At 39.8% G+C, this 122,144-nt stretch overlaps 13 protein-coding genes, 2 long non-coding RNA genes, 1 other non-coding gene and 3 pseudogenes across 25 annotated transcripts; 4 read left to right on the top strand and 15 right to left on the bottom strand.

The window, feature by feature from the left end:
* Positions 1-456: 456 nt before the first annotated feature.
* LOC131332567 (protein LIM1-like) lies at positions 457-1,447 on the bottom strand. Its single transcript, XM_058366872.1, has 2 exons — positions 1,141-1,447; positions 457-473 (listed from the first exon to the last, which is right to left on the bottom strand). The coding sequence occupies exons 1-2, from the start codon at positions 1,445-1,447 to the stop codon at positions 457-459; spliced, it is 324 nt and encodes a 107-aa protein (XP_058222855.1).
* A 6,969-nt stretch (positions 1,448-8,416) lies between these two features.
* LOC131334219 (uncharacterized) lies at positions 8,417-18,320 on the top strand. Its single transcript, XM_058369143.1, has 2 exons — positions 8,417-8,557; positions 16,913-18,320. Exon 2 carries the CDS (start codon positions 17,142-17,144, stop codon positions 18,138-18,140), a length of 999 nt encoding a protein of 332 aa, XP_058225126.1. The 5' UTR covers positions 8,417-8,557; positions 16,913-17,141; the 3' UTR covers positions 18,141-18,320.
* On the bottom strand, positions 11,632-14,738 carry LOC131334220 (uncharacterized). Its single transcript, XM_058369144.1, has 2 exons — positions 13,481-14,738; positions 11,632-13,431 (listed from the first exon to the last, which is right to left on the bottom strand). The coding sequence occupies exon 2, from the start codon at positions 12,948-12,950 to the stop codon at positions 12,234-12,236; it is 717 nt and encodes a 238-aa protein (XP_058225127.1). The 5' UTR covers positions 12,951-13,431; positions 13,481-14,738; the 3' UTR covers positions 11,632-12,233.
* Positions 18,321-18,596: 276 nt separating the features above from the next.
* On the bottom strand, positions 18,597-19,070 carry LOC131332566 (G-type lectin S-receptor-like serine/threonine-protein kinase LECRK4). The gene has a single exon (XM_058366871.1). It carries the CDS (start codon positions 19,068-19,070, stop codon positions 18,597-18,599), a length of 474 nt encoding a protein of 157 aa, XP_058222854.1.
* A 1,453-nt stretch (positions 19,071-20,523) lies between these two features.
* On the bottom strand, positions 20,524-22,688 carry LOC131332565 (G-type lectin S-receptor-like serine/threonine-protein kinase RLK1; annotated as a pseudogene).
* A 4,992-nt stretch (positions 22,689-27,680) lies between these two features.
* LOC131334218 (F-box protein At4g00893-like) lies at positions 27,681-31,712 on the top strand. Its single transcript, XM_058369142.1, has 2 exons — positions 27,681-27,964; positions 30,316-31,712. The coding sequence occupies exon 2, from the start codon at positions 30,409-30,411 to the stop codon at positions 31,525-31,527; it is 1,119 nt and encodes a 372-aa protein (XP_058225125.1). The 5' UTR covers positions 27,681-27,964; positions 30,316-30,408; the 3' UTR covers positions 31,528-31,712.
* Positions 31,713-41,195: 9,483 nt separating this feature from the next.
* On the bottom strand, positions 41,196-43,088 carry LOC131332564 (G-type lectin S-receptor-like serine/threonine-protein kinase LECRK1; annotated as a pseudogene).
* On the bottom strand, positions 42,852-45,387 carry LOC131332563 (G-type lectin S-receptor-like serine/threonine-protein kinase LECRK4; annotated as a pseudogene).
* Positions 45,388-54,545: 9,158 nt separating this feature from the next.
* Positions 54,546-77,547, bottom strand: LOC131334217 (uncharacterized). 4 transcript variants are annotated; one of them, XM_058369137.1, is made up of 26 exons: positions 77,260-77,547; positions 76,391-76,471; positions 75,481-75,618; positions 74,052-74,162; positions 73,907-73,957; positions 73,714-73,814; positions 72,852-72,945; positions 70,897-71,028; positions 70,529-70,789; positions 70,349-70,427; positions 70,042-70,130; positions 69,869-69,952; positions 68,946-69,020; positions 68,780-68,827; positions 65,869-65,958; positions 64,912-65,141; positions 60,835-64,364; positions 60,327-60,424; positions 59,907-59,987; positions 58,922-58,993; positions 58,730-58,835; positions 58,592-58,646; positions 57,611-57,739; positions 57,384-57,501; positions 56,192-56,274; positions 54,546-55,216 (listed from the first exon to the last, which is right to left on the bottom strand). In XM_058369137.1, the coding sequence occupies exons 1-26, from the start codon at positions 77,422-77,424 to the stop codon at positions 54,790-54,792; spliced, it is 6,528 nt and encodes a 2,175-aa protein (XP_058225120.1). In that variant the 5' UTR covers positions 77,425-77,547; the 3' UTR covers positions 54,546-54,789. The 4 variants fall into 4 exon arrangements, with proteins under 4 accessions (XP_058225120.1, XP_058225121.1, XP_058225123.1 ...); XM_058369138.1 differs by having other exon boundaries at positions 60,345-60,424; positions 77,260-77,537; XM_058369139.1 differs by lacking the exons at positions 54,546-55,216; positions 56,192-56,274 and adding an exon at positions 56,287-56,884 and having other exon boundaries at positions 77,260-77,537.
* On the bottom strand, positions 55,789-55,895 carry LOC131334938 (small nucleolar RNA snoR100). Its single transcript, XR_009202340.1, has one exon. It is a non-coding gene; the product is annotated as a small nucleolar RNA snoR100 (small nucleolar RNA).
* LOC131334221 (uncharacterized) lies at positions 59,311-59,900 on the bottom strand. The gene is made up of 2 exons (XR_009202084.1): positions 59,492-59,900; positions 59,311-59,457 (listed from the first exon to the last, which is right to left on the bottom strand). It is a non-coding gene; the product is annotated as an uncharacterized LOC131334221 (long non-coding RNA).
* Positions 77,548-79,720: 2,173 nt separating the features above from the next.
* LOC131334215 (B3 domain-containing protein Os04g0386900-like) lies at positions 79,721-83,014 on the bottom strand. Of its 3 annotated transcripts, none has more exons than XM_058369136.1 (3): positions 82,897-83,014; positions 80,615-80,800; positions 79,721-80,146 (listed from the first exon to the last, which is right to left on the bottom strand). In XM_058369136.1, exons 2-3 carry the CDS (start codon positions 80,798-80,800, stop codon positions 79,841-79,843), a joined length of 492 nt encoding a protein of 163 aa, XP_058225119.1. In that variant the 5' UTR covers positions 82,897-83,014; the 3' UTR covers positions 79,721-79,840. The 3 variants fall into 3 exon arrangements, with proteins under 3 accessions (XP_058225119.1, XP_058225117.1, XP_058225118.1); XM_058369134.1 differs by having other exon boundaries at positions 80,615-80,854; positions 82,897-83,013; XM_058369135.1 differs by having other exon boundaries at positions 80,615-80,835; positions 82,897-82,995.
* A 2,514-nt stretch (positions 83,015-85,528) lies between these two features.
* On the bottom strand, positions 85,529-91,352 carry LOC131334213 (B3 domain-containing protein Os04g0386900-like). Of its 4 annotated transcripts, none has more exons than XM_058369131.1 (3): positions 91,180-91,352; positions 86,520-86,753; positions 85,529-86,061 (listed from the first exon to the last, which is right to left on the bottom strand). In XM_058369131.1, the coding sequence occupies exons 2-3, from the start codon at positions 86,649-86,651 to the stop codon at positions 85,756-85,758; spliced, it is 438 nt and encodes a 145-aa protein (XP_058225114.1). In that variant the 5' UTR covers positions 86,652-86,753; positions 91,180-91,352; the 3' UTR covers positions 85,529-85,755. The 4 variants fall into 4 exon arrangements, with proteins under 4 accessions (XP_058225114.1, XP_058225115.1, XP_058225113.1 ...); XM_058369132.1 differs by lacking the exon at positions 91,180-91,352 and adding an exon at positions 88,684-88,864; XM_058369130.1 differs by lacking the exon at positions 91,180-91,352 and adding an exon at positions 88,684-88,864 and having other exon boundaries at positions 86,520-86,699.
* On the top strand, positions 88,887-90,017 carry LOC131334214 (uncharacterized). Its single transcript, XR_009202082.1, has 2 exons — positions 88,887-89,090; positions 89,313-90,017. It is a non-coding gene; the product is annotated as an uncharacterized LOC131334214 (long non-coding RNA).
* A 1,511-nt stretch (positions 91,353-92,863) lies between the features above and the next one.
* Positions 92,864-99,981, top strand: LOC131334212 (AUGMIN subunit 7-like). Its single transcript, XM_058369129.1, has 9 exons — positions 92,864-93,223; positions 93,312-93,397; positions 94,009-94,070; positions 95,933-96,024; positions 96,295-96,420; positions 97,552-97,642; positions 98,470-98,577; positions 99,064-99,162; positions 99,571-99,981. The coding sequence occupies exons 1-9, from the start codon at positions 93,090-93,092 to the stop codon at positions 99,766-99,768; spliced, it is 996 nt and encodes a 331-aa protein (XP_058225112.1). The 5' UTR covers positions 92,864-93,089; the 3' UTR covers positions 99,769-99,981.
* A 6,413-nt stretch (positions 99,982-106,394) lies between these two features.
* On the bottom strand, positions 106,395-108,815 carry LOC131334207 (fasciclin-like arabinogalactan protein 21). Its single transcript, XM_058369124.1, has one exon. It carries the CDS (start codon positions 108,057-108,059, stop codon positions 106,695-106,697), a length of 1,365 nt encoding a protein of 454 aa, XP_058225107.1. The 5' UTR covers positions 108,060-108,815; the 3' UTR covers positions 106,395-106,694.
* A 2,211-nt stretch (positions 108,816-111,026) lies between these two features.
* Positions 111,027-113,902, bottom strand: LOC131334210 (probable glutathione S-transferase). Its single transcript, XM_058369126.1, has 2 exons — positions 111,954-113,902; positions 111,027-111,483 (listed from the first exon to the last, which is right to left on the bottom strand). Exons 1-2 carry the CDS (start codon positions 112,263-112,265, stop codon positions 111,142-111,144), a joined length of 654 nt encoding a protein of 217 aa, XP_058225109.1. The 5' UTR covers positions 112,266-113,902; the 3' UTR covers positions 111,027-111,141.
* A 153-nt stretch (positions 113,903-114,055) lies between these two features.
* LOC131334211 (probable glutathione S-transferase) lies at positions 114,056-115,671 on the bottom strand. Of its 2 annotated transcripts, XR_009202081.1 has the most exons (3): positions 115,212-115,671; positions 114,323-114,741; positions 114,056-114,210 (listed from the first exon to the last, which is right to left on the bottom strand). XR_009202081.1 is itself a non-coding variant. In XM_058369127.1 (2 exons), the coding sequence occupies exons 1-2, from the start codon at positions 115,521-115,523 to the stop codon at positions 114,400-114,402; spliced, it is 654 nt and encodes a 217-aa protein (XP_058225110.1). In that variant the 5' UTR covers positions 115,524-115,671; the 3' UTR covers positions 114,056-114,399. The 2 variants fall into 2 exon arrangements, 1 of the variants encoding a protein (XP_058225110.1); XM_058369127.1 differs by having other exon boundaries at positions 114,056-114,741.
* Positions 115,672-118,852: 3,181 nt separating this feature from the next.
* Positions 118,853-120,307, bottom strand: LOC131334208 (probable glutathione S-transferase). Its single transcript, XM_058369125.1, has 2 exons — positions 119,780-120,307; positions 118,853-119,309 (listed from the first exon to the last, which is right to left on the bottom strand). The coding sequence occupies exons 1-2, from the start codon at positions 120,089-120,091 to the stop codon at positions 118,968-118,970; spliced, it is 654 nt and encodes a 217-aa protein (XP_058225108.1). The 5' UTR covers positions 120,092-120,307; the 3' UTR covers positions 118,853-118,967.
* Positions 120,308-122,144: the final 1,837 nt, after the last annotated feature.

Genomic DNA, 122,144 nt, shown 5'->3' with positions numbered 1-122,144 from the left:
AGAATGCAGAAATGCCAGAAATCGCATGGTCAAAATTTAGATCGCTCACAGTGGTTCTTGAATTCTCTCTAAACGTAATGAGAGTACTACACAACAAAGAGTCAATCAATCACAACTATCAAGTGGGCAGTGTTGCAATCTCTGGAAGAAGTGCTCAATGCTCAGTGTATTTCTGTCCTGTCACTCCACAAACTTAGCCAGGAAAACGGATACTAATTGACATTGAAAAGCCACTGATTATATATGATCGTACTGACAATCGATAATACATAGAAAGCAAAAACAACTCCAATAACATAAGCCCAAATTAACAAGATTTGGTACGTAAATTTCAATATTTCCACTTATTATTAGCACCATAGGAAATCGCATCATACAAGGGAAAGGCTCTCTCTATAGCTCTTATATAGCACACTCTTTATTGATAAGCTTTTCCACAGGCACTGACTAGTAATTTTACTTCCCAACATCACCTGCACCATAGAAAAGATTAAACAGCTTAAGTGTGAAGAATGACTAATCAGTAACTACTCTTTAAAACTACCAATGATGGAACACCCCGTATGAAAAAATGAAAAGCGTAGTCCCTTAGTCTCCATCTATTCTCACTATTTTGGGCATCTAACGATACAATCAGTTTTACGAGATGCCCAAAATAGCAAAAATGGGCAAACAACTGTGGGAAAGGGGGAGTAATTTGCTACCTTTGGCATCCCAAAAAGAGGTTAGAATAACCATGGAGCCAGTAACTACTGAATGGGTTGATATGCATTGTTCAGCCCATTTGCTAATAGCTTAAACTTTTGGGACAATTGGTAACTTTACATGGTATCAGAACTCGAGTTGCTAGAGATCTTGGGTTCAAGTCTCTCTGCATTGTGTTTCTCCTCTTTGCATTCTTTCTCAATATATATGAATGTTTTCATCTCCACATGCAAGACAGGTAGCGAGGAAGAATGTTGAATAGCTTGATACACGTTGAGCCCATTTCTTAACAGTTTAAGCTTTTGGAACAATTGGGAAAATAACAGTAACAACCATGGGAACTCACATAAAAGCGCTAGCCAATGAGAGATCTGTTTAGTTTACATCCCTCCAAAGATCAGGTCCTCAAAGAGAGAGAGAGAGAGAGAGAGATACATGATTCAAGCTTAGCAGAGCACTTGTCACGGAGCAGCATTGCCATATTCCAATCAACACCAGTGACAGGAGGGCCGTTGACAAGGACACACAAGCAAGGCTGGCCTAGAGTTTTGATGGCGTTGCAGCAACCCGGACTCGGAGGAATGGGGCTAAACGGCACAACTGCTGCCCTGTAGGGTATTAGCTGAATCAGTGATGAGAAGAAAGTGCTAGCACAAGTCTGGCTCTTGCCTTGCTCCACCAAACCTTCCAACACCACCATAATCACCAACACTGTCAGTGCCTTTGAGCGAAAAAGCGTCATGTTTGAGTGAAATCCTCAGTGTCCTACTCTGGTGAAGGCTTTTTTGCTTCAAGACATTGAACTTATCACAGTATGCATATATAGGAGGTACAAGAAATTGAACTTATCAAATTTGGGCTTTTTTGGCCCTTAGGTGTTTTTGTGCTTCATTGTTTAATCTGGGCTTATTTGGCTCTTTGGTGTTGGGACTTGGTCCCTTGTGGCTGTTTTCGAACTCTTGGTTGGACCCTTTCCCCTTTCCCCAATCATAATATTTCGCCGTTAAAAAAAAAAAAAGGAGGTGAATGCCATGCCCATCACCATGTGTGCTTCTGTCGTAACCCTACATTACGGTTAAGTCATGTTTTTTTCATGGTAGCTCTGCCATTGAGGTGATTAGGGTTGCAGTGTCAAATTTTGTGAATGTATCTCCTGTATCAAAAATAATGGCGATGCAATGCGGAACATTTAGGCTCACAAGAGTTAGTTTTTAGTGGACAAAAATCTGCCTAAGAAATTCTAGAGCTACACACAAGCACTTTAGTTCACTGGCCCATTCTACTCAGAACTGACAACTGGAATTCTTTTCATTTAAATGACTGGAAGATGCCGACCATTTTAACCATAACAGACTAGTAAAATGGTTAAAAGCTAACGCCATAAATCATGATACTTTGAACTGCGAAACCCATTCAGGTTTCTTAATGTCTTGACAGTCTAAATTACGTGACTTGGGAACAAAGAATGTGCCATTGCTACTGCGTGAAAGCTGCAGCATGTGCCTGGGTAACAACTAGGCCTAGGTTGAATTGTTCCATATTTGATTTGTCCCTCTTTCTACTCAGCTTCTAACAGAAACCAGGACATCAACATAAACCAGTGCTCAATGTGATATAACCTGCTTTCATGTCTGAATGTGAAGCCATTCTATTCCGTTTGACCAAAAAGAAAAATTCCATTTTTTGCACATTTCTTAGCCAAATATTTGGACCACGGAATCTACTTCTGCCATGAATTGTTGGAGAATTGAGGTCCTCGTTATAATCCTGCAACAACAGCGCCCTTGGCCTGGCCATTACATCACAGACCACTTCCATTGGAGCGAGTAGATCGGGTCACCGATGGTTAAAGGACAGAACTGCAATATGGGAAGTACAGAGAAATTCATCTTAAAACACATACCGGAGTAGATAAATGCCTAAAGCTTGGACATTCGGCTTTCATTCTCCCAGTAGGGTTCATACAGTAAGAACACACTACTTCATAATCACAGGGACAACCATGACCCAACTTATGCTTCAAATCTAATACCACTCAATATACACAAGGAGAAACAAATCCCAAATTGGCCGGCATGACAAAACAGCACATGAGTTGGTTATCTTCAACCATATGATAATACACTTGTCATCACTGAAGGATTCAGAAAATCGACATTTGAGGGGCACACATTCACGATAAGCTTAAAATTATTTTTCCACACAATATCACTTTCAATCCGAGGTTTATAAGTCTTGGAGCGAGTTTTCTTACTAAACTGAAAGCACTATTTTTCACATACAAATAACACATTAATTAGAAGAATCAAAAGCATACAATCAAATTAATAATCTGAAGTCCAAGATTTCAAGAACGCAATATTATCAATAGATCATGCATAAAATTAACAGTAAAAAAGACTAACCATAATTTAATCAAGTGCGTCAGATAGCTAGTACAATATTTCTCAGAGAGAAAGTTAAGCAAGTTGATTAAGAGGTTACTTAATTTTGCATTCTTTTTTAAACTTAAAAGAGTGAGTGATTTGATCATTTTGAATATCAAGGGGGCCCTAGTGCAATTCCCGAGGGGGATAAATGATATCTAATGCGTAGTTGTAGGGAAATCAAGGGGGGCACGCAACCCCCGGGACTTAAGGTGACGCCGTCCCTTCTTGTCATCACTGATGATACATATTAGAGCACGGCATGCGAGTAACCTCCTTCCCCACTGAAATAGTCTTTCCCATGCTCTAGCTCCAATCCCTTAAAGTAGGTACTTTACTATTGGATGTTAGAGTGGTGACGGCTCCTTTCAAACTTAAACACTACAATCTCCTAACGTCTGCCAATAACAATGAAGAAAATAATGTGCAGTTCTATAGATCTTGATAAAAATTCCAAGCAGAATTTTTGTGACTTAAAGCGCCCTTTTTCATGGCTATTCTGTCCAGCAAGCAAATCACACACAAAAAATCAAAAAAAGAAAAAAGAAAAGAAAAGAAACAAAAACAAAAGAAAGAAGAAAGGCACAGGACTCAAAGAATTAATTGCTTCTCACTTCTCCAATAGGCTCACCCATAGCTCAAGGGTGGAGTATTTTTCACCCTTGAAATTTGCAAATCTGAATACCTTATTTTTCACGGTCTCCTCGCTTTTAGCTATAAATTTCTATCTATTAATAAGATTATGAACATCCTCTCAATAGAAGTTAAGATACGGAAGAAGCTATGGTACAGCTAAAAATTCGACGAGACCCATAATAAACAAACGTTGATTTGGGTGCAACTCTCAAACATTAAACTTAAGGTAGAAAACTAGGCATCTATTATCATAATCGGGTATGACGCTAGGGAAGACAAATTCTATCATTCTGCTAGCAATGCCATGTTTGCCATCAAGTATGCACATAAGCATTCCTAGCGTATGATCTAGTACATACATTAATCCAAGACTGTCAACCGAACAAAAAACAAAAAAAACGTTTAGATTGAAAGATATAAATAGTTTTTTTCTATTCCGTTTCATAAAAAAATAAATTTTTGAAGTGCTTGGAATGGTAACATCACTCCGCTTGGTTTACCATTTTGAGAGTAATTTTTACCTTCGACACAATTTTCAATAAATTTCTCTCTCTATCTCTCTCCGTTCATTACCACTCAACTCTCAAAAATAACTTTCTAAAACTTCAACCAAACAAAGTGATAAACTCTTATTTAGAACTCTTATTTAGAAATGGAGGGAATAATTGTTAGAATACTGTTGACGATATTTTATTGAGAAAATTAAGGAGACCAAATCCAACTGGGCCTCGGGATTAGAATATGCCTCCGCCTCGTGATATTTTTTGAGAAAATTAAGGAAACCGAGTCCTATCTCAACTCAACAATCCCCGCGTTTGGGGTACACATAAACTACTATGTGGGTCAGCCAGACAGCCACAAATCACTATAGCATCTTCAATTCATTCAAAATAGAGGATGGATGTAACACATTGAGAAAAGATTTTGTAGTTTATTCCATTTTTTCTTCACTTTTTGTACTTTTTGAGAGAATCTTTGAGGGACCCATCATCTTTTTTAGAGTTTTAGAAGAATTTTGTACTCCAAATTTACTTTTGATCCTCCATTTTTAGAAGACCTAATTTACTTTTAGAGGACCAAACTCTAAAAAGGATGGTGGGTCCTTCAAAAATTCTTTTAAAAATTACAAAAAATGAAAAAAAAAGAATAAATTATAAAATCTCCCTTCAATATGTCACATCCATCCTCTATTTTGAAGAAATAGAGGTGGATTGGAGATGCTCTAATCGATCTGAACGAGAAACAACCCACATTCTCGATCAAAAATTCACGGAAACTCAGCAGCTCTGGTGACGGTCGGCGGCTCAGGCGACGATAAGAGCAGGTACCTCTCTCTTCTCTCTTCTCTCTTCTCTCTCTTCTCTCTCTCTCTCTCTGCTTTCTACGCTCTGCCCAGGGTGGCCTTGGCAGGAGCCCTGGAATTTGACTTTCCCAACTAGATCCTTAACTAGGGATGACTCCATGCTCTTCAATATGAATATATTGTAACCTAATCCGAATGTGTTGGTATTTATTTCACGCCATGGATGTTGGCAATGTTGATGTTTAATTTGATTTAATAATTGTGTTACCGGTGATGAGCAAAGGCCGGTCGAACGGTTGGGCCCGGGACCAACTTTTTTTTGCCGATGATAGGATAGGCCCTTTACATGTAGATAAATTGGGTGTACAGAATCTTGGATTTAAAACCATGAAGTTAATATTTGAATTGGCCAGTGGTTTTGTGGGTAGTAATTCGAACCAGTGTGGCTCATCGGGTATCGATGTTACATGGACTGGAGTACGGGTATTTTGTGCGGGTATGTATCTAATTATTTGCTTCAATATCCCACTTCCATCTCAAGGACTTGAAGATATATAGACCAAAATATTCAAATTTCTTAGAAGTATATTCCTTTTATTTTCTTGGATAAATCGTTTTACATAGTGTAGGACTGTAGGTATTTCGTGCATAATATAGAAGCTCCACGCATAGTATATATGGTAAGTTTTGAATAACAAATTACGCTTGCTAGGTGTATGTCCAACTATAAATGTGTCGGACTCGGATCTCACACCCTTGTTCGGGTGTCGAGTGCTGACTATGGGTATTTTTTGTTACCTTAACAGAATGCCATGTTTTCATCTTAATGTTGCATTCAGAATGAACAGTGATGGGATTGTAACTTAAAGTGTAACTAGTCCCATCATAAAGTCCATTGAATTCATGTGACATGTTTCTCTCTCTCCTCTTGCCTCTCGATAAAAGTTGGAACCCCTCGACAATGTTAGGAGAGCATATTTATAGTTTTTGGCCCTAAAAATTACACAAAACACTGAAAAAAGGATAAAGTCGGCCTCGATCGTCCGGACCAAGGATGGTTTGGTCCGGGCCAGAGTTGCTGGGAGCCATCTGGACCTTTTGGACTCGCTCGTCTGGACCAAGGATGGTCTGGTCCGGACTAGGATGCTGCAAGCTCATGGAGTAGTCCATTGTCGCTCGTTCGGACCAAGGATGGTCTGGTCCGGACTACGGATGCTGCAAGCTCATGGAGTAGTCGATCGTCCGGACCAAGGATGTTCGGGTCCGGACGAAAAGTACTGCAAGCTAGGAGATCACTCAGAAGATGCTGGTCCAGACCAGAGGTATGGTAGTCCGGACCAGAGAAGCTGCAACTTGGCTTTTCACTCTCTTTGCTCCTCGGCTTTTCCTCTTCACTCCCGAACACCTCTAGCAACCTCCACTTTGCTTCCAATGGCCTCCATGTCCTGCTAACACGAGCTTAACATACAAAACAACATCAAATAACCAAATATTTGGACCAAAAAAGCGTAAACTAGAGAGAATAAATGGGTGCTTTTCAGCACCTATCAGCAACCCAAAGCTTTTCACCATTTTTTCCAAGTGAAGTCACATACTTTTATGTTTCACTATGTCATACCTTTGATTTTTTGGTATTTTATTGAATTGTTCCTTGAGATGTGTGGAAAAAACGGTTGGCCTTTTTGCGTTCTATAGGTCAACAGGTACAATTGAATTTTTGTTTATGGTCCTTTTTTGATTTAGATGGATTTAGAAAGCAAAACTTTACCACAAAACGGGTTGCGGTTTTCTAAAGCTTACAGATGTGGACTTAATTCTTCTAAGTTAGTAGACATCATGTTTAGGAGAATTTGATGAAACTTTTGAAGCTTTTTCGGGAATGTTTAGCGTGATCGAATCCTAGATGCCATGTCTATGGAAATGTAGATGTATTGCCCAGACTCTTTATGTTCTTGGTATCAGACATTTTCGACACTTGCTTTGAAACGTAGAAACCAGATCTCGCCCATCTTCTTACCTATTCTTAACCCTGCTTCACAAGCTTAGTCTATCTACCCAGTAATGACACAAATGGCTAATGTCACCAGCCTATCTTCCTGTTCGTGGTACAGCACATAGCACTTAGAACAGTCCTTAAATATTTGTCTGTTTCCGTCTCAAAACCCTGTTTTTCCCATATATGAAACCTGGAAAAGAGTGGTAGTGTAATCGAACCAACCATTCAACTATAAAACCTAATAAGAGAGCCTTAAAGATCTCTCACCAAAGCTGCTCTTCCATCATGTTGGGCTCATGAGTCTTCCTCCACATTGTCATGCATTTTGCTTATCCATGAATACCAATGCAATGGTGTTGAGCTTCGAATTAAGTTAAATGATGCTGCATCGATCTCTTGCTTATTTTCGCCTTCTCTTTTGTTTTTTTCTTCCCAGGGGCAACACATGCACGCTGTCTTGAAGTGGAATCGGGGAGAATCTTAAGAAGCCAGAAGGATTTGGTTTTTAAAGTAGATATTTCTTATCGTTATGATAATGCCAGAAGACGGTGAGGGAAAAGGCAGTTGGTGTTCACTTCCAGTTCTCCTTTTATGGATGATAAAAGATAAACTAGATATTTTTGATAATGGGCAATTTGCTGCTGTTTGTCGCGATTGGTGGTCTGTATCAGTAAGCGATCCCAAAAGGCTTCAATCTGTTGGAGACGGTTTGCCATGGATCTGCCAACCAAGCTCTGACTTTGGTGGTAGTTCACTGGAGTTCATCAGCGTTACGAGGGAATGTAAATTTACCATCGACCTGCCAGAATTTCGTGAAGCTTCAGTTGTTTCCTCAAAATGTGGATGGATTCTTCTGAGTAGGATCAACTTCAACACCCCGCCAAACAGAAGGCAAAGGCAGTTGCCTGATTCTTTGTTTCTAGTAAACCTCTTTACGGGGGAAAAAGTAAAATTGCCTGATTTATTAGATATTCCAGCAGGAGGGTATCAAAGTTCATTTTCCATCCACGAGGGCTATCCGCACTGTGTTGTCCTCCTTAAGTTTGGTCGCTTTGGTGGTAATTATGAGTCCTCAACTTACTATTCAAACTGCCTATCCAGGCAATGAAGTGTGGACTGAGCATCCCTATTTGGGTCAGAGGACAGTATTCAACGGATGCACTAATTTGGTTACTATTGGGCGGCATGTTTACTGCTATAATGGAGGCGGACCATGCGGTCAATTCGGAAGGATGATTATCGACAACATGGATAGTGATTTGTGGAAAGATTTACCCGGATCAGAAGTGGGGCTAAGTTATATTGCAGAGCATGATGGGGAGATAGTTAAAATGGTCCGAGAGGTCCAAGAGGGCAATTACTTTTCCTATAAGTTATTCAAGTATAACGATGCCGATACTGCATGGGAGAGGTTGAACAACGATGCCGTGAGGGACACAAGTTGGTACTTGTGTGACCCACATAATTGCTTCTTCTCTGCCAAGGAACAAGGTATGAAAGTTTATGATCTTTGTCCTTGCCGAAACACGCCTGGTTATAAATGTTGTGATGCTGTTGATGTCCATGATTTATTAGCTGGAACTAGGCAAACGCTCCATCTTCCCTATCAGGTTCAAATGTTCGGAACTTGGGTAGATATTGGTTTGCCATATATACCCCTTGTTGGACACGCAATAACCCTATTTAGACAGCAATTAAAAGGGTAAGAGAATTGGTTTAGATGAGGGACATGATTAATAAATTGTGGTTTGTATTAGTTTGGATACCCATGTTGCTCCTTCTTATCTTGTTTGGCCTTAATTTATTATCCTTTTTTTTTTTTTTAAATTCTTGAAAAAAATGCATTTGTTGTTTTTGCGTTACTTTTTTTGAGGACTATTGGTTTGTTTGTGCTATTAATCTAAACTATCAAGTGACAAATTACAATCAGTTGTGTTGTCCTCCTTAAGTATATTGATTCAGCCCGTGGAACTGGGACAATTGGTGTTGTCCTCCTCAAGTATATTGATTCAGCCCGTAGAATTGGGACAGTTGGTCCAACGGTTGTTTCCATGTACTTAGATGCAGTTATGTTGTTAGTTCCGACTTCGATAGAGAGGATGTTGATACTCTTGTTGTTCAGTTGGGTAGGAATGGTTCAAGTCGCAGAGGGGGCAATCTATGAGCTGGATTCTCCTTTTTGTCATACTTTAAAAGCTACATTATTTTAACACCAAATGATACAAAATCCATGGGTAGAACTCACCCTTGAGAACTTACTTGCAAAGGACAGCTTGCTCATTAGCATATATACACAAGGCCAAATCCATATTGCCCATACTTGGCTGATGTGATACATTAGGATCTCTACAAATTTTCATTTTTTTTGGTCAAGCGGAAATTCTCAACAAGTTTTCATATACCAAATTCCTAAAACCAGGCAGTAAATCTGTTTCTGTAGCTGTACTATTCTGATCATTTGAAAGATGAATTCTTTTGATTTCAAGAAAATGGCGATATAATTCCCCATGGTCAACAATGGACACGAGCAAAACTATTAGTCGATTACCACCTTCCTTCTAGGACTCATTCAACATCATGAAGTTCCAAACTCAAAGTAAAATCAAATTATAAAGACTGGTTAAACTGTTGCAAGAGTCTACATGGGTTTATATAATAGCTACAACCTGCTCTACAAACATGTATTCCACGACCTTCCCTTTTTATCAACATGTTGTTTTAGTCATTCCCACCTCCAACAACCTTCCCTTATTTATAAATCACTCACCCCTTTAATCTGAAAGAGTGTAAGACACAGATGGGAAGCCAAGGGCCATCACCACTGGTTCCTCTTCTGATGGCGGGAGGCCTCGATCTTGTCATCTTTGGCGACACGGTGATGGCCATAGCTGAATTTGTAATTCCTCTGCTTCTAACAGGAGGGGAAGGAGAGGAGGAGGAAGAAGAAGAAGAAGAAGATGAAGGTGGTAACCCAATAACAATCTTTCACACGATCATTTTGCTGTTGCTAATACACCTTCTCGCTGTTTTCTCACAAAAACTGAACATTTTCTCTCTGATTACAACCGGCGAAGTGAGGGCTCTAGTTATGATGCTAAAGGGTTTGGATTGGGAGCTGTACTTCTTCTTGTGCTCTTCTTCATTCTGTATAATTATTTTGCCGTCTCTTCTGAGTAGCTAGCAGTTGCTACATGTGGTGCAACTTATTTTCATGGTGGTCATATGACTCGTATCGTATGGGTAAACATTGAGCTACTAAGCTTTATTTTCGATAAGAATTTGTATACGCAAGTTGTAGATTTGTACAAATGACTCGGGAATTCTCGGGGTCCGAGAGGCAGCGGTGGAGAGTGGGGGCGGAATCAGGGGACGCCCAAGTGAACGGAGACGGGATTGGGAGGAGTAATCCATCGAGGGTTTTGTCGGAGGAAAGGTACTGAGATTGTGTGTTGAGTCCGTAACAGAAGGAGGGGTGGAGGGAGATTTTCTTGGAGTTGGGTTCTTCTTGGAGAGAGGGCATTGAGGAGGAGGAGGAGGGGGAGCGTCTCTTCATGGAGCCACCGCACGCGGTGCAGTTGTCGGGACGGGTAGCGGTGGCGGCGGAGGAGTCGTCGAAGGTAGCGGTGGATTCGGGTTCTTGGAAGTGGATGTTTTCCGTTTCTCTGTTCGTGAATGCGAAGACGAAGTGTGAGCAAGGAGTTGCTGGGGATGTTGATGAGATGGGGGCTATGGCGGAATCGAAAGGTTCTTGGAAGTGTGTGTTTTCCATATCTGATTATGAATTTGAAAGTTTCTCTTTTCTTGAATGTGAAAGGGAAAGTATAAGCAAGAAGAAGTTGAGGGAAGGCGAGGTGAGGTGAGGGCTATGGCATTGGCGGGGTTTTTATTGCTGCAAGAATTCAACTGCCATAACGGTATCAATGTCACGTGGAAATGCTACTGTTCTTTGAGAATACTGGATAATAGTGGATAATGGATAGGGAAATGATTTTGTCACTTCCTTTTTTTGTTAACGCCACTCCCTTGTAAGAGAGTGGCGTTAACAAAAAAAAGAGTGGTAAAATCAGCAGCCTAATGGATTTGATCACTTTCGACTTGTTTATTTTATGAATTTTGATTACCGAATTTTAACAAGAGTTTAAACTAGGCATGGGTTATGGAGAAAAGTTAGATGTTTTGTAAAAAAAATTATTGCTATTGGATTGAGTTTTATTTTTTATTGAAATTCTAAACAAATCATTTTGAATAAAATGAGCGGTTCAGATCTTTTTTTAGGACCCAATATGGGTTCAAAATGCATATGTACGCGATGTATGTGCCTATGTGTATGTACTCATAGACTTTTCGCTTGTTTAATACTGTATATTTTTGTGGGGCGAACTTACTTGTAAGAATAGCGAGCATATCATTTCCGTAGCTAACATTGACTGTATTAGTAACGGGAACATTAATTGCATAAAATCCAGTGCAGTAATTTAGTCCGATGAAATCACAGGAGGATGATCGTGCACTATATTCATTGTCTCGTTGGTCTAGTACTATCCCTCGGAACAAATATCAATTTGTACAATTCAGAGTTCTTCCTACAACAAATGATCTCGAGTAACATGACCCTGTAGCTGTGAACGTCCACTTTTGCAGTAATATGCTTACTTCTGAACCATTCCGGGGCAACATATCCTTTGGTCCCTCTAATGGCCGTTTGAGTCTGAGTTTCATCTCCCATCAGAAGCTTTGCTAGTCTGAAGTTGGAAATCCTTGGCGTGAATGAGTCATCAAGCAGAATGTTTTGAGGCTTAATGTCACAGTGGATGATTTGTGTGCTGCACTCCTCGTGTAAGTACATGAGTCCAACAACTTCCCCTTCATCCACGCAAATAGCATTCAGCTTTTTGCGCTTTGGACAATCCTTTGCCCGATGAGGCCCATCGCAAATGAAACAACCCTTGCTGAAATTCCCTTTGCCTTGCCGTTTGTCCTCCGCAACCGATTCAGATTTCTGACCCTTGTCTTTCTGACTCTTATCCCATTTCTTTGAATCAGATTTTGACGTGCTGGATTCAAAAGAATTGGATTCGCCCGTCAGTTTGAAATCTGCCAACCCGTCAGCAGCAGCAACAGCTGATGGCAAGTCCCTGATTCCCAGCCTTTGTAGTTCCAACTGTGCCTAATTTTGTAAACCCGACATAAAATTGAAAACCTTGTCCTCCTCCGACATGTTCTTGATATCCAGCATCAAAGAACTGAATTCCTTCACATAATCTCGCACTGAACCCGTGTGCTTCAATTGTTTCAGTGACTCCCTTGCAAGCCACGAAGAATTGCAAGGCAGGAATTGATCCTTCAATTCCTTCTTCAGCGTATCCCACTGCTCGATCTTTAGATGCCCGCTGTCCTCACATCGAGTTCTCCACCAGAGTTTCGCATCGCCCATGAGAAACATCGTGGTGATTGTCACACGATCTGCCTCTAGAACACGAGCAGCAGAGAAGTACTGCTCCATATCCCACAGAAAGTTTTCCAACTCCTTGGCATTTCGGGCACCACCGAAAGCCTTCAGTTCAGGGACTTTTACACGAGTCTCGAATCCGTCTGAGCGACCAATGAAGGCCCTCTTCACAACCAACAATTCTGACTCCAAGTTAGAAACCCGCTCCTTAATGACATCTGAGAGTTTGTTCAAGTCCGCCAGCATCTCTGTAAACTTGGTTTCCGTCTGACCGACGTGTGTTTCGTGAGCCTTTTTCTGTGACTCGACCGAAGCCAACACGACGTCCAGGCATTCAACCAAGGTAACGCCCTCATCAGAATCATCATCACCAACGAGCTTTTCCAACTGTGTAACTCTGACCCGTACCGCCTCAAGTGCAGCATTTGCAGCCATAACTCCAACCCGAAGTTCTGCAACTTTTGCTCGCAACCTAAGATGCTCTGATACCAACTATCACGGGGCTATTTTTCACCTAGAAATCTGCCTGTGATGGCACCAAGTTTGCCAACAACTTGGTCTTAGCCAACTAGTGTTTACTCACACACCCGATATGTTTGAACGTCTAGAAACACACTCAAGAGTTACGGGAACCGTCCCAACCTTTATTAAGCACCAACTTACAAAGGAATACACTCAAGAACCTAGACAGAACAACCCTCTGCCTTAGGCTACGAAAATGCTTGCCTAAATAGGCTTACAATCATAAAAACGTGGCCACTAAGTACATGAGATCATGGGGCCAACCCATGATCTTGCAGTTGACACCCCCAACTGCCCTAGGGCTGCGCTGGCACTGCCAGAAACTGCCAACACACTGAAACATGAAACTGCCTGGAGATAACTGCCGATAACTGCCCGTTTCTGCCTTGGACACCTGTCCCATGCTGCCAGCAACACATGCATCCCGTTTCTGCCTTGGACACCTGTCCCATGCTTCCAGCAACATGTGCAGAATGCTGTTAACCGTCAATAACCGTTTTGCCCGAGCCAACTCAAGTCTGCCTCCGTTTTACCCGAGCCAACTCAAGGCTGCCTGGCCAATTTCGTGATCCAACCCCAGCTCCCAATACTTAGCCGTTTTTCTCGATTGCATTGTCCCACAAGCCTGCTTCCCGTTTAGCATCCCTGCCTCGATATCATCGGGCCATCATGTGCATCACGACTGCCACTTGCCTTAGGGACCAGTGCCGACACCAACCGACACCGTCGGGTCACCTTGTAAAGACATGCCTACCTCATGCCTTCGTTTCCACCGGTTGGCTAGGGTGCAAGGTGTCACCGCTAGCCAAGCTTAGCAAGCCTTGGAAATCAATGTGCTAACAGTAATCCAATAACAATCTTTCACACGATCATTTTGCTGTTGCTAATACACCTTCTCACTGTTTTCTCACAAAAACTGAACATTTTCTCTCTGATTGCAACCGGCGAAGTGAGGGCTTTGGTTATGATGCTGAAGGGTTTGGATTGGGAGCTGTACTTCTTCTTGTACTCTTTTTCATTCTGTATAATTATTTTGCCGACTCTTCTGAGTAGCTAGCAGTTGCTGCATGTGGTGCACTTATTTTCATGGTGATCGTATGACTCGTATCGTATGGGTAAACATTGAGCTACTAAGCTTTATTTTCGATAAGAATTTGTATATGTAAGTTGTAGATTTGTACAAATGACTCGGGAAATCTCGAATAAAGCTGAAGCTGCAACAAGTCGTCACCAAATCTACAGAGTAAATAAGTTTCTCTCTTTCTCTTTATCAGTTTGTTGGAAACTCAAAGTGTTACCTGGATTTAAGACTCTAGGGCTTGCAAACTAAAAACTTAGGGTGGGTTTCCTCTAAAAATTAAGTTGTCATAACAACTTTAGACAAGTAATTGCTTCCTTTAAATGGACTTTTAGTTGAGGTATATGAGAAGAATAACATGTCTCGAAATCTTTTTTGAGTTTTAGCCCGTTGAGACGATACAGAAGACCCAGCCTTAGTGCATTCGAAATTTCAAGAAACGTTGTTGCCAAAACAAAAAAGAAAGAGGACATGCAATTATATGAAAGCAAAGAGATTTTCACATTCTTGGTTGTTTTGACTCGAAAGAATATAGAAGCTGAGAGAACGAGAAAAGTACCCCCAAAAAATGATAATAAGCAAAAAATTGAAATAAGTGAGCATTAATTGTATATGAACATTTATGTGGGTGTTTTTTGGGTAGGTTTATTTGCCCACTAACCTACGGTGAATACCCAAAAACTATGTGTTCAATCGTCAGTAAAAGGTTACCAGAATCCACTCCTAACTGCACAAAGAAAAGAACAAGGCAGAAAGCTTATCAGTCAAGCTAGGTCCAATATTGATGTGTTCCGAGTGATAGTACTAGACCAACGAGACAATGAATACAGTACACGATCATCCTCCTGTGATTTCATCGGACTAAATTACTCCTGTGATTTCATCGGACTAAATTACTACACTGGATTTTATGCAATTAATGTTCCCGTCACTAATACAGTCAATGTTAGCTACGGAAATGATATGCTTGCTATTCTTACAAGTAAGTTTGCCCCACAAAAATATATAGTATTAAACAAGCGAAAAGTCTATGAGTATACACATAGGTACATACATCGTGTACATATGCATTTTGAACCCAAATTGGGTCCTAAAAAAAGATCTGAGCTGCTTATTTTATTCAAAATGGTTTGTTCAGGATTTCAGTAAAAAATAAAACTCAATCCAATAGCAATAATTTTTTTTACAAAACATCTAACTTTTCTCCATAACCCATGCCTAGTTTAAACTCTTGTTAAAATTCGGTAATCAAAATTCATAAAATAAACAAGTCGAAAGTGATCAAATCCATTAGGCTGCTGATTTTACCACTCCTCTTTTTGTTAACGCCACTCTCTTGCAAGGGAGTGGCGTTAACAAAAAAATGAAGTGACAAAATCATTTCCCTATCCATTATCCAGTATTCTCAAGGTAGAGTAGCATATTCCCACGTGACACCGATACCGTTATGGCAGTTGAATTCTTGCAGCAATAAAAACCCCGCCAACGCCAATAGCCCTCACCTCACCTCGCCTTCCCTCAACTTCTTCTTGCTTATACTTTCCCTTTCACATTCAAGAAAAGAGAAACTTTCAAATTCATAATCAGATATGGAAAACACACACTCCCAAGAACCCTTTGACTCTGCCATAGCCCCCATCTCATCAACATCCCCAGCAACTCCTTGCTCACACTTCGTCTTCGCATTCACGAACAGAGAAACGGAAAACATCCACTTCCAAGAACCCGAATCCACCGCTACCTTCGACGACTCCTTTGCCGCCACCGCTACCCGCCCCGACAACTGCACCGCGTGCGGCGGCTCCATGAAGAGACGCTCCCCCACCTCCTCCTCCTCAACGCCCTCTCTCCAAGAAGAACCCAACTCCAAGAAAATCTCCCTCCGCCCCTCCTCCTGTTACGGACTCAACACACAATCTCAGTACCTTTCCTCCAACAAAACCCTCGATGGATTACTTCTCCCAATCACGTCTCCGTTCACTTGGGCGTCCCCTGATTCCGCCCTCACTCTTCGCCGCTGCCTCTTGGACCCCGAGAATTCCCTTGGAATCAACATCAAGGCTCTCTTGCTAAACCACCCTCTGTCGCCTGAAGATGCCAAGATTGTTGCTCCTTCTGCATTGACGCCCTCACCGGCCAAGGCCGGATCCTCTGCCGCGGTGACTCTGCTGGTTGGCCCTGCTATTCTAAGCCTGTTGTTCTCGCAGGCCTATCAGGCGACAATGATGCAGCCCGAATTAAAGGTCGGTTCTTTGGACTTTGAGTTTGATGTGAGATCAATTATTCCCCGCAACCCTCCCCCGCTCTCTAACAATTTTATAAATTTGTTGTTGTTTCAAGAATGGCTCTCCTAAGGTCTTATTTTCTTGGCAGTATTTGCTTTCCCTTCTATCGAATAGTGCTAAGACTAGTAGTAGTACTCAATTTGTTTTCATACATTTCTTGAGTTAAACGCCAAAAGGGGGAGAAAAAAAAAAACCAATTCAGAAACTCAGGTGTATACACCAATTGAGTTTGAGTAGGACCCAAGTTGTATCAAGATTGCAACTAGCCTCTACATGTGTTGGGCATATAGACTTGGTTGTTAAAGATCAATGCATTTATCAATATATGGCCATATCATCGATACCGTTATTATGTTTCCCGATGCCGTGATTTAATACCCTAAAGAGACATACATATTTGCAACTTGTGGAATGGGGATGTTGTAGGCCTATTTGTTGAGATTATTTGGTCCAAGTATTGGGTATTCTGTTCTTCATCGTCTCCTTTAATTTGAGTAATTTTCTTGGCACAGGATCACGAGCCCGATACTGAAAGTGAAGTAGCTGCGAGTGTGGAGACTACTGGGAACGTGTTGATCATACCCATCAAGTGTCCCTGTACCAAAACCCTCGATGGATTCACCAAAATATCCCTCCCAATCATGTCTCCCTTCACTTGGGCATACCCTGATTCCCAAGAGTGCGCCCCCACTCCCCGCCGCGGGTCTCTGACCCCATGAGTTCCCCTGGAATCAACAAGGAATGTGGAGTCGTACCGGGTATTCTTCTCCCTTCTTTCTCCGGCCCAAGTCTCGTAACATACCTTCAGAATTGAACAAGTCCTCTTCATTTACGACACCACACTGGACTGCCATTGATTTGAAAAAATTTGTTCAGGGGAGCTCGAGTGAGGTGTATCTTGTGGTGAAGGATAGCAGGAGCAGCATCCTAGAAATGTATAACATCAGGACTCGTTCAACAGTCATTATTCATGAGTATGACGGCACACCTTTCAGTGGTTATATTCTGCTTGCGAGTAATTTAGAAGGATGGATCCTACTCTCGAGAAATACTCATGCATACTTTCTCAATTTGGTATCGAGAGATCACAGTGATCTCCCGATGTTGAATAGAAATATTGGGCCATCTGCCCAAGGTGGTTTTCGTGGTTCACCGAATGGAGAATCAATGCTGACGGTTGTGTTAGAGCTCGAGTTTCACCGGGCGCTGATTGTGGCTCACAGACCCGCCACCGGCTGGCTTTATTTTAACGTGCCAGCCGAGGTTCAGATGCTTTGCATTGAGAGCTTCAAGGTTACTGTGAATCGTATTTTCTGGGTTGCAAGCGGTCTCCTCTTCTGCTGCTCGCACGAGCAGTTTCTGTGGAGGAAACCCATTGCCATGGGAGGGTACCACAAGTCAGTCCTTGATTACAGAGGCGATGTTTACCTCTTGGTTGTAAACCAAGAGCTGACGGAGGGGCAAATTTTTTATGTTAATGCTGATAATGGAGACTTAATCACAGAGGAGGATTTTACCGGATTAATATTCACGACCCGGGGAGCCGGAGGGGTAGTTTCCCCCTCCGGCAGCTTCCGCGTCCTTGGGGCTGGGGGGTTGTGGGCCATGGTCGAGGGTTTTGAGGTGTCTGTGGGCGGGGAGGGCAGAGTGATTAAGTCTTGCAACAGCCCTGCTGCAGAGGATGACGGCAGATGTGGATGCCACTTCGGGTGGGTGGCGTTCGGACCCCGAAGTGAATGATGAATGATATCACATGTACTACTTCTTTACATCTTGTTTTTCCTTCTTACGGTTGCTTGCATAATTCGTTCTTTCTAGGCAAATGTAATTTTGTTCCTGACATGCCTAGCATTTGAAAGTACTGGTTGATGATGTTTTACAGCTTACAAGAATGACATTCAAATTTTCTACTCTACAAAAGCCTTATCATGCTTAATTCAGGACATGAGGCACGTTCCTGTTCCGTTCTTCTTTGATCCTCATAACCCGCTTTCTGGGTAACATAGCTATGGACCAAAAAAAACATAGCTATGGACCATTGTATTCTCACATAAATGGTAGATTCAAAAATTGAGCTCAAGGGATAAGGAGATGGGGGCACCAAAACTTTGACGACTCCTTCGAGCATTTGTAGAACTGTCTTCATGGTGGGCCGTAAAGCCGGATACTCTTGGATGCACCAAATTGCCATCAACACTAGCCTCTCCACCCTTTTCGTGTTGTTTCTCGCCTCTTCATCGTTCTCCACCAGAACCTTTTACATTTGTAGTAATGGTATACCACGTCAGTCAGTATTACGTCCTCTTCATTCTCCCTTTCCAATTCAGTGTTCTTCCTACAACAAATGATCTCGAGTAACATGACCCCGTAGCTGTAAACGTCCACTTTTGCAGTAATATGCTTACTTCTGAACCATTCCGGGGCAACATATCCTTTGGTCCCTCTAATGGCCGTTTGAGTCTGAGTTTCATCTCCCATCAGAAGCTTTGCTAGTCTGACGTTGGAAATCCTTGGCGTGAATGAGTCATCAAGCAGAATGTTTTGAGGCTTAATGTCACAGTGGATGATCTGTGTGCTGCACTCCTCGTGTAAGTACATGAGTCCCCATTTAGATCCGTTTGTTCCAGTCAGGCTTCGAACTTCCAAAAACAAAGCTTGCCAACATGCCATTACTCATGTACTCGTAAACCAATAGCCTGTGTGGCCCTTCATCACAGAATCCAAGCAGTCGGACTAGGTTTTTGTGATGGGTCTTGGCTATTGCGACTGCCTCTGTTTTGAATTCCTTTTCTCCTTGCACCAACTTGTCTAGTTTCTTGACTGCTACTTCTTTTCTTGAATTTGATGAAGAAAGGACCCCTTTGTATACAGTGCCGAAAGCACCTCTTCCCAGTTCTTCACGAAAATCATTGTGGAATCTCTGAGGTCTTTATACGTGAAGGACCGGATATTAGTTTCCAATATACTTGATCCTCGAGTTGGTTTCTCTCTTTTTTGGTATGGCCAGAACATTACTACAGAAATTGCTGCCGCAAATATCAAGTTTATTAACACCGAACCACCTAAGAGAATCGATACTACCAGTATCGGAGTTGGTTGATTTTTCTTCCCTTCATCTGAATTCGGAAAAAGAGGGAATTTGGAAGAATCATCAGACTTTGGTACTTTAACAAGTGCCTTTCCATAGGTGTTCCGCTCCAGCCTTCCATTTGACAGTGGCAATTTCTTCTTCCAACAAGTTCCATCTTTGATTGCAGCCACCACACGATTGCAGTCACTGAGGCAAGATCTACTGTAGTCATTTTCACTTGATAATGGGAACCTCTCATAGTTCAAAGAAGATGGCCAAAACGTATTAGATACCGCATGAATTTCAAACAATTCCTCCGCATTTGAACCACCTGGCTTGCATTGTCTGACCTTATCTTGTTTGCAGCCACTGAACTTGTTGTTAGGGTCCTCAAGGGAGAATCCAGGGAGGTATTCACAAGTAGGCCTTCCAAACAAGTCAAGTATAAAAAAAGCTGGACCCAAGTTCCATTCCTCAGAGCCTTGGGGTGGGCGTAGTAGGTCATGATCCCATCAAAATCCAGTGTTGCCCGGTGGTAGAAATCTCTGGTTGAAGCTACATTTCCCTATGTGAGGTTCACTACATTCCCATTCCTTCTCATGACATAAAGATAGCCAGACTCGTTAAAAACTACTTTGTACCCGGAATTCATGCCATTTAGACCATCCGAAGTGTTGCTGAGATAGAAATTACCGTATGCAAAATCTGTTGGGAGGGCAATGGTGTTAAGCACAAGATCACCCTCTGGTAGGAACCTAAGCTGGAACCTTCCTTTTGAGTAGTTGTTTTCTGTTTGTCGGGAGTATAGCTTTGCACCTATTGGAGGACTTATCACAGAATAATTACTATCATAAAAGAAAGTGAAAACATGAATCAAGAGTCATATATGACAGGGAAATCAGTTAGACTTACAAAAGTAGTATGTGCAGGGAATCAAGGATGAAACCGGATCTTTATTGAAAGGGTGACAAACTAACAGAAATAAATTTTCACTCACCAGTATAAAACGTTGTGTGAAAAGGGTACTTTATCCGATCTTTTAGACCCATGCACTTATATTTGGTTTGCTGTTTGAGTCAGTGTTTCATCGCCTATCAGAAGCTTTGCTAGTCCGAAGTCTGACATCCTTCCCGTGAACAAATCGTCCAACAAAATGTTTTGAGGCTTAATATCGCAATGGCCGGATTATATGTGCGCTGCATTCCTCATGCATGTACACAAGTCCCCTTGCAATCCCAACAGCCATTCGCATCCTTTTGTTCCAATCTGGCCTTGAAATTCTGAAAACAAAGCCCAATGTGCCATTACTCATGAACTCATAGACCAAAAGCCTGTGCGGCCCTTCATCACAGAAGCCAATCAATCTGACTAGGTTTTTGTGATGGGTCTTGGCTATTGCGATGGCCTCCGTTTTGAATTCTTTTTTGCCTTCTTGTACCAACTTGTCCAACTTCTTCACCACTACTTCTTTTCTTGAGCTTGATGAAGATATGATCCCTTTGTATACAGTGCCAAAAGCTCCTCTTCCCAGTTGTTCCCGAAAACCATCTGTGGCATCTCTGAGGTCTTTATATGTGAATGACCGAATATTTGTTTCCAAAATACTCGATCATTCTGATTTTTCTGGTATGAACAGAACATTACTACAGAAATTGCAGCCACAAAGATCAAGTTTATTCAGACCAAACCACCTAAGAGAATCGATACTACAAGTATCACAGTTATTTGATCTTTCTTCCCTTCTTCTAAACATGGAGAACGAGGGAATTCCAAAGAATCATCAGACTTTGGTACTTTAACTGGAGTCCTCCCATAAGTGTCCCACTCCAGCCTTCTATCGGAGAGTGGCAATTTCTTCTTCCAACAATTCCTGAGTTTGATTACAACCACCACACAGTTGCAATTACTGAAGCATGATCTGCTGCACTCATCTTCACTTGATAATGGGAACTTCTCATAACTTGAAGAAGAAGGCCAGAAAATGTTAGATACCACGTGAATTTCATATAATTCTTCTGGTTTCAGATCCCCCGGTTTTGGTAATCCAATTTAGGAGATTAACCCTTCGGATTTCTGTGGTGGTTCTTCAGAAAACCATTTGCAGGTTTGCCTGAATGGTTTATCTTGTTGGTCAGTTTAAGTGTTTAAATCCATGTCTCAAATGAGATTGTAAGCAAAACAGGGTAAAAATATGTTACTAGAGCATCATTTTGGGCATTTTATGTTGGACTGCAAATGAACCAAGCTGTTCGCGAGCAGCCCGAGTTAGCCATAGTCAGACTCTTGTAGATAACTTCGGCTCATTTACAGAGGCTCGAACCGAGATCAATTTCTCAAATACTAATCGAGCTCAAGCTTGAACATCCTAAAGTTGTTCGTGCTCGGCTTAGCTAGTTTACACCCTTATTTTATCGTGCTTCGGCATGATACATTCTATATGCATGCGTACGTGCTTCCTTTGCTTTGGTATGGATTTCAGCTCCCAGAAGACAAACTTCTGCTCTCATTATGTAATGCACTTTGATCAAAGGTTCATATATCAAAACGTGTTTAATAAGTTTTCCTTTTTCCCATCTTTGGTGGGATAATTTTATTTTTTGAGGTCATTCTCAACGGTACTATACTTCTCCATATAACACCTTGAGAATGTTTCGGCCTTCGTCGTAAACAACTCAAGCAAGTAGTTTGTTTTCCTATATTTATACTATTACAACCTACATATGTAGAATTTTAATTTGTAATAATTTTTGAGATCAGACCTCGATTAATCTATCACCATGGCCTAAGAGGTCCAAATTACGAAAATCATCTTTGTAGAAGTTAAGGCTTCTTTATTCATCGTTTTGTTCAACGATCAAGAGTGTACAAGCCAGTTTTTTTTTTTTTTTTTTTGAGCTGTCAAAGGTAGGCCATCCACGCCGGAACTAATGGATTCATAAGAAATTTCTTTCTATCTTGCGGTCGGACCCCAACCAGTGAGCTCTGGTCATTTGTGTGGGACGCAAACCAACCGGACTAACCTTTGGGCTAAAAGTTAAGGCCTATATCAAAGATTAAGGTTCTGCTTCAATTTTTAAACGAGGGGTAAATAGCACAATTCTAATTTCTCTAGTGATGGAATCTCATGCACGGGAGCGTCCTTTTTTTAATTTCAGCAGCCCTTTGAATTCCTCTCTATGGATCAACCAGTACCAGATTTCTCCAAATTTGGCTCTCATGTTGTTTTAGTCATTCCCACCTCCAACAAACATCCCTTTTATAAATCACTCGTCACCCCTCTAATCTCAAAGAGAGTGTAAAACACAGATGAGTAGCCAAGGGCCATCACCATTGGTTCCTCTTTTGATGGTGGGAGGCCTCGGTCTCGTCATCTTGGCGACACAGTGATGGCCATAGCTGAAGTTGTAATTCCTCTGCTTCTAACAGGAGGGGAAGAAGAAGAGGATGAGGAAGAAGAACATAAAGGTGGTAACCCAATAAAAATAACCTAGGAACAGACCGTATCTACGCCTTACCATTAAAAAATAAACCCAGTCAGAAATCTCGACTGTGAAGGCAATCAAAATGGAGCCAGATACAATGAAGTGTGCATTAACCATTGCAAATTTCACTGTTAGCTCATCACTGATCTACTAAGCATTTAATCACTCATATAAAAACACATCAACGGACAAACACATACACATATGTAAAGAAGATAGAAATGAAAAGAAAAAAAAGAGGACTTTGGAATCCCTTTTGAATGGTGGTTCCAGAAACATCAACGCAGTCCCCTTCTCATGACTCCTTGGAGGAGCGATGGACGCTTACAACACAGAAATAGTCAAAGGAAGAGGAGCCGACCTTCGTAACCTTGCCTATGTTCCATGGACTCATCTAAATGCATGTGCAGAAGGATATTCCCACATTCCCATGTATTTAGTTATGACATATGGGAATTAGAAAACCGTACAAGTAGACACGCAAATGCACCTGACACCTACACCCTAGTCCATGTAATGTAGCCCCCTTGAGATATGCTCAGGTTTTCTTTTTACCGTAATGGACAACACTCCAGAAAACTTAACTTGCTTGTATAGTATATGAAGTCTCTAACAACTCATATTGGATAGATAAACCAAACCAAGCCTTATGTCCCAATCACTTGGGGTCAGTCATATAGGATAGATATGTGCTATAATTAGCAATGACATCTGCATTTGGGGGAATCTACACAAGATTTATCCAAAAACAGTCAAGAGTTCATCTATATGTGCATTTATGTTCCAGAAAACTTAGGGTAGAATTTACTTGAAGGGTTTGTGTCGTCACACTCGAACATGATCATTTGTTGAATTAAAGGGAGTAGTTTGGTGGAAGAGGAAGCTGTATCCTTAGTGAAATGGACTTTTGGGTACACCGGAAGAGTAAAATTAGGTATTGGCAGCTCCTTAAAAATGTGGTAATGTCTTGGGTTATATACTCGTAGATATTATCATGTTAGAAGAATGAATAATCTTTGTGTGGAATGTGGATGAATAAAATAGTCTACTTTGGTCTTCCTTCTTGTGATGATTGAACTGTTAGTTATGAGGAAGTGAATGAATGCTATCATATCGAGTACTTCTTTACGTCTTGTTTTCCCTTCTCACGGTGACATTCACAATTCGTTCTTTCTAGGCAAAAAGATGAATCTTTGATTATTTGACAGGGAATGATTTTTTAGTGTTAGTCTATTATTGCAGATCGCCTGAGTGGTACTTGGGTCACCTCTGATGCTACTTGGTCATGATTAGACTCAACCAACCTTGTTAACTCAATTATTGGGGAGAAAATCTGGTACTAATGAGTAATAGCACTGTACTGTATCATAACAAGTAGTATTTAAAAAAATTGTAATAACACGGTAGTGTATCATGAGGATGTTCCTTTTCGAGAACTTATTTTCCTTTCTTTGATGAGGACATACTAGGTTAACATATAGAAATATTCACCTGGCTGGCATTTCTGAGCCTAACTGCCCAACATTTTCCATCCTTTGTTTGGTTGTTCTTGTTCTAGTTCGCATCCTTAAACACATCTCTAGTTCTCCACCACTTACCACCACCCTCCGCAACCACCCAAACCGGAAAGTCAAAAGCATTATGGGGTTTTCGTGAGCCTCCACACTCATCCTCATATAATTTTGGGGTGTATAGCATTTTTCACCTTTTTTTAAAATGGCAATGCCATGCTGAAAATTCAAAATGAATTACCATCATGGTGCCACTTGTTATATGATTTGCTGATGGTCCTAGTAACAAAAGTATTTTTGTTTCTGACATGCCTCGCATTTGAAAGTACTGGTTGATGATGTGCATTGTCTTGGTGCCTCTAATCTGAAAAACTATATTCTGGTATTAAAGGATGTTTTACAGCTCACAAGAATGACATTCAAATTTTCTGCTCTACAAAAGCCTTATCATGCTTAATTCAGGACATGAGGCACGTTCCTGTTCCGTTCTTCAATCCTCATAACCTGCTATCTGGGTAACATAGCTACAGACCATTGTATTCTCACATAAATTGCAGATTCAACAAATTGAGCCGAAGGGATAAGGAGATGGGAGCACCAAAACTTCAACGACTCCTTCGAGCATTTGTAGAATCGTCTTCATGGTGGGCCGTAAAGACGGATCCTCTTGTATTCAAGGCATCTCACTTGCACCCAATTACATGTCAACCAATACTTGTGGTTACTTCGAAGGCCCTTCGCCGCTGAGTGACTTGTGGATTAAATCAGGAATGCTAAACGGCTCCAAAAAGTTGCCCAAATTCAGATACCGTGGTTGTGTTCACTTAGATGGTGGCATCCGCAAACCCAAGTGAATCTCCACCACCCATTTTGAATTCGGGAATTATTTTCGAGATTCAAAATGTGGGAGGACCATGGACTTTGTGAAACTTAATAGTTCCATTTTTCCTTTTAATTTTTCTTCTTTGTTTATGGAGATGAGAGAGTATGGTTCCAATCTGACAAGAAAGAACCATTTGCAATAAAAATAAGTTTCTAATGAAACTCTCCGCTCTCTCCAAACCAGGGGTTTCATGACTCCTCAGTCCTCGTGCCTGCTTGAGAATGCAGAAATGCCAGAAATCGCATGGTCAAAATTTAGATCGCTCACAGTGGTTCTTGAATTCTCTCTAAACGTAATGAGAGTACTACACAACAAAGAGTCAATCAATCACAACTATCAAGTGGGCAGCGTTGCAATCTCTGGAAGAAGTGCTCAATGCTCAGTGTATTTCTGTCCTGTCACTCCACAAACTTAGCCAGGAAAACGGATACTAATTGACATTGAAAAGCCACTGATTATATATGATCGTACTGACAATCGATAATACATAGAAAGCAAAAACAACTCCAATAACATAAGCCCAAATTAACAAGATCTGGTACGTAAATTTCAATATTTCCACTTATTATTAGCACCATAGGAAATCGCATCATACAAGGGAAAGGCTCTCTCTATAGCTGTTATATAGCACACTCTTTATTGATAAGCTTTTTCACAGGCCTTGACTAGTAGTTTTACTTCCCAACATCACCTGCACCACAGAAAAGATTAAACAGCTTAAGTGTGAAGAATGACTAATCAGTAACTACTCTTTAAAACTACCAATGATGGAACACCCCGAATGAAAAAATGAAAAGCGTAGTCCCTTAGTCTCCATCTATTCTCACTATTTTGGGCATCTAACGATACAATCAGTTTTACGAGATGCCCAAAATAGCAAAAATGGGCAAACAACTGTGGGAAAGGGGGAGTAATTTGCTACCTTTGGCATCCCAAAAAGAGGTTAGAATAACCATGGAGCCAGTAACTACTGAATGGGTTGATATGCATTGTTCGGCCCATTTGCTAATAGCTTAAACTTTTGGGACAATTGGTAACTTTACATGGTATCAGAACTCGAGTTGCTAGAGATCTTGGGTTCAAGTCTCTCTGCATTATGTTTCTCCTCTTTGCATTCTTTCTCAATATATATGAATGTTTTCATCTCCACATGCAAGACAGGTAGTGAGGAAGAATGTTGAATAGCTTGATACACGTTGTTGAGCCCATTTCTTAACAGTTTAAGCTTTTGGAACAATTGGGAAAATAACAGTAACAACCATGGGAACTCACATAAAAGCGCTAGCCAATGAGAGATCTGTTTAGTTTACGTCCCTCCAAAGATCAGGTCCTCAGAGAGAGAGAGAGAGAGAGAGATACATGATTCAAGCTTAGCAGAGCACTTGTCACGGAACAGCATTGCCATATTCCAATCAACACCAGTGACAGGAGGGCCGTTGACAAGGACACACAAGCAAGGCTGGTCTAGAGTTTTGATGGCGTTGCAGCAACCCGGACTCGGAGGAATGGGGCTAAACGGCACAACTGCTGCCCTGTAGGGTATTAGCTGAATCAGTGATGAGAAGAAAGTGCTAGCACAAGTCTGGCTCTTGCCTTGCTCCACCAAACCTACCATCACCACCATAATCACCAACAGTGTCAGTGCCTTTGAGCGAAAAAGCGTCATGTTTGAGTGAAATCCTCAGTGTCCTACTCTGGTGAAGGCTTTTTTGCTTCAAGAAATTGAACTTATCACGGTATGCATATATAGGAGGTACAAGAAATTGAACTTATCAAATTTGGGCTTTTTTGGCGCTTAGGTGTTTTTGTGCTTCATTGTTTAATCTGGGCTTATTTGGCTCTTTGGTGTTGGGACTTGGTCCCTTGTGGCTGTTTTCGAACTCTTGGTTGGACCCTTTCCCCTTTCCCCAATCATAATATTTCGCCGTTCAAAAAAAAAAAAAAGGAGGTGAATGCCATGCCCATCATCATGTGTGCTTCTGTCGTAACCCTACATTACGGTTAAGTCATGTTTTTTTCATGGAGCTCTGCCATTGAGGTGATTTGGGTTGCAGTGTCAAATTTTGTGAATGTATCTCCTGTATCAAAAATAATGGCGATGCAATGCGGAACATTTAGGCTCACAAGAGTTAGTTTTTAGTGGACAAAAATCTGCCTAAGAAAAAAAATTCAAGACTGTCAACCAAACCAAAAAAAAAAAAAACGTTTAGATTGAAAGATATAAATAGTTTTTTTTCTATTCCGTTTCGTAAAAAAAAATTTTTTTGAAGTGCTTGGAAAGGTCAAAGGTAACATAAACTCTTATTTAGAAATGGAGGGAATACTTGTTAAAATATTCGTGACGATATTTTATTGAGAAAATTAAGGAGACCAAATCCAACTGGGTCTCGGGATTAGAACATGCCTCTGCCTCGTGATATTTTTTGAGAAAATTAAGGAAACCAAGTCCTATCTCAACTCAACAATCCCCACGTTTGGGGTACATAGAAACTACTATGTGGGTCAGCCACAAATCACTAATCGATCTGAACGAGAAACAACCCACATTCTCGATCAAAAATTCACGGAAACTCAGCAGCTCTGGTGACGGTCGGCGGCTCAGGCGACGATAAGAGCAGGTACCTCTCTCTCTCTCTCTCTCTCTCTCTCTACGCTTCTGCCCAGGGTGGCCCTGGCAGGAGCCCTGGAATTTGACTTTCCCAACTAGATCCTTAACTAGGGATGACTCCATGCTCTTCAATATGAATATATTGTAATCTAATCCGAATGTGTTGGTATTTATTTCACGCCATGGATGTTGGCATTGTTGATGTTTAATTTGATTTAATAATTGTGTTACCGGTGATGAGTAAAGGCCGGTCGAACGGTTGGGCCCTGGACCAACTTTTTTTTGCCGATGATAGGATAGGCCCTTTACATGTAGATAAATTGGGTGTACAGAATCTTGGATTTAAAACCATGAAGTAGCCAGTGGTTTTGTGGGTAGTAATTCGAACCAGTGTGGCTCATCGGGTATCGATGTTACATGGACTGGAGTACGGGTATTATGTGCGGGTATGTATCTAATTATTTGCTTCAATATCCCACTTCCATCTCAAGGACTTGAAGATATATAGGCCAAAATATTCAAATTTCTTAGAAGTATATTCCTTTTATTTTCTTGGATAAATCGTTTTACATAGTGTAGGACTGTAGGTATTTCGTGCATAATATAGAAGCTCCACGCATAGTATATATGGTAAGTTTGAATAACAAATTACGCTTGCTAGGTGTATGTCCAACTATAAATGTGTCGGACTTGGATCTCACACCCTTGTTCGAGTGTCGAGTGCTGACTATGGGTATTTTTTGTTGCCTTAACAGAATGCCATGTTTTCATCTTAATGTTGCATTCAGAATGAACAGTGATGGGATTGTAACTTAAAGTGTAACTAGTCCCATCATAAAGTCCATTGAATTCATGTGACATGTTTCTCTCTCTCCTCTTGCCTCTCGATAACAGTTGGAACCCCTCGACAATGTTAGGAAAGCATATTTATAGTTTTTGGCCCTAAAAATTACACAAAACACTGAAAAAAGGATAAAGTCGGCCTCAATCGTCCGGACCAAGGATGGTTTGGTCCGGGCCAGAGTTGCTGGGAGCCATCTGGACCTTTTGGACTCGCTCGTCTGGACCAAGGATGGCCTGGTCCGGACTACGGATGCTGCAAGCTCATGGAGTAGTCCATTGTCGCTCGTTCGGACTAAGGATGGTCTGGTCCGGACTACGGATGCTGCAAGCTCATGGAGTAGTCGATCGTCTGGACCAAGGATGTTCTGGTCCGGACGAAAAGTACTGCAAGCTAGGAGATCACTCAGAAGATGCTGGTCCGGACCAGAGAAGCTGCAACTTGGCTTTTCACTCTCTTTGCTCCTCGGCTTTTCCTCTTCACTCCCGAACACCTCTAGCAACCTCCACTTTGCTTCCAATGGCCTCCATGTCCTGCTAACACGAGCTTAACATACAAAACAACATCAAATAACCAAATATTTGGACCAAAAAAGCGTAAACTAGAGAGAATAAATGGGTGCTTTTCAGCACCTATCAGCAACCCAAAGCTTTTCACCATTTTTTCCATGTGAAGTCACATACTTTTATGTTTCACTATGTCATACCTTTGATTTTTTGGTATTATATTGAATTGTTCCTTGAGATGTGTGGAAAAAACAGTTGGCCTTTTTGCGTTCTATAGGTCAACAGGTACAATTGAATTTTTGTTTATGGTCCTTTTTTGATTTAGATGGATTTAGAAAGCAAAACTTTACCACAAAATGGGTTGCGGCTTTCTAAAGCTTACAGATGTGGACTTAATTCTTCTAAGTTAGTAGACATCATGTTTTGGAGAATTTGATGAAACTTTTGAAGCTTTTTCGGGAATGTTTAGCGTGATCGAATCCTAGATGCCATGTCTATGGAAATGTAGATGTATTGCCCAGACTCTTTATGTTCTTGGTATCAGACATTTTCGACACTTGCATTGAAACGTAGAAACCAGATCTCGCCCATCTTCTTACCTATTCTTAACCCTGCTTCACAAGCTTAGTCTATCTACCCAGTAATGACACAAATGGCTAATGTCACCAGCCTATCTTCCTGTTCGTGGTACAGCACATAGCACTTAGAACAGTCCTTAAATATTTGTCTGTTTCAGTCTCAAAACCCTATTTTTCCCATATATGAAAGCTGGAAAAGTGTGGTAGTGTAATTGAACCAACCATTCAACTGTAAAACCTAATAAGAGAGCCTTAAAGATCTCTTACCAAAGCTGCTCTTCCATCATGTTAGGCTCATGAGTCTTCCTCCACATTGTCATGCATTTTGCTTATCCATGAATACCAATTCAATGGTGTTGAGCTTCGAATTAAGTTAAATGATGCTGCATCGATCTCTTGCTTATTTTCGCCTTCCCTTTTGTTTTTTTCTTCCCAGGGGCAACACATGCACGCTGTCTTGAAGTGGAATCGGGGAGAATCTTAAGAAGCCAGAAGGATTTGGTTTTTAAAGTAGATATTTCTTATCGTTATGATAATGCCAGAAGACGGTGAGGGAAAAGGCAGTTGGTGTTCACTTCCAGTTCTCCTTTTATGGATGATAAAAGATAAGCTAGATATTTTTGATAATGGGCAATTTGCTGCTGTTTGTCGCAATTGGTGGTCTGTATCAGTAAGCGATCCCAAAAGGCTTCAATCTGTTGGAGACGGTTTGCCATGGATCTGCCAACCGAGCTCTGACTTTGGTGGCAGTTCACTGGAGTTCATCAGTGTTACTAGGGAACGTAAATTTACCATCGACCTGCCAGAATTTCGTAAAGCTTCAGTTGTTTCCTCAAAATGTGGATGGATTCTTCTGAGTAGGAGCAACTTCAACACCCCGCCAAACAGAAGGCAAAGGCGGTTGCCTGATTCTTTGTTTCTAGTAAACCTCTTTACGGGGGAAAAAGTAAAATTGCCTGATTTATTCGATATTCCAGCAGGACGGTATCAAAGTTCATTTTCCATCCATGAGGGCTATCCGCACTGTGTTGTCCTCCTTAAGTTTGGTCGCTTTGGTGGTAATTATATGAGTCCTCAACTTACTATTCAAACTGCCTATCCAGGTGATGAAGTGTGGACTGAGCATCCCTATTTGGGTCAGAGGACAGTATTGAACGGATGCACTAATTTAGTTACTATGGGGCGGCATGTTTACTGCTATAATGGATGCGGACCATGCGGTCAATTCGGAAGGATGATTATCTACAACATGGATAGTGATTTGTGGAAAGAATTACCCGGATCAGAAGTGGGGCTAAGTTATATTGCAGAGCATGATGGGGAGATAGTTAAAATGGTCCGAGAGGTCCGAGAGGGCAATTACTTTTCCTATAAGTTATTCAAGTATAACGATGCCGATACTGCATGGGAGAGGTTGAACAACGATGCCATGAGGGACACAAGTTGGTACTTGTGTGACCCACATAATTGCTTCTTCTCTGCCAAGGAACAAGGTATGAAAGTTTATGATCTTTGTCCTTGCCGAAACACGCGTGGTTTTAAATGTTGTGATGCTGTTGATGTCCATGATTTATTAGCTGGAACTAGGCAAACGCTCCATCTTCCCTATCAGGTTCAAATGTTCGGAACTTGGGTAGGTATTGGTTAGCCATATATACCCCTTGTTGGACACGCAATAACCCTATTTAGACAGCAATTAAAAGGGTAAGAGAATTGGTTTAGATGAGGGACGTGATTAATAAATTGTGGTTTGTTTTAGTTTGGATTGGTCAGACTTGAACCCATGTTGCTCCTTCTTATCTTGTTTTGCCTTAATTTATTATCCTTAATGCATTTGTTGTTTTTGCGTTACTTTTTTTTGTGGACTATTGGTTTGTTTGTGCTATTAATCAAAACTATCAACTGACAAATTACAATCAGTTGTGTTGTCCTCCTTAAGTAAAGTATATTGATTCAGCCCGTGGAACTGGGACAATTGGTGTTGTCCTCCTCAAGTATATTGATGCAGCCCGTAGTACTGGGACGGTTGATCCGACGGTTGTTTCCATGTACTTAGATGCAGTTATGTTGTTAGTTCCAACTTCGATAGAGAGGATGTTGATACTCTTGTTGTTCAGTTGGGTAGGAATGGTTCAAGTCGCAGAGGGAGCAATCTATAAGCTGGATTCTCCTTTCTATAAGCTGGATTCTCTTTTTTGTCATCTATATTATAAAACAGAGCGGTTTTCTTTAAAATGTCTATGCATACAAACATAAATGCATCTACAACCGTTCGATCGTACTTAGTGATAAGATTATAGCTGTTGGATCAAAGGAATGAAGCTCTCTCTCTCTCTCTCTCTCTCTCTCTCTCTCTCTCTCTCTCTCCTCATAATTTACTCCCATTAAGGTATTGTATTCAAAACCACCCATTAAGGCATTATTCAAATGAAAACCAAAATCAGATATAACCTTTGTACAAAACCGAAATTAACGCCATTGAGATCACCGAAATCAAAGCACATTCCTTTTCCTATTCGAAAACTCTATGGATACCGACCCGAGCACACCGACCATGGCCACTAACAGTACGCAGGGCCCACTCTGGGCCCTGCATGGATGATCCTGCCCGTTCAATAATTTTAAAAACAACGAGTGGGCCCGTGATAAATCAGCTCCATCCGATATGTGTAAGTGTTTGATCAAATCTTTCCATTTTTGAAAAATCGTAAAAAAAGAGAGGAAAGATTGGATGAAAAATGAGAAGATTGGATCGAGCACTTATACATATCAGATGGAGCTAATTTATACAAACCCACTCGGTTTTTATTTACAAATTATTGAACGGCTCGGATCATCCATGCGGGTCCGGAGTGGGCCCCACGAATGGTCGGTAAGTACTATTTGTGTGCTTGGGTCAGTATCCGTAGCATCCTCCCTTCCTATTTCTGGGCTATCAAACGTACATTACGGAAATCACCGAAAATATAATTTTCTATACATCATTCATATGATTTTCATATTCTTCTTCTTTACTTTCTCTACCTCTCCCCTCCTCTATCTCTCTTGAGAAGTTCAATACCACCAAAATCTATTTCATCAAAACCACCGAGGTGAGTTCTTCCATTATTTTTTGTATATTTACTACCCATTTCTGTTTCATTAAGATTATGATGTTTATCAATGGATATATTGCGTTATTGTTTGTAGCATAGTAGAATTTGTTTTGGACATGGGTTGGTATATTGCACGCAAGTTCAGTATTAATTTGCGTGTTGTGATTGTTTGAGCCGTATATTGCACGCGAGTTCTGTAACGCCCCGAATTTCGGAACATTAAAAAAAACATTTAAAAGACAATTTTTTTCAATTAAAATTTATAGATTTAATACATCACTGTTTCAAAAGCAAATGTCATCATGTTACAACCATGTCGAATTAAGTTTAAGTAGCCGAATTTGACCAAATATTACAATTCCCCAAATAAACTTTGAAGCTTTCAAAATAAAGTTGACTTAAATTAAATCAGAGTGACTACGCATACGGAAACCATGGTTCTTTTACTCCCTCCTCAGTAGCATTGACTCCAGTCGGATTGTACGACACTTCTGTTCTGTCTTTGGTACCTGGCGTTCAAGTTACCGGGGTAACATAGTACCATGAGCGATGACGCTCAATAGCCAAAACCCACCCGAAACCCATAACTTACAAACAAAGGCATGTACAATATTGTTAAAGTAAGAACAATCAAAGTAGCAAGCGATTAATTTTAATTACTAGCCTTTAACTTAGTGAAATCTAGAATCTCAACCTTTGAGAAACATCCTCCCATGTTAACCGCTAGGACTATGGCCACTCGTGATACCGCTCCCCCTTGCTTGCCCTAACCGGGAGCCCCGATGAAACGGCCTAAGTTATTTACTTAGTCGGAGTCATTGGCCGCCTCGCAAGGATGAATTCCCCAGGGAACTAACCGTAACCACTGGGCCCACAAAGAACTAACCGTAACCTTGGGAGTATATAGACCATAACCTGGTACTATAATACATATCACTCTTTTATCTCCTATTCAAAAAGAGCGATCGCGTAATGCCATATCCTAAGGTTTCGAATCGACAATCAACTCATACCTTGGTTTCATTTCTCTTCTTCCAAATTGGACTCTGTGGATAACCTCCAATAGATCCGGATTCACTAGATAACCTCCAGGAATCCCTTCACAGTATTTCCTATCTTTTCCGATTTTCCTTTAACTTAAAATCATCTAAGTGATTCTCAAACTACCGTACACCAAACCCTAGTGAACCTACTGTCTGTTCTAAGTTCTCGTGAAACATGGTAATCAACAATCAATCATTATAATTCACAGAACTGAAATCATGTCTTTACAAAATAAAATTTATAGAACACACGAAGCATAACAATAAGAAGCATAATGATCTTTGTACATTTTGAGTTATGCCTTAACTAGGCTTGTATGAGATCTCGATGCACTTAGATATTTCAATGGGTCGATTTGTACGTAACAGAAATATAATTAGTCTAGTCTCGACAATTTAGAGACTTTGTTATAATTAACAACAATTTTTAGATTCCTAAAATTAACCTCAAAACTTTTGAAGTGATCATTTTACTTTAGGGATTAACCTTATACTACTAACACTTAACAAATTCTCCGGTTGAATTACTTAGTGCACAGGTAACACAAATTAGGGGCTAACATTATTGTTTTATATACTAATAATTAAAAAAACGACTATCTAACTAATCGGTGCACGGCATAATGGAATTCAAGGGATGACATGTACATATTACTTCTAGTCTAGTTGGGGTAACATTTGTTAGTTTAAGGGACTAACCATTATTTACTATATACCAGTGATTAATCTAATTAGTGAATGGACAATACAAAATCACTCTACCTTCTGTCTTCGTGGGGTACACGGCCTACATGTTTTTTTTCTTTTTCATTTTGAACTTCCTCTTCGAATGTTTAAGTATCTTTATGCTCCGGTTTACACCATTCATTCCGATAAAAATAAATGTAACATATTCACCACATTTCAAGTTCAACGTTTACAAGCTATATACAAATATACTTAGGGAGGTAGGATTTTAACTACCTCTTTTCCGGTGAATGGGGTTTCGGAGAGATTTTGGCTGTGGTTCAGAGCGGCAGAAGAGCTCGGTCAGATGGTGACCTGGCTGTGGCAAGAGGTGGTGGTGTTCTCGGCAATGAGGGCTTCTCCGGTTGGTGGCTGCTCCGGTTGATGGATGGCCGGCTGCCACTTCTCTCTCTCGCTGCACTCTCTCTCTCTCTCTGAATTTTCCGAAAGAAAATAAAATGGGAAGGGGGAAATATTGGATTTGATTTTTGGAGAGTATGAGGGAGGGCAAGAACCAATGGATAAGAAATGGGTGCTGCTAAATACAACTGCGAATTTACTACATGTAACTAATTTATAAAAGGAAATTTTGGAATTCTTTTTTATGAATTGGCTACATGTAGTAAATTCGCAGTTATATTTAGCTGGGCCCTGAGAAATTTGTAGTAGGCTTAGCCTTAGGGTGAGTTGTTGAATTTTTGTGGGAGGTGAAAGGTGGTGGCAGCCGAAAATATGGAGGAAAGTGGGGATGTGATGGGTTTGGTTTCCCTTGGCCAAGAAAGAATAGATAGAGATAGCAAAATAAGGAATAAGAAAAATGTAGAGGATGTTTGGTTTCTGCCGTGAAAATGAGGGAGGGAATTGGGGTTTGGATAAAATGATCCAATGTACACACATGCACACAATTAGGAATTTACTAGTCGGAAACGTGCGCACACAACCGATTGCAGAATAAGATTTGTTGTGACGACATAAATAATTTTTCCAACAAAAATATTAGTTATTATTATTTACTTAAAAAAAATACTGGTTCTTTACAAGTTCAGTATTTGTTTCCGTGTGCTAACTGTTCGAGCTGTGCCTTTAGGCACGGGCATACGCTAGTACTTTAAAAGCTACATTATTTTAACACCAAATGATACAAAATCCATGGTAGAACTCACCCTTGAAAACTTACTTGCAAAGGACAGCTTGCTCATTAGCATATATACACAAGGCCAAATCCATATTGCCCATACTTGGCTGATGTGATACATTAGGATCTCTACAAATTTTCATTTTTTTCGGTCAAGCGGAAATTCTCAACAAATTTTCATATACCAAATTCCTAAACCTGGCAGTAAATCTGTTTCTGTAGCTGTACTATTCCGATCACTTGAAAGAAAAGTTCTTTTGATTTCAAGAAAATGGCGATATAATTCCCCATGGTCAACAATGGACACGAGCAAAACTATTAGTCTATTACCACCTTCCTTCTAGTACTCATTCAACATCATGAAGTACCAAACTCGAAGTAAAATCAAATTATAAAGACTGATTAAACTGTTGCAAGAGTCTACATGGGTTTATATATAACAGCTAGAACCTGCTCTACAAACATGTATTCCACAATTCCCTTTTTATCAACATGTTGTTTTAGTCATTCCCACCTCCAACAACCTTCCCTTTTTTATAAATCACTCACCCCTTTAATCTGAAAGAGAGTGTAAGACACAGATGGGAAGCCAAGGGCCATCACCACTGGTTCCTCTTCTGATGGTGGGAGGCCTCGGTCTTGTCATCTTTGGCGACACGGTGATGGCCAAAGCTGAAGTTGTAATTCCTCTGCTTCTAACGGAGGGGAAGAGGAGGAGGAGGAGGAGGAAGAAGAAGAAGATGAAGGTGGTAACCCAATAACAATCTTTCACACGATCATTTTGCTGTTGCTAATACACCTTCTCACTGTTTTCTCACAAAAACTGAACATTTTCTCTCTGATTGCAACCGGCGAAGTGAGGGCTCTGGTTATGATGCTGAAGGGTTTGGATTGGAAGCTGTACTTCTTCTTGTGCTCTTCTTCATTCTGTATAATTATTTTGCCGACTCTTCTGAGTAGCTAGCAGTTGCTGCATGTGGTGCACTTATGTATGGGTAAACATTGAGCTACTAAGCTTTATTTTCGATAAGAATTTGTATACGTAAGTTGTAGATTTGTACAAATGACTCGGGAAATCTCGAATAAAGCTGAAACTGCAACAAGTCGTCACCAAATCTACAGAGTAAATAAGTTTCTCTCTTTCTCTTTATCAGTTTGTTGGAAACTCGAAGTGTTACCTGGACTTAAGACTCTAGGGCTTGCAAACTAAAAACTTAGGGTGGGTTTCCTCTAAAAATTAAGTTGTCATAACTTAACAACTTTAGACAAGTAATTGTTTCGTTTAAATAGACTTTTAGTTGAGGTATATGAGAAGAATAACATGTCTCGAAATATTTTTTGAGTTTTAGCCCGTTGAGACAATACAGAAGACCCAGCCTTAGTGCATTCGAAATTTTAAGAAACGTTGTTGCCAAAACAAAAAAGAAAGAGGACATGCAATTATATGAAAGCAAAGAGATTTTCACATTCTTGGTTGTTTTGACTCGAAAGAATATAGAAGCTGAGAGAACGAGAAAAGTACCCCCAAAAAATGATAATAAGCAAAAAATTGAAATAAGTGAGCATTAATTGTATATGAACATTTATGTGGGCGTTTTTTTGGGCAGGTTTATTTGCCCACTAACCTATGGTGAATACCCAGAAACTATGCGTTCAATCGTCAGTAAAAGGTTACCAGAATCCACTCCTAACTGCATAAAGAAAAGAACAAGGCAGAAAGCTTATCAGTCAAGCTAGGTCCAATATTGATGTGTTCCGAGTGATAGTACTAGACCAACGAGACAATGAATACAGTACACGATCATCCTCCTGCGATTTCATTGGACTAAATTACTACACTGGATTTTATGCAATTAATGTTCCCGTCACTATTACAGTCAATGTTAGCTACGGAAATGATATGCTCGCTATTCTTACAAGTAAGTTTGCCCCACAAAAATATACAGTATTAAACAAGCGAAAAGTCTATGAGTATACACATAGGTGCATACATTGTGTACATATGCATTTTGAACCCAAATTGGGTCCTAAAAAAAGATCTGAGCCGCTCATTTTATTCAAAATGGTTTGTTCAGGATTTCAGTAAAAAATAAAACTCAATCCAATAGCAATAATTTTTTTTACAAAACATCTAACTTTTCTCCATAACCCATGCCTAGTTTAAACTCTTGTTAAAATTCGGTAATCAAAATTCGTAAAATAAACAAGTCGAAAGTGATCAAATCCATTAGGCTGCTGATTTTACCACTCTTTTTTTTGTTAACGCCACTCTCTTGTAAGGGAGTGGCGTTAATAAAAAAATGGAGTGACAAAATCATTTCCCTATCCATTATCCACTATTGTCCAGTTTTCTCAAAGTAGAGTAGCATATTCCCACGTGACACCGATACCGTTATGGCAGTTGAATTCTTGCAGCAATAAAAACCCCGCCGACGCCAATAGCCCTCACCTCACCTCACCTCGCCTTCCCTCAACTCTTCTTGCTTATACTTTCCCTACATTCAAGAAAAGAGAAACTTTCAAATTCATAATCAGATATGGAAAACACACACTTCCAAGAACCCTTCGACTCCGCCATAGCCCCCATCTCATCAACATCCCCAGCAACTCCTTGCTCACACTTCGTCTTCACATTCACGAACAGAGAAACGGAAAACATCCACTTCCAAGAACCCGAATCCACCGCTACCTTCGACGACTCCTCCGCCGCCACTGCTACCCGCCCCGACAATTGCACCGAGTGCGGCGGCTCCATGAAGAGACGCTCCCCCACCTCCTCCTCCTCAACGCCCTCTCTCCAAGAAGAACCCAACTCCAAGAAAATCTCCCTCCGCCCCTCCTCCTGTTACGGACTCAACACACAATCTCAGTACCTTTCCTCCGACAAAACCTCGATGGATTACTTCTCCCAATCACGTCTCCGTTCACTTGGGCGTCCCTTGATTCCGCCCTCACTCTCCGCCGCTGCCTCTTGGACCCCGAGAATTCCCTTGGAATCAACATCAAGGCTCTCTTGCTAAACCACCCTGTCGCCTGAAGATGACAAGATTGTCGCTCCTTCTGCATTGACGCCCTCGCCTGCCAAGGCCGGATCCTCTGCCGCGGTGACTCTGCCGGTTGGCCCTGCTATTCTAAGCCTGTTGTTCTCGCAGGCATATCAGGCGACAATGATGAAGCCCGAATTAAAGGTCGGTTCTTTGGAATTTGAGTTTGATGTGAGATCAATTATTCCCCGCAACACCCCCCCCCCCCCCCCCCCCCCCCCCCCCCCCCGCTCTAACAATTTTATAAATTTGTTGTTGTTTCAAGAATGGCTCTCCTAAGGTCTTATTTTCTTGGCAGTATTTGCTTTCCCTTCTATCGAATAGTGCTAAGACTAGTAGTAGTACTCAGTTTGTTTTAATACATTTCTTGAGTTAAACGCCAAAAGGGAGAAAAAAAAAAAACCAATTCAGAAACTCAGGTGTATACACCAATTGAGTTTGAGTAGGACCCAAGTTGTATCAAGATTGCAACTAGCCTCTACATGTGTTGGGCATATAGACTTGGTTGTTAAAGATCGATGCATTTATCGATATATGGCCATATCATCGATACCGTTATTATGTTTCCCGATGCCGTGATTTAATACCCTAAGAGACATACATATTTGCAACTTGTGGAATGGGGATGTTGTAGGCCTATTTGTTGAGATTATTTTGTCCAAGTATTGGGTATTCTGTTCTTCATCGTCTCCTTTAATTTGAGTAATTTTCTTGGCACAGGATCACGAGCCCGATACTGAAAGTGAAGTAGCTGTGAGTGTGGAGACTACTGGGAACGTGTTGATCATACCCATCAAGTGTCCCTGTACCAAAACCCTCGATGGATTCACCAAAATATCCCTCCCAATCACGTCTCCCTTCACTTGGGCATCCCCTGATTCCCAACAGTGCGCCCCCACTCCCCGCGGCTGGGTCTCTGACCCCATGAGTTCCCCTGGAATCAACAAGGAATGTGGAGTCGTACCGGGTATTCTTCTCCCTTCTTTCTCCGGCCCAAGTCTCGTAACATACCCTTCAGAATTGAACAAGTCCTCTTCATTTACGACACCACACTGGACTGCCATTGATTTGAAAAATCTTGTTCGGGGGAGCTCGAGTGAGGTTTATCTTGTTGTGAAGGATAGCAGGAGCAGCATCCTAGAAATGTACAACATCAGGACTCGTTCAACGGTCATTATTCGTGAGTATGACGGCACACCTTTCAGTGGTTATATTCTGCTTGCGAGTAATTTAGAAGGATGGATCCTACTCTCGAGAAATACTCATGCATACTTTCTCAATTTGGTATCGAGAGAGCACAGTGATCTCCCGATGTTGAACAGAAATATTGGGCCATCTGCCCAAGGTGCTTTTCGTGGTTCACCGAACGGAGAATCAATGCTGACGGTTGTGTTAGAGCTTGAGTTTCACCAGGCGCTGCTTGTGGCTCACAGACCCGCCACCGGCTGGCTTTATTTTAACGTGCCAGCCGAGGTTCAGATGCTTCGCATTGAGAGCTTCAAGGTTACTGTGAATCGTATTTTCTGGGTTGCAAGCGGTCTCCTCTTCTGCTGCTCGCACGAGCAGTTTCTGTGGAGCTTACCCATTGCCATGGGAGGGTACCACAAGTCAGTCCTTGATTACAGAGGCGATGTTTACCTCTTGGTTGTAAACCAAGAACTGACGGAGGGGCAAATTTTTTATGTTAATGCTGATAATGGAGACTTAATCCCAAAGGAGGACTTTACTGGATTAATATTCACGACCCGGGGAGCCGGAGGGGTAGTTTCCCCCTCCGGCAGCTTTCGCGTCCTTGGGGCTGGGGGGTTGTGGGCCATGGTCGAGGGTTTTGAGGTGTCCGTGGGCGGGGAGGGCAGAGTGATTAAGTCTTGCAACAGCCCTGCTGCAGAGGATGACGGCAGATGTGGATGCCACTTCGGGTGGGTGGCTTTCGGACCCCGAAGTGAATGATGAATGATATCACATGTACTACTTCTTTACATCTTGTTTTTCCTTCTTACGGTTGCTTGCATAATTCGTTCTTTCTAGGCAAATGTAATTTTGTTCCTGACATGCCTAGCATTTGAAAGTACTGGTTGATGATGTTTTGCAGCTTACAAGAATGACATTCAAATTTTCTACTCTACAAAAGCCTTATCATGCTTAATTCAGGACATGAGGCACGTTCCTGATCCGTTCTTCTTTGATCCTCATGACCCGCTTTCTGGGTAACATAACTATGGACCAAAAAAAACATAGCTATGGACCATTGTATTCTCACATAAATGGTAGATTCAAAAAATTGAGCTCAAGGGATAAGGAGATGGGGGCACCAAAACTTCGACGACTCCTTCGAGCATTTGTAGAACTGTCTTCATGGTGGGCCGTAAAGCCGGATACTCTTGGATGCACCAAATCGCCATCAACACTAGCCTCTCGACCCTTTTCATGTTGTTTCTCGCCTCTTCATCGTTCTCCACCAGAACCTTTTACATTTGTAGTAATGGTATACCACGTCAGTCAGTATTACGTCCTCTTCATTCTCCCTTTCCAATTCAGTGTTCTTCCTACAACAAATGATCTCGAGTAACATGACCCCGTAGCTGTAAACGTCCACTTTTGCAGTAATATGCTTACTTCTGAACCATTCCGGGGCAACATATCCTTTGGTCCCTCTAATGGCCGTTTGAGTCTGAGTTTCATCTCCCATCAGAAGCTTTGCTAGTCTGAAGTTGGAAATCCTTGGCGTGAATGAGTCATCAAGCTGAATGTTTTGAGGCTTAATGTCACAGTGGATGATTTGTGTGCTGCACTCCTCGTGTAAGTACATGAGTCCCCATTTAGATCCGTTTGTTCCAGTCAGGCTTCGAACTTCCAAAAACAAAGCTTGCCAACATGCCATTACTCATGTACTCGTAAACCAATAGCCTGTGTGGCCCTTCATCACAGAATCCAAGCAGTCGGACTAGGTTTTTGTGATGGGTCTTGGCTATTGCGACTGCCTGCGTTTTGAATTCCTTTTCCCCTTGCACCAACTTGTCTAGTTTCTTGACTGCTACTTCTTTTCTTGAATTTGATGAAGAGAGGACCCCTTTGTATACAGTGCCGAAAGCACCTCTTCCCAGTTCTTCACGAAAATCATTGTGGAATCTCTGAGGTCTTTATACGTGAAGGACCGGATATTAGTTTCCAATATACTTGATCCTCGAGTTGGTTTCTCTTTTTTTTGGTATGGCCAGAACATTACTACAGAAATTGCCGCCGCAAATATCAAGTTTATTAACACCGAACCACCTAAGAGAATCGATACTACCAGTATCGGAGTTGGTTGATTTTTTGTCCCTTCATCTGAATTCGGAAAAAGAGGGAATTTTGAAGAATCATCAGACTTTGGTACTTTAACAAGTGCCTTTCCATAGGTGTTCCGCTCCAGCCTTCCATTTGACAATGGCAATTTCTTCTTCCAACAAGTTCCATCTTTGATTGCAGCCACCACACGATTGCAATCACTGAGGCAAGATCTACTGTAGTCATTTTCACTTGATAATGGGAACCTCTCATAGTTCAAAGAAGAAGGCCAAAACGTATTAGATACCGCATGAATTTCAAACAATTCCTCCGCATTTGAACCACCTGGCTTGCATTGTCTGACCTTATCTTGTTTGCAGCCACTGAACTTGTTGTTAGGGTCCTCAAGGGAGAATCCAGGGAGGCATTCACAAGTAGGCCTTCCAAACAAGTCAAGTATAAAAAAAGCTGGACCCAAGTTCCATTCCTCAGAGCCTTGGGGTGGGCATATTAGGTCATGATCCCATCAAAATCCAGTGTTGCCCGGTGGTAGAAATCTCTGGTTGAAGCTACATTTCCCTATGTGAGGTTCACTACATTCCCATTCCTTCTCATGACATAAAGATAGGCAGACCGTTAAAAACTACTTTGTACACGGAATTCATGCCATTTAGACCATCCGAAGTGTTGCTGAGATAGAAATTACCGTATGCAAAATCTGTTGGGAGGGCAATGGTGTTAAGCACAAGATCACCCTCTGGTAGGAACCTAAGCTGGAACCTTCCTTTTGAGTAGTTGTTATCTGTTTGTCGTGAGTATAGCTTTGCACCTATTGGAGGACTTATCATAGAATAATTACTATCATAAAAGAAAGTGAAAACATGAATCAATACAGTCATCTATGACAGGGAAATCAGTTAGACTTACAAAAGTAGTATGTGCAGGGAATCAAGGATGAAACCGGATCTTTATTGAAAGGGTGACAAACTAACAGAAATAAATTTTCAATCACCAGTATAAAACGTTGTGTGAAAAGGGTACTTTATTCGATCTTTTAGACCCATGCACTTATATTTGGTTTGCTGTTTGAGTCCGTGTCTCATCGCCCATCAGAAGCTTTGCTAGTCCGAAGTCTGACATCCTTGCCGTGAACGAATCGTCCAACAAAATGTTTTGAGGCTTAATATCGCAATGGCCGGATTATATGTGCGCTGCATTCCTCATGCATGTACACAAGTCCCCTTGCAATCCCAACAGCCATTCGCATCCTTTTGTTCCAATCTGGCCTTGAAATTCCGAAAACAAAGCCCAATGTGCCGTTACTCATGAACTCATAGACCAAAAGCCTGTGCGGCCCTTCATCACAGAAGCCAATCAATCTGACTAGGTTTTTGTGATGGGTCTTGGCTATTGCGATGGCCTCCGTTTTGAATTCTTTTTTGCCTTCTTGTACCAACTTGTCCAACTTCTTCACCACTACTTCTTTTCTTGAGCTTGATGAAGATATGATCCCTTTGTATACAGTGCCAAAAGCTCCTCTTCCCAGTTGTTCCCGAAAACCATCTGTGGCATCTCTGAGGTCTTTATATGTGAATGACCGAATATTTGTTTCCAAAATACTCGATCATTCTGATTTTTCTGGTATGAACAGAACATCACTGCAGAAATTGCAGCCACAAAGATCAAGTTTATTCAGACCAAACCACCTAAGAGAATCGATACTACAAGTATCACAGTTATTTGATCTTTCTTCCCTTCTTCTAAACATGGAGAACGAGGGAATTCCAAAGAATCATCAGACTTTGGTACTTTAACTGGAGTCCTCCCATAAGTGTCCCACTCCAGCCTTCTATCGGAGAGTGGCAATTTCTTCTTCCAACAATTCCCGAGTTTGATTGCAACCACCACACAGTTGCAATCAGTGAAGCATGATCTGCTGCACTCATCTTCACTTGATAATGGGAACTTCTCATAACTTGAAGAAGAAGGCCAGAAAATGTTAGATACCACATGTATTTCATATAATTCTTCTGGTTTCAGATCCCCCGGCTTTGGTAATCCAATTTAGGATTGAGATTAACCCTTCGGATTTCTGTGGTGGTTCTTCAGAAAACCATTTGCACGTTTGCCAGAATGCATGGTTTATCTTGTTTGTCAGTTTAAGTGTTTAAATCCATATCTCAAATGAGATTGTAAGCAAAACAGGGTAAAAATATGTTTCCAGAGCATCATTTCGTGCATTTTATGTTGGACTGCACATGAACCAAGCTGTTCGCGAGCAGCCCGAGTTAGCCATAGTCGGACCCTTGTAGATAACTTCGGCTCATTTACAAAGGCTCGAACCGAGATCAATTTCTCAAATACTAATCGAGCTCAAGCTTGAACATCCTAAAGTTGTTCGTGCTCGGCTTAGCTAGTTTACACCCTTATTTTATCGTGCTTCGGCATGATACATTCTATATGCATGCGTACGTGCTTCCTTTGCTTTGGTATGGATTTCAGCTCCCAGACAAACTTCTGCTCTCATTATGTAATGTACTTTGATGAAAGGTCGATATATCAAAACGTGTTTAATAAGTTTTCGTTTTTCTCAACAGTACTATACTTCTCCATATAACACCTTGAGAACGTTTCGGCCTTCGTCGTAAACAACTCAAGCAAGTAGTTTGTTTTCCTATATTTATATACTATTACAACCTACATATGTAGAATTTTAATTTGTAATAATTTTTGAGATCAGACCTCGATTAATCTATCACCACGGGCTAAGAGGTCCAAATCACGAAAATCATCTTTGTAGAGGTTAAGGCTTCTTTATTCATTGTTTTGTTCGACGATCAAGAGTGTTCAAGCCAGTATTTTTTTTTTTTTTAGCTGTCAAAGGTAGGCCATCCACGCCGGAACTAATGGATTCACAAGAAATTTCTTTCTATCTTGCGGTCTAACCCCAAGCATCGAGCTCTGGTCATTTGTGTGGGAAGCAAACCAACCGGACTAACCCTTTCGGCTAAAAGTTAAGGCCTATCTCAAAGATTAAGGTTCTGCTTCAATTTTTAAACGAGGGCTAAATAGCGCACTTCTAATTTCTCTAGTGATGGAATCTCATGCACGGGAGCGTCCTTTTTTTAATTTCAGCAGCCCTTTGAATTCCTCTCTATGGATCAACCAGTACCAGATTTCTCCAAATTTGGCTGTCATGTTGTTTTAGTTATTCCCACCTCCAACAAACATCCCTTTTAAAAATCACTCCTCACCCCTCTAATCTCAAAGAGAGTGTAAAACACAGATGATTAGCCAAGGGCCATCACCATTGGTTCCTCTTTTGATGGTGGGACGCCTCGGTCTCGTCATCTTCGGCGACAGTGATGGCCATAGCAGAAGTTGTAATTCCTCTGCTTCTAACAGGAGGGGAAGAAGAAGAGGAGGAGGAAGAAGAAGAAGAAGATGAAGGTGGTAACCCAATAACAATCTTTCATACGATCATGTTGCTGTTGCTAATTCACCTTCTCACTGTTTTCTCTCCAAAACTTAACATTTTCTCTTATTGCAGCCCGCGAAGTGAGGGCTCTGGTTATGATGCTGAAGGTTTTGGATTGGGAGCTGTACTTCTTCTTGTGCTCTTCTTCATTCTGTATAATTACTTTGCTGACTCTTCTGAGTAGCAGTTGCTGCATGTGGTGCAACTTATTTTCATGGTGGTCGTATCATATGGGTAAACATTGAGCAGTACGCTTTATTTTCGGTAAGAATTTGTGTACGTAAGTTGTAGATTTGTACAAATGACTCAGGAAATCTCGAATAAAGCTGAAACTGTAACAAGTCGTCACCAAATCTGCAGAGTTTTCTTTTCAAAAGTTTTTGGAGTTGCTGTACACATCTAGAGGAACAGCACACAAATCCTAATTCTGATTAACTATACACAATTCCTGATATGTAAAAGCGAATCAAAAGAGGAATGATGGTTCATCTACGAGAAGGATGTTCATGGCATGTAAGAACCTTCCACAGGTCAGTCGCCGAGAAAAATTTTCTTTAAGGGACACTTGGTTCTCTTAAGGGAAAAAGTACCCATCAGATAAGCATCTGTGCAAACTTTCATAGTTATATTGATCAAAATAGCAGACGAATACTTAAGAAAGATGACATTGAGAACGCAAAAGAGAGAGACATACAACACAAACTAACTTTTAGGGATGTTTTTCCCAACAATCTTAGCAGGTGCTATACGGAGAAGATTTCCTGGCTTACCAGGGACAGCCCCTTTGATCATCACAATTCCAAGTTCTGGATCAATTTTGACAATTCTTAGCTTTCTGATCTTTCTCTTGGTTCCTCCCATTCTCCCAGGCATCTTTTTACCTGGAAAAACACGTCCAGGCGTTGTCCCAGCACCAATTGATCCAGGCTCTCTATGACTATGAGATCCATGAGACATGGGGCCTCTCCTGAAATGATGTCTTTTGATACCACCTGAAACCAAACCATCAAGGAATTAGTGTACTTACAAGAGGAGCTATCAATACAATTAGAATATAGTTCGAACAAAAGCGAAAGCGTACTCAATGATATATTTCAGTAAGGAGCTGAAAGAGCTATGAGTTTGGTTTTCCTACATTAAAGTAAGTATCTTGACACAGACGAAGGACACAAGTGAGCAAAATAAGTCCAAATGAACACTCCACCTCCAAAAAGGCCAACTGTTGGAGGATTGAAGACTCCAGACCCCAGAGCGAGGGAAACTTAAAGCAAAGAAATATGACAAGGAAGTGGATTGGACCTTGGAACTCCTTGCTAAATGGCAGTTCCAAAAACATAAATATGTACAAAAACACTTGGACTGTAAAAAAAATTGAAAGAAAGAGGAAAAGGACCTCGGACATATCACCAAATCTTATTTACAGAGCTCCTCAACAACTCATAACCTAGGAACAGACCGTATCTACGCCTTACCATATAAAAATAAACCTGGTCAGAAATCTCAACTGTGAAGGCAATCAAAATGGAGCCAGATACAATGAACTGTGCATTAACCATTGCAAATTTCACTGTTAGCTCATCACTGATCTACTAAGCACTTAATCACTCATATAAAAACACATCAACGGATAAACACATACACATATGTAAAGAAGATAGAAATGAAAAAAAAGAAGAGGACTTTGGAATCCCTTTAGAATGGTGGTTCCAGAAACATCAACGCAGTCCCCTTCTCATGACTCCTTGGAGGAGCGATGGATGCTTACAACACAGAAATAGTCAAAGGAAGAGGAGCCGACCTTCGTACCCTTGCCTATGTTCCATGGACTCATCTAAATGCATGTGCAGAAGGATATTCCCACATTCCCATGTATTTAGTTATGACATATGGGAATTAGAAAACCGTACAAGTAGACACGCAAATGCACCTGACACCTACACCCTAGTCCATGTAATGTAGCCCCCTTGAGATATGCTCAGGTTTTCTTTTTACCGTAATGGACAACACTCCAGAAAACTTAACTTGCTTGTATAGTATATGAAGTCTCTAACAACTCATATTGGATAGATAAACCAAACCAAGCCTTATGTCCCAATCACTTGGGGTCAGTCATATTGGATAGATATGTGCTATAATTAGCAATGGCATCTGCATTTGGGGGAATCTACACAAGATTTATCCAAAAACAGTCAAGAGTTCATCTATATGTGCATTTTTGTTCCAGAAAACTTAGGGTAGCATTTACTTGAAGGGTATGTGTAGTCACACTCGAATATGATCATTTGTTGAATTAAAGGGAGTAGTTTGGTGGAAGAGGAAGCTGTATCCTCAGCGAAATGGACTTTTGGGTACTCCTGAAGAGTGAAATTAGGTATTGGCAGCTCCTTTAAAATGTGGAAATGTCTTGGGTTATATACTCCGTAGATTGTATCATGTTAGAAGAATGAATAATCTTTGTGTGGAATGTGGATGAATAAAATCTTCTACTTTGGTCTTCCTTCTTGTGATGATTGAACTGTTAGTTATGAGGAAGTGAATGAATGATATCATATCGAGTACTTCTTTATGTCTTGTTTTCCCTTCTCACGGTGACCTGCACAATTTCTTCTTTCAAGGCAAAAAGATGAATCTTTGATTATTTGACAGGGAATGATTTTTTAGTGTTAGTCTATTATTGCAGATCGCCTGAGTGGTACTTGGGTCACCTCTGATGCTACTTGGTCATGATTAGACTTAACCAACCTTGTTAACTCAATTACTGGGGAGAAAATCTAGTACTAATGAGTAATAGCACGGTACTGTATCATAATAAGTAGTATTTAAAAAAATTGTAATAACACGGTATTGTATCATGAGGATGTTCCTTTTCGAGAACTTATTTTCCTTTCTTTGATGAGGACATACTAGGTTAACATGTAGAAATTTTCACCTGGCTGGCATTTCTGAGCCTAACTGCCCAACATTTTCCATCCTTTGTTTGGTTGTTCTTGTTCTAGTTCGCATCCTTAAACACATCTCCAGTTCTCCCCCACCCTCCGCAACCACCCAAACCAGAAAGTCAAAAGCATTATGGGGTTTTCGTGAGCCTCCACACTCGTCGTCATATAATTTTGGGGTGTATGGCATTTTTCACCGTTTTGTAAAAATGGCAATGCCATGCTGAAAATTCAAAATGAATTACCATCATGGTGCCACTTGTTATATGATTTGCTGATGGTCCTAGTAACAAAAGTATTTTTGTTTCTGACATGCCTCGCATTTGAAAGTACTGGTTGATGATGTGCATTTTCTTGGTGCCACTAATCTGAAAAACTATATTCTGGTATTAAAGGATGTTTTACAGCTCACAATAATGACATTCAAATTTTCTGCTCTACAGAAGCCTTATCATGCTTAATTCAGGACATGAGCCACGTTCCTGTTCCGTTCTTCAATCCTCATAACCTGCTATCTGGGTAACATAGCTACGGACCATTGTATTCTCACATAAATGGCAGATTCAACAAATTGAGCTGAAGGGATAAGGAGATGGGAGCACCGAAACTTCAATGACTTCTTCGAGCAACCTCCTTCCCCACTGAAATAGTCTTTCCCTTGCTCTAGCTCCAATCCCTTAAAGTAGGTACTTTACTATTGGATGTTAGAGTGGTGACGGCTCCTTTCAAACTTAAATAGTGACGGCTCCTTTCAAACTTAAACACTACAATCTCCTAACGTCTGCCAATAACAATGAAGAAAATAGTGTGCAGTTCTATATATCTTGATAAAAATTCCAAGCAGAATTTTTGTGACTTATCCTCCGAAAGCGCCCTTTTTCATGGCTATTCTGTCCAGCAAGCAAATCACACACAAAAAATCAAAAAAAGAAAAAAGAAAAAAGAAAAGAAAAGAAACAAAAACAAAAACAGAAGAAATAAGAAAGGCACATGACTCAAAGAATTAATTGCTTCTCACTCCTGCAATAGGCTCACCCATAGCTCAAGGGTGGAGTATTTTTCACCCTCGAATTTGCAAATCTGAATACCTTATTTTTCACGGTCTCCTCGCTTTTAGCTATAAATTTCTATCTATCAATAAGATTATGAACATCCTTTCAAAAGAAGTTAAGATACGGAAGAAGCTATGGTACAGCTAGAAATTCGACGAGATCCATAATAAACAAACGTTGATTTGGGTGCGACTCTCAAACATTAAACTTAAGGTAGAAAACTAGGCACCTATTATCATAATCGGGTATGACGCTAGGGATGACAAATTCTATCATTCTGCTAGCAATGCCATATTTGCAATCAAGTATGCACATAAGCATTCCTAACGTATGATCTAGTACATACATTAATCCAAGACTGTCAACCGAACAAAAAACAAAAAAACGTTTAGATTGAAAGATATAAATAGTTTTTTTCTATTCCGTTTCATAAAAAAATAAATTTTTGAAGTGCTTGGAATGATATCATAAACTCTTATTTAGAACTCTTATTTAGAAATGGAGGGAATAATTGTTAGAATATTCTTGACGATATTTTATTGAGAAAATTAAGGATGACTTTCCCAACTAGATCCTTAATTAGGGATGACTCCATGCTCTTCAATATGAATATATTGTAACCTAATCCGAATGTGTTGGTATTTATTTCACGCCATGGATGTTGGCAATGTTGATGTTTAATTTGATTTAATAATTGTGTTACCGGTGATGAGTAAAGGCCGGTCGAACGGTTGGGCCCGGGACCAACTTTTTTTTGCTGATGATAGGATAGGCCCTTTACATGTAGATAAATTGGGTGTACAGAATCTTGTATTTAAAACCATGAAGTTAATATTTGAATTGGCCAGTGGTTTTGTGGGTAGTAATTCGAACCAGTGTGGCTCATCGGGTATCGATGTTACATGGACTGGAGTACGGGTATTATGTGCGGGTATGTATCTAATTATTTGCTTCCATATCCCACTTCCATCTCAAGGACTTGAAGATATATAGACCAAAATATTCAAATTTCTTAGAAGTATATTCCTTTTATTTTCTTGGATAAATCGTTTTACATAGTGTAAGACTGTAGGTATTTCGTGCATAATATAGAAGCTCCACGCATAGTATATATGATAAGTTTGAACAACAAATTACGCTTGCTAGGTGTATGTCCAACTATAAATGTGTCGGACTCGGATCTCACACCCTTGTTCGAGTGTCGAGTGCTGACTATGGGTATTTTTTGTTGCCTTAACAGAATGCCATGTTTTCATCTTAATGTTGCATTCAGAATGAACAGTGATGGGATTGTAACTTAAAGTGTAACTAGTCCCATCATAAAGTCCATTGAATTCATGTGACATATTTCTCTCTCTCCTCTTGCCTCTCGATAAAAGTTGGAACCCCTCGACAACGTTAGGAAAGCATATTTATAGTTTTTGGCCCTAAAAATTACACAAAACACTGAAAAAAGGATAAAGTCGGCCTCGATTGTCCGGACCAAGGATGGTTTGGTCCGGGCCAGAGTTGCTGGGAGCCATCTGGACCTTTTGGACTCGCTCGTCTGGACCAAGGATGGTCTGGTCCGGACTACGGATGCTGCAGGCTCATGGAGTAGTCCATTGTCGCTCGTCCGGACCAAGGATGGTCTGGTCCGGATTACGGATGCTGCAAGCTCATGGAGTATTCGATTGTCCGGACCAAGGATGTTCTGGTCCGGATGAAAAGTACTGCAAGCTAGCAGATCACTCAGAAGATGCTGGTCTGGACCAGAGGTATGGTAGTCCGGACCAGAGAAGCTGCAACTTGGCTTTTCACTCTCTTTGCTCCTCGGCTTTTCCTCTTCACTCCCGAACACCTCTAGCAACCTCCACTTTGCTTCCAATGGCCTCCATGTCCTGCTAACACGAGCTTAACATACAAAACAACATCAAATAACCAAATATTTGGACCAAAAAAGCGTAAACTAGAGAGAATAAATGGGTGTTTTTCAGATACCTTTGATTTTTTGGTATTCTATTGAATCGTACCTTGAGATGTGTGGAAAAAACGGTTGGCCTTTTTGCGTTCTATAGGTCAACAGGTACAATTGAATTTTTGTTTATGGTCCTTTTTTGATTTAGATGGATTTAGAAAGCAAAACTTTACCACAAAACGGGTTGCGGCTTTCTAAAGCTTACAGATGTGGACTTAATTCTTCTAAGTTAGTAGACATCATGTTTAGGAGAATTTGATGAAACTTTTGAAGCTTTTTTGGGAATGTTTAGCGTGATCAAATCCTAGATGCCATATCTATGGAAATGTAGATGTATTGCCTAGACTCTTTATGTTCTTGGTATCAGACATTTTTGACACTTGCATTGAAACGTAGAAACCAGATCTCGCCCATCTTCTTACCTATTCTTAACCCTGCTTCACAAGCTTAGTCTATCTACCCAGTAATGACACAAATGGCTAATGTCACCAGCCTATCTTCCTGTTCGTGGTACAGCACATAGCACTTAGAACAGTCCTTAAATATTTGTCTGTTTCAGTCTCAAAACCCTATTTTTCCCATATATGAAAGCTGGAAAAGTGTGGTAGTGTAATTGAACCAACCATTCAACTGTAAAACCTAATAAGAGAGCCTTAAAGATCTCTTACCAATGCTGCTCTTCCATCATTATGGGCTCATGAGTCGTCCTCCACATTGTCATGCATTTTGCTTATCCATGAATACCAATGCAATGGTGTTGAGTTTCGAATTAAGTTAAATGATGCTGCATCAATCTCTTGCTTATTTTCGCCTTCCCTTTTGTTTTTTTCTTCCCAGGGGCAACACATGCATGCTGTCTTGAAGTGGAATCGGGGAGAATCTTAAGAAGCCAGAAGGATTTGGTTTTTAAAGTAGATATTTCTTATCGTTATGATAATGCCTGAAGACGGTGAGGGAAAAGGCAGTTGGTGTTCACTTCCAGTTCTCCTTTTATGGATGATACAAGATAAGCTAGATATTTTTGATAATGGGCAATTTGCTGCTGTTTGTCGCGATTGGTGGTCTGTATCAGTAAGCGATCCCAAAAGGCTTCAATCTGTTGGAGACGGTTTGCCATGGATCTGCCAACCGAGCTCTGACTTTGGTGGCAGTTCACGGGAGTTCATCAGTGTTACAAGGGAACGTAAATTTACCATTGACCTGCCAGAATTTCGTAAAGCTTTAGTTGTTTCCTCAAAATGTGGATGGATTCTTCTGAGTAGGAGCAACTTCAACACCCTGCCAAACAGAAGGCAAAGGCGATTGCCTGATTCTTTGTTTCTAGTAAACCTCTTTACGGGGGAAAAGGTAAAATTGCCTGATTTATTAGATTTTCCAGCAGGAGGGTATCGAAGTTCATTTTCCATCCACGAGGGCTATCCGCACTGTGTTGTCCTCCTTAAGTTTGGTGGTAAGTATCAACTTACTATTCAAACTGCCTATCCCGGCGATGAAGTGTGGACTGAGCATCCCTATTTGGGTCAGAGGACAGTATTCAACGGATGCAGTAATTTAGTTACTATTGGGCGGCATGTTTACTGCTATAATGGAGGCGGACCATGCGGTCAATTCGGAAAGATGATTATCTACAACATGGATAGTGATTTGTGGAAAGAATTTCCCGGATCAGAAGTGGGGCTAAGTTCTATTGCAGAGCATGATGGGGAGATAGTTAAAATCGTCCGAGAGGTCCGAGAGGGCAATTACTTTTCCTATAAGTTATTCAAGTATAACGATGCCGATACTGCATGGGAGAGGTTTAACAACGATGCCGTGAGGGACACAAGTTGGTACTTGTGTGACCCACATAATTGCTTCTTCTCTGCCAAGGAACAAGGTTTGAAAGTTTATGATCTTTATCCTTGCCGAAACAAGGGTGGTTTTAAATGTCGTGATGCTGTTGATGTCCATGATTTATTAGCTGGAACTAGGCAAACGCTCCATCTCCCCTATGAGGTTCAAATATACGGAACTTGGGTAGATATTGGTTAGCCATATATACCCCTTGTTCGATACGCAATAACCCTATTTAGACAGCAATTAAAAGGGTAAGAGAATTGATTTAGATGAGGGATGTGATTAATGAATTGTGGTTTGTTTTAGTAAGGATGGTTCAAGTCCGACCAAATATCTCATTTGCTCAGACTTGAACCCACGTTGCTCCTTCTTATCTTGTTTGGCCTTAATTTATTATCCTTTTTTTTTTAAATTCATGAAAAAAATGCATTTGTTGTTTTTGCGGTACTTTTTTGTGGACTATTGGTTCGTTTGTGCTATTAATCAAAACTATCAAGTGACAAATTACGATCAGTTGTATATTGTCCAACGCATGGCATTCAGTGGCAAATTACAATCTGTTGTTGTCCTCCTTAAGTATATTAATTCAGCCTGTAGAACTGGGATAGTTGGTCCAATGTTCGTTTCCCTGTACTTAGATGCAGTTATGTTGTCAGTTCAACTTCGATAGAGAGGATGTTTGATACTCTTGTTGTTCAGTTGGGTAGGGATTAGAATAAAGCCTATAGATCGCCCCCTCCGCGACTTGAAGTGGTGGCTAGTTCTCACACCACATGATACAAATCCGATAGAACTCACCCTTGAGAACTGACTTGCAAAGGGCAGCTTGCTCAATAGCATATATACACAAGGCCAAATCCATACTACCCATACTTGGCCGATGTGATACATTAGGATCTCAACGAATTTTCATATGCCAAATTCCTAAAACCAGGCAGTAAATCTGTTTCTGTAGCTGTACTATTCCAATCACTTCGAAGAAAAATTCTTTTGATTTCAAGGAAATCGCCATATAATTCCCCATGGTCAACAATAGACACGAGCAAAACTAATACTCCGTACCACCTTCCTACTAGTACTCATTCAACATCATGAAGTTCCGTACTCGAAATAAAATCAAATCATAAAGACTGGTTAAACAATTGTTGCAAGAGTCTACATGGGTTTATATAACAGCTACAACCTGCTCTACAAACATGTATTCCACAATATTCTCACTTTCTCAAGCTCAACACATCACATCACTTGCAGTTACATTACAAAAGTTTCAGCTACATTACACGTTCTATGCTCTATGCACGTCTCTCAATCTTACAAAATAATTTACAGTTTCTACTACTATTAGTAATGTTTTCTCTCCCATTTTCCTTCGCGCCTACCATCGCGTTCTCTCCGCTCAATCATCTGCCTAGACGGCTTGCTCCCTCTTGGTCCATGTCTTTGAGCTGACCCCACCCCACCTGGCTGTCCATCTAATGCAGACACTAGGTCTGGATCCCCAACACTCCCTGTGTCACCCGAGTCCTTGCTTCCATCAAAATTTTCTTCATAACTGCTGCCACCGTCATCTAAACGGTCACGCGATTGCAGAATTGTAGGAACTTGGCCTGAAAAAGGCCGAGATCCGGCAAGAACAACTGAGGGCATATTTGTCAAAGAAGAATTGCTGGTGCCAGTCTCTGTCTGCAAGCTGCCACTCATTGCTCTTAAGTTGCCTTCATTACTCGATCTTCCATTTTCTCTTTCACGATATCTTTCCCGAGGCCGACTGCATTTAGAATCATACAGAACTCAAAATCACTGCATTATTTACTGTTGAAATTTCCTGTAACTGGAACTTTATTGGAGGAGGCTATTAAATTGTTGAATTTTGGAAAAATTATAAGGGAAAAAAAGTTCCAAATAAAATTAACAAAGTTTTGAGGAAACAAAAAGTGCCAAGTGAAGTAGAGATACCAAAAAATCAAGAGAATGCAACCAACCATCCTACATTAAATTAGTTCTCTTCTAAATTGATGCTGGTGCTGCAAGTTATCTTACCATTCAAATTCTATTAACTTCCCATCATATTCCTTGACCTAACTGCCATACCAATTAGTCAAAGAGCTAAAATGGATGTGGATGCTGGAGAAATTTTTGCTTGGGTATTGAAACTTGCTCAAGGGACAGCAGTACAACAACAACATAACCCATCTAGTCCCCAATCATTGGGGGTATGGGCGGGAGAGGATTGGAGACAGACCTAACCTTTGGTAACATATGCATAAATTGGCTGCTCTCAGAATACCACTAAAATAGTGACCCCCCCCTATACCTCCAAGAACCGAGGAGCTAAAGGGACGTTTTGCTGCGAAATCATGCCCCCAAATCAAAGCCAAAAGGCATCAGAGAAGGCAGGCCTAGAGACCCAAATCAATTTATGTGCACGGTAAATGCTTCCTTCTTCATTCATGGTCCAGAGCATTGGAAAGAACTTACGGGACAGGCGGACAGCAGTATTATTTCAAATAAGTGTGCATCAATTTACATGTCCACCAAGAAGAATTGGCTTCCACATCTAACTCGAGAATGCAGCCGTAGCAAGGCTTTTGTCAGAGGGGCCTTCTGATAGTGGTTCGTGTTTTAAAACCTACTAATACTGCAATTATGGAGTAAAAAAAAAATTACAAGAGGACTAAACTGTGTGTATGTGCGTGTGCAAACAAACAAATAAAGGAACCAAGTAGAAGAAATAAAAGCATACCTACTATGAGTTGAGGTAGGGAACTCCCGTCGTGCAGGCCGAAGTCCAGATTCAACTTGCTCTAGTTCACGTTGGAGTTCCCTCTACATGCAACGAAGCATTTAAGATATAGAAGTTAAAAATCTAATCAGAGCAAAAAGGAATTTCCATTTGCCCCTGCTTTAGAAATGGCGCATGCAAATGCAGAACTGTAAGAAAAACAGATTCTGTATAAGATGGATAGGAGGCTTGTCAAACAAACTGCATCCTGTCACAGTAATATAGTTTCCTTACTTCCATTATCATCCTGGCATTGACATAGTCACCATAACTACAAGGCCAGATAGCTTTGTCATATTCAGAGAGGACTGATAGCCAGATAGATTTCAGCAATTTCCCATCTTAACTGACCAGTGACAACAAAAGGCCAGTTAGTACATGAGGATCACTTCACCACCAGATCTCCTCTCCTTCCTCAAACTTCAACATGTCAATTAAAGAAGCTGCCTCTTCGGCACCTACTGTCCAAATTCCGAACAGATTCCCTTTGGAAAGCAACCAAATAAAACTCCTCAGACAAAGCTTTTCTGATCATCCTCCACGTCACCAGCAACTCTTACCCCTAAATAGAAGCCTCTATACTCCTCTTCCCTTCAATTGAACTCAACTCCTAACCTCCATGCTTCGTCTTTTTCAAAAGTTTGTCCTTTTCCTCTAATAAACAAGGACAGACGAGCTTTGGTTATTAAAACCCTACAAGAAGAAGAAAGTTAACACTATTCCAATATCTTGCCCCTTTTCCCCTCAAATTAAAGAACTTTGATATCGGAAAAGAATATAGCAAGCAATACTAACCAATATGTGCACACGTGCAGAAATATATAGCGAGAAAGAGGAAGCGGTTGCAATACAGTCTCTGTAAATATCAATATGAACACAGAGACATTGGAGAAAAGAGTAATCTTAATTGCATGTCAAACAAGGACCGAGGACCACATCGATCTTATAGTCGATCTGCCTATTAGGAAACACATACTTAACCACTACGCAAAATATAACGGAAAAGGCACCATGAACCAGATCCACAGGATCTTCAGGGAATTTTTATTTTTTAGCCATATTCTTACATATATAACGGTCCTATAAACCAAAATCAGAAATAAGAGTCGCAAATGAAGATATGCAGAGTTGAAGGTTAATATGCGGCCCTTGCCTGTGATTGCTTCTCTTTCTCCATGTCAAGCTGGTGACGAAGCTCTCTCGTTTTTGCGCGCTCAAGTTCCAGCAATTTCTGTCTCTCAACTTCCCTTTCCACTTCTATTGTCCTCTCACTAACAAAGAGAAGGGCATTAGTACTTCTAATACTATCAATTATGTTATAGCCACAAAAAGTACCAAAATTTAAGAGCACAGGATGAGCAGCAGATCATGAATTTAAACCTATCAAGTTCTTGAAGTAGTTCTGCTTCTCGTAAAGCTGCCTCTTCCAAATACTTCTGACGGGCACGTCTTATAAGAAGCTTTTTTTGCCTGCGGGCTATTATCTCTTCTTTGAGTTTAGACTTTTCTCTGATAGGAAGGGAGCACCATTCAATAATACTAGAAGCAACTTTAAAAAGAAGGAAGGAAAAGCAAAAAAGGAACAAAAAGCTTTAACAAAACTTGAGCATGTAATAGTTAAGCAAAGCGCATCCATTTGGAAAACTGAGATACGTAACAAAACGGCTAACCGCACTAAGATATGATAACAATGAAACTTGATGCATTTTGCAGTGAACCTAGAATAGCAAAAAGTGTCTAAACAAATTATAGGTTATTGAAACTTGTTATTGTATCAAGAGGTTGAAGAATATCCAAACAAAACCTTGACTCCCAATCCATTGGCGTCAGCTGTCTAAATGGTTTATTGCCATTGCACTATGTAAAGCATTGATTAACATATAGGTCCATAATATTTTCCTTTCCTTTTTTCTGGTATCTACCAAAATGGATACTATGCTAGAAGCAACCCTCCACTTACAATCACACAACATGCTCGGCCTATTTTGATTACCGATCAGAATTCTTCAACCTCTCCAACGTCATTAATCGTTCTTAGATGACAGAATTGTGCATTCTAGGTATCTTAGGGTTTTGACATTCCTTTTGTTACTACAATTCCACCTTTAAAGTAGTTGGTTTAGGTACTCTAAAACCTTTTCAATCAAGTGTTATCTCTGAATTCCTTATATGGTTTTAAGTCCTCTTTCAGTTTCATCCACTGAGTCGGTATCATCTGCAAACAATATATGATATGGGACCTCATACTCAATGTGTCTCATCAATTCATCTATTATTATGGCCCGCTGATCATCGTTCTTTGCATTGCAAACATTAATCAGCTGTCCTTAAGATTGCAGAGGAAGTAAATGCATTGCATACAAAGATCGAATGCTGTCCTTGATTTTCTGAAGACGGTCATCATCTTTCGCAGGAGCTGCATAGCAAAAAGTGGCACGATAATCAATACAAATATATTTCATAATATTGTGTCTGCCAATTTTAGTGACAAGTTATTACTCGCTACAAAGGGATGCTGACACCATTCTTTGCTATCATGAGACGATTCCTGAACCACCTGCTCTTTCTGGAGAAGGTCAAGTTCCATTTCAGCCTCCTCTAACTCCTACAACACATCAAAGATGAATCAATCGACATAGAAGTTGAAACTTGAGAGTATCAGACATGTTTAACGGGGATGCCCAGGCTTACCGTAACCTTTTGGTCAATCTTCTTGGAGAAGAAATCAAAGTATGACTGAACAGAAGTTAAATTGGCAAGCACCTGTCACCAAACAATGAAAATAGAAAGGCAACCCATGTGATCAAGCAGGCAAAACACCATAATGAAGATAGACAGGGAACCCCTGTGATCAAGAATTGGGGAAACCCCTAAATAAAGGAATTGAAATGAAGACTATTTTATACAACTTTGTAGTGTCATCTTATTCCACAGAATTCACTCTTCCATAAAAAAGGAGAAAATCAAAGGAAGCACTTCAACATATGGTAAGAAACATACAAGTAAATCTGAAACTGAAAGAAACAAGAAAAGTCAGTAGTCATCACTTTATTTTGAAGTCAATTCTAGTGTTGCATAATTTGTTGGGAACGAGGATGACAAAATTTCCTGTATTAACTGCAAGGATTTTTTATTTTTTTTTATAGAATTGCTATTACTAGAACCCAAGAAATGATATGCATTAAGCATGTGAAAAAAGCTTGAAATCACTAGTCACTACATCCATCCTGCCTTTTAGGCAATATGTTGTTGGAATCCAACCTGCTTTTTAGTACAAAAACCAAGCTGCTCACTTCCTTCTCTGAAGTCTCTAGAATCGTGAGATCATTTCCAAAAGGCTTCATAATAGAGTATTTAGATTGATTGACTATTTGCATGTCATATAGACTAGCTGAAAAGCTTCAGCGAATAACACAAGATCTTACTTATGAATGCATCCAGGTACTTATTTCAGCAAGCGGTGACGTGAGGTTTTCTAATGTACCATGGCATTTGAATCACAAGCCGCAACATATATCTTAGGCAGCAAGAAAAAAAAAAAAAGGAAATCAAGTTGCACTGGTATAAAGAACCTGTTTTCACCACTCTTGAGTTAAGGGCAGGTTATCCAAGCAGCATTAATGACATAATGATCAGCGACAATGACTGAATTGCTCTTCAAGGGAGTATATCTAACCTGAAGAATTGATTCACGAGTACTTCCAAAATCCAGGTTCACTTGTTTTGAAGAACTTGATGAGAGCACTTCTTTCAGGTACTTAACATGCCAAAATGTTGTCAAAATACATGGTTAGTGCATAATAAAAGGATTTTTCCCAGACAGAGTGATAGATTGGGAAAAAAAATAGGTAGGCCTTCTGAGCAGTCATTTTAGGGGCCTTGTTAGCGACCCATCATTTTTTCCTAAGCTGTCAGAGTCCGATCAAAGCAAGTAAGAGATAGAGGAATAGTCGCTCAAAGATGTGAATTGAGAAAGCAAGTCCGCATTTTTTTGAATTAGGCTCTACAAACCAGGGTTTTAAGACCTTTGAATGTTATTGCCTAACTATATTGCATACCTACCCATCTACCTTAGGGGAAAATATAAAAATCAGACCTCTTTATAACTACTGACCTCTTTCGCCTCATCTCCTTCATATTTCAGTCTGCACAAAGCTTGGCAGGCTTTCTTTTCAAGCTCCCCAGGTTTTCCTTCTACAGAAACAAAAACGAAGAGGGGTAAGGAAAAGGGCAGATCAGCGACACCCCATGAAGGTTATAAATACATGCCCTGTTTTCATGCTTACTAAACACACACAAAAAAGTGCATGCTGTTAAACATGTATTCATTTACTTCTCATTTTTCCAAATCAACTAAAAAAGACAAAAAGAAAATAATATTAATAAAATCAATATATATATATATATATATATATATATATATATAACACTAATAAATGAAAAAATGAAAAAGAAAAAGAAAAAAAATCTTCCCTTTCACTCCCTAATCACTCCACAAATCCAAGATTCTAGCACAGCCTAAGAATCTCTACTTTCTACACTGCGATTTTAATTTGGAACCTGTAAAGACTATTATTGTGGAGATCAAATCAGATGAACCATACCAATACTTGACATCCCCAAAGTTTCAATGTTTTTCCAAACAACTTGAGGAATTAGAGAAATATCTTCAGCAGGAGAGTGCAGGCAAACACTGGCTAGGATTGCTAACGAAAGTTGTACTAATGGGCCTTCACATGTCACATGTGCAAATCTTCCCAAACCATAAAGAACAGTATCACCTGATGCAAGAAGAGACTGTAACTGGTGCCTCTCAGCAAAAGGAACATAGTCAACAAGGAGTAACATTGCACGAGTTCTTAAAAGTAACGACGTGTCAGATGATGCCACCACGGCCACACAATCCCATGTGCTTGAAACGAGAGGCTTCAAAATTGGCTCAGAGACGAAAACTAGAGGGTTCTCGCGAGATATAGAGGATAATAATGTTTTCCCACTGTACACATCCTGGCCCACAAGTCTTCCCAAGTGCTGAAGGGATATAAAGCGTTGCTCTGGCTCTGCATGACCAAGCATTGCACAGAGCAGATTGACCAAAGGAATTTCACCATCGTTAAGGCTCTCGATACCTCTTGCAAATAAAAGTGACAACCACTTATCAGTCTGCAAACGCCAAGCAATGGTCGGTCCACTATAGGAGAATTTCTTTATTGCAGTACAGACTATACCAATCACACTATCAAGAGAAAGGCATCGAGGGACTCTAAGTAGACAATCGAACATAACAGATGCAACTTCCCAGCAGTGGGTTTCTTGCAACACAATAATCATTTCAGCGAGTCCTTCCAGAGCAATCTTCCAATTATCCGTGAATTGGTCAACTGATTTAGATGGAAGGATACTCTCGTCCTCTACCAGAGCAGAAATGGAAGCCTTACGTGCAACTGAAGATAAGCATCTCGAGTAAACATAACATTGTCCTGATGCTAGAGTTAGCTTCTTCGCCAACTGATGATGAATCTTCCAACAGAGCTCAATAGTAGGATTAATCTTGGAAATGAGTCCCTCCAAGTCTTTAGAAAAGTCTTCCACTTCTGAAACAGCTAAATGACAAACCTTCTGTTGTGAGATCACACCATCAAAACTGTTGCGTTCTGGGTTCTCAGACATCTCAGTTGCACATGGGCTCTGACAGACCTCATCAAGAAACACGAAATGTGATTCTGAGCTATTATCAGCAGGTACACCAGCATTTACATCACAATGCAGGGGCACCTTCAGTGGAATAACACCAAGGACTCTTAAAGTCTCAACTAGCAAAACCATGCAACTTTCCATTAGAGTCTGAAATGCACATAGGTAATCATGACAATAAGTTGTTGGCTCAGAAGTAGCAAAATCAGCCCACACCATTAAAGACTGCAGAATTTCCCTTTTATGGTGGAAGGACAAATCAGGAAATACAGAAGCTAAAATAAATATCGTTAGTGCCCTGCTATATACTTTTTCACCCGGAGAACCTTCATTCTCATTGCTTTCTCTCACATTAGTAAAAAGCTCATCAAAGCACAGAGACTCAAAATTGACACAGGAATCATCAGTAAATAATTCTTCCTCATTAGACACCTTATTCAGAGAATATGAGATTATTGGCTTTAACAACCGCAATACAGAGTCCAGAAACGACACATCGCAGTATGAGGTTCTAGATAGGGATACAAGCACTTGTACCACTCGTGGGATTTCAGGCACCATAGCTTCCATGTGTTCAATTACGATGGCTTCAAGTGTGTATAGGATGATTGCCTTTGCATTCTTTGCAACAAAACCTTTAAAATAATTAGAATTATTCTGGTATAAAAAATGGTCCTTGCCTTTCTGGAAAAAAGGCCATGAACATAAATCAGAAAACCAACACAACAAATCTGGCACGACACTTGATGAAAGAGATCTCAACTGCAATCCTACAGACTCCAAGATAATTTCTCCAAATGCTTCAAATTGTTTTCTCATGCTGGGAAAGAACTGACTAATAGCAGGGTATATGGCTTGAAAAGATTTGTCTGCATTCTGTTGACTCGGAATCTCAAAGCCATTTTTGATACTTCTGTCATCTTGGACAACTGGTTGGACCTTTTTCTCATCTTTCTCTTCAGCAATGTTATCTACTAGAGCAAGCTCATCTCCAAAAATAGAGAGTAAGTATGTCAGCTGTGACAGATCTGACACAAGGAAGAGCCGATCCTTCAGATACTGTTTAGCATTACGAGATACTGCCATCCAACCAAGAAACCTAACTAGAGGGGAAATACTAGAGGAGAAAGTAGGTATTTTCTTCATCCAGGCTGCAGAGGGAATTAGATTCGCAAACCGAAAACCATTATTGACATCAGTTGGAAAGGCGGGGGCCTCGTCGCAACCGCTTGAAGCAATTACCAGTCTTTGAAGAAGCATCCACCGACGTTGTACCTCATGTACCTTCCCTGAATCCAACTGCCAATTCCCTTCCTTGAAATGATGATAAATAGATATAAGCAGCCCAGTCAAGTGCTCAGCAGACCCTAATATGATATCAACAATATCTTCAGGAGAGCAGAAGAGTTTAGTTGCTGACTGCAACAAAAATAGAAGGCTTTGCATAAGTATTTCATGCATTGAGTGTTGCTCCTTCTGCAAACGTTGAATCAGAAACTTGCACAAAATTTCTTGATTCTGTCGAACCAAGGTGACAGCATCTGCAGACAGTATGTCATGCTGGGACAGATTTACGACTTCTTCATTTTCTTCAGCATAAATGGGAGATAATTCCCTCTCTGACACAGTTTTCTGATATCTCTTGTCCAATTCAGCAGCTTCAAGCAAAATTTCAAGCACAATTTTGTCCCTTCTCCTTTCAAGAAAAGCTACCGTTTCCAAGTCGTTGTCGTTCTTTTTCAAAACACTGTTAACCACTGCAAAATCATGTTTTTCTGGGTTTTCCATCTCGCTAGTCTTCATCGTATTAGGAACCTTTGGAGCGTCTAGGAAGGACGTCAGAAAGAAAGGATTCACATAACATTCGGCTGCCAAAAGCAAAGCATCTAAAGCAGCATCATGACCCTCAGGAGTAATCTTATGCTGCGAGTGTAAGTCTAAAGCCAAACGCCGAAACTCAGTGGCCCGCAACTCACAATCTCGATAATTTATAAGTTGCATACAATCTGCATGCAAATTGAAGTACTCTGCTGAACAACCACCAGCATCAAATGACAACCCATTGTTCACCAGATTATTCAAATTTCTCTCCACTACACGTTTATCTTCCGCGCTGATAGTCCTACGTTTCAAATCTAAGGTCTTTCTATCAGGGCTGCCAGAAACAGAAGTCAATGCCATGTTCCTCAATTCTGAGGGTGCAAAGAAAAGACTGACATCTTCAAAAATATCCATCTTCGAGCTGGTATCAGCAACATCTGTCTTTCCATCAGCATCATCTTGGTTAACTAATTTTGAAGAGGCTCCTCCAAAGCGAGTTACAGAAGATAGAGGTGAAACATTCACTGTCTCTTGCCCCAGAGGCTCTGCAACAGGACACTTGCAATGGTCAATTTCAGGAGGTAACCGCATGTGAGGTTCCAATATTGAGAGAAGTACACTGCACCAGAGGAAAGAATCATTTCATTACTGGTCCATAACAAAACATTATAGGAGTATTGCTCAATGTAAAACTCAAATACTTTAGGGCAACCCATTCAGATCAACAGGCAATTTCTGAGATCACTAACTTCGTAACTGGTAAAAGTAAGTGCACAACATGCCAAGTGCTTATTCTTCCACAATGTTTCAAAACATCCCATGGATTTTGATTCAAAAAATAAGCATGAATAGATTTGGCACATTAAAGTTTTGTTATGGGATCTTTCTTTCCACATAATGTTCTTTTTTAGGAAATTTGCAACTACCATGCAACAAAACAATACTTGGGGAATGCTCCTATCCCCATTACTAGAGATGGTCTAATGAATCTTTCTTTCTGCTCCGCTTTTTCCAAGGCTGCGTCTTCTGCATTACATAAAATCTCAAGTTCTATATAGTAAGTGGAAAAATGCATGAATCTCCATATTTTCGACTTGTTGATGTTCTGAAAATACTTCACACACGAAAAAACTCCAAGGAAGTTCAAAAGCAAGTATATCACTCGCCTAGGAGCAACTGAACCACGCCTCCATTCGGATTCTAAGGATGGGAGAACAGCAGGCTTTCTTACTGCTGTGCGAATTACATTTATTGCAATTCCACAGGTCTGTGCCTGCTGTTCCTGGAAAACTGGAGACAAATTTCCAAAGGCAATCGGGCTCTTCATAGGGGTTATGGCAGGATCAAGATAAGGCTCGAACATCTCCAGAAGAAAGAGAATCCGGTGCTTAACATCCTGAAACACGTACAATATATAGAGTTTACACCAGCCATAAGTAAAAGTCAAAATAAGTGCTGAGCGAGCAGGCCAAAAAAGGGCTAAAATTATCATTTTGTCCCCTACAATTTAATAGCCCCCCAAATGAAGTCCAGCTTGTTAATGAAGCTCTGCCTATTTCATCATCTGATTCGCACTTGAGCTAATTCTAGGTTTTAAGCTAAGACAGAGATAGGCTGAAGGGAGAAAAGAGATGTAGAGAGGACGCCAATGGAAACTTCAGAAAAATTCTGTTAAATGTGAAACAGAAACAAGCTGATATGTTGCTTGATTAACTCCATATTGAATTATACTTAACAACCATTCCACAGTAGTAGCCAAATAACTCCCTTGTGATCTTAAGGAGTACACAGAAGTTAGATTTCTAGAATCCATCACGGTTACCTTTAGTGAGCTGGACCACTTTACCCGTGACATATGAGTCAAATAGAAGAATCAAAATTTGGGATAACATTCAACTATTTCGAGCAAAACTTTGTGAGAAAAATGATAATTTGACCAAGAAAAAAGAAACATAAAGAATAGAGAGCTGATTTCGCTACTAAGATTTCTGCACATGCAAGGCTGTCAAGTTGCAATGAAAATTCTATATTTTGAAAAGGCTATCTTCGCCCAAATATTTGGGGCCACACAAGACAAAAAAAAAAAAAGACATGAAAAGAAACTCAGAAGTAAGATCTAATACCTTATATTTTGCGATTATGTCATCCATATGCCCTGACAGAGCCAGTATAATGTATTTAAGAGCAGCACGAGCTAAGGAACGGTGAGCACCCTAAGACAATGATCAGCCACAACTAGTCATTCAATCTAATAGATAAATACAGGGGGGAGCTTCCAGCAGCAACTACACAATGAAGATATAAGATACAAAAAGATTCCAACTCAGGAGAATGAACATATAAGATACAGAAAGATTCCAACTCAGGAGGCTGCTTGCCTCATTCTACTTTTGTAGCATCTTCAACGGCGCATGTTTCCCGTTTATCCTATTGTGATTAGTAGATAAGTTCATTCATGTCCCTGTCCCTACTACAAGATGTCCCTTGTCAATGCCAGCTTATTTACTTTCATTATTTCTTATATATTTTATCAGAAAGAAGGCAAGAGGAAAGGTTGTAAGTTTCTTCCACACAGAAATAAGGAAGATACATCAAAACTACACAAGGCATTAACAAACTCACGAAAAGAAACGCTGAACTTATCTTCTCATTGCAAACTAATTTGCCAAGTCTAGCCATGTCCCACTCTTTGAACACCTCTCCAGAAAGGTGTATGATATGACATCAACAAGATTGCATTTCATTTGCTTCAAAATGACAACTGAAGTTGATGAAGGAGACGGCAAAAAGAGACCCAAAACAATCTGGAAATTCAGGAGAAGGAGCATACTAGGGGTTGGATGCGGTAGAATCATATGCAGGCTAATCGAATCTCATGCCATAAGAGTGTTCCTCTAGATCAATTTGACTGCCAGATCATCAGCGGTTCTTTTATGTAATCTGGAACACTTTATAGTAGACTAAGAGTCCAGTTATCCCTTTCTTGAGTCTATTCTAACCTAGCAAACAAGATGTATCTATGTAGCATTTGTTTCCAATAGAGGTAATTTAAGAGAATATCTTAGCGTAAAATTTCCTTAACTTCTGCAGGAGTAAAGCCTCTTCTTCTCCTCCTTTTTTCAAGACTACAAGATTAACATTCCTGTGGTACAAATCATACCAACACTTTCCCAACTTTTTGGCCTTCTAACTTAATACCTGAGGGACAACCCCAAGGGGTTGGGCCAAGAGGGTATGAGAAAGCACTTAAAGGGCTAGCCCTACAAGAGGTCGCAAGTTCGAATACCATGAAAGCCAAACATTCCAAACATTGGGGCCGCTGGAGGTTTGCCTAGTCATTAACTTCAGGGCACTGGAATTAGTTGAAGTGCACGCAAGCTGGTCCGGACATCCGGTTATCAAAAAAAAAAAAACTAAATACCTGCAAGACAAATTTTTTTTCCAAAGATCCTGAAAACCAAGAAAGGGATTCTAGGAGAAATCCCACACCTAAAGTTTTCCTTGGCCGAAATCCAGCAAAAAGTCAGGCAGCTTCACCAAGTTTCCCAAACACACCCCACATTATATGTTTGAAATACAAAAGATTAGTTAGCTGGTGGTTGATCACGTCTGTAGCCATTGTTCTACTAATGCTAACAATTTCTGAAATGCATTGCTATCATTACACCGCATTTGAAACAATTAAGCATACGTAACTGAAATTACAAATTCGCACCAAGTTAAAGGAGTTCAGCTCCAGGATGACAAATACGCTTAAGAGTAGAAATTCCCAAAAATAATTGCTTTGACCTCAATCCTGAGGCACCTTTATGATTTAGATATTTTGCGGAAGCCACCCCGTTGCCTCTTGAAGGAACTGGCCAAAGCTATAAACGTCTCAAGGCATTATTAGAGTCAACACTCTAGGCTTGCATCTCAACACAGCTGTGATCTTTTCAGTCACGAGGTGGCTCAGAAACATGCATTCTACGATAAAATCTTTAGAGATAAGGTTAATTTTAATTTCGATAAGACAAATGGAGAAGAATTTAGTTCAAGGGAGAAGAAGAATCTATGACTCTAGAAAAAAGCTTGAATCTATGTCGAATTGGTAGGTGTACATGGATCAATCAAGCGAATTTCATTCTGAAAGGAATAAAACCAAGTCAACAGAAGAAAAGCAATTCATAGCATTTTTCTAGACTTGACGGGGATTTTAATGTTCTTATTCAAGAATGAGCCACTATTACTAAGTAGCCACTATGAGTACTGCATGTACATACGTATAAAACTGATGTACATATATCTACATATGATATGCAGATAGGCTACTCCACATAACCATCAGGGAGTATTGCCTTGAGTATCAACTTTTTAAAAAAGGCTACCTTTCTATTTATAGATACACCAAATGGATATGCAGACAGGCTACTACACAACCACATATCCGCTAGTGAGTATTGCCTTCAGCACCAATCTGCAGGGAATACCACCATACCTACATCAGAGCCGAAGCCAAGGTCCCACCGCGTGCTAGGGCACGAAAGGGTATGTTTTGTTCCAGCATGTGGCTATGGAGACTTGAACTCAAGCATTGAGCGAAGAACTCTGAGCACTAACACATTGAACCAACCACTTGGTGGTAAAAGAAAACAAAATAAAGAGGTTAACGATGTAAACTAGATCATACTTACACCAATGTATGGCTAGCCACAAAAAACCACAGACAATGTAAGTATTTAAACTTGAAATTTGTTGTTTTCATTAAATTCTTGACCACCAAGTCATCTAATGACTCACAGCTATTAGAGCTAACATACTGTCTACATCGTCCTCAAGTGTGGCCAAGTTTTCCTCCATAAGCGGACCAAATATGTGCAAGAATTAAGATTATTAGATAGGCAGCGAGATTAGAATGCTGGATTTATTCTCTGCTGGCACAGTGGCACATGTTAAATTGCTGACTACCAACTCATCTAAATTCCTAAAATTGTTAGAGAAGGGATCACACATAAAATTACTTATGACAAAGTGAACACAAATGGTTAAGCACACCTGGATTACACCTAAAAGGTCCTCGAGAAGCTCCAGAGTCAAGTCCACCTGTATTGTAGTTCCCACAAGTGAGAAAGCCATTCTAGGAGAAATAAACAATGGTACAAAACATTAGTATAACTCCCAACTATGCAGCATAGTACTAAAACACTGAATACTGTATGACCTTAGCAATCACTTGAGCCATCCATGGGGCCAGCACCCCAGAGCACAAATCGATGAGAACACATGCAGCTTTAGCCTGTGGGAGCAGTTGTGATTAAACCGTTAGTGGCCAAGTGGGGCTAGTAATTTCATTAACAATATGTAGATATGCATAGAATTTGGACTTCTAGAAGGTAGCATGCTGCTCTTACATTCCCATACTGATCACTTTCCTTGTGGCCCATTTTCTATAATGGGAAAAATCTGACAAACTAACTTTTTGATCACCAAGATATCCAACATTGTAAATAATGATGGAAAAAAATATGGATTGGAAGTGATAGAAATTCTCAAAGTACTATGGTATAGAAAGTACAAACAATTCAAATGAGTTATGTACTCAAGCCCCTCAGGAATAGTATGCGAGTCTAAACACCCAATTTATATTTTGGTGGATTTTTCCTACTGAAAAGACTTCTGAAAGGGCCTGCCAATACTTTCCTTAATCTTCAAACTTAGTTATAAACACTGGTATGGATTCCTCTACTGCAGTATGCTAGTATTAGAGGAAACAACTAAAGTCAGTTTTCAGGGAAAAAAATACGCTTTGACATTTACAGTGGAGTGACGAGATATGGTGTCATTTGGAAGAAAGGTAGTAAGTAAGATATATTAAGCTTGTAGGTATTGTTGTTGCAATACTCGAAACTGATGATTAAAGAAGTACCAGCTTTGTACATTCTATACTGTGAGCCAGCAATGAAATAAACAACAAAATGGCTGCTGTGCTGGGTCCCTATGTAGGTGAAAGAGAGAGAAAAGAGAGAGAGGGAGACCACACGGAAAGATTTTGCTAGGTTTCATGTATATGGAAAGAAAAATTACAGAATTAAGTTGTAGAGCAGGAACAAGTACTATGAAATCATAGAGGGGAGTGTTACCAACATGTGATGGAGAAAACGATGACAAGTAGCCAGCACAAGCTTGGAGCAGTGGTCGAAATACTGGCAAAGAAGATGTTGCCACAATCTGCAATTAAAACTTAATAGTCACCAACTCATAATAATATCATGAAAAAGATAAGTGTAGTTTAATAATTGCATTAAAATAAGAACAACCTGAGATAGAGCATGTTGCACAGAAGGTTGCTTCCATTGAGAGAAACTATCATCCACGTGATCAGAGCCGACGACATTAGGACGAAGAGCTATGTCACAAGGGAAAAACGTCAAACTAGCTGTCTAATGCAATTTCATGAGAAAGATCACCAAAATTTCAGCAGGAATAGATTTTTCAACATGAAAGAAAACACTTCATAACGACAGGGTCATAGTAAGTGTACAAAAACCAATGCTTTTTGAATTCCTGAAATGGTTAAACTCTGAGAAATGATTGCACAAAAGTGGTAGTTATAAGCCATTGAACCTGGCAATAAAGCTTGTACAAGAGGTAAGGCGGACCAGAAGTCAGACATGCTATCTGCCAACTTGCTACAGAGCAAAGGCTGTAACACAATGTGCAACTTATGGTCATGACAAATGATAAGGATATTAAAGGTGTATACAAGTCACAAATCAATCAAAAAGTGACAATGCATCAACAAACCTGCGATACAAAGGCACACAGAACATGTAATATCCCTTCTTCAACTGCAGCAACATCTAACACACTAAGATAGATGGTGTCCCAATAATCATCAGGTATCCGGAATTCCTCCCCAAACAAGTTTGAGTAATCAACTAAAGGAGGAGGATTAGATAGTTCAGATTTTGACGCCTCATCCAGAGGACATGTTTTGTCTGATGAAGGGACAGAACCTTGTTGCAACTTTAGGGGCTCTATGAACTTTAGCAGAATTCTAGAAGCCTGAGGTAAATCACCATGACATGGGCTGGTGAGAATTGATTATCCAGAAGAAGCTTGAAACTTGGCAAGGAGAGTTATAATATGGTCAGCATCACACAGGTACATACCATTCTGCAAAAGGTTCCCAGATGAGAATCTCTGTATGCCCTCCTCAGCAACATAAAGATTGAATCGGCACGGAACACTATGGAACTTGCTGTGGGCAAGGAGAAAGGTGATGTACTACGTGATCTCCTTGGCTGTCCAAGAAAAAAGAACATAATAGGTTTAGTCACCCTCCACTTCACTTATTTTAGGTTTTAATCAGCAGACAACTAATAGAACTCCCCAGTATGACAATTTTGACGGCGGAACAGAAAGCAATTCAGTAACGTCAAAATCACTGGACAAAGCTAGTATCTGCTGCAGAGTAACAGTCTAAAGAAGTAGAATGGGTAATAAAAAACAGCAGGTTAAAACTACTAGATTCCCACGAGGGGAGCAGAAAAATAAAGAACAATTATAAAAAGCAAGAATTTCATTTTTATACCAATTTCTTGGATAAGCAAAAAAGTTCAGCGAAACACATCTAGCAACATAGCAAAAGTGGAGCGCACAGATTGGCTTACTAAATATGAGATAATCACATACAGAGCCACATAACAGCATTTCCAAATGTACATCTATGAGATGAATTGCATATTGAGCCACATAATATCCTTTCATTATGTATATCATCTTGGGTTTAGGTGGTGGTGATCTTTCTCTTCTCATGGAGGGGTTGTTCAACTAGTTGCCATGTCTTCCCCGTCTGCTGTAGAATAGATTGGAGCAGTTCTAATGTGTCGCCTAACAATGCACTTTAACAGTTAAGAAGTAACAGAAAACAACATATATTTCACAGAAAATCAAAATTGTTGCAGCAGAACATTTAAAACCTCTTCATCAATGAGGAAGGCAAAAATCAAGTTCACTAACGCCCAGTGACTAACAAGAAAATGTTGGAAATAAAAGACAAGTAGAAGTTAGGAAAAAAACTGCATTTCTACAAGTTTCTATAGCTTTGATCAAAATATAAATTTCAGAGGTGAAAAAATAAAAGCAGCAAAATGAGATTTCTGTTAAGAGCTGTCCTCTTTATGTTGAGGAAAGCAAGTTCAAATTTGTCCATATGCTCTCTTGGATAAGCCCATTCAAAAGCTGCAGTTGTATCACCACAAATGTCTGCTGTCCCCAACATTCTGAATTATCTGAATTGGGTCTTATCTGTGATTGTCCTCATCCCACTTTGGTAGCACATTCATGAAACCGCAAAATAATGTCATGGTTGCCTTCAAATGGCTTCATTAACTTATTTTCACGTGGTGTTCAACTCCATCAGTTTGCTGAAAGAAAAAATGGGATAAAACCACTGCCAGTGACTACCCAGCTTCCTACTCAAACGATGACAATTAATGAGCTCACGAGACTGACTGAACAAAGATAGCTAATAAAAAGTAAAAGAAAGGGAAGAACAGAGGCTGGATCTATTTATGGCCACCTGACGATCATAAGCAATTCCCCGGCTTCATGGCAAATTGCAGCTTGCAATGCAAACCAAAGCAGGCTTTCTGGAGTTATCGCGTCTCGTGGTGGGACCATGAACCTTTGCCTTGGGCCTTACCGGATGAAAATGTGCAAGTCTTATCCAATCCACTTCACATCCAAAAGGGCTCAGGTGAGACTGCTTTGACCTACGAACCATTTTGACCTCACCTCAGTCACCCATCCCCTCACCCAAAAGAAGAAAAGGCAAAGGTACACCTAACATCAGCCCCCGTCCAGTAACTCTCAAATTTCCAAACATTATCGACCCCTCTGAGTCTAAATAGCAAAATAAATGGTACTAACAGCACATTAAACTAACATAATCTGAAACGCGTTTAAGTGGTCCAAAAATATATCAAATTTGAGGTCCCCAAGCAGGACCCCTAAAAAATACCAATTTTGCATTCTCTGCATAAGAGGTTAGGAAAATCTCCTAAACATGTTACATAAAACGAAAAAATGTGAGGGATGGCAAAAAAAGAGAGCATGAAGCTACCTCAAAATTTGACGAAACAGTTAAAGCTGATGATGGCTGGCTATTCTTAGGAGCTTCAGAGTCCAAAGTATTTCCTGCCAACCTAGCAGTTTCCCTGCACCAAGAATCAAAAGTAATCATGGAGAATTAAAATTTAAAGGTGTCCAAGTTAAGCAGCATACATGCACATACAACAAGGGTACAAGTGGGGAAACATATTCCATGCAAGAAAATTGACCTCGAAGGACTGCAGAGGGAAAAAATTTCAGAAGAGCGCAAAACGATTTGGAAAGCACTCCAAAGGTTCCCAACCTCTATGACTGGGCCACCAATATTGAGTGTACATTTATTGAAGAAAAAACTAACAAAGCTCGAGTCTCATATTTCAGTCTCATCCACTAAAAGCCAGGTTGCAAGCATGTAGAAACAGGTTAGAGACAGATTCGACTAAGAAGACATAAATTTTTGCTCAAATATAATGATCCTGGAGCCAGACGTTTGGGTTACCCGCTGTTGTCTTAATCATATACTAATGTGGTCAAAAGTACGAAAATACCATTCAGACTAAGCACAATGTAACATATAACGACAAATAATGAAGAAGCAGCAGCGACACATCAAGATGGCTAGAAGATATAATTGCGCATGGGAAGTGAATTAGGCCGAAATTGATTTGAGCAAACATTCCGCTGTAGGAAGGAATAAAGGATTGCTACTTCAACAGTTTGATTATGAGAGGATTGTGAGACGTAGGGAAGAAGTCCTCACGAGCGCAAGTTCTATCTAGAGTTCCAAAAGCTTAGCAGTACTATACCAAAATAGAATACCAACAGGGGTAGAGTTTTTCAAGGCTGACTACAGCAAAACCATAAAGTATACCAACCTTTCATTCACAATATGAAGAATCGGATAAAAAGGGCCCGCAAGCATGGCAAGGAAGCGCAGATTGAGCTCCGGGTCATCCGAAAAGCTGCTAAGATCAGCCTGCAAAGTATTTAGTTCACATGCTCAACAAAGTCAGGAAACAGAGTAAAGACACTAATAAAGAAACTCTCAAACCTTGAGTATAAAAGTACCTCAAGTTGGGGAAGGAATGCAACCAACCGGTTTGTTATGTCTTGAAGCAACTACAAACTTATTGGCATTAGAAGGTTAAAGTTGTAAGAGGAAGTAAATCATCGTGTTTACTTTTGTGTAGTTAATAGAAATATTGCAATCCACCTGGAGATACAAGTCATGAGCATCTTGTTTGTGGGATATAATTTGCGGCAACAGGTGATTAACAACTGGTTGAAACTCCGGCTCAAGGCCACTAACTGAAACCCCAATCAACTGCAACGAGGATCAAGTCTTAAAATTGCATTGGGTTGACATTCATACAATTCATGGAATGCAGCAGAAACACGCACTCAGAAAGCAGAATGTTTGTTACATGAATTGATAAGAGACGTGCAATAAAACATGCAGTGACCTGATAGTCTCACACAGATTAAATAGGCAAAAAAAGGATATGAGGGTTCAAGATGCAAGATATTTTATTTTCCTAGATAGACAAGCAGTAAGTCAAGATGCCGTTAATAATTAACTCAAACTTATTTGTTCCATTTTTTTGTTTTGGTTGTTGATCGTCACCAAGAAAAAATTAGTGCATAAAGAGAAACTAAGGAATCTTGACATATAGCTCTGCTATCCCTAAAAATCAAAACTAAGAATTTCCTCATAAGGGGATGCCATTAAAGCCCAATAAGAAGCCAAATAGCATATCGTATCCCATACACCTCCTACCACTTCATACTTGCACTTAAAATTCTTGCACTTGTCCAACTAAAGCACAACACAAACGAACCAATCCCAAAGAACTCCGGACCCTTTATTGGAAGTTTGGAACCAAAACCCATATGTAGCAAATAAGTGCACCTAAACAAAGGAACCTAGAACTACATAATCAATCTCCAAAAACTGAAACAACCTATTCAATTATGATAGCCACAGGACCACAGGGTAGGATAGAAGGTTTTTGAAATCCTCTTGCACACAATACACCTTTTTCAATTTACATGTTATATATTTGAATGGAAAAGAAAAATGTCATCATTGACTGTCTCAGCAGGATGTAAAATGCTGTTTAAATTGCATATAATTTTCACGGGTCACTTTTGACACAAAGAGATCTAACACCCAAAGTCATGCTCCCTGAAAGATAACAAAGCTATAACCAAAGAAAGCACAAGGTTCTACTGCACTGGCAACAAAAAGATGAACATTCTATCTTACTAATTACAAATCGTTGAGTTCTACACAAAACTCTATGACCACAACCAAAAGCCAAGGACCTTCTAAAACCGCTCCCAAAGCCTAATTCACGACTAGTTTGGAAGTTTGGAAATGATCACAATAAATTAAAATTTAGTTCAACTAAAGTTTAAGATAGGTGAGAATTTTGAAAGTATTATCATCACAAACATGTAAAGCTTGATTTCACAGAGAACTTTTTTTTTTTTTCCTCGTCACAGCATGCCCGAGAACAGTTTAAGATAAATGCTGTAATTAGAAACTAATCGGTGCATACTACACTAAAATAAGAAAATAAATAATGAAACAATATTGTTTATAAAAACCAAAAATGTGCAGGATAGGTATCGCATATCACCTGAATGAAGAAAATAGCAATTGGATTGCCCCGCAGACAAGATATTCTCACATACCGGCATGGAGTGTAGTTCATGGGGTACATCATATCCCGTCTAGGTGCCTCACAACGTGGACGAACTTTTAAAAATGTCTCGGGCTGGTAAAAGAAATCAAGTCACTACAAGATTGTGATCCCCTTAAACAATATGCAATAAGATAATCTAAGCTAAACCTGCAGCTATAAGATTCCATATACTCCAACATCCAATTTTATAGTTTCAATATAAGCATGCAATACTTAATCTGTCAACTACAAAATTAACGAACTCACGAAATGGCTTCTGCATTACAATGGCTATTTTTAACAAAAAATAAGATAGTGATCGAGTCAATAAAAGAGGAATAAAATATCAAAAGAACACAGATTCCGCTTCCTCGCCAAAAAAAAAAGAGAGGAAAAAAGTGAGAAACAAAAAGAAAGAACGCGCCCATCGACAAACTGTTGTGTTTTCTGGCCTGGATATTTGGGGTTTTCCACAAAGCAGAAGGGTAGACCAAGGCATACAGTCAAAGGAGAATGATGGCCTTGTGACTTTTGTTTCTTTGATAACTGGCCTTGTGATCAAGTCTATCGGGTTTTGTAAGTTTAGAATGAAAGAACTAGTTAGCTGAGATAAATCATAACAAACCAACCATTGAGGGTTATAGCCGAAGGCTGTGTGTTCATTTCCCACAAGCTTTAGGAAAGAACCTCACACGCAGCAGAACCCTTTTAAGGCTAAATATACACAATATAAAACTCAAGAAAATCAAATAAGACTTTAGGCAGTATTAAGCAGAGTACAAAAATGAATGTTTGGCCTTTGTAACAAGACAAGGAGTTTATTATTGTGAACAACTGAACTTCAACATAGAATCAATTTGCGAACCTTGTAACGCAGGCCAGCTGCAATTTCCCATTCCAAAACCGACTTATTATAAATCCTTATATGAGACAGCAAGCATGGCTCCTGCAATAAAGAAAATACACGAAAATTACAGCAACTAATGGATGTCTGCAGAAAACCAAAATTTTAATGGTGAGATGATAGGTGATCTTTTTTTTGAACAGCAGATGATAGGTGATCGATAGACACCTTTGCATCTTATTCATGATGCCTATTGAGAACAACTGGCATATTCAATGTTGTTTTACAACCACGTGTCCCAGTAAAATTCTATTCATTAAAGTTTCTTTTCATTTTTGTTTTAATCAACTTATTCCTGCAAATTTATGCATGAGAAACTGAACTTTCAGTATACTTCCCTACATAATACTTCTCATTGTTGTCTCCCAATGATCAATTCAAACAAGAATAGAGAAACACCACTAGTCAACCACCACAACCCACCAGCCCAAAAACAACTTTCAATTTATTTTCTATTTTACTTTTTTGGAAAGTAAACGGTTATACTCCGTAACTTATAAGCATTGCCAAAAAGCTGGATAAGTAGACAGTACAATGAAGCTTATTATACTTCCCCAAACGGTGAACATGCAAACACGGCAGAGCAAGCCAACTAGAAGAGCAAAACACACAACTAGCCTAGCAAGAACACCCTCAGAAAGCCGAGAGGCCAGGAAAATAATCAAACCCCTCGCAGCCCGAGTGGAAGGAGGTCCAATTCAAACGCGTCCTCGTAGTTTCAAGTAGAACAAAATGTTTCAACAGTTAATGCCCGTATGAGCTGGTTTCTATGAAAGCGTGTATGGAGAGAGAGAGAGAGAGAGAGAGAGAGAGAGAGAGAGAGAGAGTACATCGAGTTCGAGCAAGATCCACTCCTTGGTATTGGAAGCAGTAGACCAGTGATTCCGTAGGTCGGGGTCGAGGAGATGGGAGGCCTTCTGGGAGGGGGATTCCCGGGACATGCCCTTGATTTTGAAACTCAGGGGTTTCACCCTCGGTTCCAGCTCTACCTCCATCTCTCTCTCTCTTTCGCTCCCCAATTTCAGACTGCACTCTCTCTGTCTCTCTCTCTCTCTCTATAGACGCTACAACTGGGCAAAGACGCTTCAACTAATCAAAACCAGTATCCGGCTTCGGACACAAGAATTGAGAAGACAGTCTATTTATATTCTGGTTTTGGTCTGGATTTCGTGTTTTGGTCTATATACAGCTATCCGTCTGTGTTTCTTCAGGGCCAGGCCCATTGGGCTGGAGGGTTGAATAGGGCCTTCTCCGAATTCAATGGGCCACCACACCATTCGGTCGGTTAATTCCTTTCTTAAATTTTGGTCTTAGGGCTCATTCTTCTCAACTACGAGTATTTTTCTCGTTTTCCGTTTTGTGTGTTTTGTTCGTATTTTCTAAATTTTTGTTAGATTCAGATGGTATTTTTTGAATTAATCGTCCGTCCCGGCAAGAAGAGTCTAAAAAGTAAAAAATTATGACCAAATGAAAAAAATAATCACTAAAGACCGGAAGAAATACAGAACGGATGTCTTTTTTGTCTAAAGTGTCGTCTTAATCTGAACTTGTTTCTACATAGGTCTGTATTTTTATACTTTTTTGATTTTTCCCATTGAGACGAATAATCAATACTAAAAATTATAACGAAAAGCTAAACAACAAATTACGAAAAATAAATAATACCAAAAAAGTTATGGACATTAAAAGTTGACAAGAATGCAACCAAACTCTGCTAGTTATGGTCTAACTTAAAATTGAAACCAGTTAAACAAAAAAATAAACCAATTTAGAAAACAACTTCAAATGGGGGATCCGGATCCATTGTGAGGATTTATCTGTGAAGATTTTGTGAGAGTTTTGCTATAGGCTTTGACAACACAACAATAAGGAGATCTAATGGTCCACAACAGCATCCTTTATTTCTCAAGCAAAACGGCGCCGTTTTCACTTGATAAAAGTCTAACGTTTTCGCCTTCCGTTTTCTTCTTCCGTTTGCTTGATATTTTTTTTTTTTTTTTCTGGACCAGTTTTTTCTCTGTTATCTCAAACTTGAACATTATTAAAAAAAAGCTTAAGGTCTTGTTTGGATCAAAAACCAAGGTCTAGCTAGGATAAATAAGTCAATTAGCTTAAATTTTTTTCTTTTCTCAAACTTTTTTTCGCATTTTTTAGTTTCGTGTCCAATATTTGTGGACTATTAAATCTTCTTGACAAGGTATAAAATATGTAAAGAATCGCAATGGAAACTCATTTTTTTTTTTTAATAAAGATGGAAAAACTCAAAAGATTTGTCTTTTTGATTTATAATTGTCCTCATTCAAAAAAAATTATGTTTCAAACATAATTTTTTTCTTGTTCAATTCTTCTCGTTGAGATGAATATTTGTTTTGGTAAACTCAAATATTATAAAACAAACCAACTACGTACAACCATAAAAGGCATAACGACAAGAAAAACGTGAAAAAAAATTGCATAGCATAACATTTCAGAATGAAAGACCAAACTGGAACTGGGTGGAGACACTATATCGAGACAATTCCTCCAACCCAAAAATGGAGCTGTCTCTCCCTGTTATAGCTCAAAAGTTCAAGGGGAAAAAAAGGAAAAAGGAAACATTAGATTTTGAAAGAAGATAAAACTGTGTCTGGGAATGTAATAGAAGAAGAAAACGGCAGAACGAAACGTTAGATTTTTTTGCTGTGAAACAGCCCCGTTTTGCTTGAGAAATAAAAGAAGGCTATTGTGGACCATTAGATCTCCTTATTGGTGTGTTGTCAAGCCAACGGCAAAACCCTCACAAGATCCTCACAGGAAAAATCCTAACAAAGGATCCATATGAACATAGGGTCCAAAACTTGGGTCCCATCTCGCCTGTGCGAGTCATTCATCGTATAGGGACCACCGAGCAAATTATTAGGCACGGCAGCCTCTAATGAGAACGGATCGAGGGAGCTTCTCGTGACTTATTAGGCACGGCAGCCTCTGAAATATTGTCCCAATTCTTGTACATCACAAAAAAATAACCCCTTGCGCTAAAGTTATTCCCACCTCCGAATACCAAAACACACAGGCACACAAACAATATGTAGTAGAAGCTGGGGCACCTTCTTCCCGATTCACCGAGCGGGAAAAGTATTTGCTTCCAAAATACTTGAAGATACACAAAAATTGTCAAATGTAGTTTCTAAAAGCAGAGAGTTGCAACAAACACTGCAGCTCGCCCCGTAGTCTGACAGGTCAACAGAGTATCCATACATGCCCAAAGCAGATCAAACAGGAAGAGTAGTTTAGCCATGCACCTCATCCATGTAATGCGACAACACTAGTCACAAAAGATCTGTGGGTATTTCAACTACTTTGATTGGTACGAGTTCCTTTATACAACAATCTCCTCAAAATACCAACAATCTGCAGAACAAACGGGTAATCCTAATCAAGGATAATAGGAGTGCTTGAAGTCTCACCATTAACCCGTTCCTCCAATTCAGCTGGGAAGTCACCCCTAAGAATCTGAACTCTGAACCTGATGATATCGATGTTGGACTCCACGAGTTCAAATACGCAAGCATCCCCAATCTCCAGATCATTATCATGCACAAATGATTTCCATGTGCTGTCGAACTTTTTTTGATCTCCACATCCAAGATACATCATGCCCCAGTTCTTGCCGCAATAAGTCAGAACCACAGGGACACAACCGTCAGGCAGGGCCTGGCAAATTTTGCCTGGAAGAACCTGACAGGTCAAATAAAAGCTTCTATCAATTAGCAAAAATAATAAAGGTAACATACTATACATCCTAGGCACGAAATAAAAGGGTACTCCCTAATAGTATTCCTTATAATGAAAGTAGCGGCTTCCCATTTAAATGACACAACAAGTGCTTGCAAGGCATTTCATTACTTCTCCTAAATGGTTATGAACTTATTTCCTCACCCTGCCTCACATGTAGTGCCTGTCTAGATGCCTTTTGTTACTTTGTATAGAAGTACTTGTCAATTTTTTTTTTTTGGAAACAATAAGACATGATGGATACGTCCGAAATTTTTGAGCAAGACATTAACCATTGGGCTTTCGAAGGATTGAATCAAATGGAAAGAATCAACGGAGTATGTGACAATTTATCATCAAGTTCACCATATCAAGCAACTAGGACTCCCTGACACTAAATTTATAGAAATCCAAGTGGAGAAAAGTAATTACCAACTGATATCTAGGCTTGAGGTGACTTTTGCAAAGAACAACACTGAAATATGGCTTCCCTGAAAGCGGCCAAAATTCATCCTTTTTAAGTTCAGACTTTCCAGAGTTTGATGTGGGTGTGGCCTGCGGATTCTCCACCTGGTTATCTTCAACTTCATTGACCGGAATACCTGCCAATGGCTCCATCTAGAAATGGGATATAAAATAATCCCAAAGCTATTCTGGATGAATACCACGTAACTGCGAAAGCATGGAAAATGAGAAGCAATCCAATTCAAAATAGGCACACTCATCAATCACAATATTAGGAGCGGAAGGAAAAACTTAATCTGCTAATGTATACACGTTGAAGCTTGTAACAGTAGTACACCAGGAAATTCCTTTCTGCATTCTGCATATGGTTGAGGTAGTGGTTGCAAAGGAGATGACAACAGATAACCCTTTCCATTAGATAACTTGTACCTTCATCCAACGAACGAATTGTGGGAGGAGAGGTGATTTAGGGGAAAAGGAGAAATGGAGATGGGTCTTCATTTGGCGAGAGAGTCTCCGTGTAGGGAGAATGAGAATTGAGTCTCCAAAATGGAGACCCCAATTGGACGGGTTGGAGTGTCTTGAGTTTGGGTTCTCCAAAATGAAGATATGGAGATGGGTTAGTTGAGATTCTAAAATTAGAGTACACTAAACACTGTTTAAAAATTGTGTCATTAAGAATTGGGCATCAGATTTTCTATTGCATCTTATTATCTGGAACTCCCTCCAATAAGGAAAGATCAAAGTGCATCGTATATATGTGATTAGGCAGATTCTCCATATAAACAGCTAAGCAAGTACTATATCACAACACGATAGTTCTACTTACAGAGTTATTCCAAAACAATATCAATACAAGCTACCTTCACAAACATCATTCTACTTATTACAGGATTATTACAAACAATACCATAATGGATTATATAGGGCGAGTCGAGTTTCGCTCTGATCTTGATTGTTTTCTGCTCCAATTTTTTGCCTGTACTTTGGCAACCTTTCTGCTTCTATTTGCCAAATTCTGTCTCCTTTCTAATTCCTATTACGGTCAATCCTACACTTGAATTTCATGGACCGATCATACACGAGTCTATTTTAACTTCGAGGGTATTCGAAATATTCAATCCCGAATTTATAGTGGCAGGAAAAGTTCAATCCGGAAATACAAAGATTCAAAAAAAGGTTAAAACAAAAGTTTCACGAGCCTTCAAGGTTGTTCCAAAATAGTCCCTAACCATTACATTTTTTGCTTTAGGCTTTAAAAGTTGGAAAATCCTGATCAAAGCCCAATGGACAAAAAGCTCATCAATATTTGTGAAAGTGTATTGATATTTGTAAAAAATGCATTGAAACCCTCATTCACAGCAGGCTATTGTGCTTTAGTAGGTTCAGGCCATGTCTCGAGCTCGAACATATAATCTGAACCGTTCACTTGTAAACCTTGAAAACAGTAGCTCCGTAAAAAATGAATTCAGCCGGACATCGGAAACTCAGTAACCAAATCACGTTTCTATTCCAGTCCATGAACAGCCAATTCACTTTAAAAAAATGCACAGCAAAGTTATGTGATTCGATCGGTGCGCTACCAATGCCCAATCGTCTCGATTTTTTCTTTTGAAAGTCGTTGTTCACATTAATCTCTAAACAGTGAAAGATTCGGATCATGTTTTTTGGGTCCGGAACGAGGGCCATTATCCACTGCCTAGTGAACATTATCTTAGAAAATATAGAACATGTGCTCAAAGCCACCAACCGCATCCGCTGCCACAATCAAAGTTCCTGAGTTGCATATCTTTATAGAGGATTAAGTACGTCGATGGGAAATCGCAACAAAAACACACAGCCCTAAAAATGCGCTTAATCCTACCCTCAGTAAACAAAGATCCAGGTGCACAACCATCCGAAGCCAGTCCTGAACTAAAGCTCGTGCTACGGCCGATTTAGGCCTCCGGAACCCTCGTACTTTTTTATATCTTATATTTTTGCTTTAAACCTCCGAAAATTCAAGGCCGGCTTTGGATCACCAAACACAACTTCTCGCATTATCATGGGTCCCACACACGCTTAACGCGTGGGACCCACGTGTATGTGAAGAATTGTGTTCGGATGATTGTGCGCATATCATTTTTTTTGCTCAGCAAATCTAACAGTGAAGTTGCAATTTCGCATATACTATATTGTTACTTATTTGCACGTGCATTGAGTTTGTCCCACATTCTAGAATTCGATCAAGGACGAGGAGGGAGACTCACCGAGTTGAGAAGAACAGGGTGAGATGCGAGATCCTTCGGTCTGAGCTGAGTGAAGAAGACACGAGTCTGTTCAGCTGTGGAGGAATGTCTGTTTGTATTTCTTTAACTTTTCAGCTGCCACTAAACCCTCCAGCTTTGCTGACTTGCTTTTCAGCTGCTGAAAACATTTATTAGTGCAAAAATATATTCACACAATAATTTAAACACAATGACTTATACAATCTCTCACATATACATACACGTGGAGCGTAAGTAGCAAGTGCAATTTTAATTGAGAAGCAGGATTCTTGGACCCACCCGAGATCCTCTATACCCAAATATTGGGGCAAGGGTTCCGACCAGTTAGACTCTCAACCAGTTCGGTCCAGTTTGGATCCATTGTAGGTCTTTTTTGGGCCCGTAACAATGATCGGAATCATTTTTAAGAGCTCATCGAGAGCATTGGCCACGCCAAAAATAACGTTAATCGGATATCGTTTGATATGATATCGAAATGCATTTTATCTTTGGATAATTGTGTCGAATGGGTTGTAATCCGCTGTTGAACACTTTTTTTCCCCAAACTTCAAAATTATATCAAACGATATCCGATCAACTTGATTTTTGGCATGACCAATATTCTCAATGAACTCTAAAAAATGAATGGTTTCAATTATTATTGCGGGCCAGGAAAAGGGCTTACGACAGGTCCAAACTAGACCGAATTGATTGGGAATTTAATTGGTTAGGACCCTTGTCCCAAAAATTGGTGGGACTATGAATTGTTAGATTGGGTGAGTTTTTTTAAAAGTAAAATGCACAGGTACAAATAAATTGGTGTGAGTCGTTCCAAGGTGTTTTGAAGTCGTTAAGGTGTTTTGAGTTGTTAGATTGTGCGAGTCTCTTTTAGTAAAAATACACCACTACAGAGAATATCTGTGCGGAAAATTTTGATTCCTCTACCAAGGAGTTGGTCCTTTGTTGGCTCATGTTTTTCCTAAATTTTCGGCATTTTTATTTGTTATTCTAAATTTTGGTTAAATTCACGTTTATTTTCTATATTATTCATTCGTCTCGACGAGATATGTCTAAAAATTATATATATATACACACCCGCACATACACACACACTAAAGACGGAAAAATACCATAAAGCTGTTTATCTTTTGTCTACAATGTCAAAGTTACGGAAAGACAAAAAATACTAGACAAAAAATTTAGGAAAAACTCACCCCAAGATCATTTTAATTTAGTAAATAATATTCATTAAGTAAAGTTGATGTACAAAATCTTTCTGATCAATATCTGATGGGAATGCATTTATATTTATGAAAATGGATTCGAGCATACTAGATCAAGCCCTCCAAATCCAATTTATATAACAATAAACACATTTTAGATCCGATATCGATCCAGTATTGATCCATATTTGGTTCATACTGTAATTATTTTTAGCATGATTAATGTTTTCAACGAACACTATCAAATGAACAATTTCGATCATTAAAGTGTACCTGAGGTGAACCACCTAATGACCAATCGCGCGATGCGAAACTTAAAATGGGACTGCAAAGAAACTTGATCCATTATTTAATTAAGACTCCGTTTGTTTGGACATAAAATATTTTCTGATAAAATATTTTACCTATTTTCTGGTGTTTTGTTGTGTAAAAAATGAGGAAAACATTTTACATTTAAAATATTTTCCTTCAATTGGATGAAAATGACTTACACTTAAAATTTTCGCAAGTTATTTTCCGAGATGAACCCATTGCCTTCTACTGCAATTCTCACTACTCAATTTTCTCGATCGTCAATCCTGACTCACGTTCAATTCCAATAATCTCATATCTCTCCACCGTTTAAGCTCCTCATCTCTCTCTTTACATTATTTTTGTTGATTTCTGAAAATATTTTCAAGTGCCAACTAAACACTGAAAAATAAAAGTTTAAAGTTTGTTTTCTGAAAAAATATTTTACATAAAAAAAATTTTACATTATAAAACATTTTACATTGAAACAAATGGAGCTTATGTTTTCATTATTCTAATGACGTTCACACCTCTTTTTAGCATTGCAAGCAAGATATTTGAAGATCTTGAACTTGTTTTCCTCGATTTGGCGAGAGATTCCTCTTTTATAGGTTAATTAACAAAGGTTGTTACTTAAAACCAGACTAGAGCAGTACCCCTGCCCCGTGACCGAGAAAGATGGGCAAGAAAATTATACTAAACCATAGTTGGATCAAACGATTTAGAATGTGTTCCAGGTTTCACTTCTTAAAATATGATACTCCGAGTATGACTTTCTTTCAAAAGATAAATACCAACTCGGAATCCTAAAATCATAGTATATCGTAGTATATGTCATCGTATTGTAGGAGTTGCATACAAAAATGATAAGAAGTGCGATAAATATAAATTTTGAAAGGAGACGATACAAATCGTATTATACATATCCCGTATTGTAGGTCTTAACAACCATGCCGGACATTGACATGTCTAAAACCGTATGATGCGCATGAGTCTCACACGCTAGATGTAGAGCTTACTCACATGTGATGGTTTTCTAACACATCAGTGTCCAAGTTAGCTCTGATGCATCTGTGTTCATATCCTCTAGTCAAATATAGTACTAGTTTCTAAGCAGAGAGTACAACAAAAACTTCGGCTCCCCCACACTATGACAGGTGATCAAAGTATCCATACATGCCAAAAGCAGATCAAACAGGACGAGTGTTACACCTCATCCGTGTAACATGACAACACTGGTCTACAAAGTACGAAGATCTGTTCTTATTTCAACTACTTGATTGATACAAGTTCCTTCATACAACAATCTTCTCAAAAGACCAACAATCTGCAGAACGAACAGGTAATCCTAATCAAGGACAATAGGAGTGTATGAAGTCTCACCATTAACCCGCTCCTCCAATTCAGGTGGGAAGTCACCTCTGAGGATTTGAACTCTGAACCTTATGACATCGCTGCCGGACTCCATGAGTTCAAAAACACAAGCATCCCCAACCTTCAGATTATTATCACGAGCAAATGTTTTCCATCCAGAGTTGAGCTTTCCTTGCGAACGCTCTCCAAGATAAACCATGTCCCAGTTCTTGCCGCAACAACTCAGAATCAAAGGGACAGAACTGGAAGGCAGGGCCCGGCCAATTTTGACTGGAAGGGACTGACAGGTCAAATAAAAGCTTCGACTATCAATTAGCAAAACATTAAAGTAACATACTATCGAACCTGGGCGCGATAGAAGGGTACTGCCTAGTTGCTTGCCTTATAATTTAAGTAGTGGCTTCCCATTTAAATGACATAAAAAGTGCTTGCAAGGCATGTCATCACTTCTCCTAAATGGTTAATGAATTCCCTCACCCTGCCTCACATGTAGTGCCTGTCTAGATGCCTTTTGTATAGAAGTACTCGTCAATTTCTTTTAGGAAAAAAAAACAAAACTTCATGATGCATATGTCCAAAAAATTTGAGCATGACGTTAAGCAGTGGGTTTTAGTGCATTAAATCAAATAGGATGAATAAATGGAGTATGTGACAAGTTATGATCAAGGGCACCATATCAACCAACCAGGTCTCCCTGACATTAAATTCATAGAAATTCAAGTAGAGGAAAGTAATTACCAAATGACCATTGAGCTGACTCTGGGAAAGAACAATACTGAAGTATGGCTTCTCAGAAAGTGGCCAAAATTCATCTTCTTTAATTTCAGACTTTCTAGAGTTCGATATGGGTGAGGCCTGCGGATTCTCCATCTGGTTATTTTCAACTTCGTTGCTTGGAATACCTGCACCTTGCTCCGTCTAGAGAAGGTATAAAAAAAATCCGAAAGCTATTCTGGATGCATTTGACGTAAGCTGGAAAATGAGAAGCAATCCAATGTAAATAGGCACATTCATAAATAATGATAATGAGAGCAGAAGAAAAGGCTTAATCTGTACATGTAGATGTTCGTATTGTAGTCCACTTTGAAATGTACTCTATGCATTCTACATACTCACCCGGTCACCCCCCCTCTCCCCAACCTCCACCCACAAAAAAAGAAAAAGAAAAAAGAGTGGAGTTGGAGAACCAATCTGCCACAGAGGAGATGTCAACAGATATTCCTTTCAAATAGATAAGATGTTACTTTGTCCACTCAAGGAGTTTGGGGAGGAGAGTTCAACAGATATTGGGTAGATCAAAGCTAATGCAAGTACACATGGATACAAATGTCATTACTCAGTTGGAAACTGAAGTTGCCACAAAATGAAGAAAATTTCATAATTTCACATATTTGGTGCTGGTAATGGGCAATTGAGGTTAAATAGATAGAAATAATGCACGGCAGAACCTTGACTATGCCATTTTCACATTTAAAATGAGAAGCAAACAGTCTAAATTTTTAGACTATAACAAACTTTGTTTCAAAATTGTGTCCTTGAGATTACGCATCAGATTTTCTTTTGCATCTTATCTGAAACCCCATCCAGTAAGGAAGGAGCTCTCTGAAGCTCATCACACATATGTGTTTAGCCAAATGCTCTATATATGTAGCCGAACCAGTACTATCACAACACCATATTTCTCCTTACATAATTATTCGAAGCAGTTATTAAAGTTAAGCTACTTCCACAACATCATTCTATTTCTAGGATTGTTCCTTAACTTTGCTAATGTAAGATTCATGAATCTTGATTGTTTTCAGCTCCATTTTTTGCCTGTACTTCCGGAACCTTGCTGCTTCTATTTTTCCAATGCTTCCTATTCCGGTCAATCCTATCTATGAATATTATGAACCAGATCATACACGAGTCTATTTAGCTTTGAGGGTATTCAAAATATTCAATCCAGCAATAGAAAGGTAATGCAAATTAGAGAATTTTTCTTTAATGACGAACACAAATTAGAGAAGGAATGGGCATACAGTTTGAGGTATGTTGGTTTTTCCCTTTTCAGAACCAAAATAACGAAATCCCTGAGGCATACAGTTCGGCACTTAAATTGTGCCATGTTTTCACAAGCATGGTAATCGATATTTTAAGTTGCTTCATTTTATGAGAACATTTGTTTATAACTTTGCTGCTACAAAAACTACCCTAGTCATCAGAATTTTGTCTTTAGGCTTTAAATTTATAGTCATCACTGAACAGAAAAGATATTTGCTAAAAAATAGAGACCTGTGTGCAAAGCCTCCACATCTGCTGCTACAACCCAAAATTCCTGATTTGCAAATCTTTATGTAAGGCCTTTTGGCCCAACGACATCAGGAGTGCACTTAAGTGTCAGGAGTAAGAATGTCAGAAGTTCAACTTTAACAAAAACCGACTTTCGCCGTTGAAGCCAACATAAATCTTTATGTGTGTGGTCTTGTTCTACGGAAGTGGAAGTCGTCATCAAAGATATTCGCAGCGAAGTTGATCGGTTCAGAATTTGTGATTTTCTTTTCATTTGTAGATTGGCGAATGTAGTTGCACACACTTTGCCAACTTCAAGTTTGCGAGGTTGTGGTATCCGTACATGGGAAGCTATAGCTCTGATTGGTTAGTGGATCCTCCGTGGAACCATAATCGTTGCTTTAATGTCCTGCTCCTTTTTATCAATGGAAGTTTCATACCGCGCGCACACAAAAAAATAAAAATAAAGTCCATAGGAAATCGCGACAAAATAGAAACCTAAAAAATGCATTTAATCCTCCCAGCCTTAATAAATCCAAATAGTGAAGTTGAAATTTCACACTTTTTGCACACGCAGTGCGTTTCCCTAGCTCCTAGTACAGCTAATAAAAGGAAGAAGAGGGAGACTCACCGACATGAGTTGAGACTGAGATGCGAAATCGCCTTCTTATTTTCGGATTGAGATTGCCCTCGCCCTTCGGACTGAGTCATTTCACATGCCGACAGCCGACAGCGCACTGAGATCGCCGGGCCGCCGTCGCAGCCTCACAATTCTTACTCGACTCCAGAACTCACCGCGTCGGTCTCGGTCCAAGAACTCACCGCGTCGGTTTAGCAGCTGAGAAATACAAACAGAGGCTCTTGGACCGAGACCGACACGGCGACGTTCTGGAGTCGAGTAAGAATTGTGAGGCTGCGACGGCGGCCTGGCGATCTCAGTGCGCTGTCGGCATGTGAAATGACTCAGTCCGAAGGGCGAGGGCAATCTCAATCCGAAAATAAGAAGGCGATTTCACATCTCAGTCTCGACTCATGTCGGTGAGTCTCCCTCTTCTTCCTTTTATTAGCTGTACTAGGAGCTGGGGAAACGCACTGCGTGTGCAAAAAGTGTGAAATTTCAACTTCACTATTTGGATTTATTGAGGCTGGGAGGATTAAATGCATTTTTTAGGTTTCTATTTTGTCGCGATTTCCTGTGGACTTTATTTTTATTTTTATTTTTTTGTGTGCGCGCGGTATGAAACTTCCATTGATAAAAAGGAGCAGGACATTAAAGCAACGATTATGGTTCCACGGAGGATCCACTAACCAATCAGAGCTATAGCTTCCCATGTACGGATACCACAACCTCGCAAACCTGAAGTTGGCAAAGTGTGTGCAACTACATTCGCCAATCTACAAATGAAAAGAAAATCACAAATTCTGAACCAATCAACTTTGCTGCGAATATCTTCGATGACAACTTCCACTTCCGTAGAACAAGACCACACACATAAAGATTTATGTTTGCTTCAACGGCGAAAGTCGGTTTTTGTTAAAGTTGAACTCCTGACATTCGTACTCCTGACACCTAAGTGCACTCCACATGTCGTTGGGCCAAAAGGCCCTACATAAAGATTTGCAAATCAGGAATTTTGGGTTGTAGCAGCAGATGTGGAGGCACACAGCTCTCTATTTTTTCAGCAAATATCTTTTCTGTTCAGTGATGACTATAAATTTAAAGGCTAAAGACAAAATTCTGATGACTAGGGTAGTTTTTGTAGCAGCAAAGTTATAAACAAATGTTCTCATAAAATGAAGCAACTTAAAATATCGATTACCATGCTTGTGAAAACATGGCACAATTTAATCGCCGAACTGTATGCCTCAGTGATTTTGTTATTTTGGTTCTGAAAAGGGAAAAACCAACATACCTCAAACTGTATGCCCATTCCTTCTCTAATTTGTGTTCGTCATTAAAGAAAAATTCTCTAATTTGCATTACCTTTCTATTGCTGGATTGAATATTTTGAATACCCTCAAAGCTAAATAGACTCGTGTATGATCTGGTTCATAACATTCATAGATAGGATTGACTGGAATAGGAAGTAAAAAAGGGAAAGCATTGGAAAAATAGAAGCAGCAAGGTTCCGGAAGTACAGGCAAAAAATGGAGCTGAAAACAATCAAGATTCATGAATCTTACATTAGCAAAGTTAAGGAACAATCCTAGAAATAGAATGATGTTGTGGAAATAGCTTAAGTTTAATAATTGCTTCGAATAATTATATAAGGAGAAATATGGTGTTGTGATAGTACTGGTTCAGCTACATATATAGAGCATTTGGCTAAACACATATGTGTGATGAGCTTCAGAGAGCTCCTTCCTTACTGGATGGGGGTTTCAGATAAAATGCAAAAGAAAATCTGATGCCTAATCTCAAGGACACAATTTTGAAACAAAGTTTGTTATAGTCTAAAAATTTAGACTATTTGCTTCTCCTTTTAAATGTGAAAATGGCATAGTCAAGGTTCTGCCATGCATTATTTCTATCTATCCGCATCTATTTAACCTCAATTGCCATTACCAGCACCAAATATGTGAAATTATGAAATTTTCTTCATTTTGTGGCAACTTCAGTTTCCAACTGAGTAATGACATTTGTATCCATGTGTACTTGCATTAGCTTTGATCTACCCAATATCTGTTGAACTCTCCTCCCCGAAATCCTTTAGTGGACAAAGTAACATCTTATCTATTTGAAAGGAATATCTGTTGACATCTCCTCTGTGACCATTACCTAGGCTCGATTGGATGATGTATATGATGGGTGTATTACACAATACACCCGGATAAGGGTTGATGGGACTGATTTTACACCGTTTGGCATTCCTTTTTTCTCCTGTATTAGCTAATCCCCTGCTTCACTGATACACCACCAACAGCCATAAATTATTGCTACCCTCCCAGGTAGCAATAACTAATCCGGGTGTATACGCCTGATTTTTTACCGAAACACCCCTCCCCAACGGCTCTCTCTCTCTCTCTCTCTCTCTCTCTGCTAACAAAGACAACGAAGAAGAAGAAGAGCAGATCACACCACAAAAACACACAAAATATGTATGCATATGTAGAGAGAGAAACGTACCTGTCCAATTAGGGGTGAGTTCTGTACCGATCGGAAAGAGATAGACGATCGGAGGGAGTGGCGATAGATGGGAGTGACGATCGATGGGTGTAGCAGCAACTGCTGCTTTTTCTTCATCTTGTTTTGTCCGTCTCTCTCTCTGTAAAATCCGGGAAAGTGGGAGTCTGGGAGACGGTGTAAAAAGTAAAGAGGAGAGGTAAAAATACTTGTGCACATGTGGCTGAGTAGTTATCAGAAATCCTATTGGTACCGATGGGTACCATAGGGAAAATGTACCGACGGCCGCCGGACGGCCGTCTCCGGCCACCGGACGGCCGATCCGAGCCGTCCAAAAATTTTAAAAAATAAAATCGAGTGGGCCTACGCGAGAATCAATGGCATCCGAGGTGTGTAGGGTACTTGATCCGAGCACCCATTTTTCGTGTATATTTGTATATACGTGTATATACACGAAAAAGGGGTGCTCGGATCAAGTACTCTACACACCTCGGATGCCATTGATTCCCGCATAGGCCCACTCGGTTTTATTTTTTAAAATTTTTGGACGGCTCGGATCGGCCGTCCGGTGGCCGGAGACGGCCGTCCGGTGGCCGTCGGTACATTTTCCCTATGGTACCGTCGGTACCAATAGCACTACTCAGTAGTTATGCTCATGCTCCAGCCTCCAAGAGAGTGGAAAAAAAAAAAACAGAGTATGTGCCAAATTAAAACGGACACATAATTAAATCGTAAAAATTAATTAAAAAGTACTTAAAAATAAGTTTTAAACAAGTTTTAAACTTTTAAAATTATTACGATAATTAATTATTAGTAAACTAAATTATTATTACTTTATTATGATAAAGTAATTAATTTTTATTGAATTTTGCAATTATATATTTAATTTAATGAATTTTCTATTTTAATACTGCACAAGGGCAAAAAAGTCATTTGCCAGCTTTTTAAATCATACACCCTTCTTTATACCTCAAATTTATCCTCCATCCAAACCAAGTATTATTTTATCCCCTCTCCATAAATGTCACATCCAGGTGGACCCTCCCTTCTTAACTAATACCCGTTACTATCTTATCCCCTTTATAAATAATACACCCAAAATACATACGGCATCCAATCGGGCCCTTAATTTGGACCTCATGATAATATATGTGTAGTGGTGGAGTGGTCCGGAGGATCACGTCCACATGACGATGCTGTCCTGAGCTTTATCACATTATGTATAGTGGTAAAAGGATCTCGGACGCTGAATAATTTTTTGGTTCAATAATTAAAAGTGTTTACTTTGTATGTAAAATACTCGACAATATGTGAAAATCCAACACTAATTAACCATGTTATTGAGATACATTTTTATCTTTATAAAAATGGCTTCATCCATAGTTCCATACTAAACTAAACCCAATTTTTAATTATAAAGATAAATGCATACTAAATTAAAACCCATTTTTAAAAAAATTTGTACATGTATGGAAGCACAAAAAAATTATTTGATATTTACTCCTCATCGATCTATAGTTTAGCATTCAATGCAACAATTTTAGTAAGAGATATAGTTGGAATAGTTCGGTGATAAAAAAAAAATTCAAAAGAGATAGGAGATGAATATTTTTACAGTGACTTTGCTAAGATTACACTAAAAAAAGAGTAATTTCGTTAATGTAATCAATCCTACTTAATTCCTAATTCTAGTGCGCTGGAAGTAAAAAGTGTGTGCAAATAGCAGCTCCCAATGAGTTGCCTCTTACTTTTTTGACTCCACCGTACTGGACAATTGCCGTCTTTGTTCTATATTTCGAAATTTCACCAGTTGCGCTCAAACAAAGATCAAATATATTTTCGGTTGTTCTCTCTCTCTCTCTCTCTCTCTCTCATCCGAGCTTCGATTCCTGTAGAAAGAATAGCGAAATCTAATGGCGGCGAAGCAAATGGAAGAGATACAGAAGAAATTGGCGATGCTGAACTACCCGAGAGCCAATGCTCCCGCGCAGTCCCTTCTCTTCGCCGGCATGGAGCGTTACGCCCTTCTCGAATGGCTCTTCTTCAAGTATACCTCCCTCCCTCTCTCTTTCTCTCTAGAAACTTTCTCCGCCTAAAATTTGCACTCATTCTCGTTATCGTTGCCTGATTTGTAGGCTGTTAGGTGACAAGTCTCCATTCTCTCAGCAAAATCTGCAAGGGGACGGCATGGATCGGGACGAAGAGACCGCCCGTATCCAATGTAATTAGACGTATTCATTTTTAATTCGATTCATTTTTATTAAATTATATATGCATCAAATGCTGTACATTCATATGTGTCTGTGTGATTCATATTCGTTTTAAATTACGTGCACCATGACTAATCCATGGGACAAAATACCACCGTCCACTAACATGAAGCCGGATTAAAGCCGGGGCAAAGTCTCGTATGGAGTGGGTCCCACAAGAATTGATAGGACCTGAGAGAGGTTTTGAATACGAGACAGAGCACGCCCTATGTTCCAAACCTTAACTATCAGGCCAACCTATTAGGAGCTTATGCTGTGTATAGGAATTATGAGCTACTTACTTTAGACTATGTTTCTCCGTGAACGATCAGTAGGATCTGCAATCATGCATTTCAGTTAGGTTGTCTGATTAGGTGATTACTTAAGACTTTGTTCCTTCGTCCAGAATCTATGCACTCTTTGCCTTTAGGTATTGCGGGGACAACTTGGATTTATACTCTTTGGAGATGCATAACCATTAGCCTGAATCCTGATTATCTATGTTAAGTATTGTTGCTTTGTTTACCGTTTTAAGTAAATTTTATGAGTTCGTTACAGGAAGCACTTCTTTTTTTGTGTACAGATTTAGCTGAGATTGCAAAGTTTTTGGGTATCACCATGACTATCGAGATAGAAGCAATTCAAGTGAGTTGTCCTATTCTTTGTTAATTTGTCACTATGTTGGACTTGACTGACATCCGTGACTCCAAGTATACTTGTTTTGTTCAATGTGTAAGACATATTTTTGCTATTGCTCTTTTAGTTTTAGTTATGGCAAGCTACGTAACACTTAGCCTACATTTGGGGTCTTAATTTGTTTAAGAAGCACGGATAAAGACACGAGACACTACACGGACACCCAGATATGTTATTTCTCTAAAATGTAGGATATGGACATGTTGATGATACATTCGATCATATATATATCTAAGAATATTGTTATGTATATATGTTACTATGCATATACGTACCAAATTATCAAATGGATACGATACAATGAGTTATGAAGAATCTAGTTAACATGGGACTTAAGAAATCCTTACAAAATAAGAGACGGACATGGTTGAGAATCTTTAGAAATCCTTAACAAATTCCTATTGAATTCAATCTGATAAATTGTAAGCATTACTACTTTTCCTACATTGTATATCTTAGGGATATGTCAAAGTTCGATATATTGGATAGTGACATGTTAGCAAGTGTTGATCGCATATTTATTTCTTAGTCATAGACGCCAACGAAGTGTCGTACACGTTGCATAAAGAGTGTCAGACACGTATCCAGATTGAGGATTTTATTTTCTAATTATGCACACAAAAAAAGAGTATCAGACTTGTGTCCATTGTCCGAGGAGTGATGTGTTGGGCACAGACACGTCGCCTGCTTTCCGCCTTCTTTTAAGTATCTGTGCTTCTAGTAATTTGTTAAGAGTTATTCTCAAACTATGCTGAGGGCCGGCTCATCGGGCATCCAAAAAAATTCAAATTTTAGGGCACTCCAAAATTATTTGTAAATTAGTATATATATTATTTGTTCATTTTATATCATAAATGTCTTTGCTAGCTCAGTGGTAGTGGTAAGTTGATTTTAGTCCGTGTGGAGTGTTTGAGTTCGAGTCTTATGGGCAGCTTTTTCTTTTGAAATGTTTTTTCCCCAAGTAGAATTCAAGCCAACCACTTTAGCCGTTGGTGACAAAGCAATTAACATGCATTATAAAGTCTAAAGTAGTAATATAAAGAAACATTTCTATCATTGTTGTTTAATTCTAAAAATACGTAGGGCACCATTCCACAATTTAGCCTTGGGTATCCAAATCCCTTGGGCCGGCCCTTACTATGCTTATGGTAGCAATCAACAATATCAAGTGGATATTCCCTTCTTAATTTCCATAAAAAGTGGATTTTTCTTCCCTTTTATGATTTCTTGCATAAATCTAAAGGCTTTTACGTCTAGTTAATTCACTAGTGAAAGCCTAATATAAATCAAACACTCCATGATCAAGATATCCCCACAAATTTCCTCTTGTATTTCTGAAGAAGAATACCCATTAGGCTTCATGCTATTTTATCTTCTTTCTTCTTGTTTAGTGCTCCCTTCCTTGAGTAGTTTAATTTACTTCGGTGAGTGGGGGGCATACCTTTTATTTCTAATTTTTTTTGGACCTTTTCTTTAGGTACTTTTACTTTGTATGCATTAGAATGATTGCACTAGATTCCTAGAAGCTACCTATCTCTTCTGCATGTGATCAAAATGTTTATTCATCCTGTTTTGGAAGTGTGGTTAAACTACACAAATTGTTGTGGTTTTATTCTTGTTCAACTTGCATGCTATGCTAATGTTGGACCTGCTTTGAGTTCTTATCCTCCACAATTTGGATCACATTCTTTCAAATATATGAGGTAGAAATGGAAGATAGGAAATCCGTAACTGTGCCTTGCAGATTAGGTTGAGCTTTCAAAACTTTCTGGTGTTTGGGAGATAACGACTGCTCAATGTTTTTGTTGCAGGGAAGAGGAAGCTACGAAGATCGAACTGAAATGCTTCAGGTTATTGTAGATCTTGTAGAGGCAAGCATCTATGCTGATAATCCTGAATGGAGGTAGTGATTATTTATTTATTGCTCTCTCTTTCTCTCTTGTCTCTTTTCTTGTGTGGTGGCATTTGTGAGATAAAATGCTAAGAGCCATACCATCCATACATAGTGTTTTGATCTCAGATTTCTGCTCCAAAAGGGCTCTTTTCCAAATCATATTAATGAATCCTTGTTTACTGTACATCTTACTATTGAGTATTGGCTTTTTCAGTGTTTAGTTTGGTTTCCTGTTGTACAACTTACCTGGTGGTTGTTGTTGTTCTTCCTCCCCTGAAGTGTTGATGAGCAGGTAACACGGGACATACAACTAATAGATGCCATCTCTGAAAGACAAGCTCAGATTTTTTCCGAAGAGTGCAAGTTGTTTCCTGCAGATGTGCAGATTCAATCGATATATCCATTGTAAGAATTTTTTTTTCCTTTTTCTGATTATTATGATCAGGGACTTCATCAATACTAAGCGGTATTACTTGCGAAATTTAGGTTCTCCACATCCTTTGGGGGTTTTAGGTTACCATTGATGGGCATCTGGTAGCTTCTATTTGTGTTAAAAACGGGTCAGTGGTCACTCATCCACTGAAGCTATTTAGTAGTGTAGTTGGTGGTACCTTAGATGTAGGGGTTAAGTGCAGTTTGTTTGCTGCAGGATTTTGTGCAAGTACAATATGTTGCCAGGGCTCATTTTATGTTCTAATGTTTACAGCTGGGCTGTTTGTTGGATTAGATGTAGCCTTGCACTTATAAATGTCCGGAGAACATAGTGATTTTGTATTGTGATCACTAATTCCTCCGGAAATGTTTGTCTCTTGAGGTTTGCTAGTATTGTTAGAAGACACATACAGAAAAACGGAAGTATGCAATAGATGTATCTATGTGAGTAGTTGACTTCAAATTGACCGAAACTAGCAAATTCGTGCTAAGCACAGTGTGACTCGTAGGAATCTTTTGGCAGGTAGCATCTTGGAAATTATGTCCACGTGGGTACAAGTATTGGGTGTTGGGGGTTGCATCCATGTTTTTTTAAGCAAACAAGAGAAAAATCACTTGTTTGAAAAGTGAAGCATAGAGATAATTGTATAAATTCTAAACAAATCTCTATGTTTTCTCAAATATCATTTTGGATGTAGAAGCTTAGAATCACACTAAATGTGTCTTGAATATGTCACCGGCTTCTCTAGATGTGTATGAGTATTAAGTACCCACACTAGACCTTCAAGTAAAATATGGATGTGCATGACATGAGTTTTTGAACATTCGCAGGCATGTCGAATTTGTATTCACTTCTAATTATGCATATGTAAGTATGTAACTCACAACCTGGGGCACGGGATGCTTAAGAACTACCCGTTCTCGACATCTTTACCCAGTACCCTTACCATAACCCCCTTGTAGCAGTTTTGCTCTTACGGTCTTACCTTAACATGTTTGCTGGTGTAGATTTTTCCCTTGCATGCAATACTCGCATAGATTCTTAACATTTGTTTTCACCAGATGTAGTGACCCTCTGTTCCGTTAATCGAAGTTCATTTGCAGGCCTGCCATTTCTGATTTGGAAAAACAGCTTGCAGAGCAGTCAAATAGATTCTTGAATCTGCAAGAGATGGTCGGTGACTTGGCATCAAAGGTTTGTGCCAAATCCTCAAGCTGTGATTTTGCTTGCCTATTATTCTTTTATCATTTCTATTTATGTATAACTGCAGTTAGTTTGTGTCTTGACTGGTTTCACCTTATTTCATATTCTCAGCAACCTTACCTGGAAGTGGTTATAGAAGTAAATAGCTTATCCAATGAGTGAATGTAATGATTTTCGGTTTCTAGACTAGGGTATGCAGTTGTATATTTTTTAATTTGAAAACTTTGATGTCTTGAAGCTTCTGCACATTTCATATCATAAACATAATTGCAATATCTTAGAAACTAATCTCTTTAAACCTTCTAGCCTTCTAGGACGGAGAGTCAAGTGTAAGGAGTGTTGACTAATAAGTTTGTAGTCTCCTATTTTATATAAGCCTTATCATTGTTGGCACCAGGGTTGTGTCTTGAGCTTCTTGCATGCCTTTTTCTTTTGGTAACGCCCAAACAAAAAGAATAAACCTTCGAAGATAGCTTTAAGATCTTAGAGTAGCCTCAGGAAAAGGATTTTTTTTGGAATTGAATATATTTTCATCTTAATGTACTCATCCTTTTGCTGAAAACTAATTTCAGAAGACCAGAATGTTTAAATCGGATAAACTAGTGACTAATCAGCAAACAGAGCACACCAAAGAATAGTAATGTTTAGATTATCCTTGTTGCAGATTTCTAATGGTTGTGATCAGTTTGTGTTCTAGTATATTTCTCTCTCTCCCTCTCCCTCTCTCTCTCTCTCTCTCTCTCTCTCAGTGTGGATGTGCTTGAAATAAGAAGCATCTGTTTAGTTGTCTTTCATTACTGATTCTTTTTGGTTTGTAGCATGCTTACAACCCAGATGAGGATTATGCGGAGGTAGAAGCAAAATTACGTGAGCATTTGGAATCGTTCTTAGAAACTGCAAGATCCTTCAATACGATTTACACCAAGGTGGTACTTGCTCTTGCCTTCATTTTATTGTTCAAAGCTTGTGCAACTTGGGGATTTTGCTACTCTCTTTTTGGTGCACAGATTTTGCTACTATCAGAGTTATGAATTGTAATCCTTCATACTTTCATGTCTCAATTAAATAACAAGCTGATGCTTGTCGGTAGCCGGTAGGCAGTAAGATGCATTGCCTGCCTTAGAAGTTTTACATGGGAATTGTGCTCAATCTTTTACTATAAGTTCCTGACACAACTTCTTTGCGAAAAAATTCCAATTTCATGTAGATTTTAACATGTACTTGATGCTTAAGAACCTTTGTTGGGGGACCTGTTTTTCTACAATGAACCATGTGATTCTGTGCATGAGCACATATGCTCATGTGGTGTGTGGGGTGCCAGAGTACTATTGGTGTGCACAGGCATGTAATCTTGTCTTATGCATATAAAACTACCATAATTTGGAAAGTTGATTTAATTTTTGCTACCACAGGAAATTCGACCATGGACACACATGATGGAGGTACCACAGCTTCATGGGTTTGGTCCAGCTGCTAATCGCTTGTTGGAGGCATACAAGATGCTTTTGAAGGTAACTCGGTAGTCAGTGCTAAATTCTTTCTAGTACTAGTTCCCCTTGCCAGCTAGGCAGTGCTCAAGTCTTAGAAGCTGAAACTGCTGTTTTAGCTCCTTGGAAGATTTGAACTCTGGTCCCGGTTTGGGATGTTTTCGTGTACACATTGGCATTGTCAACTCTTTCATGTTCAGCTTTTCCTGCAAATACGATCGTGATGGAGAAATTGCCATTATATCGTCATGCCCACTAGCTAAGTGCAAGTTGCAACTGATGCTGGTTTAAATTTCTGTGTTGCATTTTTCATCTATTCCATCACTTACGGAGGTTCACTCTTGTAGTTTCTGAAGAGAGTTCACTCAACATAAACTGAATTGTCGCGCTTTCAATTTACGATGCATCCTTATGGTTCTGCATGGTTTGCAGTTTCTAGGAAACTTGAGGAATCTTCGGGATGCACATGCAGCAGTGACGGTTGGTTCATCTGAAACAATTACTAGTGAGCCCTCTTCCGTTGCAAGAATAATCTCAGAGTGTGAGTCTGCATTAACCTTCTTGAATCGTGATCTTGGGATTCTATCTGCATCTATTGCTCGAGAGCAAGGCAAGGAAGTGAATCTCTGATGCAAATCTCAAACCAGCAGATAGAAATTACCCAAACCAAAACTCGCCTTATGGGAACCCATTGAAAATCAAAATGTATGCGGTTTGTCAATTGGTGATCGAGTGGATTGAGATCTCTACACTATCTTTTTGCTCTCTAGTTCATGAATTGTGTAATCTATCGTAATTAGAGCAATACAGTATGCATCTGAATTCAAAAACCAATTGGCTTTTAAGGAATTGCTTGATTTTTCAACTTCAGCTCCAGTATATCAAATTGCTTCAGGTTGTATTCAGCATGTATTATACAGCAATAAAGAAAAGAAAAAAAATACTTCCCTTTTGCCAGACGGTAGAATGTTAGTAGGAGTTAGCGGTCATAATGGAGCCGAGCAACTCGTTGATGATCAGGACTCTAACTCAAAACCTAGCAAATAGCTCACGTGATTTTTTTAAAATGTCATGCAAGCAAATGGAAATATGGGTATGATCACCAACAAAAGAGAAATACTAGTACATCAACTACCAGAATCTCAATCATATGACCGCATTTTTCAGTAAAATTGCACAACAAAATTTTGATTCTCATCAGAGGGTCCAGATTTGCATCCACCAGTTCAGAATCACCTGTTAAACCCATGCGACAGTCCAGATTCAACCAACTTTATAGAAAATTCATCATACGATATCGACGGTGAAGATCTCTCCACGTAGACACCAGTCCTAGCCCTCGATTCTCGCAGACTCCGTGACATTGATGGACAGACAAGACCTTCTTCACCTTCAATTGCCAGAGTGGGAGTATACGCCGCTGTTCCATGTCACTGGAGAAACCTCGCGCGAGAAACTCCATCTTCTTGTATCTTCTTCCTCCTTCTCCGCCCCCGGTGAAGGCAATCGTCTTGGAATTTCATCTCCGACGCCGGAATTGGACACGTCACCGGTATCCGACACGTCATCTTCGTCATCTACGCCACGCGAAACAGGGAAGAGCATTTTTTAAAATTCATAAAGTGATCAATATTGTTAAATACATAACTACTTGCTAAAGTGGAGAGTGAATTGCACTTACCAATAAAGCATTTATTTTATAGAGAGTGAAACTCACTTTTCCATAATGGTTGTACTTTTTTGAAAGATGTGAGATCCAATAAATTTGGTTATTAGTAAAAAGTTGCTAGTTTTGATTAGGGAAATGATATTGGCACTCCAAAATTTGATGCAGACACTCCAAAACCTGTGTAACTCCAAAGCCATTTTTCTTTGTTTTTTGAAGTGTTTGCATCAATTTTTAGAGTGCTAATATCATTTCCCTATGATTATCCAAATGCCCAAATTTGATGAGTTGCCAAGAAATTGCTAAGTTTGATTATTACAATGTGAGCACTTTTTTAAACAAGTATTGCTAACTTTAGCAATTTTTTAGTTTTGATTAGCATTACATTGTGGATGCTCTAAGAACCAATACTATCCGCCAACGATTTACAGGTTGCAAGTATCATAGGAGTACATCTGCTGTCTTCAATATGCCCTGTAGCTATGAGCCTATGACCATTCATGGAGCCATCAACTCACTTCCAATTTTTCTATTACTTCAAAATGCATCTGCAGGTTCGGAGGCTTATCAGCAAAATAAAATCTCTCGCATATAAAGCAGTTTCCCACCACTTGTCTGAGCTCCCAACTTAAGCAGCTTGAGCATTTTCTCCTTTTCGTCTTTGATCCAAACTCTTCTGGTATCACACCATTGCCTTGGAGTTCCATGAAGAACAAAGCAAATTCCAGAAGCCCTTTGCCGCTAGGCTTTTGGAGAGTCTTTCAATTACATCTCCTTCGCTGATGTACGCTCCAGCTGACTTTAAACCAAAATCCACATAATGGATCTCAGCTATGCTGTCCAAGAGGCTTTCTTTTGACCCTGGAATTATTTGATTCTTCTTCCCTTCCTGGATAAAAAAAAAAACTTCATTCAGTAGCTATTTATTTACCTTGGTTGGGTTTTCGGAGGATTTGGCAGCAGAAAAGCCAAGCTCAGTTACTAACTGATTCAGTATCGTTTGAAGGGATGACCTGTCTATTCGATACCCTGCTTCTCTACCTATGGAAATACTAAGGAAAAAAAAATTACCCTTACATAGATCAGCAGGGTATCGAATAGACAGAAAATCCTTCGAACGAGTTTCTTGATCTCTTCGAACTGTCGCTGGCCCTCGGTAAGGTACGAAGTGGCGACACCTCTGGGAATCAGACCGTCAAGTGTCTTCCGAACAAGAGCCAAACGTTGCTTCCTGTTTTCCTCAAAGAGGCCCAGAAGTTTGATAGTCGTCTTTCCATTATGAATCTGCCGCCTCCTGGCTTCTATTTGATCCTGAGGCATCTTGGGATCAAGGACGCTCTTCCTCAGATGATCTACGAGTTTCTTCATCTCGACCGTCAAAACGGTGGATCCCATCGATCATCTCACTCCATTTTTTCGCCTCTTCAATCAACTCCTTGACGAAATCGATGTTTTCTTCCAAAGACGGCATTCTGTTGATCTCTTGATTCTGTCTCTTTTCTCGTTTCTTGATCTGTCTCTCTGCCTTCTGTCCCAACGGCTAGAAATTAGAAAAATTCACAACCGAGAGAGACAAGTCAAAGAGTCAGAGGGGGACCCTTTTTATCGAGGAATTTTTAAGTGCGGAGCGGGTATTGCGGACATGGTACCTGCTCGGTGCATCTGAGTTGTCCGATTCACTTTTGGATAGCTCGGATTGAAACTCTCTCTCTCCTTTCATTCTAACACTTTCTCTCTCCTCTTTCTCTTTCTAAATCTGAGTCGTTCAAACACGAAATGAACGGATTAGATGCGCGAACGGACATCACGTGTACCCGCTCGGCACTAAATTTTTTCCCCTTTTTATCGGATTCATGGGAGGGTGCTGCGCAAGCCACGTGCTACATATCCAAACGTAGCCGTTTTGGCACCTTACCATCCATTCCAACTCCTCTCTCTTGTACCTTCATTACCTTGTTTGGTTCCCGTTTCAAATTTATGAGTTTTTTATTTTTTTGCAGAGTATATCTCGAATCTCACAAAAATGATTCAAACTGTTAATTATTTTTAAAATACTTTCTTCGTCCTATTTTTATTGTCTATTATTTTTGTTGTCTCTTTTGTGTTTATAGATTCCTACAAAAAAAAAAAGAAGGTTAATCTGATACCGATAAGGACTTTTTCAAAATTCGTAGAGCCCTTTTTATGCACGGGGTGAATCCAAGTACAAGCGGTTAATATAATTTCATATAAAAATTCTACTTATTTTAAATCGTCAACATTCATAAATAATTCACCACATTTATCAAATATCAAATATCATTCAATTAAATAAATTTCTCTGAAATTGAGCATAGCGACTAAGATTGTCCTTATGAAGTTCCTAATTGCTGGGTAAATTTCAAATTTACAAATATCTAATTTTAATTAGTGTTTTAAAGGCAATATCAATAATATCTTCTTCTTTTTTATCGCTCCCAATTTTCTTCTCACGAAAAATCGTTCTGGATTAATCAAAGAGATGCGCAATCTTTGACCAAAGTCACGATTTATGCCGATATAAGGGCAAGGGGTTCTACCAATTGAGTGTGAGAGATAATCAAAACAATCTTATTGTTATTTCTCTCTAGAATTATCTCCTAAATTTATTCTTATCGGGCTCGCAAAATCCGAAGGTATTCGAGTCTTTCTTCGTTAGTGCATAACGCAGTTAGGCAACAATTCGAAACTGGACTTCATTTTATCTTAGAGGCGGCTTCGCCTTAACTTAATGCACACAAGATTCTCTTGAATGGGTGGGGGCGAATATCATCTTAAGGACAGAGGCAAATATCATCTTAAGGACAACGACAGTATAATGTGACTTGAAACATCTCTGTTTATCCTCTTTCATCTACGACAAATTTACACCAACAGAATTAAGTTTAGGCCAGCTCTCCTACACTATCTCATGATAAAGCATCTCTGTTTATCTTCTTTCATCTACGACAAATTTACACCAACAGAATTAAGTTTAGGCCAGCTCTCCTCCACTATCTCATGATAAAACAAAACTGAAAGTCTGAAAAGTGGAAGGCACAATTCCTTAATGAAGATGAAATTTCAATATCACTAGAAATGGGAACGTATATGTCTAACAAAATTCAAGCACGACAACCAGATCATTTACCTCAACAGGATGGCCAAAGATAACACCAACCCTCGAAGAACATCCTCTCCCTTAAACAAAGGAGTAAGTCTACAGTTACCGATCGGGAAATCCCGATCGGAATCCCGACGCCCCGCCGGGCATGCTCCGGCCACCTGACAGCCGATCCGATCCATCCTATAATTCTAAAAAAAAAAACCGAGTGGGCGTAGGAGAGAATAAACGGCATCCAACGAGTGTAAGTAGTCGATCCAAGCACTCCATTTTTGTGTTTGGATCGGCCAAAAACGGAGTGTTTGGATTGGCCAAAAAAGGAGTGCTTGGATCGGCCACTTACACACGTCGGATGCCATTTATTCTCGCGATGGCCCACTCGGTTTTTTTAAAAAAAATTATTGGACGGATCGGATCGGCCATCCGGTGGCCGGAGAGTGCCCGGCGGGACGTCGGGATTCCGATCGGGATTTCCCGATCGGTAACTGTAGACTTTCTGTAAACAAAGTAAGAAAACTTTGACCCAGCTTAGCCCAGACCAAGTTTAAGAAGCAACAAAAGTAGAATATTTCAGCTGTTAGATTTTTTGGAGGGTTCTAATATAAAACCAATTGACAATAGGTGGAGTAGCTTCTAGAATTTATTAACCAAGCTTGGGTGGCTTAGATGAACAATGTGGGACAAATCTAACGCTCTCCCTCACGTGCAGCTCAGAGGTGACTGACCAGGAGCTGACTGACTGACTCGGGCGACAAAGACTTTCCCACGAGAGGTGAGACCACCCAAGATCTAACTCTGATACCATGTTAAAATATGAAGAGAAGTTTTATTGAATTCGATTTGAAACCGTAGAATGAAACTTTTATTTATACAAGAGGAAGAAGCCTAACTATGAAAGAGAATCATCCCAATTATAATGAAATCGTAATCAATTACAATTACAATTACAATTACAATCAAATCACAATCTCAATATCACGATATTGTTTAGCATATGCAAGGATTCTAACATCCTCCCTCAAACTCAAGTAGATCTACCAACTTGAGTTTGAAAAAACCCACAAAAATTAAGAACAGCCAAGCCAAGCCAAGAGAAGCTAAGAGAGAGAAACGGTCAGGATAGCCAAAAGCCGAGAGCCATGAGCCAGGAGAACAGCTAGGAAGAAACTAGGAGAAACCAAGAAAAACCGAAAAATGAAGAAACCAGTAATTGAAAAGTGATGAGCCTTGGTGGGTGTAGGCAATCGAAAAGCATGGAGAAGATTGACAAAGTAACTAAGTGCCTGGCGGACGGAAGCGAGGCTTAGGTAGCCCGCCAGGAACAAATATCCACAATGCCTAGATCTTATAGCTCTGACCACCACCACCGCCCTCCTCCCACCACCACCACCACCAATCCCCCTCCATCTCCTCCTTCCAAGCCGTCACTACGGCGACAACAGCGACCATCCCCACCCTCACCCCGACCACTTCCCGTCGGCAAGATCGTCACAATTGGGGAATTGTCATTCTTATTGCATCTTCGGCGACGCTTGTTTTGGCGGTAGTTACAATTATATTATTCGTAGTGTATCTGGGACCCCTTGTTGAAGCCCGAGAGGTGGCAGTTGCCGCCTCGCTGGGGAGGATATCGCGGTGGCCACTCAATATAACAGTAAAGCATGTGTGACCACGCAATATACGTGCCCATTAAATACGCGCAATATCCGTGCAATATACGTGCAATTTTTAAATAAAAATAAAATACTTCTATGCATAATTTTTTAAATTTCTTCGCACCAAAATAAATTTAATTTGGCACAAAAAATTCAAAAATTTGTAAACTCAATTACTTTGTGTTTTGATCCATTGCATATGGTTTGCAGTTTCTATGAAACTTGAGGAATCTTCAGGATGCACATGCAGTAGTGGCGGTTGATTCATCTGAAACAATTACTGGTGAGCCCTTTTCCGTTGCAAGAATAATCTCAGAGTGCGAGTCTGTGTTAACCTTCTTGAATCATGATCTTGGGATTCTATCTGCATCTATTGCTCAAGAGCAAGGCGAGGAAGTGAATCTCTTATGCAAATCACAAATTAGAAAATAGAAATTACCCAAACCAAAACTCGCCTTATGGTAACCCATTGAAAATCAAAATGTATGCGGTTTGTCAATAGGTGATCGGGTGGATTGAGATCTCTACACTATCTTTTTGCTCTCTAGTTCAGGAATTGTGTGTAATCTATCCTAATTATAGCAATACGGTATGTATCTGAATTCAAGAATCAATTGGCTTCTAAGGAATTGCTTGATTTTTCAACTTCAGCTCCAGTACATCGGATTGCTTCAGGTTGTATTCAGCATGTATTATGCAACAAAAATGAAAAGAAACAAAATACTTCCCTTTTGCCAGACGGTAGAATGTTAGTAGGAGTTAGCGGTCATAATGGAGCCGAGCAACACGTTGGTCAGGACTTTAACTCAAAACCTAGCAAACAACTCACGTCTTATTATGAAAATGTCATGCAAGCAAATGGAAATATGTATGATCACGAGCAAAAGAGAAATACTAGTACATCAACAACCACAATCTCAATCATACGACCACATTTTCAGTAAAATTGCACAACAAAAGTTTCTTCTAATTTTCTTACATTTTTTGTTTTTACTTTCTACATTTTGAGGTTCACTTTTCTGTATGCCACGTGGCAGTGATCAGATGTAAATCACCAGGTAGACCCCAGTTTGATTCTCATCGGAGGGTCCTAAGTCCAGACGCATCCACCAGTTCACAATCCCCTGTTGAACCCATGCGACGGTCCAGATTCAACCAACTTCACAGAAAATTCATCGTATGATATCGATGGCGAAGATCTCTCCACGTAGACACCTGTCTCCATCCTCGATTCTCGCAGGCTCCGCGACGCTAACGGACAGACAAGACCTTCTTCACCTTCAACTGCTAGAGCGAGAGTCGATACGCCGCCGTTCCATGTCGCCGGAGAAACCTCGCGCGAGAACCTCCAACCGCTTGTACCTTCTTCCTCCTCCGCCGCCGGCGAATGGGATCGTCCTGAAATTTCATCTCCGACGCCGGAATCCGCCACGTCACGACCGGTATCCGACACGTCGTCTTCTTCGTCGTCTACGCTACGCGAAACAGGGAACACGACGATCCACCGGTTACGATAAACCTCCAAACTCCGAATCGCGACGCCGTTGACGGTGACATAGCCGTTTCGAGATCGGAAAACAACCGACTTGTTCGGAGACAGCGTCTCGATGGCCGTTCCTTCGACGCTCGCGATGTCGGCGAAACGACGTCGTTCCGGCACGACGTGGCGAAGGAAATCGAAGCGGAATCCGTCGGAGTATGAGAAGAGACTCGCGTCCGACGGAGCGAAAACGGTGATTTCCTTCTGACGAAGCAGAATCGAACGCCTGATCGCCATTGCCGTCGCGACCACACCGAATCCCCTCCTTTTCAATGCCCTTACCGCGTGATCAAGAAACGACCGATCGATCTGAGACTCAACGCGGGCCGTTGGATCAGGAAACGAGCAAGCGGACAAAGAAGTGGGGTCCAATACGTCGTCGACGCCGTGGACGGTGAGATGATCGTCCACGTAAAGATCAGGCCGCTTGATTTTTACGGCGGCAATGGGAGACGAGTGCTGACGTGGAGAAATGGAAATCCCGAGATTGGCGTTGGAGCCCTTGGAGAGGAAGACGCAACGGTTGGGGCGCCACGTGGGGAGCTGGTGGCCGGTGGCATGTGCGGAGAGGGCGTGCCACGTGAGGGGTTCTTGAAGGGTGTGGTGGAGGAGGAGGGAGGCGGAGGGGCGGCGGCGGTTGTCGTTGAGTTTTGCGGCGGCGGAGGAGAAGGCGAAGTCGGGCGGGGCGAGGACAGTGCCGGTGCCGTTCCAGGAGGAGGTGTTGGCGGTGGCGGTGATGAGGGCGGCGAAGACGGAGTAGCCGCTGGTCTTGAGGGATTGGGAGGCGGAAGGGGGAGGAGTAGTAGGAGGCTGCGAAGGAGTGGTGGTGGGGGTGGAAGAAGCCCAGGCGAGGAGGCAGAAGAGGGGGAGAGAGATTGCCAAGAGCTTGAAGAAGTAAAGGCCTCGTCCTTGATAATGGTGGAGATGAAAGATTGCCATTTTTGTTTTGATTTCTTTGGGTTTGATTGAGTTTTTTTCCCTTTTTTTTTTTCCTGACGAGAGTGGCTGTTTCTTGGCGGGCGGGTGTGGCAGTTCTTGGAGATCAAGAACTAGTTTTGGGAGTGGATGGATTTGCAGAAACTGGAAAGGAATCAGGTATTTTGATCAGTAAAGTGGTTAGTGGGGTTTGTTAAATTGACGGTCTTTTGGCGGGAAGAACAACTTTCTTTTTCAACTGCTTTGTGAAGTCGGTTAAGAAAGGCCAGACTGAATATGTTGAGTTGAGCCCATAGTCCAGTCCGTGTTCTTAATTCTTGGTTCAAGCCTATGGGTCCTCCATGCTCCAATTGGCAAGAGGGTAGGAAAACAGGAGCGTTGCTCTTGTTGTCATTGCGGAAGAAAAAGGTAGTACGATATATATCTTCCTCTTGGGATTAGCTTTGCTTCATGTGTTATCTATGGTCGTTAGTATATATTTTTGAGAAATCTCTTTAAGGCCAGTAGTGGGGTATACAAAGAAGAGAGAGCCAGAAGTCTTGCCGTTTTGATTCTGTAAAGGTAATGAATTTGGACAAAATAACCACACACAAAAAGAAAAAGAAGAAGAAGAAGAAGAAGAAGAAGAAGAATTCAGTTAAAATAATCAATTGAATAGTCGCATTTTATGTTCCCACTAGCTTCTGTGCATGTTTCGTATTCTCTTTTTTTATTTTGGGTAATTGATGCTTTGCATCTATTCGCAGATTGACCCTTTAACTTCAGTATTGCCTCTTTGAACGACTTGGAATATTTGAATTTGGTTCTATAAGATGAAAGTAGACCCTCTTATAAGTGGGAATAGATTTCAACCAAGGCCAAATGCACTCTCCTCACAAAACACAAGACAGAGTTCAGTTAGAGAGAGGCATTGAAGTAGTACTAGTTTTCATCCAATTCCACATTTCATATTGAGAAATGCAGAAATCCGGAAATTAGAAAGGTTCTTTCCATTCTTTCCACATTTCATGGAAAGAACCATCCCCTTTTTATGCTCGATCCATTCAATAATGGATTACTCAAAATATGAGGCAGACTGAACATAATACGTTGAATTCTGGAGAGCATGCAACTTCTATATTATGACCATGGGTTAAAGTCATTACTAGATGAAGGCAGGTTCAAGCCTTCAAGAAGACCAGGAGACTTGGCTAAGCTGAAGCTATGCGCTTTCAGGTCTATGAGATGATCGTATAAGCTTAAATCCTTGGAATCTGTATTTACTAGCATGTATTTGAGATGTGGTCAGAGTAGTTTCGGACCTGAAGCTACAAAAGTAGATGTGTATCGTCAATAGGAATGGGTAGTAACTTGTAGATCTCTCTAACCATGAAAGCCTATAAACTTGACCAATTCAGTTTTGAGCCAATTTCAACCCAAGGTCTCTTAGAACCAGAGCTCTGACATAATGCTTGATCGCATGGTCCCCTCAAAACTAAAATACTAGGAAGCAAGCCTGACAATATATGTTAACGTAGACACATAACAAGACAGTGGCTAAGTTCTCAGGTCAACATCCTGCCAACTTAATTACTTGTTATCTGGAAGTTTTTCAAAAACTTTAGTGCAGTTGGTAAGGTAAACTGATGAAATAGATATTTTGATGAACTGTTTTTTGAATATTCTTGAATTCAGGGTCATGTTGATCAAGGCGTGAATAAGAATATTCGGAACTTTACCTTATCGTTGCCACAATTCACCCCAAAACAAGCCCTGTCTCTTCTAAGAATCATCAGGAAATAGAGGAGTCTGATTCCATGTATCTTCTATGTATTGAATGACTGCAAGAGATTCCAAGACTGGTTTTCCATTGTGCACAAGGATTGGAACCTTTTCGTACACAGATTATACTGGAGGAGTAAAGAGATTCGTTTGAAAGTTCCTCAAATATGGTTTCATACTCTATGCCCTTGAGTTTCAATGTCCAAACAATTTGCAAAGCAAATGGACTTGACTGTGTCCTAAAAGGGTTCACTCTTCTGCCATAGTTTCTTGATTCTTCTGTAGAAAACTTGTGAGAGCTGATGAATTTATAGGCGTACTACGACATTCTCATATTCCCGTCATCTCCAGTGTCATTAAATACACCCTAAATCTGCTCATCCTTCTTTGAATATATTCGATACCGTGCATTTACATTTTCAGTTTAGTGCTTATGCCCTTGATGTCTAGATATGCAGTTTGTTCTCAGGTCCTAGTACTAAACTTAAGTTTCCATGTCATACTTCATCATAATTGTTTCATATATGCAAGCCCTCCAGCTATTTTCATAAGACGAGTTTAATGGTATGTGTTGTTTTTGTCCTTGGACAGGCATTTTGGTCTCCCATGGTGGTGGCTTCGTGATTAGGATGACATGTTAGCTTTTTAATAGAAGCAGTTGTGTAGGTTATGATGCTCTTATAGCAATTGATTCTTTGGCTGTTCTGTGATACATTTGTTATCTTTGTTATCAGGGGCAGGTCCAGCGTTGAAGCACTGATAAAAGATGTATGAAAAAAATTGTATACAAAACTGTAGTATATTGAATAACCACATTCATTTTTGTTGAAAACTTTTTGGGCCTAATTTATTTTGTTTTATTGAGCTATATTGCTCTGTCATTGTAAGAATGATCCTGCGTTGGTAATGCTAAAGAAATCTAATCTCTTAAAGTTGTAAGAAAAGATTATTCATGTTTGAAAGTGAGAGGGTCTGGAAGATTCAGAGAAACCATCTCTTAAATGAGTAAGAAATTTTGCAACGGATTCATAGCTTTTCCGTTAGGGGATCACTCTGTTGTAGAAACCTTAATCGCCAAACCACAGTACCTAAGAGCCTAAGATACACATGCGGATAAATTGGGATTTTTCGTTCCCTCACTTTCGTTCCCTCACGGATTATTTAGTTATGCAAAGTTTTGGTCACTGAGAAACACAGGACCGAGCCCTCTGTAGTAAGTCGAGCTCCATTATTGGACTAAAATACACCAAAATACAAACACTGCTTTAAGACGCGAAGGTTGTTGTTTATGCTTACATTCTTGAGTTAATGAACTTTAGTTGGTTCATTTAGGTGCAACGTATGCTTGATACTTGGTGACCAGCTTGTCACGAGGCGGCCAGTTTGCTTTGATCACTGGAACATCGCAAAAGTTGTGCATCCACTCTGATATCTGTGGAAATTTCTGTGCGTCTATGAACTTTATCCCAGCAACCTCCTCGATTACACCGAGCAAATTCGCTGTCCAACCAAGTGCAATGTCTGTGAAGCCGATTGTTGCTCCTCCGAAGAACTTCTTTCCTTCTAGTTCTTCTTCTATGTATTTCAGGTTCTCCATGACTTTAGGAATACCCTCCTCTTGTTCTTTCCCTTTCGTGAAAAGCACATCGTTTACTGATTTCAAAAGCTACATTTTGAACAAACAAACCAAAAAACCGTATAGTCATGTAATAAGAATAGGTAGCAAGAGACTTCAGGGCTTATTGGTGCTGACAGTGTAGAGAGGCAAGCCTACGGTCTGTTTGGCATCATTTTTTGTTTCTATTTTATGTTCTAAAACACCAAAAACTTAGGATGAAACGTTTTTTTTGGGAAATATGTTTTGATAGAAAGGATGGGTTTTCAAATGACTTAAAACTGATTTGCGAACAAGAATGACTACGAAATGAAAACAATGTGCTTCTTGTTTTGAATAAAAGTTCTTGAAAAGTGTTCTGCCAACCCATATTTCAAAAAGGCTACTAAACAGGGGCTTATAGTTTACCTTTTTCATCGCCATTGGGTTTGGCGTTATGAAGTGTAAACTGATTGGTTTCATTGTTTTATATCCAGGGGCAATTTGATCAAGGTGTTCATGAGATAGTAGAGGGCGTTTACCTTATCATCGACGAATTTCGCCCAGAAACGAGCCATGGCTCTCTCATAAGGATCTTCAGGTAATAAAGGATTCTGCTTCCATGTATCCTCAATGTATTCAAGGATTACAAGCGATTCTGAGATTGGTTTTCCATTGTGCACAAGAACTGGGACCTTTTTGTAGATAGGATTATACTGGAGGAGTTGAGGGCTTTTTTGAGAAAGATCCTCAAATATGGTTTCGTAGTCCAGGCCTTTAAGTTGCAATGCCCAGATGATTCTTAACCCAAATCGACTTGACCATGTCCTGATAACCTTCAACTCATCTGCCATGGTGATTTTTTTGGGGCCAATTGTGTTAGTAGTTGAGGACTTTTATAAGCACACTCTTTTGGGATTTTGTCCTATCTCAGTTTAAATTCTCCAAATTAAACCCCACATTCCACCTACCGATTGACTCATTGATTACGTACAAACTTCAAACATAAAGTTACAAACTTCAAACATAAAGTTAAAAAGAAAAAAAGAAAAAAAGAAAGGTAATTCCAGCAAACCTTTATGAGTGCTTTTGATTCTTTCTATGTTCTACTTTTTTTTGGTCATTGTTAGTCTGCTAATGCTCGTTATATACGGAAAATACAAAAGTTTGTGTAGAAAAGTGTAACGAAAAAAATGAAGATATGATTAAAGATCTTTTTCTTTTCCAGGTCCTAACGCAAGGTCTTACATCACTTAATATCTAATAAGTTATCTAATAGATTGGACCATGAAATTGTTGACTCTTCTGAGTAGAGATAAGGACCATTAGGTGTCTTTGGACAGATAGGTAGATGTCTATCGTGGTCCCCTCAAAACTAAAATACTAGGAAGCAAGCCTGACGATATATGTTAACGTAGACACATAACAAGACAGTGGCTAAGTTCTCAGGTCAACATCCTGCCAACTTAATTACTTGTTATCTGGAAGTTTTTCAAAAACTTTAGTGCAGTTGGTAAGGTAAACTGATGAAATAGATATTTTGATGAACTGTTTTTTGAATATTCTTGAATTCAGGGTCATGTTGATCAAGGCGTGAATAAGAATATTCGGGACTTTACCTTATCGTTTCCACAATTCACCCCAAAACAAGCCTGTCTCTTCTAAGGATCATCAGGAAATAGAGGAGTCTGATTTCATGTATCTTCTATGTATTGAATAACTGCAAGAGATTCCAGGACTGGTTTTCCATTGTGCACAAGGATTGGAACCTTTTCGTACACAGATTATACTGGAGGAGTAAAGAGTTTCGTTTGAAAGTTCCTCAAATATGGTTTCATACTCTATGCCCTTGAGTTTCAATGTCCAAACAACTTGCAAAGCAAATGGACTTGACTGTGTCCTAAAAGGGTTCACTCTTCTGCCATAGTTTCTTGATTCTTCTGTAGAAAACTTGTGAGAGCTGATGAATTTATAGGCGTACTACGACATTCTCATATTCCCGTCATCTGCAGTGTCATTAAATAAACCCTAAATCTGCTCATCCTTCTTTGAATATATTCGATACCGTGCATTTACATTTTCAGTTTAGTGCTTATGCCCTTGATGTCTAGATATGCAGTTTGTTCTCAGGTCCTTGTACTAAAGTTAAGTTTCCACGTCATACTTCATCATAATTGTTTCATATATGCAGGCCCTCCAGCTATTTTCATGAGACGAGTTTAATGGTATGTGTTGTTTTTGTCCTTGGGCAGGCATTTTGGTCTCCCATGGTGGTGGCTTCGTGATTAGGACGACATGTTAGCTTTTTAATAGAAGCAGCTGTGTAGGTTATGATGCTCTTATAGCAATTGATTCTTTGGCTGTTCTGTGATACATTTGTTATCTTTGTTATCAGGGGCAGCTCCAGCGTTGAAGCGCTGATAAAAGATGTATGAAAAAAATTGTATACAAAACAGTAGTAGTATATTGAATAACCACATTCATTTTTGTTGAAAACTTTTTGGGCCTAATTTATTTTGTTTTATTGAGCTATATTGCTCTGTCATTGTAAGAATGTTCCTGCGTTGGTAATGCTAAAGAAATCTAATCTCTTAAAGTTGTAAGAAAAGATTATTCATGTTTGCAAGTGAGAGGGTCTGGAAGATTCAGAGAAACCATCTCTTAAATGAGTAAGAAATTTTGCAATGGATTCATAGCTTTTCCGTTAGGGGATCACTCTGTTGTAGAAACCTTAATCGCCAAACCACAGTACCTAAGAGCCTAAGATACACATGCAGATAAATTGGGATTTGTCATTCCCTCACTCTCGTTCCCTCACAGATTATTTAGTTATGCAAAGTTTTGGTCACTGAGAAACACAGGACCGAGCCCTCTGTAGTATGTCGAGCTCCATTATTGGACTAAAATACACCAAAATACAAACACCGCTTTAAGACGCGAAGGTTGTTGTTTAAGCTTACATTCTTGAGTTAATGAACTTTAGGTGGTTCATTTAGGTGCAACGTATGCTTGAAACTTGGTGACCAGCTTGTCACGAGGCGGCCAGTTTGCTTTGATCACTGGAACATCGCAAAAGTTGTGCATCCACTCTGATATCTGTGGAAATTTCTGTGCGTCTATGAACTTTATCCCGGTAACCTCCTCGAATACACCGAGCAAATTCGCTGTCCAACCAAGTGCAATGTCTGTGAAGCCGATTGTTGCCCCTCCGAAGAACTTCTTTCCTTCTAGTTCTTCTTCTATGTATTTCAGGTTCTCCATGACTTTAGGAATACCCTCCTCTTGTTCTTTCCCTTTCGTGACAAGCACATCGATTACTGATTTCAAAAGCTATATTTTGAACAAACAAACCAAAAAACCGTATAGTCATGTAATAAGAATAGGTAGCAAGAGACTTCAGGGCTTATTGGAGCTGACAGTGTAGATAGGCAAGCCTACGGTCTGTTTGGCATCATTTTTTGTTTCTATTTTATGTTCTAAAACACCAAAAACTTAGGATGAAACGTTTTTTTTGGGAAATATGTTTTGATAAAAAGGATGGGTTTTCAAATGACTTAAAACTGATTTGCGAACAAGAATGGCTACGAAATGAAAACGATGTGCTTCTTGTTTTGAATAAAAGTTCTTGAAAAGTGTTCTGCCAACCCATATTTCAAAAAGGCTACTAAACAGGGGCTTATAGTTTACCTTTTTCATCGCCATTGGGTTTGGCGTTATGAAGTGTAAACTGATTGGTTTCATTGTTTTATATCCAGGGGCAATTTGATCAAGGTGTTCATGAGATAGTAGAGAGCGTTTACCTTATCATCGACGAATTTCGCCCAGAAACGAGCCATGGCTCTCTCATAAGGATCTTCAGGTAATAAAGGATTCTGCTTCCATGTATCCTCAATGTATTCAAGGATTACAAGCGATTCTGAGATTGGTTTTCCATTGTGCACAAGAACTGGGACCTTTTTGTAGATAGGATTATACTGGAGGAGTAGAGGGCTTTTTTGAGAAAGATCCTCAAATATGGTTTCGTACTCCAGGCCTTTAAGTTGCAATGCCCAGATGATTCTTAACCCAAATGGACTTGACCATGTCCTGAAAACCTTCAACTCATCTGCCATGGTGGTTTTTTTGGGGCCAATTGTGTTAGTAGTTGAGGACTTTTATAAGCACACTCTTTTGGGATTTTGTCCTGTCTCAGTTTAAATTCTCCAAATTAAACCCCACATTCCACCTACCGATTGACTCATTGATTACGTACAAACTTCAAACATAAAGTTAAAAAGAAAAAAAGAAAAAAAGAAAGGTAATTCCAGCCAACCTTTATGAGTGCTTTTGATTCTTTCTATGTTCTACTTTTTTTTGGTCATTGTTAGTCTGCTAATGCTCGTTATATACGGAAAATACAAAAGTTTGTGTAGAAAAGTGTAATGATAGGTGCGTAAATATGCCTATTTACGCCCCCTAACTTAGGCTTGTTATGTTCGGTTAGTGTGCTACTTGGGATTTGATACTTGTTAATTGCGTTTCAGGACTCTCGGAGCCGAAGGATAATATTTGGAGCTTAAATGCAAAGTCGGACTTTATTTCGAGAGAAAGGTGCATCAAATTCCAGCCATGTGTTGCACGTACGAAGGAGTTTATTGGGTAATGCTGGAAATTGGTGTTGAGCTTGCCGAAGGAAATTTATTGGATCAAATCCCACTAGAACGGCAACATGGAATTGTAATTTGGCAACCTGTGGACTGACCCATAATTGTAGAAACTGGCAAGATTTGTCTTCAGCGTTTACATTAAAAGTGGGCCCACGGAACAATTGATAGGAGGGGAATTTACTTGCCGAACACACGAGGTCTCCGGATATGTAAGGAACGGTAAAAGGGTTTGAAGGGTAGATCTTTTTCTGACGAAAAAATAGAGAGCGAGGCGGCAAGCAGGAGGCAGCACTTCGACTACGCCTCGTGTATCACGGTCGAGCCGACACAGGAGCTTTGGGTTTTATTCTTTTACTATTTATTAGAAAGCTTTCAGTTTGTTGTTCAATGGAGTTTTGTTCTTACATGATTATTTGTTCTCACTCCATGAACGGCTAATCTACTCGGCTAGGGTAACGAGGATGTCTCTCCAAATAGTGTAGTTGTTAGATATCTAGGGTTTTATAGTCAACTTGATTGTATGACTTAATCGATTCATAACTTTTTATGAAGTTCTATATTCTCCCAATATTCGAATGTGTTTGTATCCATGGTTTCAAGCACGGTCATACAATAGTTTTTAATATTTCAGGATAGGCTTTGAGATAGACTATACGACGTGAGACGGGTCGTGCCGTTGGTTAAATCCGATGAGACGATCCGTGCCATGTTGAGATAGCCTATACGGAATGCGAATCTTGATTATCTTTTTGGGAATTATCGATAGGAATTGCTACCCTACGATGGTCTGGTTGAATGTTGAATGTGAACCTAGGTTTTGAAACAACTGCGTTACAAGGGGAGACTGAATCGGAAACCTTAGTCCTTTCTCTCATTTGTTTCAAAATCCTTTAATTGCTTACTAGTTTAGTTTTAGTTTAATCAAATCAATCACAAATCCAATTTCTCTTTACTTTCCGAATTAAATTAGAAATTAATTGAAACTACTGTAACTCAGCTTTTTTACTTTCCGTGGACGATCTCGGACTTAACTGCTATTCTTCGGGATAATTGTTAATTCCCTGTTTTATAAATTATATTTTTGGTGCGAAAACGACAGACCATGTAACGAAAAAATGAAGATGTGATTAAAGATCTTTTTCTTTTCCAGGTCCAAACGTAAGGTCTTACATCACTTAATATCTAATAAGTTATCTAATAGATTGAACCATGAAATTGTTGACTCTTCTGAGTAGAGATAAGGACCATTAGGTGTCTTTGGACAGATAGGTAGATGTCTATCGTGGCCCCCTCAAAACTAAAATACTAGGAAGCAAGCCTGACAATATATGTTAACGTAGACACATAACAAGACAGTGGCTAAGTTCTCAGGTCAACATCCTGCCAACTTAATTACTTGTTATCTGGAAGTTTTTCAAAAACTTTAGTGCAGTTGGTAAGGTAAACTGATGAAATAGATATTTTGATGAACTGTTTTTTGAATATTCTTGAATTCAGGGTCATGTTGATCAAGGCGTGAATAAGAATATTCGGGACTTTACCTTATCGTTGCCACAATTCACCCCAAAACAAGCCTGTCTCTTCTAAGGATCATCAGGAAATAGAGGAGTCTGATTCCATGTATCTTCTATGTATTGAATAACTGCAAGAGATTCCAGGACTGGTTTTCCATTGTGCACAAGGATTGGAACCTTTTCGTACACAGATTATACTGGAGGAGTGAAGAGTTTCGTTTGAAAGTTCCTCAAATATGGTTTCATACTCTATGCCCTTGAGTTTCAATGTCCAAACAACTTGCAAAGCAAATGGACTTGACTGTGTCCTAAAAGGGTTCACTCTTCTGCCATAGTTTCTTGATTCTTCTGTAGAAAACTTGTGAAAGCTGATGAATTTATAGGCGTACTACGACATTCTCATATTCCCGTCATCTGCAGTGTCATTAAATAAACCCTAAATCTGCTCATCCTTCTTTGAATATATTCGATACCGTGCATTTACATTTTCAGTTTAGTGCTTATGCCCTTGATGTCTAGATATGCAGTTTGTTCTCAGGTCCTTGTACTAAAGTTAAGTTTCCACGTCATACTTCATCATAATTGTTTCATATATGCAGGCCCTCCTGCTATTTTCATAAGACGAGTTTAATGGTATGTGTTGTTTTTGTCCTTGGGCAGGCATTTTGGTCTCCCATGGTGGTGGCTTCGTGATTAGGACGACATGTTAGCTTTTTAATAGAAGCAGCTGTGTAGGTTATGATGCTCTTATAGCAATTGATTCTTTGGCTGTTCTGTGATACATTTGTTATCTTTGTTATCAGGGGCAGCTCCAGCGTTGAAGCGCTGATAAAAGATGTATGAAAAAAATTGTATACAAAACAGTAGTAGTATATTGAATAACCACATTCATTTTTGTTGAAAACTTTTTGGGCCTAATTTATTTTGTTTTATTGAACTATATTGCTCTATCATTGTAGCAATGATCCTGCGTTGGTAATGCTAAAGAAATCTTATCTCTTAAAGTTGTAAGAAAAGATTATTCATGTTTGCAAGTGAGAGGGTCTGGAAGATTCAGAGAAACCATCTCTTAAATGATTAAGAAATTTTGCAATGGATTCATAGCTTTTCCGTTAGGGGATCACTCTGTTGTAGAAACCTTAATCGCCAAACCACAGTACCTAAGAGCCTAAGATACATATGCGGATAAATTGGGATTTGTCGTTCCCTCACTTTCGTTCCCTCACGGATTATTTAGTTATGCAAAGTTTTGGTCACTGAGAAACACAGGACCGAGCCCTCTGTAGTAAGTCGAGCTCCATTATTGGACTAAAATACACCAAAATACAAACACTGCTTTAAGACGCGAAGGTTGTTGTTTAAGCTTACATTCTTGAGTTAATGAACTTTAGTTGGTTCATTTAGGTGCAACGTATGCTTGATACTTGGTGACCAGCTTGTCACGAGGCGGCCAGTTTGCTTTGATCACTGGAACATCGCAAAAGTTGTGCATCCACTCTGATATCTGTGGAAATTTCTGTGCGTCTATGAACTTTATCCCAGTAACCTCCTCGATTACACCGAGCAAATTCGCTGTCCAACCAAGTGCAATGTCTGTGAAGCCGATTGTTGCTCCTCCGAAGAACTTCTTTCCTTCTAGTTCTTCTTCTATGTATTTCAGGTTCTCCATGACTTTAGGAATACCCTCCTCTTGTTCTTTCCCTTTCGTGAAAAGCACATCGATTACTGATTTCAAAAGCTACATTTTGAACAAACAAACCAAAAAACCGTATAGTCATGTAATAAGAATAGGTAGCAAGAGACTTCAGGGCTTATTGGAGCTGACAGTGTAGATAGGCAAGCCTACGGTCTGTTTGGCATCATTTTTTGTTTCTATTTTATGTTCTAAAACACCAAAAACTTAGGATGAAACGTTTTTTTTGGGAAATATGTTTTGATAAAAAGGATGGGTTTTCAAATGACTTAAAACTGATTTGCGAACAAGAATGGCTACGAAATGAAAACGATGTGCTTCTTGTTTTGAATAAAAGTTCTTGAAAAGTGTTCTGCCAACCCATATTTCAAAAAGGCTACTAAACAGGGGCTTATAGTTTACCTTTTTCATCGCCATTGGGTTTGGCGTAATGAAGTGTAAACTGATTGGTTTCATTGTTTTATATCCAGGGGCAATTTGATCAAGGTGTTCATGAGATAGTAGAGAGCGTTTACCTTATCATCGACGAATTTCGCCCAGAAACGAGCCATGGCTCTCTCATAAGGATCTTCAGGTAATAAAGGATTCTGCTTCCATGTATCCTCAATGTATTCAAGGATTACAAGCGATTCTGAGATTGGTTTTCCATTGTGCACAAGAACTGGGATCTTTTTGTAGATAGGATTATACTGGAGGAGTTGAGGGCTTTTTTGAGAAAGATCCTCAAATATGGTTTCGTACTCCAGGCCTTTAAGTTGCAATGCCCAGATGATTCTTAACCCAAATGGACTTGACCATGTCCTGAAAACCTTCAACTCATCTGCCATGGTGGTTTTTTTGGGGCCAATTGTGTTAGTAGTTGAGGACTTTTATAAGCACACTCTTTTGGGATTTTGTCCTGTCTCAGTTTAAATTCTCCAAATTAAACCCCACATTCCACCTACCGATTGACTCATTGATTACGTACAAACTTCAAACATAAAGTTAAAAAGAAAAAAAGAAAAAAAGAAAGGTAATTCCAGCCAACCTTCAACTCATTGAGTGCTTTTGATTCTTTCTCTGTTCTACTTTTTTTTGGTCATTGTGAGTCTGCTAATGCTTGTTATATACGGAAAATACAAAAGTTTGCGTAGAAAAGTGTAACGAAAAAAATGAAGATATGATTAAAGATCTTTTTCTTTTCCAGGTCCTAACGTAAGGTCTGACATCACTTAATATCTAATAAGTTATCTAATAGATTGGACCATGAAATTGTTGACTCTTCTGAGTAGAGATAAGGACAATTCGGTGTCTTTGGACAGATAGGTAGATGTCTATCGTGGTGCCCCAATCCACTTGACCATGTCCACCTTCAATTCATCTGCCATGGTTTTTGTGGGGCAAATTGTGTTAGTTGAGGACTTTTAGAAGCACTCTTTTGGGATTTTGTCAATTTTTTTCAATTCTCACCCTTAAATTACGATACTGTCAATATTAAAATGAACTCAAACAGCAGCACATGATATCGGCTGATCCTTCACTGATGAGGTGTGGTGGATGATACTGCTAACGCGTCTATTTTCCTCTGGTTAGAATTAATGAAGGAAATCCGCCGGTAAATCAGCTAGAGGGTGGAGTTAGAGACCCTCAGAGCTCAAGATTGTGTGGACACTCACGGATCTTGAAACGTTTGTCGGCAGTGTCATCGATTTCTCAGTTGTGAGTACTTCCGATCTCTATCAAGTTGGGTTTATCGGGCCCTCAAGTTAACGACCGGGCAAGTCTCCTGTGGTGGGAAGAACAACTTAATTTCGGTAAAAGTATTTCTCACTGGCTGAGCAAAAAAAAAAGTACTTCTCACTGAAAGGCCAAACCGAACATACAACATGATTTCAAGGGACTACACCCCTGTCTGTAACCAAAGATCAATACACAGGCTAAACAACCAGAAACAACATCAACACATTGAAACAAAAAGCAGAAGACAACTAGGGCCAAAATTACAGGGAAATTTTGAGGGGAAACACTGTGAAGCACGTTCCAATGCATAAAGATCTCTCTATTGCCAGGGCTTGAATTAACTCTCCTCCAAGACAGCATAGAGTCTCTTATAGCAGTAAGAATCTTAGAAGTAAGGCTACCTGCATCCATGGCTTTCATTTGAAAGATCCTCAAATTCCTTTCACGCCATAGGAAATAAACTGCAGCAGCCAAGGAAAGCTTGAGAATAGACTTCATAAAGCTCTGGCAGCCTGGCCATAGCATCTCTGTGGATATGATTTTGCCTGAGAATAACTCTCCACAAAGATTTAGAAAAAGAACATATCAAAAAATAAATGGCTATGAGATTATGGGCTACCATCCTTGATTCTCGAACAACTTTCTTTTAACTGTTTTTTTGAAGCTGGTTAAGAATTGAACTATTAAAGGCCATAGTGAAAGATGTTGAGCCCATAGTTTCAACGATCGATTCAAGCCCATGGGCTTCTGTCCCCTCCATAATTCAACAAGCAAGAAGGTGTGAAAACAGTAGGCATTGCTCTTCTTGTGATAACGGAAGAACAAGGCACTATACATTCACCTTAGGATTAGCTTTGCTTCATTTCATATATGGTTTATGGCTGTTGTTACTTGGTTTACTTCTCTTTCGATATCTGGCCCTCTTAATCCTACAATTTACATCTTGAGAAGGCCATAGGGTCAGCAAATGGGGAAGAGAGAGGTGGAAGTCTTCGTGTTTTGATTTTGTAGCAGTAACCAATTCGAACAAAAAAAAAAAAGATCTGCAAATCTTCCCATTTTGATTTCCTAAATGGTAACCAATTTGAACCTAAAAAGTTAGTTTCATCCAAATAAGTTTGATCAAATAGCAGGCAAACAAAAGAAGTTATATGAACAAGT

The sequence above is a fragment of the Rhododendron vialii genome, chromosome 7a (genome assembly GCF_030253575.1).
Source record: "Rhododendron vialii isolate Sample 1 chromosome 7a, ASM3025357v1".
NCBI lineage: Eukaryota > Viridiplantae > Streptophyta > Magnoliopsida > Ericales > Ericaceae > Rhododendron > Rhododendron vialii.
This window is presented reverse-complemented; position numbering and strand designations above follow the sequence as displayed.

Excerpts from the sequence above, each read along its gene's own strand:
- LOC131332567 (XM_058366872.1), bottom strand. The coding sequence starts at position 1,447 with ATGACGCTTTTTCGCTCAAAGGCACTGACAGTGTTGGTGATTATGGTG.
- LOC131334220 (XM_058369144.1), bottom strand. The coding sequence starts at position 12,950 with ATGGCTGCAAATGCTGCACTTGAGGCGGTACGGGTCAGAGTTACACAG.
- LOC131334219 (XM_058369143.1), top strand. The coding sequence starts at position 17,142 with ATGTGGAGTCGTACCGGGTATTCTTCTCCCTTCTTTCTCCGGCCCAAG.
- LOC131332566 (XM_058366871.1), bottom strand. The coding sequence starts at position 19,070 with ATGGCATGTTGGCAAGCTTTGTTTTTGGAAGTTCGAAGCCTGACTGGA.
- LOC131334218 (XM_058369142.1), top strand. The coding sequence starts at position 30,409 with ATGATAATGCCAGAAGACGGTGAGGGAAAAGGCAGTTGGTGTTCACTT.
- LOC131334217 (XM_058369137.1), bottom strand. The coding sequence starts at position 77,424 with ATGGAGGTAGAGCTGGAACCGAGGGTGAAACCCCTGAGTTTCAAAATC. Across the intron at positions 70,790-70,896 it reads TGGGAACCTTTTGCAGAATG|GCTTCTAGAATTCTGCTAAA; the intron begins GTATGTACCTGT and ends GATTTACCTCAG. Across the intron at positions 69,953-70,041 it reads TGCAACATGCTCTATCTCAG|ATTGTGGCAACATCTTCTTT; the intron begins GTTGTTCTTATT and ends TTTTAATTGCAG.
- LOC131334215 (XM_058369136.1), bottom strand. The coding sequence starts at position 80,800 with ATGGAGCCATTGGCAGGTATTCCGGTCAATGAAGTTGAAGATAACCAG. Across the intron at positions 80,147-80,614 it reads TCAAGCCTAGATATCAGTTG|GTTCTTCCAGGCAAAATTTG; the intron begins GTAATTACTTTT and ends TTGACCTGTCAG.
- LOC131334213 (XM_058369130.1), bottom strand. Across the intron at positions 86,062-86,519 it reads GTCAGCTCAATGGTCATTTG|TCCCTTCCAGTCAAAATTGG; the intron begins GTAATTACTTTC and ends TTGACCTGTCAG.
- LOC131334212 (XM_058369129.1), top strand. The coding sequence starts at position 93,090 with ATGGCGGCGAAGCAAATGGAAGAGATACAGAAGAAATTGGCGATGCTG. Across the intron at positions 93,224-93,311 it reads CTCGAATGGCTCTTCTTCAA|GCTGTTAGGTGACAAGTCTC; the intron begins GTATACCTCCCT and ends CCTGATTTGTAG. Across the intron at positions 94,071-95,932 it reads TCGAGATAGAAGCAATTCAA|GGAAGAGGAAGCTACGAAGA; the intron begins GTGAGTTGTCCT and ends TTTTTGTTGCAG.
- LOC131334207 (XM_058369124.1), bottom strand. The coding sequence starts at position 108,059 with ATGGCAATCTTTCATCTCCACCATTATCAAGGACGAGGCCTTTACTTC.
- LOC131334210 (XM_058369126.1), bottom strand. The coding sequence starts at position 112,265 with ATGGCAGATGAGTTGAAGGTTATCAGGACATGGTCAAGTCGATTTGGG. Across the intron at positions 111,484-111,953 it reads CGAAATTCGTCGATGATAAG|CTTTTGAAATCAGTAAACGA; the intron begins GTAAACGCCCTC and ends TTCAAAATGTAG.
- LOC131334211 (XM_058369127.1), bottom strand. The coding sequence starts at position 115,523 with ATGGCAGATGAGTTGAAGGTTTTCAGGACATGGTCAAGTCCATTTGGG. Across the intron at positions 114,742-115,211 it reads CGAAATTCGTCGATGATAAG|CTTTTGAAATCAGTAATCGA; the intron begins GTAAACGCTCTC and ends TTCAAAATATAG.
- LOC131334208 (XM_058369125.1), bottom strand. The coding sequence starts at position 120,091 with ATGGCAGATGAGTTGAAGGTTTTCAGGACATGGTCAAGTCCATTTGGG. Across the intron at positions 119,310-119,779 it reads CGAAATTCGTCGATGATAAG|CTTTTGAAATCAGTAATCGA; the intron begins GTAAACGCTCTC and ends TTCAAAATGTAG.